At 44.6% G+C, this 125711-nt stretch overlaps 3 protein-coding genes across 4 annotated transcripts; 1 reads left to right on the top strand and 2 right to left on the bottom strand.

Annotated features, from left to right (window-relative positions):
* Positions 1–325: 325 nt before the first annotated feature.
* On the top strand, positions 326–13488 carry COQ2 (coenzyme Q2, polyprenyltransferase). Its single transcript, XM_063458754.1, has 8 exons — positions 326–392; positions 2804–3175; positions 5854–6020; positions 7252–7373; positions 7923–8008; positions 8856–8989; positions 10605–10793; positions 12864–13488. Exons 2-8 carry the CDS (start codon positions 2818–2820, stop codon positions 13005–13007), a joined length of 1200 nt encoding a protein of 399 aa, XP_063314824.1. The 5' UTR covers positions 326–392; positions 2804–2817; the 3' UTR covers positions 13008–13488.
* A 25-nt stretch (positions 13489–13513) lies between these two features.
* Positions 13514–33841, bottom strand: COPS4 (COP9 signalosome subunit 4). Of its 2 annotated transcripts, XM_063458752.1 has the most exons (10): positions 33660–33837; positions 28562–28641; positions 27685–27836; positions 25450–25553; positions 25121–25274; positions 24210–24360; positions 23607–23777; positions 20611–20726; positions 14787–14871; positions 13514–13949 (listed from the first exon to the last, which is right to left on the bottom strand). In XM_063458752.1, exons 1-10 carry the CDS (start codon positions 33731–33733, stop codon positions 13816–13818), a joined length of 1221 nt encoding a protein of 406 aa, XP_063314822.1. In that variant the 5' UTR covers positions 33734–33837; the 3' UTR covers positions 13514–13815. The 2 variants fall into 2 exon arrangements, with proteins under 2 accessions (XP_063314822.1, XP_063314823.1); XM_063458753.1 differs by lacking the exon at positions 14787–14871 and having other exon boundaries at positions 13893–13949; positions 33660–33841.
* A 17460-nt stretch (positions 33842–51301) lies between these two features.
* On the bottom strand, positions 51302–123564 carry LOC134565703 (17-beta-hydroxysteroid dehydrogenase 13-like). The gene is made up of 7 exons (XM_063425342.1): positions 123301–123564; positions 103968–104075; positions 102222–102353; positions 101602–101708; positions 83736–83873; positions 51632–51748; positions 51302–51478 (listed from the first exon to the last, which is right to left on the bottom strand). The coding sequence occupies exons 1-7, from the start codon at positions 123508–123510 to the stop codon at positions 51388–51390; spliced, it is 903 nt and encodes a 300-aa protein (XP_063281412.1). The 5' UTR covers positions 123511–123564; the 3' UTR covers positions 51302–51387.
* Between the last annotated feature and the right edge of the window lie 2147 nt (positions 123565–125711).

The following is a 125711-nucleotide window of genomic DNA, read 5'->3' as shown; positions in this document are numbered from 1 at the left end:
CTCAGGGATGGGCCCTGTGGGCAGAGTTGTGGGATCTGTGTAACCCCCTGTGACCTGTGTAAGACCCCCCCAAAAGTCCTGATGGCAGCCCTGCAGACTGTGATTGTGGTTGAGCAGTTACATTTTTCAGAACCTGCACTTTTTTGCCTTATTCTCCCCCCCCCCCTTTAATTCTGTGTTTAGTAAATAAGCCGCATTAGCTCTTTCATCCAGAAGATATTTTTCTGCATAATGTTCCTACTTCCTGGCTGATTGATATTATACGGAACTGTTTCTTACGGTACTAGTGACACAGGGAGTCATTTTGCAGTTGCACAACAGAGAGGCTGTGGGAGGAGCCGTCTGTGTTCTAGAATCTGGGCTATCCATGCTGAAGGGATCTGCATGCAGCTGTATGTGAATGTTTGTTTCATTCCCCGTTTTACTTCCTTTTGTCCTACTCATTCATTGTTACTCAGTGCCTGCTAACCCCTCTTTTTCCTGATTGCAAGTGATCTCTCCTTACTTTAGTAAAACGAAAAACAAGGTGACCTTTTCTCTTGCTACAAACTGCTAGAGATCTACGCTCTAGTGTGAATGCCTTCACATGGATAATTTGCTGCTTCGGGTTTTCCAACTTTTTAAATAATAAAAAAAGTCCCTTCCACCTGTGATTAACATTGATCGTTTATTATATAGTAAAGTTCCATCAGATTGTCATAATACATTGCAATGCTGCGGACTATAACTAATGCTTGGAGTAGGAAGGGCAGTAAGTACAGCAATTTCTCATGATTAGTTTTTATGGACATATTTAAACAGGTAAAAAGCAAGCAGCATCATGTATGTTGTATGCATGGCCTAACTTAACACGAGAAATAAAGTAGGAGACTGTACAAGTCCATTCTGCTGCTGGTAGAGAATATGCAATCCTCTAAAATTGATAGTGAATACTTCCTGAAAGATTTGGGAATCATTTGGGAATGCAATTATTTGTAGGTTGCTACTGATAAACACCAACTATGAGTTGAAATATATGTTGATACTTTAAGATTTTACACATTGAATAAAAAAACAAAAACTAGGCTCTTAAACTTCCTGGGGGTTAATTCATTAAACTGTGAAATGTGTAGAAGTGATTAGGGAACTGCACCTTTAAGTCACAATAGCAAAAATGAGTACATTCTTCACAATTCGAAGTGTTCGAAGAACATACCACTGCTGTCTTCAGAGTAGATGTTGCATATGTAATTATATAGAAGCCCTATCATAGATAAACAGTCGGTTTATATAGTTGGTATGTACATTATTAATAAAGGGACACTATAGTCACCAGAACCACTACAGCTTTTTGTATTTGTTCTGATGGGTAGAATTATTCCCTTCAGGCTTTTGCAGTAAACACTGTCTTTTCAGAGAAAATGCAGTGTTTACATTACAGCCTAGGGATAACTTAGCTGTCCAGTCCTCAGATGGCTGCTATAGGTGCTTCCTGGGGCAGTGCTGCATACTGTGCAGTACTACCATTTAGTGTCTCCACCCTCTAAATGGAGACACTGAACTTTCCTCCTAGAGATGCATTGATTCAATGTACCTCTATGAGGAGATGCTGATTGGCCTGTGCTGTGTTTTGATTGTGCTGGCTCTGCCTCTGATCTGCCCCCTTCATAGTCTCAGCCAATCCTATGGGAAAACATTGTGATTGACTGGCTCACAGAATCACAGCGGGGCTAGATGGTGGTTTTAACACTATAGGGTCAGGAATGTGTTCCTTTACCATATCTTTTAAAAGGGCTAGCCTAAGCACTATAAGCACTTTGCATTATTGCAAAGTGCATGATACTTAGAACATCCTGAACACACTCTCATTTCTGAGAATGCCGTACCACAGTATTCAGCAATGCTTCGTAAAACTTACTGCCCCTATAAGATAAAATACCAGGCCTGTCAATCAGGCAACCGGAACCCTTACAGGGTTATTAATTTGATAAAATCCGAATTAATGTAAATTAAAATGGTGTGGACAAATAGAAGTAAATATAAAGAAGATGTGACTAGGGTTAAGTTGGAAAATGTTAACACATCTGCTATTTTTGTCGTGATTTTTCCATTCAGATTTAATTTTCCAAACTTTGTATTTTAGTGAATAAACTTTTAAGGTCTCAGGTATCATATCAATGTTGGCTATATTGTGCTCATGTATAATAGGAAAGTCTCTCTCTCTCTCCTCCCTGGAGAGAGCCAAGCCATGGACCATGCATGTGTGGACTTCTGGTCACGCCATAGCAAAACTTCAGCATAATAATGAACGCCCTGACATCACTTTGATGTAATAATAAACACTTTACTATAACTTTAAAGAGGCGATCCAGGCACACACACACATTTGTTGTTTAGATTATAGTTAGGAATGCTGGGTGGGTGTCTTTTATTAGTCTTTTTTTTAATAAGGCTCTAATTCTTGCTACCTACAGTGTTTGGATATGTAATCCAAAAATACAGCTGCACGTGCTTTCATGATATTCATTGGTTAGATTTCCATATTAAATAGATGACAATTGAACTTCCGTAAACACTTGCTGTGCTCACTAAGCACTGATTACTGGGATAAACTAAAAATGCTATAGAATGTTAAAGGAACACATTGTTTTTACTCTCCGAATACAGAGTAGTTACATGGAGTGAGCCAGAACTGGACCACTGCTCTGAAATGTATATGGAAATTCCATGTTAATACTGTTTTAACATTATTATTGTTCACTGCATTGACACTGTATTTTAGAGAATTGCCAGCCATATATTAAGTTTTTATCTTTATTTGTAGAAACGATCTCCAAGATGAACCTGACCTCCTCTAGGATCCTGTCACTGTGCAGATCCATACCAAGAGCATCCCATCGGTATTTCAGATATGACACCTGCGGCCAGTGGCAAGGCACGTCTAGTACATATCCGCACAGTCAGATGACATCACTGTATGGACTTAAGAACCAGGTGTTTGCCAGATGTTTGCACAGTCTCAGTGCATTTAGCGGCTGCAAGTGTTGGAAGCCTGCTGTATCCCACCATTCACATCACAAGACTGAGATTCATGGCTCGAAGAGATCACTTAGTTTTTCTGCTGCTGTCGTGGTTGAATCGATGCCAAAAAATGTTCAGCCTTACCTACGACTTATGCGATTGGATAAACCAATTGGTAAGATGATTTGGCAGCAGAATAGCTTCCAAAACCATATTCACATCTAGTAAATTTGAAGCCTTTAACCGCAGGTTAACAAATAGTAATGATTTGTTTTTGATTTGTGGTTGGGTTGTAGTTGTTAGATTTTAAGAATGTAATCTTAATCTGTTATAGGAAATCTTTCAGTCCAATGCCATGGGCCTCCTCATTCTGTTACATTAATACTTCTGCCAAGGTTGATGGGTTAAGTAATTGAAAAAAACCAACTGGATGCCACCATGTAAACCGTGTGGTTTTTTTTGTATGCAAAATGATTCATAAAATGCATTAGGAGCTGATGCATTCTGGGTATGTTGGTCTTATATTCAAGTCAGAGTGCTTCGTAATGTCACTATTTACAAAGGAATGCTGGTATTCCCAAAATTCCCCTCAGAAACTAGGAAACGTCCCTGAGTTTACAACAAACCCAGTGGAGCCTTACAAGATTTTTTTTTTACTATCCTGAGAGGATAGTGTAAGTCATTGCTGTTTTTAACACATCTGAATGTCCCTCGTTTTGAAAAAATATACAGTGATGTCTTCAGATACCACAAAACGCTCAATTCTCCCAGCCAATCTTAGTTGTCTCATTGTTTGCAAGGGTAGGTTTTCTGCATTCTGAGCTATTAAAAGCTAGATTTCTCACAGGAGAAAATGTTTATTTCAGGTTAGAAAAAATAAATAATGGAACTATTCGCACCATATGGCTTCTACTAAACTCACCAGAAAGAAAAAACTGCGCATATTAGAAACATGAAATCTTAATGAAATTCTCATAAATACAGATGTGGAATTTCACTGAAATATCAATGCAGCCAAAAGATATTATTATTATTATTATTATTGATATTTATATAGCGCCAGCTTATTCCGCAGCGCTTTACAATAAGAGGGGAATGTACCAAATGAGACAATAACAAAATGTAACAGGAACTAATCAGTAGTTAAGGACCCTGCTCAAACAAGCTTACTAGAGGAGGTGGGGTATAAGACTTATCTACTAATCACTTAAAAAAAACTTTAAATTCCTTTAAAATTTTTGCGTTTTAAGGGTTTTTTACGTATAGGAGTTGTTATATTTACTTTATTAAGGATTTATCACTATCTTTTGCGCTTTTAAAAAATAGTTATTATTCATCATAACTTTTTAATCATTGGGTATGTCTAGTACAGGAACGGCTGGCTATCTTGCCTACCAAAATTGGACACTTTCAATTTAAGGATGCGAGTGGAGGCAACCTGTAAGTAAATCTGATGCATTTTAGGTCAGGTCTTGACAAATTTGCTTTCAAGCTAGGAGCCAGCTAAAAATGTTAGCAGACAGTTTTTTTCCCCAATGACAAAAATACAATTCTTAAAGTAACACTATAGGCACCAGAACCACTACAGCTTAATGTAATGGCTCTGGTGTATATAGCTTGTCTCTGTAGACTTTTCAATGTAAATCCTGCCTTTTCAGAGATAAGGCAGTTTGTACATTCCTGCCTAGTAACACCTCTAGTGGCTCTTATCTTAGTCCACAATGTGCAGGCACACACACACTCACAGAGACACAGACAGACACACACTCTTGCCAGAGACAGACAGACACACACACTCAGTATGATTTATTATTGATACACCCAAATACATACACACACACACAAACATTCATGCATACACACAGACAAATACACATACATACATAGAGACATACAAATACACATACAGACATACACATATGGCAGATACACAGAAATTAAAAAAGAAAAATACATATTTGTATCCACCCTCCTACCTTTTGGGCTCAGGAGAGTGGCCTCCCTGGGGTTCAGTGGGACTGGGCAGCAGCAGGTGACATCTGGTTAGTGGGGCTGGCTGCGACTAATGGAAGTTGGCAGCCACTGTTCCAGACTCCCTCCTTCTGTCTCTCCAGCTCTCTGTGCGCAGGGAGGAAGTTAAGGGGACTGTAATAACTTCCTCCCGGCGCTGAGGTTACGCAGGATAAAGGGCGGCCGGCTGGCTCTGCGGCATGGGGGCGGGAGGCGGACGGGGAGCAGGGTTGGCTCTGCAGCATGGGGGCGGGAGGCTGGCGAGGAGCATGGTCTGCTCTGCGGCATGGGGGCGGGGAGCAGAGCCATCTTTCCCTGGTATCCTGCCAGGTTAGCTTGACATTCCCCTGCGTGGCCTCTGCACCGGGTGGAAGCAATTACAGTTCTTCACTTCCTCCCGGCCCACAGAGAGCTGCATAGGGATTGAGACAGAAGGGGGAAGGAACGGGCTGACCAATCCCAGGCGCCAGGGCAAAATATTTAGTCGCCATGGCGCCTGGGATTTGTCGGGCCCTATTTTAGGTGACTTACTTCTAACAATATATATAACTAACATGCAATTTATAACAACAACAATGTATTTCTTTTACACAGATTTCTAACATATTTGTTGTAGTTTAAAGACACTATACTGTGAGTATTATTGCAGTGGAACTCTGTTATACACTCAGACACACCAACAATATGGAGCTTCTATAAAAGAGGGACATTTGGGGGATATGGACTATGAATGGATGATCACACACTTGACAGGTTATGTTTATAGATATTTTCTGTATATTGTTGTGGTAGCATATTCCCTGGAGTGGAGCTGGCATACTGACCGTTTTTAATCTACTACAGGAACTTGGTTGTTGTACTTACCCTGCACGTGGAGTATAGCTCTAGCCGCAGAGCCGGGTGGACTCCCAGACATATCCATGCTGGCCCTGTTTGCCACAGGAGCAGTTCTGATGCGTGGTGCTGGCTGTACTATAAATGATATGTGGGACAGAGACTTTGATAAGAAGGTATGTCTATAATTTTCCCGATTCATAAAGTGAATTCATTATTATTATTTGAACACATATTTGTTATGTAGTTGTTTCTCAATGAGTTCCATGGGCCAATAACATAGAATTAAGAAGTAGGGACCTCTTTAGTCGGTCCTCTCACACCTCGCCCCTCTGTCAGTCCTTACATTGGCTTCCTGTATCCTATAGGAGTCAATGCAAAGTGCTAACCCATACCTATAAAGCACTGAACAATTCTAGCCCCTCATATTTCTTCACAGATCCATAGGTATGCCCCTACTCGGTCTCTCCACTCTGCCCCTGACCTTCTCCTGTCCGTTGCTTGCACCCGAGACTCTCCCCTAGTCTTCATTCCTTTAAGTTTTGTGCCTTAAAACCTATCTCTTTAGGAAAGCTTATCGCCTCTCAGAGTAACCTCTACCTCACATACCTGTCTCTTGCTCTCTCCTAAAGGGCAGCACTTTACTTTCTCCTCCAGCTCTGCTTCACTCCCACCTTATTTGATTACTATTATCTGTCCTAATGTGTTTTACACCCCACCTCCTACAGACTGTAAGCTCGTTTGAGCAGGGTCCTCTTCCACCTAGTGTTCCTGTTAGTTTTCTTGTTATTGTCCTGTTTATAGTTACATCCCCCCTCTCATAATATTGTAAAGCGCTACAGAATCTGTTATATATATATGGTTATATGGCGATAATAATAATAATAGAGATGTCGCCTTTCATATGGAGCATGTAAGCTCCTAATCACAAATAAAATCAGTAAGATTATATTTTAGAGTGTGTTGAACTTTTTTTTATTTTATAAATTATAGAATCTAGAAGAATTTATCCTAGTCATACCAAAACCCACCGTCTTCAATGGAGTTAGTAGGAAAGTTCTAGAGAAAACCTATGCCCAAACTGAATTCTTTAGTTATCTTGAACACTGTATTAAAATCACTCTTTTAAGGGTGGAATGGACTAGAGTGCTTAGACAATATATGGGGATAAAAGTACTTAATCTGAATATTTCTGAGTTTTGAAGATGCCCTCCATGAGCTCATGCATTTCTTTTATTATACCATGTCAAATGTGAATTTGTAAAAACGAACTTGAATATTTCTATATTCTATATATTTATTTTATGTAAAATCTATTTTGGAAAACAATGATCTATTTTGAGGGTTGTATTTGCCCTTGCTGCATTTGATTGGTCAGTGGCTACAGTGACCATTTCTTCTGCTCAGGTGGAAAGAACAGCAAGCCGGCCTATTGCATCTGGGGACATATCTCGGTTCCAGGCATTGGTTTTTCTCGGTGGACAGCTCAGTCTGGCACTTGGTGTGCTGTTATGCCTGAATAATTATAGGTGGGGAACCTAATTTAATATTCCTTTTTTAAATGTCATTTTTCAGAAGTACTAATTGTTTGTATACATATACCCATTGCTAAACACCTATTACTTGCTGTTTACATGAGAACTTTGATGCAATATTGTTAAAATGTTAACAACAGGTTACACTGCAGACACAGACTATGTTTACCGTCCGCAGCTCACCATAGACCAGCAAGTTTGTTTCCCAAATTGATCATTCAAAGTGTATTTCACATTTAAGGCCAGAATAGTCTAACTGAAAACATACCCGGCTTATAGAATGTTTCCAGTTCAGCAATTTCTTTTTCATTTGTCACTTTAGTGAGTAACCTCCTAATATTGAATTTTTCAGAGTGCAGAATATGTAAAATTTACCATAGTGAGTAATTTAGAAATGTCTGATTTTAATCAACCTGGTTCAACTAATTAATCTGTTGAACCCTTGAGTATTTTGCAGATTGCTGTAAGGTCAGTCAGATGTGTATTAATATTTTAAGCCCTTTTTATTCTCTTTATGTGCAGTATATATTTTCTATTTTTCAGTATTGCCCTTGGAGCAGCTTCTCTGTCGCTGGTAATAACCTATCCATTAATGAAGAGGATAACGTACTGGCCACAACTTGTGTTAGGTAAATAGCATCTATTATTATTATTTATAGAGCACCAACATATTCTGTAGCGGTTTACAATTAGAGAATGGAATTATCTGACAGTTATTCCATGTGGCTTATGTGAATTCTGTGCATATTGGACATCTGATGTCAGTATGCAGGCAACATGTGTCTGTGCCACCCATGTCTTCCCCTCGGTGAAGGGGAGTGATGCCAGAGGAGGAGAATCAGGCTGCAGGGAGATCTTTATCTTAGTGCTTGAATGGAGGGATGTTTTAGGTTTATTTTATTGTGGGGGAACTAGCATAGACAGGGTTACTCTAACCAAAAACACAGTTTTAACGGGTTACTCCAACGACCATGACCACTTCAGTGATTAGAAGTAGTCATGTTGGTAGGAATCTGTATGCGCAGCATTTCTGCTTGAAACGTTGAACAGAGTAATGAGCACTTTTGTGCCAGGAGTTAGTTACATTCCCGTCGCACGTGACCTTGCTTTGTTTTTTTATATAGGGTAATCCCATCCCCCTCCCGCTCGCCAGCTCAGATTGTGCGCATACTTTCTGACCTGGCGAAACAGTGCAGTCTCAGGCTTTGCTATGAGAAGCAGGTGACTGGACCACACAAGGCACTTTGATGTTAGATGGGCATGGTAGGCAGCACTAGATTTCAGGTAAGTAAAAAATGTTTTTGTAGGTTTTACTGCACAGTGTGTGTGTGGGGGAGGGGAAGGATGGTGGTAAGTAATAGTGCCCAATTGGGCATTTTGTATAGAAAACTGTGTTCCCTTCCAAAGGGTTGGAACAACCTTCTAATTATAAATATTGAAAGTAGATTGACAGTGTTTTTTCTTTCCTTCATATAGGTTTGACATTCAACTGGGGAGCCTTGCTTGGATGGTCTGCTGTGAAAGGGTTGTGTGATTGGTCAGTGTGTCTCCCTTTATATGTGTCTGGAGTAATGTGGACCCTGATATATGACACAATTTATGCGCACCAAGTAAGAAATCGTTCACACTACACATTGCAAACATACTAATGCTTAGAAACCAAGGGTGGACTAAAATTATTCATTAGGTTGGCTTGCAATTCTAGTTGTAAGAGTAGGTTATTATCTGGTCAGCAGATTAGCGGAAATTGATCAATTTTGCTACTGCATTCGAGCTGCTTTGGCAATACCGCGCTCACTTTTGCAGATATCTCTGATAACAAATTAAAACCCATAAACATATATCCAATGGCCTGGACCTCTTTAATAGTGTATATTCAGAGCTACTATTGTAGGCATTGTAAACCGCAAACACCCTAAATTGATGGATGCTTCTTTAGTAGAATAGTAAATTAACAAACTCCTCTGGTACTGAATGATGTTTTCATATAAATTCCAATGTTTAGCAAATGAATCCATTCAGAATATAAAGGCTAGGTTCTGTGATATTAATCCCTTTACTACGGGAGTCATGTACAGTGGGAAGAAAAAGTATGTGATCCCTTTAGACATTGCTGCATTTACATATAAATGTGCCTTAGTATCGTTTTTGATGTTCATCTAAGTTCCAAGAATAAACATGACCAATTAATACTGAAACCCTAACTAATTCCAAAGGATTTACATACTTTTTCATTGCCACTGTATATATAAAATGTCTAGATTATGTTCCCATACCCTGGAATGCTGTATTCACAATTTGTTTTTTATTTCAGAAATGTAAACATTTTACATAGTTACATAGGCTTCCTTCCTCACATTTTTTTTTTTTTTTTGCTGTAGTCTTGGTCTTTTTGGCTATCACTTCATTTTCTAGTTTAGCCCATCTAATTGCCCTCTTTACAGGAATGATTGGCTTCCTTATATTGATATAGGGTGCCTCTGATTTAAATGCCCTTTTCTTATTTTTAATTTTTTATCCTACCTTCCTACTAATTAATATTTATTTCAGTTTGTATATTTGATATTTATCACCTAATAGTATATAATAGAAGTGTACAGTTCTATATTTGTCTGAAGATATTCCCTTTACCCTCTTTTTTTTATTTTATTTATTTAAATAAATAAATAAAAAAGAAAGTGAGTAAAGTCTCAGTTATCCTATTGAAACTGGCCTTTTTAAAAATGTTTTGGAATACCCCATGTCCATTGGCTTTAGTTTTTTCAAAAGACACTTTGGGACCGATATTTTACATGTGATTTCTTATTTGAATGTTTGACAAAAGATCAACATTGTATGTAACCAGATCCATATAAACATCCTTTCTAGTTGGTGCTTCTACCAACCTTGACTTGAAGGTGTCATTTAACAAGAGCTTGACTCACCTAGCTGAACTACTGGGCCCTCCCAATTTATGTCCAGGTAATATAATCAACGCTCCTTAACCCCTTAAGGACCAAACTTCTGGAATAAAAGGGAATCATGACATGTCACGTGTCCTTAAGGGGTTAAAAGTGTTAGCCCAATGTTTTCTTCTTTACCAATATCAGTATTAAGTGGGTTATATAGGTATACAACCATATTGGTTTAAAAAAAAAAATTAACTTTTTCAAGATATTGTGCCAAAATTCACTTTAGGTAAACTAAACAAAATACAGATTCTGACTATCTCTCATTTTGTTGTAGGACAAAAAGGATGATGTACTTGTTGGGGTGAAATCAACTGCTTTGAGGTTCAATGACCAGACAAAGCAGTGGCTAAGTGGTTTCAGTGTGGCACTGCTATCAGGATTAACATTAACCGGCCTCAGCTGCGAACAAACATTACCCTATTACACTGCTGTTACACTTATTGGTGCCCACCTTGCTCATCAGGTAAAATTTTTATTTTTTTTCCCTTCATATAGGCTATAATCCTCTCACCTACATATTGTCCAGTATGTGCCTGTATATTGCCACATTACCCATAATATAGCACTAAGGCTATTACATGATGCCTCAATATCGAGACATCGTGTAATACCCCTCCACACTGCCGGGCACCAGAGTGATCGCTCCCTCCGGAGCAATCACTTCCGGGTTGCTGCACGTGGCGCCTGGCAGTGTAGAGCAGAGCATCGGAAGCCTTCAGGCAGGCTTCCGATGTTCTGCCTGTACTGAGTGCCTCAAGGGATCGAGGCCCTCAATAATATTAAAACAAAAAAAAAATTAACCCTCTACGCTCCCTCTCCCTTCCCATGTACATACCGGTCAACTTCTGAGCCCAAACAACCCCCTTCTCCCTCTGCACTGTGACCGCTCTAAATATATAATGAATTGCAAACAAAATGTTTTTACAAAAAAAAAAAAAAACGAATAAAAATGCAAACTTTGGCCAGCGTTTGTGGCTACTAAAAAAGACTGGACATACCCCATTTTGAATACCCTGGGTTGTCTACTTTTACAAATGGAATGCAATGATGGGGTTCATTTTCATTCCCTGACTGCTATATGGTCTCAAAGGCCCTGCAAACCAACCTGGCAAATTTAAATGTGCAAACATGGTAAAAGCCCTACATTTGACCCCTGTAAGTTTGCAAAAACCCATAAAACCTGTACGTTGGGGGCACTGTTGTACTCTGGAGATGTTGCTGAACACATATCGGGGTGTTCTTTGTCAGTAACACATAACAGGAACTGTGAATTCATGCCTAAAGTACAATGTGAGAGAAAAATAAAACAAAAAAATGACTACCCAAAAGTTTGACAAAGACTGGTGGTAGAATTAGGGCATGGAAAGTGTTAAAATACCACCATTTGAAATACCTTAGGGCAGTGATGGCGAACCTTTTTGAGCCTGAGTGCCCAAACCGCAATACATGCCAACTTTTTTTTTCCTTAAAGTGCCAACACGGCAATTAAACATTGGGGGTGGGGGAGTAAATTACATTGGCTGGCTTCAAAAATATCCTAAAAAGGACATGGAATTTTCACAGCTGGTCTTTTAGTGCTGAACACATATAGGGGTGCTCTTTGGCAGTAGCCCTTAAAGTTCTCCATACATGTATTCTTAAATTGCGATTTGTGTAAAAAATAAAGAAATCACCAATTATTATTATTATTTTGTGCTTTTTTTTTTTTTAAGTTGGCATAGATTGGTGGTAAAATAGTTGCATGAAAAGACTCAAAATACCATAAGTTTAATACCTTAGGTTGTCTTTTTAAAAATATATACACGTGAAGGGTTATTCAGGGATTCCTGACAATTAGTGTTACAATGTAATTTTGAAAAAAAAAAAAAAGGTTTGCAAAGTGCTACTTGTACTTATTGCCCTATAACTTTCCAAAAAAAGCTAAGAACATGTTAACATTGGGTATTTCTAAACTCAGGACAAAATTTAGAAACGATTTAGCACGAGTTTTTTGGCGGTTGTAGATGCATAACAGATTTGGGGGGGTCAAAGTTCAAAAAGGTGTGGTTTTTAAAAAAAAAATATATATTTTATATTTTTTTACAGTAAGTTATTTGATAAGAATAATGGTATCTTTGAAAAGACCATTTAATAGCGAGAAAAATTGTATATAATATGTGTGGGTACAGTAAATGAGTAAGAGGAAAATTACAGCTAAACAAACACCGCAGAAATGTAGAAGCAGCCCTGGTCCCAAACGGTAAGAAAAGAGAGAAGTGGTCTGGTCACTAAGAGGTTACATATCCATCTTTCTGAAGACTAACACATTGTAATGAACTAGCTTTATATAGCAATTAAGATTTTTACTCCTAACATTTACCAGCATAAGCTTGCCTCTACTTTACTAAACAGTGAGTTTGGGTATTCGGTATTTCTAAAGTGTTATGTAGTAAGTACGTCACTTTATGGCATTTAACAAGTCCTAAATATTTTTTTTAGTAACCTTTTACGTACGCAATTTAACTGTAAATCTTGCTGGTTTTTATGTCATTAGATCTACACATTAGACATAAACAATGCTGAAGATTGTTGGAAAAAGTTCAGCGCAAATCGTACAGTGGGATTATTGCTCTTCCTCGGCATTGTGCTTGGAAACTTGTGGAAGGGACATAATGCCGATAACATCAGAGAAAGGTGAAACGCAAGCACTCAGCAATAAATGGACTGGCCTGGTTGATAGGACTGAAGTAGAATGTATCTGAAAGTTACCTGGAATCATTTCACACACTTGAAAAATCAATGTGTAAGTAACAACACTTCAAGGAGAAGTTTTCAAAACATGATATAGTTCAGTGATGCCACATTGCACAACAACTCTCTAAAAAATTGCAACTGAAAAGGCACTGAGGAATCACCCAATTTCTGGATAAACAATATACTGTAAATAATGGACAAAAAAAGTTGGTGTAGACAGTTAAATTTAAGATGAAAATACGCATTACATTTTGTGGGGAAAATAAAATTGTATTCTTGCCTTTTTGGTATAGAGCAGTGGTGTGCCACATGGAAATGACCAGGCATGAGCACAGTTCGAAAGTCACGTGGGCTTCACTGCTCTAATGTTTTCTATTCACTGACTGTAGTAATATATTTTATTTGAAAAAACAATTCATCATCATCATCATCATGATAAAACAACCCAAATTTGAAAACATCATAAGTGCATACGTTTTATTTCTGTCTCCTCATCCAACCCCAACTTTCATATTCAGTGCCATGACCTAAAAAAGTCACAACACATTAAATATTTACTGAAATGTCTGTTTTGAGGGGAAAAAAACAAACAAAGAAAACACAAAATTGTTAAGCAGGAGAATGGTTAGACAGGGCCACTGGAAACATCTTCTTTAGCCTGTGGCAAATGCATGGTTAGGTATATTCTGCAAAACCGCTTCTGACCATACTGTGAAATTGAAGTCAATCTTTCAGTAGAGTGTACTCAATGCTCACTGTGCCATCTGTGCTTCCATTGCTTGAGCCGTCCACTCAGGCGCAGTCTGGCTAATCTTTTCTAACAGATTATTCACTTGGAAACATAAAGATTGAATCTGCTTATCCCATGTTGGCAAAGCTTCACGTGCTAAGAAAAAACAAAAATGATAATACTTTAATGACTTACGAAACATAATTAGCTTCTAAACTTAACCTAGAGCAGCAATGACTAATTTTGGCAGTCAATTTGTGAACTGCATTTCACACGATGCTTAGGTGGACAAATATCATGGTAGATGCAGTTCCCAAATAACAGTTATCTTTTTTTAATGAACAACCAGATTCATTAGCATTTCTGCTTATTAAGCTAAAGGTAAACAACAGGTCGAAAAATTATCCCTAGTTAATGAAAGGGAAAAAATTATCTTTCTTGATACATCCTAAAGCTGCACAGTGAGAAAGGCTACGTGCATATTTAGGAAGAGGCTACACCAATCTGGAGCTTCTCAATATGTGATGAGTAGTCTGTTCCCCATCAGCTATTCCACTCATTACAGAGGATGAGAAATGCTTTATAAACGGATGACCGCTATAGCATGGGTACGTTTAGTATATTCACAAGCATCATAATTTTGTGAACCATGCTGTGCTGTAATCTGCCAAGTGATGGGTGCAGATAAAGCAAGCACAAAATTGACAAAGCAAAGGAGGAAGTGAAAACTATTTTGCTGTGTTACATCTTATAGCTTCAGTGATTTTATAAGGTACAATCTTCACAATTAATTTTACAATAAGACAACGTTACAATGGTGCTTACACTGAACCTTTATAATTATGGATCAGTGTTGGCAAACTGCAGATGTTCATAAACCTATTCTATGACTCCCAGCCAGCTCCATATACATTTTCAAAGGCAGTCGCCACTGCTATTTATATTTGATCATACTATGTCTTACATTAAAAGAGTTATTGAGGAAACACTTACTTTCAAAATGTACAATACCATCAATCTGGTCAATGAAACCATTCATCCGACCCTCTGTAATCATCTGAGATGCAATTTTTTCTGCCTAGGAAAAAGAAAATCGCAAAAAAAAAATAAAGAAATTAACTGGTAGTAAAAATAAGTACAAAAGCATGCTTTCCTGAAAAATAAGTTTAAAAATCCACCCCTTTTTAGTTCTAAAGGAAGTATGTAGAACGGAGGGGAACAAGTTTGCAAACTTTAGGCATTTACACATTATAAACTAATGACACTATTTACCATGCAATCTGCACAATCATGTGCATATTTAAAGGGACCGAAGTAACTGTAAATGATCCTTTTTAGATTGTGTTAACATTTTTATTGGGTACAGTATTTGAGCTTGCCAAAGACAAAAATGTTGTCAATCTTTCTTTTATTGAGGCAATTGAATTGGGATACAGAAAAAGAAGAGGGAAATGTGCAATTTTAGATACATGTTAGGGAATTCACAGCTGTAAATAGTACATGTTAAATATACAATTACATGTTGTGCTATGCTGAGGCTAAAGATTAAGTGGCTTGAAGGCAAAGAAAATAAAACAAAGGGAGCATGCAGGCAGTATATACTGTTTACGATTTGCTGGGTACATGCTTAGATGTGAGATAGACAACATCACCCCTTAGATCCTTATAGCTACACATAAATGACATTAGTAGGGCTCAGGGCCAGATTAAGAGCACACTGGGCCTGGTGCTGACAATTATGATGGGCCTAATTACGGGATCTTATTGACCAAAAACACTAAAACAGTCATGCCATGTCTGTCTAAAGAATTTGAAGGACAGCCTGGCATGAATGCATGTCAGGCTGCCAGCCAATCCTGCAGGCTGTCCAACTAAGGGCATACTTTGCAGGCAGCACCCTGAGCTTGACATAAATGCATCCTAAAATGCGCTCACTCCATGCTTTCTAAGGACGGTCCCCTAGCACTCACATGTCCACTTGTCTCCTTACCTTCTTACTAGCAGGCAGAAGTTCCTGGTATATAGTCTGAGACAGAGAAAAGGTGTATGTAGTGAGTGTAGAAGAAAAGGGACATGCCACAGTGTTAGAGAGACCAGCGTCTGCATTAACCAAACTAATTTTATTGTCAGCCAGTCCACACAAGTTTTGTTCCCATACATCCCTCTTAAGCTTCCAAACTTAAAGGGACACTATAGTCACCATAACAACTACAGCTTATTGTATTTGGTCTGGTAAGTAGAATCATTCCATCCAGGCCTTTTGCAGTAAACACTGTCTTTTCAGAGAAAATAACTCCACTGGGCACTCCTTAGATGGCTTCTAGAGGTGCTTCCTGGGGCAGTACTGCCTAGTGTGCAGCACTGCCATTCAGTGTCTCCACCCTCGGCATGCAGACACTGAACTTTCCTCATACAGATGCATTGATTCAATTTATCTTTATGAGGAGATGCTGATTGGCCAGGGCTATGTTGGACTTGTGCTGGCTCTGCCCCTGATCTGCATAGTTGACAGTCTCAGCCAATCTTATGGGGAAGTATTGTAATTTGCTCAGACCACCACTTCTGATGATGTCAGCAGACAGTCAGTTCAGAGGCAGAGCAAGCAGCTGCAGACTTGAATACAAGTTATATTTTAATATACTTAGGGAGGCAAGAAGGTGCCAGGGTGGTGTTTTTTTACATAATAGGGTCAGACATACATGATTGTGTTCCTTACCATATAGTGCTCCTTTAAACAAGAGTATGTGAAGAGTAGTTAGGGTTGCCACCTTTCTTGGAAAAAAAATACCAGCCTTAATCATTTGTATAATCACAAGGAGTGACATCAGAGAAAATTCTGTAAAATCACCAACAGACTACTCACAGTTTGATTCTGCTGTATAGATGGATTGCTCCCAGTGTCTCAGTCTCGCAAGTCACCCAGTGTCTCAGTGTCCCTATGTATCACAGTGTCAGTGTCCCCATGTCGCCCAGTCCCCTAGTCTCTCAGTGTCTCAGTGTCCCCATGTCGCCCAGTCCCCTAGTCTCTCAGTGTCTCAGTGTCCCCATTTCTCCCAGTGTCCCCATTTCTCCCAGTGTCCCCATTTCTCCCAGTGTCCCCATTTCTCCCAGTGTCCCCATTTCTCCCAGTGTCCCAATGTCTCAGTGTGTCCCCATGTCACTAGGATACTGGGGACACAGAGAGACCCGGGGACACAGAGAGACCCGGGGACACAGAGAGACCCGGGGACACAGAGAGACCCGGGGACACAGAGAGACCCGGGGACACAGAGAGACCCGGGGACACAGAGAGACCCGGGGACACAGAGAGACCCGGGGACACAGACATTTAGGGAGACATGGGGACATTAAGACACTAGGGACACAGAGACATGGGAACACAGACACTGAGAGACTAGGGGAAACTGGGGACACTTGCTGGGAGACAGACACTTGGAGACACTAGGAGACATGGGGACAGTTGTGGACATAAACATGGGGACACTGGGACATATAGGGACACTGGGAGACATGGGGACACTGAAACATTTGGGGACACTAAGACACTAGGGACACAGACATGGGGACACTGGGAGACTATCGGACACTGGCTGGGAGACAGACACATGGGAACACTGGGACATATAGGGACACTAGGCACACTGAGAGACTTGGGGACACTGAGACACTAGCGACACTGGATGGGGACATGGGGACACTGGGAGAAATGGGGACATAGTGTCTCTGTGTCCCAATTTCTCAGTGTCTCCCAATGTCCCTATGTTTCACAGCATCCCCATGTGTCTCAGCATCCCCATGTGTCCCAGTGTTTCCAGGTCTCCCAGTGTCTGTGTCCTAGTGTCTCTATCCACATTTGTCCCCTAGTGTCTGTTTCCCCTAGTGTCTCAATGTCCCCATATGTCCCCTAGTGCCTCAGTGTCCCCTAGTGTCTCAGTGTCCCCATGTGTCCCTGCTGCCTTTCCCCCCATCCCTCTCTTACCTGAGCTGTAGAGCCGCTGTCTGGACTGTGCTATATTGCTGCTCCCATACGGATCAGTAAGTAGTAGAGAGAGGCAGGGATATGCTGTAACTTCCTATCCCTGCCTCTCTCCAAACACAGTGACCCCTACTGGCTGGTGCTGGTATTGCAGAGTAATCTCCATTTATTCTGAGAAAAATACCTGCATTTGTATTGCCGGTATTACTGCAATACTGGCACGGGCAGGCAGCCTCAAATACCAGTCAGGTGGCAAACCAGTAAAATACCAGTCAGATGGCAAGTCTAAGAGTAGTGTGTAAAAAATTGTTTTTTTTTTTAAATGGGCCTATTCCATGGGCCTGGGCCTGGAGCTGCAGCTCCATCAGCCCCTATGTTAATCCGGCCCTGGTAGGGCTGGAGCATTAAGACAGGAACATTGTAAATTGTACAGGCTTAACATTGTTGAATCTTGCCTATCACAAAGAGTTATGAAAGGGCCAACAAAATTAACACAATTAAGGTTTCGCCGTTTAGTATGGGCTAAAGAATATTCATGTATGACTGGTCACATTTAGAAGACTGATGACGAAATCACAGTATACATGGTAAATGCTTAGATTTATTATATCCCGCTTGGTGCTGCATGCTGCCCAGTATCGTATGCCCGTTACGCCCCGATGGGTACAGGCCCTACCCGCTGAGCCCCGAAGTGTGTGCGGTTAGTTGACCAGGCAGATCAAAGCAGCTTACAAATATGTTCCGACTGGCTGTTTCAAGGGTTTTGGCCCAAGTCCAGGATAAGCATTTGTAAGTCCGCGTGGTAGTGGCTAGTGTGTCAGTTTGTCTCCCCCTGCTCGTCCTCATACTCCACCGGGTATGCTGTTGCGCCTCGAGGTGAATATTGCTCGTTTTTAAGTTTCCCCGGTGTTGTGGCGGTACTGCGTCCGTGGGCCACCAGCCTTCTGCCTGAGGCTTTCGTAGGCGCTCGTGCCCTTATGCCATTGATCCCATCAGCAGGATCGTGGGCCCTGGGTTCCGATCCCGTTCTTCTCCCAGGGTGTATGGCAGGCTGCAGAGGGGTTCCTCTTGGTGAGCGCCCAACCCAGAAGAAGGGCGAGCGGTCTCATGGGCAGGCCCGTCCACGTGAGTAGTGCATCGTGCAGGGTCTTTAGTGCTTTGCGTCCGATGTGTCTCTGGACTTGGGTACCGCTTTACGGTGTGGGACATCATATGTTTGCAGCCTTGTGCTCCATGCCAGGTTGTATCTGCTATCTGTCTTAGGCTCTGCAGTTCAGTCCCCGCACACGTGGCCTCCGCCATCTTGGCCCTGGGCCTGCATGGTGGTCTAGTAGTGCCTCCGAGCGTAGTTTTGGGGCATGGACCGGGATCACGCCCCCCCCGGTCCGGAGGGGGGGGGGGGGATCAGGACCGGAACCGCCGTTGTGCCGTGTGCATGACGGGCTCCGTTGGGCAGGATAGCGGAGCGGCGGCCGTCCACTCCACTCACCGCCAGGCTGGATGCTGCAGGGAACCCTCCTCCGGGGGACTAGAACTCCGGGAGCAAGCCTCTCCCCGGCTCCGGTAGCTCGTATGCGTCGCAGTTGTTGGTCGCCGGTTCTGTGTAAGTCACGATTTATAGCGTGGATGGGGCCTATTATGCAGGAGCTGCTCTTCCCTGCGACCGCTCGGCGGCCCGGCCCTGCCCCCCAAAGACAAAAATTTTAGCATGCAGACTTTTTGGGGTTAATTTAATCCTCTTATTTCATGTTTTTTGCTCTGTTTAAAATGAAAATATGTAAATACACAAACTGTTTTGTCTGTCATTGTTATACAGTATCTCACTGGACATTTTCACTTAGGGGTGTAATCCCTTTTGTTGCCAACAGTTTAGACAATAATGGCTGTGTGTAGAGTTATTTTGAGGGTACAGCAAATTTAAACTGTTATACGGGCTGTATACTTACTACTTTACATTGTAGCAGAGTGTAATATATATATATATATATATATAGATATATATATATATAGTTAGAGTGTGCCATTATGATCTACATTAGAAAGTAGATGAGAAAGGGATTTATGCCAGGATTTAAACATAGAACCCGGTCTTCCATACTCTGTAGTAGAAATTTCTCCCCTGGTTTGCATGCCAGAGACTTAAATAACCTTGAGGAGGCTGGAGTACAGAGGTACAAACATTTCTGGACATGTGACCCACCTCTTGATTTTAATGAACTTTGTTGATTTGTGCTCTTCTCCTCTCGGGATTATTTTTGTTTTCTTCAAATTAGAGACTTTCCTTTCAAAGGCAATAATAAATCTATAGCAAATAAGGAGCTCACACTGGTTGAGGATTTATGTGACAAAGGCTCCAACCAAAATGGATTACTCTCGACCATTTATACTTTCATGTGTTCTCACTCATGCATTTGAGAAGATTTGACATATATCAAACACTGGGAGGCTGATTTGAATGAGGTTCAGGAAGGTTGTACCTGGGGAAATATTTGCAAGGCTTTGGCTGGAGTCTCTCTCCATTTAGAATCAGTTACCCTGTTGTAAAAGTTTCTCAGATTCCCTTTGATTTAGATCGCTAGTCCTTCCGGTTATCCCAGCCAAAAGAAGCTATCAATTGCTATTCCTAAAAACAGTATGATAAAATTATACTTGTAAGCATATTGGTTTTAGCAAGAGATTCCCTTCTTATGTAATGATCATGGCCAAACTCTTTCACAATTAGTTTTTGAACCAACTTACCGCTTTGGTCAGAGAAACATTGCCCACATACTATATAACTGTCAATGTGGGATAAGTTTGCTAACTAAAGAATTTAACACATACACACACATACAAGCCTACCTTGGCAGCTGGTATCTCCAACAAGGCTCCAAGCTCCTCAAAGGTAATGTTGTTGTAGAGTTTGCTTGCTGATAACAAGTTATGTTCTATGACGGCTCTGTCCAAAATACTTGATCCTTTGGATATCGAGTAGAGAAAGAATCAAAAGGGTATATGTAGTGGTATATCTGTAACCTAATGTACACTGAATTCATTTACTCACTGATTTATTCACTAATCCTAAATCTATGTATGTCACTCTTAAACAGACACCAAGTACCAAAACAGTAACATCATACTCTAGATTGTACGCTAGTTTCTTCCTGCAGTGTGAAAAATGTAAACATGGTAGTTTCTTAGAAATAGCAATTTTTACATTTGTTGAGAAACCGCAACTCTAGTGGTGGTCACAGAGACTATTGTATATTCTATCCACACATTCCCATTAGATATGGGTGTTTGGAATGAGCATAAATAACAGATGCTTTCAATAAGTCACGTTGCTTTTTTGTCTGAGAATTCTGAAATGTGTGTGTATACCAAGAACAAAATGAGATTATGTTATATGGCTAGAGTTTTAGCTAAAAGTGCTGACATCATTATAGTTATAAACTATATAGACTAGTGGACAAAGTTAATCAAGGGCTCTTGTCCGTCTCGTCTCACAAATTGAATATCTTTACTTTGAGGATCACACAATATGATGAAGCAGAATGCCAATAATTCTTCTGTGAGAAGCATTGGATTGGGCCAGGGATCATCAGAATAATTATTCTACAGCAGTGGCTGCTTTAATGAGAATGGGTGTGCGACTAGATAAAAGGTGACTGGGGAATTAAAAACACTCAAAAACTTACAAATTAATATATTTTTATTTAACATTATAGTGTTTCTTGGACTTGAAAAATGCCATATGAGAATCAGGTCAGGTATTCATTAAAGGACCACTATAGGCACCCAGACCACTTCAGCTCAATGAAGTGGTCTGGGTGCCAGGTCCATCTAGTTTTAACCCTACAGCTGTAAATATAGTTTCAGAGAAACTACTATGTTTCACTGAGGGTTTATCCAGCCTCTAGTGGCTCTCTCATTGACAGCCGCTAAAGGCGCTTCTCACTGTGAAAATCACAGTGAGAAGACGCTGACGTCCATAGAAAAGCATTGAGAAATGCTTTCCTATGGACTGATTGAATGCGCGCATGGCTCTTGCCGCGCATGCGGTGGATGACATCGGAAGAGGGAGGAGAGTCCCCAGCGCCGAGGGAGCCCGGCGCTAGAGAAAGGTAAGCGTTTAACCCCTTTCTCCCCCTTCAGCCCGGTGGGAGTGGCACCCCGAGGGTGGGGGGGACGTAAAGACCCTATAGAGCCAATAAAACAAGTTTGTTTTCCTGGCACTATAGTGGTCCTTTAAATTGTACTCGCCAGCTTTTGAGATTTACGTAGATGTCACTGCTACACAATCCTTCTTGGTTTACCTATATATCACAGTCAGTCTTCCAGAAGCCTAACAAATAAGGGATTTCCAAATTTCCATGTCTACAGTGCAACCCAAACAAATCTGACAAGAAACACCAGACATAAAGGATTGAGCTTTTGGGAACCCACTCAAAGAAGATCTTTTCCATGTCTTAGCACAAACTCAAGAAATAAAACTTTTTGGGTTGACATGTTGCCTGGACCATAGCTAAGGAGTCCCATGTTTTTTTTTTTTTGGCTTAGAGTAAAACTGCCTCTGATAACCTCACAACGTACATAGTTTTGCAAATGTTTTTATTTTAAGAGGGATACAATAGGCATTAACACAACTTTAACAAAACTAAAACTTGTTGTTTAGGTTATATACCCCACCTCCCAAACAACTAAGTGTGAGTGCAGCGCTAACAAAATTGTATAAATGACTTACTCCTCAAGATTTCAGGGTTTGTTTCGTATACATAAAATAGAAACAAAATCATGCAAAATAGTATAATATTGTTATAATATCCACGGAGTGTTATACAGCTGCTACAAACATATCTATTTGTCTAGCGCCCTTTTTCCACACACTAAGTTTATACCTGTTTGTATCAACCCAACTTTACAGAGGCTGCTCGGTTTAGAGCCTATATCAACAAAAGACTAACAAATGAGCGTTGGATGCACATCTACCTTCCACTGTACATGGAACTTTTAATTGTAGAAATATTATACTATTTTGCATGATTTTGTTTCTATTTTATGTATACGAAACAAACCCTGAAATCTTGAGGGGTAAGTCATTTAAACAATTTTGTTAGCGCTGCACTCACACTTAGTTGTTTGGGAGGTGGGGTATATCACCTAAACAACAAGTTTTAGTTTTGTTTTTGTTTCTCTGATTTTGTGGATTTTTGAGATATCAACGAAGTGTTATACAGCCGCTACAAACATATCTTATCTATATTTTCTATCTATTAAGCACCCTTTTTCCACACACAAGTTTATACCTGTTTGTATCAACACAACTTTAGCTTAATAAAGCAGTTTGGGTGTATAGATCATGAATGACCTTGCAGTTTCACTGCTTAATTCACAACCATGTAGGAGTTAAATCAGGTTGGTTTCTGTCCATGCAGCCATAGCCACACCTCCCATGGCTGTGACTCACATAGCCAACATGAAAAACATTTTTTTAAATTTTCAGTCTGATGCTACATTTCTTTATAAGTTTTTATCTCCTGCAACTTTAATAACACCCCCGATGCTCTTGCAGGATCTAGAAGGCTATAATCAGAGAATCTGCAATGTTTGCATTGCAGGGTTAAGACAACCTCTAAACAGCCAACATATGGCTTTTCATGGAGTTTAACTCAATGAAAAGAAGCTGGACGTCTTTAAGCTTTAGATGAGTACTTCCAGCATCTACAAAATCACCATAGGAAAGCATTGTTTCAATGCTTTCGTGTGGGGAAGCCCTAATGCGCTCTATGGATCAAGCAAAGATAATGTGATGTGGCAACTATCTAACTAGTTTAGCACTAGAGTTTTGAGATTCATACCATCTCCAGTGGTGGCTTTCTGATGAGGCATAAGCATGGCTGCAAACTCTTGGAGCTGGTTTCCCCTGATGATCCGGTCCAGATACATCTTTTCTAGAATTCCATAGGCTGCAAGCTGCTGGCATCGTTCATCCTTGAACAAGGTTGCCAGCATTCTGGAACGCTGCTGTCCTACAAGACATGAAACCATTTCTGTAAATACATATTGCTTTGTGGATGGGGTCTTTGTCCTGGAACAGAAAGGAGTGTTTACACAAAAATATTTATTTTGCATTAACTCATTTCTAGTAAAGTAAAATCCTACTTCTAAATCCTCTAGAACTATGTTCAATTAGTTTGTTTCAAAACTGTGGCAGTTTGTACAGAATAAACATTTTCAGTTGTAGTATACATGTATTCTAATAGTCTAATTAAACAAAAACAGATATATAAAAATTCTACAAATTCAGACAAAACTTGCATTCATACAAGACTACACAAACAACAACACAGAAATATGCGAACACACAAATATCAGGGCCCTAGCTTATATCAATGATGGATGGGCATTCAGGAATATAAATGAGGGTGAGTGAACAATATATCATACTAAGTGTGCATTACCTGCAGAAGCCAGTATAGTGCAATGCAATGCATGCTTTAATGCTTCCATCCTTTCACTTTCATGAACTATGGTTTTGTAGGACAACTCATTATACCTTTGTGCAGCTTCAATAAATTTTCTTCTGTAATCAAGAACACGGGCATAGCAAACCTAGAAAGGGGACATACAAATGTCACAAAATCTGTTAAGGTTTTTTTTTTTTTTTTTTAATAATGAAAATGATGAATTTAAAGGAACACTATGGGTACCATAACCACTTAATTCCAATGAAGTTGTTATGGTTCCCCAAGTCCCCGGTGCCATTTTATCTTCCAGTGTTATGCTGTTTTTGAATAGTTTAACACGGAAGTGTTGTCTGAAGGCATCCATCATGCGGCCTTCTTTTCTGACACTCAGCTATCTCATTGAGCAGGGCCCTCAACCCCTCTGTTCCTGTGCGTCCATTTCTCTGGTTACAATTACGTGTCTGTTAGTACACCCATTGTACAGCGCTACGGAATTAGCTGGCGCTATATAAATAATAAAATAATAATAAGGAAGCATTAATTTGTGCAGCAATAAGCAGCCATTGATGGGGAGAGAGCATCATTCTTTCTTTAGGATGCATGAGCTACCTTTCTTCAGCCTCCATTCTTTCTAGGTATTTCATGTGATACACTAAATGGTAAGCTCACCACCAGGTGAAATGAAATTTGATGTGATTTTGTCAATTGACCCATATTTAAATTGTACAGCACAAAGAGATATATTGGTTCGTGGTAAATCAAGGAGAAAAACAATAACAAATAGTTGTGATTGACTACTTCCGTGTTGGTTGTTTTTACAATATTTGCAACTACTAATTAACACAAGATATATTTTTGCGATAATCATACGTATGCCATTGGTGACACTATAATCACAAACATACCTTGTAATGGATCTGCAGCTGCTCATTGGTAGACTCATTCTGCAGCAAAGAAGCCCTATTTATGTAAGCTTCAGCCTGCACAGGATCATCATCTTCCAGATACAATCGAGCAATTTTAAGGTAGGTCTCTAGTTTATAGTCTACATTGTACTGCCTGTTCGAAAACAAAAATTGAACATTCAAGAAACATGCACACAATTTTATATCTCTCTGAGTGTTGGGCTTGAAGAGAGTATATCTAGCTCAGAATGAAGAAAATAAAAAGTTAAAATACAAGAGTTGATATTAGCAAGCCAATCTACAAAAAACATAGAGAGAGATGATCTTACTTCTGTCCGGTTTCCAGAGGTATCCCAACGAGTACCTGGGCTGCATTTCTCCAGTCTTCTTCCTTCTCATAAATGGATGCCAAGTGCTGTCTAATTGATGCAACCTGTGAAATGCCATTTAATTAGCAACAGCTCTCTAACATGCTACATTCTAGTTACTCACAAGCTTTTATGAGTTTAGGCTATTTACATAATAGTGTAAACTAGTGCTTTACAAAACATAGCAGCCAGGTCACTGTGTGTGGTGACTTTATACATGCATTTTAAAAGAACACTCCAATGGAATTTAGTTTTGTACAATATAGCAGATATACCCCCAATGAAAACATGCATGCAATTATTTATGCATTTTTAGTCATTGCGGTGTATATATAGCTGCATATCTCTTGTCTGCAGATTTGGCAAGTCCTCCCTGTAGCGGACCCCGGGTTACACGACCGGTTACCTCCGCTAATACCTTCCTTCAGCCACTCAGGAACCCTTATAACAAGCAGGCATCCATTTCTCACTTGTATCTGGACGAGACAGCTCTGGGAGTACAACACAACTAACGCTTTCTTGCAAAAGCCCCATGCAAGGGGTTTCCAACACAACATTACAGGATCATCCCTCCCATGATCCTCTGTGCCGGAGAGAGAATTCTCCTGTGACTGCATTCTGTTGCTGGGGCGTGGGTATCCCCACCGTGCCCTCTCGCTTGCCAGTTTTGCCATGCGCTGCAGGTACTCGGCCACTATTTTCCTTGTGTGCTGTACGTATTTCTCAGCGGGGTTGGGCCCATAGTAAGCCAGCAGTCTCTTTAGCATCCTGTCAAACTCTTCCTCAGTGTAGCTAGGTGCCATGCTTGTTTGATTAACCAATGCTGGTTCCATTCGGCTGGGAAGTACAATCCCACCGGTGCCAACCAATTGTAGTAGACCCTGGGTAACCCAACCGGTTACCTCTGCTAATACCTTCCTTCAGCCAGTCGGAACCCTTACAACAAGCAGGCATCCATTTCCCCCCAGTAACTGGACGAGACACAGCTCTGGGAGTACAACACAACTAACTCTTTAATCAGGGCCACACACAGCTTCCAACCCAACACCCCAGGCAATCCTTCCCATGATCCTGATGGGAGATGGAGGAGGGACAAAGCAACACAACATTACAGGGTCATCCCTCCCATGATCCTCTGTGCCTGAGAGAGTTCAGTTCCCTCTCAGGTAGAGAGAAATCCACCTTTGCAAAAGCCTTCCAACCCAACACCCATGGGCAATCATTCCCATGATCCTGATGGGAGCTGGAGGAGGGACAAAGCTGCTAGTTTAAACTGGGCTGGCAGTGTCCCAGGGACAACGCCCTACTAGGACAGAAAAAGGATGGTGGAGGGGAAGAGGCACAGACAAGCAATACATTCAGAAATGGGAGGGGAGGGGGAGAGGCACAGACAAGCAATACATTGTTATAGCCCTGACCTGAAAACAATAAGCAGGCAAGCATGTGGGAATCGGTGGGTATAGTACTCAGTTACGGCGTTCCGTCACACTCGCCTTCTAACCCAGCCCAAATTTGTTTTGTGGCTATCCAATCACAGACTTCCCAATGCAGCTCAATTAGAATTCTTTGCAAGGCAGATGCTCTGGGCAATTGCCTGTTTCTTGAGCTTAGCTCTACTGAGCAAAACAACCAGAAAGAGAACAGGTCGTGTGATTAACAGCAGAGGAGGTGTAAGGTTGATTTAAAAAGGTGCTAATTTGTACTGAAACCTGCCCTTTTTGCAAAATGAAAAAACAAAAAGACATATTCTACAAAGCACTTCCGCAGGCTGAAAGTGCTTTAGGTGCATGGAATGTCCATTGAATATGTCGCTGTGTATTAATAATTGACTTTTCCTCCCACAATTTATTGAGCATAATTTCAGACTTACAACGATTATTATATACTGGGCCAATGTTCTGATGGTTTCATATTGATATTCAGCTATAGAAAACACCGGTCTTTCCATAGCTGAACAGAGAAAACAATTCCACTGTGTCCTGAATTCTACCTGGCAACAATTTTTAAGAAGTGCCAAACTATGATGTAAGTGTACCTGTGCTTTGTGATCATTTTTTTTTTTTTTTAGATAGCACCACTAAATACATTTGTATCTGCTTTAGACTGCCTTCACATACACATGACAGCATTCTGAGCAGCAGTGTGGGTGAGAAGAAGATTGCATGCTTGCAGCTTCATAAAGATTTAATCTCTCACCTGCTCTTCAAAAGAAATGACTCTGGGCTGGATCTTTTCCAGGGTGAAATGATATATTTCCTTTGCTATATTATCAGGCAGATTGGGTAGGTGAGTGCAGAAGTCAGTGAGCAGCTGACGCGAGATCACCAAGCTGACATTTTCATTTACCACTGAAAATAAAATAATCCTTCATTACTCGTTTATTTGTAGACAAGGGAAGTGAGGGAAGAATAGTTTAATTTTTAAGACAAGACAATAGTGGCAAATGTGTATAACAAAGAATATGATAAATTACTTACCTGTCATAAATCCCTTACGAATATAACAAGGAATATGATTAATTACTTATCTGTCATGCATCAGCTGTATGAAAAGTCATTTTAGGCCGGGTATAAAGGTGATGAATACATTGTGCAGGAATGATCAGGAGAGACCAAAACTCTGCTCTGTACGGCAATATAAAGATATAAAAATATAAAGATACCTGAAGAATGCTTAGACCTCCAGCTAAGCAGTGGCCACAAATACACAGGACTGCTTAGTTTACACCTGCCCTGCATACCACAATTCATGGTGAGCAACGCATACATGAAAATATGGGATGCAGCTGCATCAATTTGGGCAAGCTCTTACAGACTTTACATTAATTAAGTCTCCATAGAATTAAAAGGGATACTCAAGGGAAGCATGATCACGTCAACTTATCGAAGTGGTTATGATGCCTGGAGTCCCTAGGCTCTATGGCTCTGTAACCCGTTTTTGAATAGTTTAACACTGAGTGACAGTCTCATTTGGAATTTCCCCGCTAGAGGTATGGCATGCTAAGTAGTGTACAAATTCCCCTGGATCATGCTGTTTTTGTTGTTTAAGTCCTTTTTATTTTTTTTAAACTTACTTGCTTCAACAAATGCTTTTAGAGCTTCAAGTTGTTCTTGTCCAGGAAGCTGAAGAGCCTTTTCTAGTATTTGACGATACCTATAATATAAAAAAAATAAAAAATAAGGAAATCAAATAATAAAAAAATAAAAAATTACACACACACACACACACACAAAATATGGCCATTATACAACCGCTATATGATGGATTTTGCCAAGGCATTTGATACAGTTCCACACAGGAGATTAGTGTTCAAACTCAAGGAAATCGGTCTAGATGAAAATGCTTGTTCTTGGGTAGAACATTGGCTTAAAAACAGAGTACAACGAGTTGTCGTTAATGGTAAATTTTCAAGCTGGACAGAGGTGGCAAGTGGTGTCCCTCAGGGATCTGTTCTGGGACCCCTTCTATTTAACATGTATATAAATGATCTTGAAGACAGCATTGAAAGTCATGTTTCAGTGTTTGCAGATGACACAAAACTTTGTAAAATAATACAATGTGAGCAAGATATTACTTTGCTGCAGAGGGATTTAGATAGACTGGAGGACTGGGCACTCAAATGGCAGATGAAATTTAATGTTGAAAAATGCAAAGTTATGCACTTCGGCGTAAAGAATACACAAGCAACGTATACCCTTAATGGAAGCGAATTAGGGATAACAACACACGAAAAGGACTTGGGAATTGTTATAGAGAACAAACTATGCAACAATGTGCAATGTCAATCAGCAGTGGCCAAGGCCAGTAAGGTATTGTCATGCATGAAAAAGGGCATTCATTCTCGGGACGAGAATATCATTTTGCCTCTTTATAAATCACTGGTAAGACCACACATTGAATATGCTGTGCAATTTTGGGCAACTGTTCTAAAGAAGGATATTATGGCACTAGAAAAAGTGCAGAGGCGGGCTACAAAATTAATAAAAGGAATGGAACATATCAGCTATGAAGAAAGGTTAACAAACTTAAACCTATTTAGTTTAGAAAAACGTCGCCTGAGAGGGGATATGATAACATTATACAAATATATTCGGGGCCAATACAAACCATTGTGTGGATATCTATTCACAAACCGGACTTTACATAGGACACGAGGCCATGCGTTTAGACTGGAAGAAAGAAGATTTCGTCTAAGGCAAAGGAAAGGTTTTTTTACTGTAAGAACAATCAGGATGTGGAATTCTCTGCCTGAAGAAGTGGTTTTATCAGAGTCCATACAGATGTTCAAACAGCTACTAGATGCATACTTGCAAAAACAGAATATTCAAGGATATAATCTTTCAATGTAGGGTAATAACTGCTTGATCCAAAGATAAATCTGACTGCCATTCTGGGGTCAAGAAGGAATTTTTTTTCCTAGCTTGTTGCAAAATTGTGCTTCAAACTGGGTTTTTTTTTTGCCTTCTTTTCTGTTTATGCAGCCTTTTCTGTTTATGCAGCCTTAACCACACCTCCCTTGGCTATGATTGACAGAGCCTGCATGAAAGAAAAACTGGTTTCACTTTCAAACAGATGTAATTTACCGTAAATAATTGTATCTCAATCTCTAAATTGAACTTTAATCACATACAGGAGGCTCTTGCAGGGTCTAGCAAGCTATTAACATAGCAGGGGATAAGAAAATCTTAATTAAACAGAACTTGCAATAAAGAAAGCCTAAATAGGGCTCTCTTTACAGGAAGTGTTTATGGAAGGCTGTGCAAGTCACATGCAGGGAGGTGTGACTAGGGTTCATAAACAAAGGGATTTAACGCCTAAATAGCAGAGGATTGAGCAGTGAGGCTGCAGGGGCATGTTCTATACACCAAAACTGCTTCATTAAGCTAAAGTTGTTCAGGTGACTATAGTGTCCCTTTAAGGAATATGTAGTTCAACACTAGAATCTGTTTCAATAAACTGCTGTCCAAGCTCACATGAACTGAAGTAGAAACCTAACATTTAGCCATGATATGAGGCCGCTTCCGCGATTTACACAGAGTAAATCGCACTTATTTGACACTGGACGTCCTTACGGATCCCAGTGTCAAAAAAGATCCCCATAGGAAAGCATTGAGTAATGCTTTCCTATGGGCAGTTTTGAATGCCTGCGCCTTTGGTCGCGCATGCGGCTCTACCCAAAAGCTGACGGCGATGGAGGAGGAGAGGTCACCAGTGCCGAGGGAGCCCGGCGCTGGATTAAGGAAGCAAATTAATGGTTAATTAACCATTTATTCACCGCGGAGCGGGGCCCTAGGCACCTAAACTGTGACTAGGGCTCTGTAGCATTAGGAATACATATTTGTATTCCTAACGCTATAGTGTTACTTTAAAGAACATAGAATTATATCTATATATTGTGCTAGCAAGTGCATAGATAGAAAATAGAAAATTCAAATACGTTTCTCCCACCTGTCAATTTATCAGCATAGACTCAACACCAAATAATTTCTCTCTGCTGCCTTTAACACCGTTGATCTTCAAACTCTTCAATAACTCTGTCTCTGTGACTTTGTCCTCTTGTGGTTTTCCTCTTATCTCTCTTAACGCTCATTCAGTGACTCCTTTTCTAATGATACCTCATTCCTTCGTCCTGTCTCGGTTGGAGTCCCCCAAGGGTCCGTCCTTGGTCCCCTTATATTTTCTCTTTATACTGCCTCTCTTGGCAAACTTATTGCCTCATTTGGATTCCACTACCACCTGTACGCTGATGACACCCAGTTATATCTCCCCTCCCCGGACCTCTCTCCTGCCGTCCTGCAATGTCTCACTGCTTGCCTTTCCTCCATCTCTGACTGGATGTCCTCTCGCTTTCTAAAACTAAATCTCTCTAAAACTGAACTCCTTGTCTTTCCTCCTCCTAATACTGATCCTCCTCTTTCTTCTCTCCCTTGAAGTCAGTGGTATCTACATCAGTCCATCCTTGCAAGCGCGCTTGTCTTGGTGTCATATTTCACTCTGGCCTTACCTTTGAGAGTCACATCCAGCATGTTACCAAATCCTGTAGATTTCATCTTAAAAAACATAGCCCGCATCCGCCCCTTTCTTGCACAAGAGTCTTCCCAAAAACTGTATTGCCCCGCTACAGTCTGTAATGAATGCTGCCGCCAGACTGATTTTCCTCTCACACCTCACCCCTCGGTCAGTCCTTACATTGGCTTCCTGTATTCTATAGGAGTCAATTCAAAGTGCTAACCCATACCTACAAAGCATTGACCAATTCTAGCCCCTCATATCGCTTCACAAATTCATAGGTATGCCCCTTCTCGGTCTCTCCGCTCTGCCAGTGATCTTCTCCTGTCGGCTGCTCGCACCTGTACGGCCAACTCGCGCTTGCAGGACTTCTCGTGGGCGGCTCTCTTCCTATGGAATAGCCTACCTACTGCCATCAGACTCTCCCCTAGTCTTCAATCATTTAAGAAGAGCCTTAAAACCCATCTCTTTAGGAAAGCTTATGGCCTCCCAGAGTAACCTCTACCTCACGTACCTGTCTCTTGCTCTCTCCTAAAGGGCAGCACTTTACTCTCTCCTCCAGCTCTGCTTCACTCCCACCTTATTTGACTGCTATTACCTGTCCTAATGTGTTTTACACCCCACCCCTATAGACTGTAAGCTTGTTTGAGCAGAGTCCTCTTCAACCTATCATTCCTGTAAGTTTTCTTGTAATTGTCCAATTTATAGCTAAATCCCCCCTCATATAATATTGTAACGTGCTATGAAATCTGTTGGGGCTATATAAATGGCGATAATAATAATAATAATAGACAAGGAGAGCAGACGAGACCTCCCACAGATGGTTTTCCTGCTGTCCAAGCATAGCAAGCACAGCAAATCTGCTGTAGGGACTATGTTAACTCTCTAACTGATGCGGTTACTGCTGGGTTGGAAGTATAAGAACATTCAGACGCTGGCAATGAAGCCAACTTGTCACTGTCAGAGGGGAGGTTTGCCCAGCATGGTGAAATGTCCCCAAACAGGACAAATCAAATAAAGTAGTCAGAGCACTGAAAGACATCTGGTGGCATCATGACAGACATGAGAGGTTCGCTTAAATGCAAAAGCAACTTATGTTTTCATGAGAAGAATGGACTGACAGCAAGTGTGGCGAAAATCAGCAATGTTTTACATTGTCAGACAATGTAGTGAATTTGGTACATAGGGTGTCCCTTTCATCATGTGCCCTGGAAATCTATTGTGATTAGCAGGTAGCTCTCCGGTACGGCAAAGGGGCTTGTGGCACTTCGTAATTACCCTAAAATTAAACAGGTGTTCGTTTTGCTGATCTGGTAACAGCGAATATATTTTTTTTCCCCTTTTCTCTATGTATCCAAACTTGAAGTCCTAGCACACATCCATTACTCTAATGACCGTTCTTGCTTTACTAGAAAAATAATTAACCAGCACTTTTTTAAATGCATCTATTCAATGCTACCCCATATGCTTGTACTGTGTACAGATAGCTTCTCCAACACTGAAAAGCAGGGTTTGCATTGTTGGATCCTGCATATTGAAGATACAGGAATCTCACTGGATTTTAGGTATTTCAGTTTATATTTAAAATACTAGGTCAAATTATATACATATAAACTACCGATAACACAATTAAATGCCCTTTTCCTCACAATTCTGCAATTTGAGAATTGCTATTCTGTATGTTATATGAATTATGTTTGCTATGAATATATATATATATATATATACATACACACACACAGTTACACTATACAATACACACTTACACTATACAATACACAATACACACACACTTACACTATACAATACACAATACACACACTCACACTATACACACACACTCACACTATACACACACTTACACTATACAATACACACTTACACTATACAATACACACTTACACTATACAATACAATACAATACAATACACACACACACACAATTACACTATACAATACACACACAATTACACTATATAATGACTGACAGACACACACAATACAATGACACACACACACACAGACATATTCCAATGGTTATTGATGTTGTTATACCACATTTCAGCCATATATGCACATTTTTTTTTTTTTTTTTTTTAAACAGATATATTTCCCCCCTCCTGCCCCCCAGCCTCTATAAACACTGCTTTCATGTCACTCACTTCCCAGCTAGATCCTTGTGGGATCCGCTCGAATTCATAAGTTGGGTTAGATCCTGTCTCACACACGCCGCCATCTTGCTGCAGTTTCCCTGGCGCTAGGACACGCCCCTTCCGTCCGCTGTCATCATTGGTGTTCACGGAGCGGCTTCCTCCCCTATACAAAGCCTTCGGAAACACTGAGCAGGAAATATGCAGGCGTTGGGCCTTGCGTTCCACCAGAAAGCTGTTTGCGTTCCACGTGCCTGTCAGCCCATGGGGCTGTGAGCTTGGCAGAAACATGAATCCCTTCATGTGCCCAGGACTAGGCTATACTTTATTTTCAACACCACATTTTTTAAAAAGTATTTTGTGCACCTGTTATTAAATTCCGTTTTTAACTCTTTATGGCAAGTGCTGTTTTGTAACTTGAAAATTTTTACTTTTTTTAAAAAAATGTTTGTGTATTAGAAATATTTAATTGCAGCTCAAGTTTGTATATTAGTATCGATGTATTTGTAGGGTACACTATAGACCACAGCAATTTATTGAGTGACATTTAGTAATTGGTGACATATAGAAATAAAAGATTTAAAATATTTTACTTATTAATGCCATCATAAGATTTAACCTAGAAGAATATATGAGCTTGTGCCAATTCAGCAGAGTAGAAAGCGTTGCCGACCCAATCCTGTTTATTTATACATTTTTGGGTTTTATTTTGCATGTCTCCCAATAGTCGTGGGTTAGGCAGGATAGTCCTGTTTTCTTGTCTCTGTCCCGCACACATTTTTAAATATGTCCCCAGAAAGAGCTGCACAAACGCATAATTAGATGTGCTAGCACTATGCAACGTGCTGTCAATACTTTGAGAAGCACTTAAAAAGAACTGTGCACAGTATAATTAACGCTCCCGATTGCGGGTATATTATAATTGTTGCTTCACATGCTTTGCGTCCTAAGGAGGCCTGAAGGTGACAAGTTAATTTTTTTTTGTTGTGTACCCACTGTACTCTGTTGTGTGCACAATTTAGTAGATTGTGCCCACAAGATAGTTAACACACATTCTTTAACTAATTTATGTGTTATATAATCAACTCACAGGCATGATACACTAAATTGTGTGCAAAGATAATGTCCTGGACAACATAGCCTGTGCTTCCTATTAGCGTCTACCTCTCTTCTGCCTCGGCTGACTCTGGTGACGTGTCTCCCCTGCAATCGTCAGTCTTTGCAACCCCTACTCTACTGTTATTTGCATGGGCGTAGGAACCCCAAAAAATCTGGGGGGATAGCATTTTTACTCGCCGGGTATATTCTTATTACGTAAACTAGGAGTTGTTTATCCCATTGTACAGCGCTACGGAATTTGCAGTCGCTATATAAATGATTAAATAATAACATTAAAGGGTCACTACAAGGAAGGGGTTTTACTTACCCAGATATAGCGCCGGGATCCTCCTGATTAGAACCACCCCTACCCATCCCATAAATATTAGAACCACACCTACCCCTTCCATGCACAAAAGAACCCCACCTACCCCTTCCACGCATATTAACCCCCTACCCCATGCATATTAGTACCCCCCTAACCACTTCCATGCATATTAGTACCCCCTAACCCCTTCCATGCATATTAGAACCCACCCTACCTCTTCCTTTCATATTAGTACTCCCCTAACCCCTTCCAATAATTTTTCTACCTCCCCCCTCCTCCCATCCATATTAGTAGCCCCCCTAAACCCTTCCAATTATTTTTCTACCTACCCCTCTCCCCCTATCCTTATTAGTAGCCCCCCTAACCCTTTCCAATTATTTTTCTGCCATGTTAACTAACGCCAGTGCTGGAGTGCCGCCGTGTTTACATTAAAAGGCCTCTAGGGACAGGCTAAAGACACCAGAACCACTACATTAAGCTGCAGTGCTTCTGGGGACTATAGTGTTTCTTTAATGTGAGGTAAATTAGAGATTAGTGCCACGAATAATATGCTAGATTGCCTACTTACAACCAGATGAGGATGATGATGGGCTCTAGCTGCAGTCTGGCTCCACTGGTCTGGTGTAGAACAGGCTCTCTGGAGGCTGTTTGTAACTGGTCCCAAAAATCAATGTTCTGTGAGAACGGGAAGCAGCTCCATTTTTGGGGGGCCCTTTACACAGCTCAAGGTCTGGGTCCCAGGGTCCACCTTCACGTTCCACCAATGAGTTTGTTCACAGGGGGTGGAGTGTGTAGGGGATGTCCTGATATGTGTGTAAGGAATGCATTGTGTGAATCTGTGTTTGTATGTGTAAGGGCTGCAAGGTGTGATTCTGTGTATGTACGGGATGCAGTGTGTGCGTCTGTAAGGGGTGCATTGAGTGTGTGTACGGGGTGCATTGAGTGTGTGTAAGGAATGCATTGTGTGTTTCTGTGTGTGTAAGGATTGCATGATTGTGTGATTGTGTGTGTGTGTGTGCACGGGGTGCATTGAGTGTGTGTAAGGATGAATTGTGTGTTTCTGTGTGTGTAAGGGTGTCAATCTCTCTCCCTCGTCACTCTCTTTCTCCCCCTCCCTCCCTCCCTCCCTCCCTTGTCACTCTCTCTCCCCCTCCCTTGTCACTCTTTCTCCCCCTCTCTCCCCCCCTCCCTGTTTCTTTCCCCCCCTCCCTGTTTCTTCCCCCCTCCCTGTTTCTTTCCCCACCCCCTCCCTGTTTCTTCCCCCCCTCCCTCCCTGTTTCTTTATCCCCCCTCCCTCCCTGTTTCTTTATCCCCCCCCTCCCTGTTTCTTTCTTCCCCCCTCCCCTACCTGTGTTGTAGCGTGGCCGAGCTCTGTACTGTCCGCGGGTACAGGGAGCTTTTCTTTCCTGTATCCGGCGGACTAACAGGAAGTGCACACTCAGTGTTCACTTCCTTTTAGTCCGGCCGGGTACAGGAGACAGATGCTCCCTGTGCCGGCGGACTATACCGCGCTTGGCCACGCTACATTGAGGGAGTGACAGGAGGGAGCGCTGAGCGCTTCCCTCCTGTCAGCCCCTCTCCTCTGGCTGCGCCCGGGCGGTGCGCCCTCATGGACGCACCAGCCCGGGCAGAGCTGCAGCCGCCTGAGGCTCTCTACAGAGCGCTCGGGCGGCTGCAGCAAAAGGGGGGCCGGCGGAGCTGGGGGGGATTTCCCCATTACCTGTCCCCCCCGCATGATTTGCTGGGGGGGATGCGTCCCCCCCATCCCCCCCGGTTCCTACGCCCATGGTTATTTGCCAGCGCTTGCTCCTCTTTGTTCATGACTTCCTTGTTATAATTCTGCGGGTTAAAATCTGTGAGCATGCGTTACAGGGACACCCCAGGCACCAAAACAACTCTAACTTCAAGGAGTTAAACTCAAGATTAAAATTCTAGGACAGTGGGACCGAGATCAGCACGCAGGTGATAGCGGAATCCAAACATAGAATGTGACGGCAGATAAGAACCATTTAGCCCATCTACCCTACCCAATTTTCTAAATACTTTCATTAGTCCCTGGCCTTATCATATAGCTAGGATAGCCTTATGCCTACCCCACACATGCTAAAATCTCCTTTAATGTATTTACCTCTACCACTTCAGCTGGAAGGCTATTCCATGTGTCCACTACCCTCTCAGTAAAGTAATACTTCCTGATATTATTTGTAAACCTTTGCCCCTCTAATTTAAGACTATGTCCTCTTGTTGTGGTAGTTTTTCTTCTTTTAAATATAGTCTCCTCCTTTAAGGTGTTAATTCCCTTTATGTATTTAAATGTTTCTATCATATCCCCCCACCTTGTCTTTCCTCCAAGCTATACATTATTATTATTACTGCAATTTATATAGCGCCAACAGATTCCGTAGCGCTTTACAATATTAAGAAGGGGATTTAACTATAAATAGGACAATTACAAATAAACTTACAGGAACAATAGGTTGAAGAGGACCCTGCTCGATCGAGCTTACATTCTATAGGAGGTGGGGTGTAAAACACATTAGGACAGGAATTTGCAATCAAATAAGGTGGACTGCCCTTTAGGAGAGGGCAAGAGACAGGTATGTGAGGTATTGGTAAGTCTTGGAGGCCATAAGCTTTCCTAAAGAGATGGGTTTTAAGGCACTTCTTAAAAGATGCAAGACTAGGGGAGAGTCTGATGGCGGTAGGCAGGCTATTCCATAGGAAGGGAGCCGCCCGTGAGAAGTCCTGCAAGCGCGAGTTGGCCGTACGAGTGCGGACAACGTACAGGAGGTGGTCACGGGCAGAGCGGAGAGACCGAGAAGGGACATACCTATGGATCTGTGAGGAGATATAAGAGGGGCTAGAGTTGTTCAGTGCTTTATAGGTGTGAGTTAGTACCTTGAATTGACTCCTATAGCATACAGGAAGCCAATGTAAGGACTGGCAGAGGGGTGAGGTGTGAGAGAAACGACTAGAGAGGAAAATCAGTCTAGCAGCAGCGTTCATTACGGACTGTAGGGGTGCAGTACGGCTTTTGGGAAGACCAATCAGGAGAGGGTTACAGTAATCCATGCGGGAAATTACTAGAGCATGGACAAGCTCCTTGGTAGTATCTGGTGCAAGAAAGGGGCGGATGCGGGCTATGTTTTTAAGATGAAATCTACAGGATTTGGCAACATGCTGGATGTGAGGCTCAAAGGTGAGACCAGAGTCAAGTATGACGCCAAGACAGCGCGCTTGCAAGGATGGACTGATGTTGGTACCACAAACTTGAAGGGAGAGCGAAAGAGGAGGATCAGTATTAGGAGGAGGAAAGACAAGGAGCTCAGTTTTTGAGAGATTGAGTTTCAGAAAGCGGGAGGACATCCAGTCAGAGATGGAAGAAAGGCAAGCAGTGACACGTTGCAGGACGGCAGGGGAGAGGTCCGGGGAGGAGAGATATAGCTGGGTGTCATCAGCGTACAGGTGGTAGTGGAATCCAAAAGAGGTGATAAGTTTGCCAAGAGAGGCAGTATAAAGAGAAAATAGAAGGGGACCAAGGACGGAGCCTTGGGGGACACCAACCGAGACAGGGCGAGGGGAGGAGGTATCATTATTGAAGGAGACACTGAATGAGCGTTGGGAGAGATAAGAGGAAAACCACGAGAGGACAGAGTCACAGAGACCAAGCGATTGAAGAGTTTGAAGAAGGAGAGCATGATCAACGGTGTCAAAGGCCACTGAGAGGTCAAGAAGAATTAGTATGGAGTAGTGGCCTTTGGATTTAGCTGTGATTAGGTCGTTAGTGACTTTGATAAGGGCAGTCTCTGTAGAGTGGAGAGGGCGGAAGCCAGATTGAAGGGGGTCAAGGAGAGAGTTGGAATTGAGGAAATGAGACACACGGGTAAAGACAAGTCTTTCCAGAAGCTTTGAGGAAAAAGGGAGCAGGGATATGGGACGGTAGTTAGAGAGGGTGGATGGGTCGAGGGATGTTTTTTTTAGTATAGGCACTACAGTGGCATGTTTAAGGTCAGCAGGGACGATGCCAGAAGAGAGCGAGCAGTTGAAGATGTGTGTTAGAGAAGGCACGAGACAAGTGGAGAGAGATCTGATAAGGTGAGATGGGACAGGATCGAGTGGGCAAGTGGTGGGGCGAGAGGAGCAGAGAAGAGCAGCCACCTCTTGGTCAGTATCTGGGGAGAATGTCTGAAGGGTAGGAAAGGCATGATCTATGTGTGATTGAGAAACAGAAAGGCAAGGAGGGGAGAATTCTTTCCTTAGCTGTTCAATCTTGTCAGTGAAGTAACATGCAAAGTTATCAGAAGTAAGGTTAGTTTTGGGGGTGGCCACAGCAGGGCGAAGAAGAGAATTAAAGGTGTCAAAGAGACGCCTGGGGTTGCGGGAACATGAACTAATGAGAGAGGAAAAATAGGACTGTTTGGCAAGGGCAAGGGCTGCACTGTATGAACACAATATGAATCTATAATGGAGAAAGTCTGATTGGGTACGAGACTTCCTCCAGGAGCGTTCAGCACAACGGGAGCATCTTTGCAGGTAGCGCGTTAATTTAGTATGCCATGGTTGGGGGCGGGTCCTCCTCGAGGTGCTTGTTTGTAGTGGCGCTGCAGTGTTCAAGGCAGATGTAAGAGTAGAGTTATATATGGAGATGGCCAGTGAAGGACAGGAGAGGGAAGGGATGGACAGCAGTTGTGAATCAATGTCAGCTGACAACTGTTGGAGATCAAGAGAATTAAGGTCCCTCCTGAGTTGAGGGGGGTTAGGCTGAGGTTGTTGGGTGAGGGGGTACGCAAGAGCAAATGATAAGAGGTGGTGATCAGAGAGTGGATATGGAGTGTTGCAGATTTTAGTTACTGTACATGCATAAGTGAAGATTAGGTCAAGGGTATTGCCAGCTACATGGGTGGGAGAATTTGCCCACTGCGATAGCCCGAGGGAGGAAGTAATTGAAAGTAGTTTAGTGGCTGCAGAGGTGATACCTCTGCTCAGAAGATTCTGCAGGACTTGGTTGCTTGGGAGTGCTGGGTGTTAATGCTGTTTTAAGGGGCCCAGTCTGAAATATACATGTTAAGTTCCTTTAACCCTTCCTTGTAAGTTTTATCCTGCAATCCATGAACCAGTTTAGTAGCCCTTCTTTGAACTCTCTCTTAAGTATCAATATCCTTCTGGAGATACGGTCTCCAATACTGCGTAAAATACTCTGAGAGGTCTCACCACTGTTCTGTACAATGGCGTGATCACTTCCCTCTTTCTACTGCTAATACCTCTCCCTATACAACCAAGCATTCTAGTAGCATTTCCTGCTGCTCTGTTACATTGTCTGCCTACCTTTACGTCATCTGAAATAATTACCCCTAAATCCCTTTCCTCAGATGTTGAGGTTAGGGCTCTATCAAATATTCTGTACTCTGCCATTGGATGCATTATCTTTTACTTATCCACATTAAATGTCAGTTGCCACAACTCTGACCATTTTTCTAGTTCCTCCTGGAACATCAACCCTGTTGCATATCTTAGTATCATCAGCAAAAAGACATACCTAACCATCTAGACCTGCAATATCACTAATAAAAATATTAAAGAGAATGGGTCCAAGTACAGATCCCTGAGGTACCCCACTGGTGACAAGACCATGCTTCGAATATACTCCATTGACTACAACCCTCTGTTGCCTGTCACTGAGCCACTGCCTTACCCATTCTACAATATTGAAATCCAAACTTAAAGGTTGCAGTTTATTGATAAGCCTTCTATGTGCAACAGTGTCGAAAGCCTTACTGAAATCTAGATAAGCAATGTCTACTGCACCACCCTGATCTATTATTTTAGTTACCCAATCAAAAAAATCAATAAGACTAGTTTGGCATGATCTCCCTGAAGTAAACCCATGTTGTCTCTGATCTTGAAATCCATGTGATTTTAGATGTTCAACAATCCTATCCTTTAACATGGTTTCCATTACTTTCTGAAGTAAGGCTTACTGGCCTATAGTTGCCCAACTCCTCCCTACTACCTTTCTTGTGAATGGGCACAATATTCGCTAACTTCCAATCTTCTGGGACTACTCCTGTTAATCTTGATTGTTTAAATAAATCTGTTAATGATCTTGCTAGTACACCACTGTATTTTTTTTTTTTTAATAACTTTGGGGGTATTCCATCAGGTCCCATTGACTTATTTGTCTTTACTTTTGACAGTTGAAATAGAACCTTTTCCTCCGTAAACGCAAATGTAACAAATGACTCATTTGTCTATTTTCCTAACAGTGGCCTCCTTCATTTTCATCTGTAAATACTGAACAAAAATATTAATTGAGGCAGTCAGCTATACATTTATCCTCTTCTACATACCTTCCTTTTTTTGTTTTTGATCTAACTAATCCTTGTTTTCCTTTTCTCATTTATGTATCTAAAAATGTTTTGTCCCCTTTTTTACTGACTGTGCTATTTTATCTTCTGTGTGATTTGGAAGCTCTTATAACTTGCTTAGCCTCTTTCTGCCTAATCTTATAGATCTGTCCAAAGGAATTAATACGTTTGCCAAGAGTGGCCTTATAACGAGAAAACAAAAGGGACCAAGTCTTGGCGGCTCCAACCTAGAGAGGATGAGGGGAGGAGGTGTTTTAGAAAAGGAGATACAGAATGAATGTTGGCATACATAGGAGGAGAACCACGAGAGGACAGTGTTTTTGTTGATATTTAGTAGAAACTGTTCTTCCCTCTATATTTTGATATTCCCTGTGCCACTGGTAGCAACAAAATTCTCAAGCTTAATAGATCAACCCTTTGCACAGTCAGCAGCTGTACTTTTTTAAATCAAATGCTTATCTTTTTTTCTTTAAACATACATATGGCGATTGTAACAAAATGTATGTTTATTTTACTTCATCAGTCCACATCGCTTGGTTCCATAATGCCTCTGGCCTATCCATGGTTTGTGTGGAATCTTTCAGACATGCCATTTTGTGATGAGATCACAATTAAGGTTTCTTCTGTTGACCTTTCCATGCAAACCATTTATGTATATTTTCAAAGTTCACTATTGGATCTTCCTGCAAGTTCTTTGCAGTGTTATGGGCTTTTGTTTTACTTTCCTGACCAGTTAACAAGCAGTTTTATTGGAGAGTTTCATTCTATTCTGGATTGTGCCTCAACATAAACTGTTCCTGTTAACATTCAGTTCTTAATGAAATTCCATTCGGTCTCATGGTCTTGTTCTTTTTTTAATTTAGAACAAATATATAGCTTGAGGTTGCGCAATAGGGAAGATAAAAAATTCCCTATTCCGCAACCTTGAGGTATATGTTTTTTCTAATTCTCAGCAGTTGATTTAAGGTTAACCTACTGAGGACTGCTGTCTTTTAAGATTTTTGTTTTTAATTTTTATCCTTTTTTTCCCTTCTCCCCTCTCCCTTTCCTAAATCAGGCCCTGGGGAGATAGCGCAGCTAAGCGGACAAGGGCACATGTAGGAGTGTGGGGATAGATGCATGGGATTGGTTGGGAAGAATCTGTGGGTGTGATTATGTTCTGTGTAAGACAGTGTGGGGGAGGTCTTACCTCAGTGCCACTTGGGATTCGGGCCAGCAAACAGCTTCCTGTCCTCCTGCTCCTGTTTGCCTGGGCCTGCAGATTTACACAGCTTGATGGTTGAGGCTTTCTGGCTTCCCTCAGGGCTGCTGCAGCGTGGATGGTGGCCGGCTCCTGTGGAAACAATTGGCAAGCATTACTGAAGGTATGGCTACCGGTGTGGGCCCCCCCCGCGGCCTACCTTCCCCTGGAGCACCCCCTGCGGTCTCCCCTGCTGCCTCCTCCTGGAGCACCCCCTGTGGTCTCCCCTGCGGTCTCCCATGCGGTCCCTGCCCCTGGGGGCCGCAACAACACTGGCAGGCGTTCCCACCAGCCTGCCAGGCTCTCCCCTGATCCCGCTCCTCGGGCCCGGTTGATGAGGTGGAGCCCGGGCCCGAGGCATCAACTGGACCGCGTGTCTGGGGCTCCAGACACGCGGCCTACCTCTAGTGGCTGTGATTTGCGGCATTCTGCGGCCGCGCGCGTGGCACGGCCTTTTGCCACGAGGCCTGCCACTGCCGCGCGGCCAGCCGCCTCCATTGCCGCACAGCCTGGTACTCCCAGGCCGGGGATGCGGCCAGTACCGCCGCACGGCCTGCTGTTTCCACAGCCGCGCAGCCTATTGCGGTCCGGGGGCGGTGGGCGGCGGTTACAGACATCCGGGCGGCAGGCGGCCGCCCGGCAACGGTCCGGGTCCCCCCGCGGCCCGCGGGGGGGTGTGGTGGTGAGTAGGCCCTCGCGGGCCGCGCAGGGTACCTTGATACCGCTGTTGGGAGTCCAGGGGGGGGTCCCCTTGCCCGTCGGGAGCCTCCTCTGCCAGTGAGGAAGGCTCCCAGGGCTGTCTCACCTGCCCCCCCCCCCCCCTCTTTCCCCTGTTGGTGCTGTCCGTTCCGCTGGGGGGCCCAGCTTACCCTTGGCTGGTCCCCCCCCCTCCTCTTGCCTCGTTTCCTCTCCCCCCCCTCCCCCTCTCTGGTCCCCCCCCCCCCATCTGCTCTAATTTTCCTCCCTCTCCCCTCCTGTTTCCCCCTTTTTCTGCTATAATCCCCCCCCCTCTCTGTCCCTCCCTGTCTTCCTCCCCTCTGTTCTCCCCAACCCCTATTCCTAGCCTGGCTCCCCTCCCCCCCCTCCCCCTCCCCCTGTAGGTCACTTACCTCGGCCATCTCCTCTGGGGCGTGGGCTCTCATCTTCTCTGCTGCTTCTTCTCAGGACACTGCTGCAGTTATAGGACCGTCCAGCAGGTGGCGCCTGGAACCCAGCTGATGTCTTCTGTGGATGCTGGGACTGCTGTTTCTTCGCCTTCGCCTTCTGTGAGCGCAGTGCCGGGCTTGGATCGCCAGGCTGCGACCGGTGAGTTCACTTCCCCCCTCCTTTCCGCGCTTTGCGTGCATACGTTGTTCCTTCCTTTATTCAAAAATACACTGTATATTGCAAAATGGCATAATTACAAAAAAAAAATAATAATAATAAAGAAAAGTGCATACTATGACATATACAAGAAGATTAAACGTTAACATTTAAAAAAAAAATAAATAAATAAAAAACAACTATAAAAAAAAAAAAAAAAAAAGATAAAGGAAATGCAAAACGACAAAAAACAAAACAAAAAAAAGAACAAAAACGGAAGAAAACAACTGACATAGAATAAAAGTACTTGGGTGCATGGACGCCGCTTCCCCTTTAATTTTCAGTATGCATCATATGTTTAAGTGCGCTTTCCTGCAGCGTCCCGGGTTCGCGTGAATCTGGGTGTTGCTGAGCTTATATGGCCCGCTTGGCTTGCGCAATGCTAGGGAGCAGATGGGGGGGAGGGGCTTTTATTGCAGGGATGTTCCCTCCTGCCACGGGGGGTCCCTTGACTAAGAGGGACATTAGGGGCTCCGGGAGGGTCGTGGGGAGCATACTGTGGTCGGTTACGCCCCCTGGCACATATTCGAATGTACCCTGTGTTCTGGATAGCATGGTCGGGGAGGCGGCTCCCCGGGGATGCGCTGCGTGGTTCTGCGGTCAGGACGCCTTCGGGACGCGTATCGTCCCTGGGAGGAGCTGGGTTGGTGGAGGTACGTTTTGCACTTTAGTTGGCGGTGCAACCCTTCTTGGCCTGGGGCCGGATGGGCTTCGGCCTCTGGTTTTACTTAGGACTCGCCTGGTGCCTCTGAACGGTGCATTTTTTCGTCCTCTCTGCGATCTGTCGGGTTGGGGACGTGGGTGCTCTCGGTGCTGGACCCTCAGTCCATGTGAGAGCTCCTTCGGGTGGTGTGGGTCCAGTTTCCCAAGACCGCTCGATTAGCTTACTTCCCAATCGTTATAGGTGCCTGTTTCCTTCCGGGGGCTGGGTTTGAGTTGGTGGCTCGGCGCAGCGGTATGCGTGGGTGGGGCTGCGGGGCCTGGGGCGGTGGAATTGGTCTTCCGGCTGCTGCCGGTACGCCCGTCGAGTTGTTGTTTCTGGGCTGTGTTCTGATAGTCAGAATTGGGTGGCTAGGTGCCTCCACGTAAGTTGCTCCCGATGTCGCTTATGTGGGGCCGTCAGTGTCGCATGTACGCACTCTGCTGTTGCAGTGGTTTTCTTGGGATAGTGTTTTGGAGTTTCTGAGTTCCGTGGCCAAGGCCTTATTCGTGGGTCGGGATGTGTGCTCTTGTCTCCTGGATAGTGGGATCAATTCCTGTGAGGGAAACGCCGGTGCCCCTGGCTGCGGTTTGGGGCATCAGGCAGGAGGCGTCGGGGGCTTGGAGGGGCGTTGTGGGTTTCGGCTGCGCTACCCGTGGGCTCTCCGGGGTACGCTGGGCTTTGCCTGTTGGGGTTGCCCTTGGGACTGTATGGGGTTCCTGCTGGGCCTCCTCTAATGCTGGCTTGTGCAATCTGGCCCCCTGTGTCCTTTTCTGCTGGCTTCCAACTGTTTCGCTGCCGCAGCAGGTTTTGGGCCATTTGGGCTCTCGGGGGTGTGCTGCCTCTTGCCAATACGCTGGCTCTGGCGGACGCTGGTGTTCTTGGAGGTCCCCCTTTCTGGTGGCATGGTAGGCATGTGGTACCCAGCTCACGAACAAGGGGGTGGGTTTTCCTTGGGGACCATCGTGGGGTGATGCTGGCTGTCTTTCACATGTTACAGTACCCTATACCCCGGAGGTACTCTGGTACTCTGGCTCGGTGCTGTTTGAGTCTAGGGGTGGCTGGTCAGGGTTTGTCCGGTGGTTACCGATATGATGGCCGCTGCTCTGTCTTGTTCATTATAGAGCGTACTCGGGTGGAGGTGTCACGGGGTCGATTTGTATGGCAGTGGAGGGGTGGTCACTTGGTCCAGCGGTCTGCTGAAGCTGGTCTGTAGGCAATCTCTGGGGCGGCGTGGGGCCCGCTCCAGTAAGGTTGGAGGGTTCGGGACGGATGGGTACGTTTCTTTTTGGGTTCCGGGATTTGACTGCTCATATACATGTTTGGTTCCGTTGAGTAAGCGTTGGAATGGACTTCCTTCAGGTTTCGCAGCTCGATGGCTGTTGTCATTGGGAAGGGTAAGTTGGTTGAGGTTGGCTGTTTCATCGATAGAATCTGTGCAATTCTTGGATGTTGCAGGGTTGACTTTCTGCATCCTCCTGGGGTAGGTGGGATGCACGGGGTTATGGTTGGGCTCCTACCAAGCTGTGGAAGTCTCTACCTACCTCTATTGAAGTCTCATTCCTTTTTTGGTCTGCTTGGAGTTCCAGTGGAGAGTGGAGACGTCCAGCCGCCCAAGCTTATCCGGGCAGGCACTTGTTCTGGTGATTTATTCACTTTGATCTTGTGAGTGCAATCTTGTATCAGCGCATTATCTTTTCTTTTGCGGTATTACACTATGTAATTTTTTTTTTCTGTTCCTGTTTTAGATTATGTACAGCCGTATCTCATTCCCCTCTGTGTCTATGTATATGTTGTAAAAGGTCAGGAACTGGGCCACGACCTTGAGAGGCTGTTGTAACTACACCAGATAAGTGTGGGTATATCTAGATGCCATTGTCACTAATTTGGAGGTATCATATGTAGATATACTGTTTGTATTTTGTCCTAGCAAGCTGTAATGGGTTTCCAGGATGGTCTGTAATATACCGTTCCGATCGGGGGCGGTGCAGGGTTCCGTCATTTGCCTGTTTTCGTTGGGAGTACTGTTCCGTCCCTGGGATTGTTCGGCCTCCTCCCCGGTTTGTTTCTCGGAGATGGGTTTTTCACCCCCGAGTCCATCTAGTTGGGGTGTTCCTCTTGGGGGCTCGACTTCCTGGATAAGGATGGTGGGGAATTCAAAGGGCATTTATTTTGGTTGGGGGCGGCTACAGACACCGCCAGGCTCGGCGTGCCTGCGCCGATGGTTAAGAGGGCTCGAATGGCGGAGGTTCGGTGGTCTGGCTCCGGCTACGCGAAGGGGGTGTGGCTCCTCCTCATACGGGGTCAGCTGCCCCGCCTCATGGGGTACCAGGGGTTTTGTCATCCCTGGGTGGAATGACGTGGGTCGGTGGTGGTTTAGGACTTGGGTGCTCTTCGATCGGGACATGTTACGCATTCTGTTTCTTCCCTGGGGTTCCCAGGGGCTAGGCTGCGCCTATCGCCCTTTCCTGTTGGCAGTGCACTCCGCAATGTGAGTGCCCTGGTGCGCTGCCGTCGGTCATCAGAATAGACGGGTTTCTAGGTTTTTCATGGCCATAACAAAAATGACTAAACGTATGACGGACAAAATGAATAACTAAAACATGAACACTTCCAGTTCGCCTTTTGGGTTTGGCCAATGGTGGCCTGGGTATCTCGAAGGGAGGGGTGCGCTTGCTGGAGGTCGGACTTGACCTCTGTTACTCTAGCGCTGCGTGAAGTGGTGGAACAGGCCATGGCTGGTTGTGGTGGGGTCCCCCGCTGATTTAGGCGTAAAACAGCGGGGTTGTGGCGGGGGTATGTCCTTGCCAATTGAGTTTGAGGTTACGTTTAAGTAGATGGAATGAGATGAACAAGTTTTTTAAGGTCTCAAACCTCCCCTGCTCTAAAGGTTTAACTTTAGGTTGCCTGAGGTCTCGTGCCCATCGAGTGTGGATAAGGTCGGCTGATGGCAGGCATTGGAAGGATTTTTATGACGAGGGGGGAGGTGAGAGGGAGTGGTGATTAGGAACCACTCCATGTTTTTATTGGCAAGGACGGTTGGGTCACTGTATAACACTATGGGTGGAGTTATATATGTATATATGTTAATTTATGCTTATTTATGTCTAATGTTTTGGTTACAGAAAAGAAGAGATTTAATAAATAAAGTTATGGATGTGTTATGCAGTAATTTAGTTGTGATAATAAATGCTGTGGCCTGTTTCATCCATACTAAGTGGTCTGTCGTTATTGGGGGGTTTAATGGGGTTAGATTTTGTTCTAGGCTGCATCGCGATTCCCCACTACGTACATACAAGGCCCTGGGGAGATAGCGCAGCTAAGCGGACAAGGGCACATGTAGGAGTGTGGGGATAGATGCATGGGATTGGTTGGGAAGAATCTGTGGGTGTGATTATGTTCTGTGTAAGACAGTGTGGGGGAGGTCTTACCTCAGTGCCACTTGGGATTCGGGCCAGCAAACAGCTTCCCTCCCGCCCACCCTATACTATATTTTGTCGCAGCTAGCCGGGGGTATGTCCTTGCCAATTGAGTTTGAGGTTACGTTTAAGTAGATGGAATGAGATGAACAAGTTTTTTAAGGTCTCAAACCTCCCCTGCTCTAAAGGTTTAACTTTAGGTTGCCTGAGGTCTCGTGCCCATCGAGCGTGGATAAGGTCGGCTGATGGCAGGCATTGGAAGGATTTTTATGACGAGGGGGGAGGTGAGAGGGAGTGGTGATTAGGAACCACTCCATGTTTTTATTGGCAAGGACGGTTGGGTCACTGTATAACACTATGGGTGGAGTTATATATGTATATATGTTAATTTATGCTTATTTATGTCTAATGTTTTGGTTACAGAAAAGAAGAGATTTAATAAATAAAGTTATGGATGTGTTATGCAGTAATTTAGTTGTGATAATAAATGCTGTGGCCTGTTTCATCCATACTAAGTGGTCTGTCGTTATTGGGGGGTTTAATGGGGTTAGATTTTGTTCTAGGCTGCATCGCGATTCCCCACTACGTACATACATGCGCTCACACCCAATTTAATTTATATTATCCTTTTTTATTTTATATTCTGTATTTTATGCACAAAAAAAAGAGCTCCTGTCAATTACACTCCTTCCTTTGAAGTGGTAAGTGCCCACCCCCAGACTCCCCTTTTATCTGTACCCATTCTTGCAACATTGTTTCCCTCTTTGATCGCAACCCCTTCCTTGGGCAGCAGTCATGCTTCCCTCCCTTGGCAATCCAGGAAATCGCTTTCAGTGTCTCCACCCTCTATGAGGAGATGCTGATTGGCCAGGTCTGTGTTTGACTTGTGCTGGCTCTTCCCTCGATCTACCTCCTTGACATTCTCACACAAGGGGTGGCATGGGGGGCAGGATGGTTTTTAAAACTATAGGGTCAGGAATACAGGTTAGTGTTCCTGACCCTATAGTATTCTTTTGATATCAAATAATTGTGAACGTATAACAAAATAGGTAATGAAAGAAGACAAAATAGAACATAATAAAATTGACTAAATGTGGCTTGCAGACAATACCCTGGAGTATTATCAAGAAAATTGCATTGCAAATAAATACATATATTTATAACAATGGAGTGTTCTATAGTTGATTTAGATTTCTGCCCCATTACCTTTTATCCACAGCCTCACCACAACTTGTCCCTCCCAGCTGTCTGATATAAAGTAAATATTGTAGGTGCCTCACTGATTAACCACTTGGCTTTCTGGAGACACTTGTTGAGTATTCTTGTACTTTGATATTCTCTGCAGCTCAGCAATGGTATTTTTTTTTACCATTTTAGCTTGTATCTAAACTATTTGTGTTATGTTTCCCTCCCATTACATATTTAGGGATTGCACATTAGTTAATACTGCTATGGTCTGAAAAGGAAAATATAAAACTGTTCCACACTTATTGTAATTTTGTTTCCCTGATTAGATAATAACCATGGAAGCATTAGAACGTAAGACACGTGAGAATGTCACCCTTCTAAAGGGATTGCAAAGCTAATTACACTATCTACACCAGGGGTAGTCAACCTGGTCCCTACCTCCCACTAGTGGGCGGTTTGGGATTTCAGGTGGATGGTGGTGGGCTCTGCAGAAAATGCCCAGTGGGCCTCGATTGCCATGGACTACAACCAGCAGGGGAAATCCTTTCATCTCCCCTGCCGGCCCATGCCGAGCCAGCCTTGCTGTAAGCCCTCTCGGGCTGGTGAGGAGATCAAAAATCTCCCTCACCAGCTCGCTGGCACTTAGTTCCAGCAGAAAGAGTGAAGGGCCTAGGAGACTCTTTGTTCCTCCCTCGAGCAAGTTGGTCGGAGCGTTGCCGCCCGTTACCATGGCAACGCTCTGATACAGTGCAGTGCTCGCAGGAGGACAGCAGAGTCAGCCTGCAGCTGCAGGAGCTGGTAAAAGGTAAGAAGAAGGGAGGGGGAGACATTAAGATTGATTTTTCACATCTCACCCACCTACACACATCATAGACCCTATACACACCCTATACCCTTCACACCCTATACCCTTCACACACACTACACCCCTCACACACACACACTGCCCTCTCTCACACACTGTCCCCCTCACAAACACACACACAGTGCAACCCTCACACACACTGTCCCCTCACACAAGCAATGACACACTCTAACACACATTGCACCTCAGAAACACACACAGTGCCCCCCACACACTACACCCCTTACACACACAGCGACTCACACACAGCACCCTTCACACATACACAGCACCTCTCACACACACACAGTTCACTCATTACAGACACTGCCCCCTCACACACACTGCCTCCCTCACACACTGCCCCTCTCACACATACTGTCCCCTCACACATTCTGCCCCCTCACCCACTGTCATCCTTACAGACACACAGCACCCCTCACACACACAGCACCCTTCACACACACACAAACCTCACCCCTCACACACACACTGCATCCTTTACACACACACATTGTATCCTTCACACACACACACACACTGCACCCTTCACACACACACTGCACCTCTCACACACAAACACACACACTGCACCCTTTACAAACACACACACTACACCCTTTATACCCTTCACACACACACAGCAAAAAAATAGGTAGAATAGAAAATAGAAAAAAGGAAAACGATAATTAAATTTAAGTACATATTAAGTACATTTAAAAAAACAAACCCTCCTTTGTAAAAAAATAAATTAAAAAAGTGCACATGCGCTATTAAATTAGTTATTGCGGCACTGGTGGGCGGTAAGAAAATTTTACCATCAACAAAGATACGAACGTGGGCGGTAGGTATTAAAAGGTCTACCCCTGATCTACACTCATTTTCACACATTACATTTTCTTGTAATTACCCCTGAGAGAGGAGGAGCCACACATTAGTTAATGCCACAACAGTATCAAATGAGGAAAAGAAAATTGTTGAGTATGGATTAATTTACGTTTTTTCGAGTCGCATGTTCTTTTTTTTTATTTATAATTTTCTTAACAATTCAACTTTTGTAAATACAATCTTGACTTACCATGCATGAAAATAACACACATACACATAATGTATTAGATAATTATCTTTAATCTTTGCAGTAACCAAAATTATTATTACATTGTTAGACAACACAGTAGGATTCCAACGAAAAGGACCTATTTATCTTTGTCAATGCACTGAACTTTGGCATCAAACTTCACATCGTGGAATTTGTTCAAAGCTTTCAAGGCACGTTCTGGAAGAAAGCTGTAAAATAAAATAAATGCATAGCTAGTTAGTTCTACATAAGAATTTCAACAGTAACTTTGATTTGTTATTGGTTAAATCAAAGCAACACAACTTTTATCTCAATTGGTAACCCTGTACCAATTAAATATTTCTTAAAATGTTTGCACTTACAACTCCATAACTGCTGTTGCAGATATAAAAGGTGGAATAAATATAATCTTCTTGTTAGTCAAAATACCATCCACCAGATTCTTTGCAACATCTTCCGGCTCCAATACTGGAGAGAATCTAAAATGAAAGTAAAATAAGGATAATAAAAAACAGTGTCTAAATTGGAAAAGGTGATTTGAATAGAAGCTGCTTTCAGTATTCCATTACTCTAACTCAGCATTTCCCATTTAGTGTTCCACGGAACCCTATTGTTCAGTGAGAACCAATTTGGTGTTCCGTGGCGATTTGCAGGTTGGGTGGGCCTAAGCATTTAGGGCCACCAGATGGGTATCGCTAAACAGTGGTCCGGTCAAGCGCTGCGGCCGTCTAAGACCGCGACCCAACCCCTCTTGTATGGGATGTTGAGAGGAAGTAACAGCACTTACTCCTAGACAGAGTGTGCCTGCTGGATGGAGAGAGGGAGCAGCGGGGACTGAGCAGCACACCAGGCTCAGCCAGCAGCACTGAAGACCCTCCTGCAGAAAAAGGGAAGTGAACAGCAAATTTGCACATATGTATCTGTGTATGTGTCAGGTATTAGATACCTGTGTACCTGTGTCAGTATGTGTATCTGCCAATGTGTGTGTATCTGTGTGTCAAGTAGTGATGTCGCGAACATAACATTTTCGGTGCGCAAACGGCGAACGCAAACTTCCTCAAACGTTCACGAACCGGGCGAACCGCCATTGACTTCAATGGGCAGGCGAATTTTAAAACCCACAGGGACTCTTTCTGGCCACAATAGCAGGGCCGGACTGGCCCACCGGGATACCGGGAAATTTCCCGGTCGGCCGCGGCACCTGGGGGGCTGGAGATAGAAAGGGAGCCCTGCTGCACAAGAATATCGCGGCCGCCGGCCGCATGTCGGTGCCGCCGGGTGGCCGGTCCGGCGGCACACTATGAGGTGATTACTCACCTTGCGGCTGGCGGCCCCCATCTCCTGTGCTGACAGCTATGCTGCTGTCAGTATCAGTGAGTGTGCCGGGCGGCCGCCTTACCGGTCCGGCGGCACACTCACTGATACTGACAGCAGCATAGCTGTCAGCACAGGAGGACTGAGGGAGGGGGCGGAGCTAACTACCAAGCTCCCTCGCGGTTCCCATAATTCCCAGCATCTACACATCATAGAGTAGTGATTACTCTATGATGTGTAGATGCTGGGAATTATGGGAACCGCGAGGGAGCTTGGTAGTTAGCTCCACCCCCTCCCTCAGTCCTCCTGTAAAAAGGTCAGAAGGGGAAGGGGGGGACAAATAGAGAGGAGGGGGGGACAAATAGAGAGGAGGGGGGGCAAATAGAGGGGAATGGGGGGGGACAAAGAGGGGAAAGGGGGAGGCAAATAGAGGGGAAGGGGGGGAAATAGAGGGGAGGGGGCAAATAGAGGGGGGGAGACAAATAGAGGGGAAGGGGGAGAGACAAATAGAGGGGAAAGGGGGCAAATAGAGGGGAAGGGGGGGCAAATAGAGGGGAGGGGGGGAGACAAATAGAGGGGAAGGGGGAGAGACAAATAGAGGGGAAGGGGGGCAAATAGAGGGCAAGGGGGGGCAAGTAGAGGGGAAGGGGGGACAAATAGAAGGGAAGGGGGGGCAAATAGAGGGGAAGGGGGGAGGCAAATAGAGGGGAAGGGGGGAGACAAATAGAGGGGAAGGGGGGAGACAAATAGAGGGGAAGGGGGAGAGACAAATAGAGGGGAAAGGGGGCAAATAGAGGGGAAGGGGGGGCAAATAGAGGGGAGGGGGGAGACAAATAGAGGGGAAGGGGGAGAGACAAATAGAGGGGAAGGGGGCAAATAGAGGGGAAGGGGGGCAAATAGAGGGAAAGGGGGGGAAATAGAGGGGAAGGGGGGAGGCAAATAGAGGGGAAGGGGGGAGACAAATAGAGGGGAAGGGGGGAGACAAATAGAGGGGAAGGGGGAGAGACAAATAGAGGGGAAGGGGGAGAGACAAATAGAGGGGAAGGGGGAGAGACAAATAGAGGGGAAAGGGGGCAAATAGAGGGGAAGGGGGGGCAAATAGAGGGGAGGGGGGAGACAAATAGAGGGGAAGGGGGAGAGACAAATAGAGGGGAAGGGGGCAAATAGAGGGGAAGGGGGGGCAAATAGAGGGGAAGGGGGGGACAAATAGAAGGGGGGGCAATTAGAGGGGAAGGGGGGAGGCAAATAGAGGGGAAGGGGGGAGACAAATGGGGGGGAGACAAATAGAGGGGAAGGGGGAGAGACAAATAGAGGGGAAAGGGGGCAAATAGAGGGGAAGGGGGGCAAATAGAGGGGAAGGGGGGAGGCAAATAGAGGGGAAAGGGGGAGGCAAATAGAGGGGAAGGGGGGAGACAAATAGAGGGGAAGGGGGAGCAAATAAAGGGGAATGGGGGAGGCAAATAGAGGGGAAGGGGGAGAGACAAATAGAGGGGAAGGGGGAGAGACAAATAGAGGGGAAAGGGGGCAAATAGAGGGGAAGGGGGGGGGGCAAATAGAGGGGAGGGGGGAGACAAATAGAGGGGAAGGGGGCAAATAGAGGGGAAGGGGGGCAAATAGAGGGAAAGGGGGCAAATAGAGGGGAAGGGGGGGCAAATAGAGGGGAGGGGGGAGACAAATAGAGGGGAAGGGGGAGAGACAAATAGAGGGGAAGGGGGCAAATAGAGGGGAAGGGGGGGCAAATAGAGGGGAAGGGGGGACAAATAGAAGGGGGGGCAAATAGAGGGAAAGGGGGAGGCAAATAGAGGGGAAGGGGGGAGACAAATGGGGGGGAGACAAATAGAGGGGAAAGGGGGCAAATAGAGGGGAAGGGGGGCAAATAGAGGGGAAGGGGGGGCAAATAGAGGGGAAGGGGGGAGGCAAATAGAGGGGAAAGGGGGAGGCAAATAGAGGGGAAGGGGGGAGACAAATAGAGGGGATGGGGGAGACAAATAGAGGGGAAGGGGGAGCAAATAAAGGGGAATGGGGGAGGCAAATAGAGGGGAAGGGGGGGCACAAATAGAGGGGATGGGGGAGACAAATAGAGGGGAAGGGGGGGCAAATAAAGAGGAAGGGGGGGCAAAAAATAGAGGGGAAGGATGGGGACAAATAGAGGGGAAGGAGGGGGACAAATAGAGGGGAAGGGGGGAGAGAAATAGAGGGGAAGAGGGGGCAAATAGAGGGGAAGGGCGGGAGACAAATAGAGGGGTAATAGAAACACAGGGGAAGGGGGGACACAGAGACTGAGGGGTAATAGAAAGACACCAGGTTGGGGGAGGACGACAAAGAGACAGAGGGGTAATAGAGAGACAGGGGATGGGGGGGACAAAGAGGGGTAATAGAGACAGAGGGGTAATAGAGAGACATAGGGGTTGGGGGGACAAAGAGAGGGGTATTAGAGAGACACAGGAGAAGGGGGGACACAGAGACAGATGGGGTAATAGAGAGACACAGGGGATGGGGGTACAAAGAGACAGATGGGTAAGAGAGAGACACATGGAGGAGATGGGAAAGAGAGACACAGGGAGGAGATGGGGAAGAGAGACACAGTGAAGGTTTGTTGGGGGGGACAAAGAGACATACAGTAGGGAAGGGGAACAGAGGCTGGAGAAGGGTAAAAATAAACACACAGGGACTGGGATGAAGTAAAAGATGCACAAGGGTTGCTGTAAGAGGAAAAAAAGGAGGCAATTGGAGACAAGATACACTAAACAAGGTAAAGGTAATAGACGTAAATTGATGTGATCCTGACAGTAATACACACATATATATATATGTGTGTATTACTGTCAGGATCACATATGCATGTATATTGATGTGTGTATTAGTAACATATAATTAAGCTTATAATATTTACACATATAGTAATATACATTTATATATGCATAATACACACATAAATGTCATATATGTGTGTATGTGTGTATGTGTGTAATGAGCACGTATTCGCCCTGTCTTGTTGCTAGTTGCATACTCATGCACAATAACATATTCAAAGTGAAGAGCACACCTATAGAACTTCAAAATTAACCAGATCACTTCATTTTTTTTAGTTGTGCAACTGCAGACATTCAGCATTTCAGTACCATTACTAAAATGTCCTTAATAGGCCAAAGTCGTTGTACTGAAACATTGATTACATGCAAATGTACGTCTACTTAAAATAAAGGCGCTCTTTTGTTTATTTTGAAGCCCTATATGCGTTGCTTCGTTGGAGTAAGAGCTTTCCATTTCAAGTTATTTTTTCACCCTCTATATCAGCACACTATGCTGGCGCGACGCATTATTGGGCTGGCATAGAATTTTTTTCCAGGGCTGATTTTAGTTCCCAGTCCGGCCCTGCACAATAGTGATGGAAAAGTTGTTTCAAGGGGACTAACACCTGGACTGTGGCATGCCGGAGGGGGATCCATGGCAAAACTCCCATGTAAAATTACACAGTTGATGCAGAGTCTGGTTTTAATCCATAAAGGGCATAAATCACCTAACATTCCTAAATCACAATGGATATGTATTGACACCTGACATATGACATATTGACACCTTGACATATGGATTGACACCTGTCCTCAGAGACCCTGATACACACTGACACAGAGCAGAATAGGGACTGTTCCTCCTACATAGGGTCACTTGGCAGATATGGATTGACACCTGTCCTCAGGGACCCTGATACACACTGACACAGAGAAGAATAGGGACTGTTCCCCCTACATAGGGTCTGTCATGCCTCAACTACCGGTAATTCCTTGTCTCTTCCGGGTTGACGGAGTTTAGCCACACCCCTTCTCTGAAGCGGTGTCCCCACGCTACATAATGCGACCGCGCCAGATACAAGACGCTGGATTATTGAACAGCGTTACCGCGATATCAACCCGGCTAAAAGTTTTTCTGCGACCTCTCCTTGTGTACCGAACCGGACTGGAATTCTACTTACCCTCCTTCTCCTCTCCTCGACCACGGCTAGTATCTGGACTTTCTCAGAAACACCCTCCCCGGAGGAGAACTCCGGGAACCTGATTTTTCAACCTTTGGAATCTAAGTCAATTGTTATATCTGTGATAAGAGCTTACCTTCTCTCAAGCCCGCTGAGCATTCCTGCCATAGTCTGCTCTCAAGGTTGCCAAGCATTTCTGCTACAGCCTGCTCTCAAGTCCGTTAAGCATTCAGGCTACAGCTGCTCCCAGGCTTGCTATCTCTAACTCCAAAAACAATCACTCCTGTTACAACTTCAATTCTAACTTCCTCCATTTCCTTAAACTTGCAAACACCAATGTGCTAGATTACATGTATATCGGAAGTTGCTCACTCCAACGAAACCAACAGCGAAGTAATTAAAGATACAGTACCTGTATTTCAAAATATTGAATACTCAGTTCCTATTCTATTCTCTAAGTATCCTAATCAACAATCTAAGTCCTAAGAAATCAGCAGTTGCGCTCCATATCAACCTATGTAAACGTGACAGACTCAATTCTCCTCTATTTCTCTCATATTACAGTGGGACAAAGAAAGAATTACGACTGAAGCCATCATTGATTCTGGTGCAAACGGGGTGTTCATCGATTCATCCTTTGTAACCAAAAATAACATTCCTTGTGTTCGCAAAAGCACTTCTGTTTCTGTCAGAGTGATTGACGGCTCCCTCATATCCTCGGGCCCTATACTAAATGAAACTATTCCTGTAAGAATAACCACCAATCATACTCATACTGAATATCTTATATTCGATATTATCTCATCACCTCTTTATCCGGTCATACTAGGAATCAACTGGTTAAGGAACCACAACCCACAAATTACTTGGTCTCCCTTCTCTCTCACCTTTAACTCTGCTTATTGTAAAGAAACATGCTTACAACATATTCCAATTTTTCAGACTATTGAAGAACCAACTATACCTTCCTGTTATTCTGAGTTCTCAGACGTATTCAGTAAAAAGGAAGCTGAAACACTTCCTCCTCATCGTCCCTACGACTGTCCCATAGACCTCATACCTGGTGCCCCCATACCTTTTGGGCACATCTATCCTCTCTCTGAATCTGAATAAAAAATCCTTAAGGAATACTTGGATGAAAACCTCCGTAAAGGGTTCATTAGACCTTCCAGCTCACCTGCTGCCTCCACTATGTTTTTTGTGAGAAATAAAGACCAGACTATACGTCCCATCATAGATTACAGAGCTTTAAACAAAATAACAGTTAAAAACCCAGGTGCACGATAGATTCTCTAGCACAGCGCATAGACGCAGCCTTCGAGCGCTTCTGGGCCAAATTGGAGGCTCACACCGCGGCGGAACCGGCCCGGGACTGGAGAGGTGAGCTGAGCGGAGAGAGGCAGGAAAAGAGCGGGCCCCCTCTGGGCACAACTATCAAGCTTCCAAGAGTACCTGCATTCAAAGGCCCACCTGGGCAGAGAGCACATAGGGAGGCAATCTCCCGGCATCATCCACAGCAGCTGAAGCCCCAACGCCGCAGGCGGCGTAGAAACACCTGGAGCTCAAGCTATCCCCAACATGGGAAGGATCCAGACTCCAACGTGAGCAACCGACTCCGTGGCAATGAGATGCAAGCTCTCCTCAGAACCTGGGGCTGGAGGGAGGCCAATGTCTGCACCTGTCTCACGACGCCACATGCCTGCCTCAGCGGGCTCCCACGCAATGGCGTCGGCTGAAACTGAAACTGGACTTAAGCTACAGGTCTGGTCCCCATTCCTTTTTGGGCCTAGCTGGACTGCACAGACACCCTACGCTAATGTGCTATTTATATCCTAGCACAGCACTAACCTGGACTTGAGCTCTTATCTTTCATTACTATATATGTTATAAATCTAAACGCTGAAGGGCTTACCCTGAACTGCAACTCCAGTAGTGATTGGGTTAATAGGGACACAATGGTTTATATAGCTAGTATGTTTTGTTTTTGATTCTTGATGTATTCATTACTGTAGAGCAGGATCTAGTACAGACCCTAGCTTACCTAGTCCTATGCATATATACCTTAATATTAAAGCCTAACTGCAGCACTAATACAGAGTTGAATTGTATGCCAGTGATGGTTGGGGTAGGCTTGCTTTGCATCTTCTAGCGGGTTATGCCAGTATAGCCGACTACCATTATGCTACTATGCACTTGGAAGAGGTTCCTAGCATGCTCAGTCCAGCCTGTTATGACCATACACAGAAATGTCGATGTTATCATATATTGCACAATCTCCAAAAGTACATCCTACTGGGCACCATTTGATATCACTCCTGTAGAAGGTTTGCTGCATGCCTATATGCTACTTAAAACGCGACTACTCTCGCATAGGCTAATCTTACCTGTCACTAAGCTAACAAGCATACCACTAAGCTATCAGTAAGTTAAAATATATAAGCCTGTTCGTCTCTCAACCAGTCGCTTACTCTGAATAATACTAAACATGTGCACTGATTTTCTACGACTGTTAAAATTTGTCAGTGTGTCTGCCTGCTCCAGCGGCGGTGGCGATGCCAGCTTGTTCGTTCTATTGTTGGGTCCTTGGGCCCAGTGGTCTAAATATTCTGCAGTTTATCTATAGTTCTAAACCTAAAACATGTTTTGGTTTTTTATTTGTTTTTTGTTTTCTGATCTATGACCCCGAAACATTTCTACTTAATTATACAAACGTGCAGCAACTCGGATAAATGCTTAACTACTCACTACCTGATACCTGACTAATCCTTCTCAAGTATCCACTAGTTACACGAAAATCTATATTGTTTTTGTTGCTCTATTTTGTTGTTATGCAGTCACGTGTCAGCCATTGATCCTTCTACTTAATATATAAAAAAGAGGCAGACGATTATCTGAGGTGATATATACTGAACTGTTATGACCCCTTCATGCATGTACTGTATCATCTCCCTCTCTTCATTCTGTATCCCTGCAATTTTATGCCTCAATAAAAGAAAGATTGACAAAAAAAAAAAAACTGCTACTGTCTACACCAAGCTTGACCTCCGTGGGGCATATAACCTCATTAGAATCAAGGCTAACAATGAATGGAAAACTGCTTTCCGAACAAGATATGGACTCTACGAGTATCTTGTGATGCCTTTCGGCCTCTGCCATGCCCCAGCAACCTTTCAACATTTTATAAATGACATCTTCAGGGATCTTCTAGATGTCTGTGTTATCATTTATTTGGATGACATTCTCATATATTCTAACACTCCTGAGGAACACAAAAAACACGTGAGATGGGTGTTATCCAGACATAGAACTCATAAATTATACGCTAAACCAGAAAAATGTATTTTTAACGTCAATGAAATAACCTTTTTAGGTTACATTATTACCCCTCATTCGATAAGCATGGATAGTTCTAAAATCAATTGTATCATCAACTGGCCCATTCCTTCTAATGTAAAAGAATTACAACGTTTTCTGGGGTTTGCCAACTTCTACAGAAAATGTATTAAAAATTACTCCGATGTAGCTCATTCACTTAATCTACTTAACAGCAAAAAACATCCTTTCAATTGGAATGAAAAGGCTCAAAATGCCTTCGATGAATTAAAAAGAAGATTTACAACTGCTCCTATTCTTCAACTTCCAAACCCCACATGTCTCTATGTCCTTGAAACAGATGCTTCAGAAAAAGCCATCGGAGCTGTCCTCTCTCAACATAAAACTCCTCAAGATCCTCTTCATCCAGTTGCCTTTTTTTCACGTTCAATGTCTCCTGCCGAAAAAAATTGCCATATAGGAGAAAAAGAATTATTGAGTATAAAAGCAGCCTTAGAAACCTGGCGACATCTTGAAGGAACACAAACTCCTATAATGGTTTATACTGACCATAAAAACCTTGAATATCTTCACTCCAACAAGACTCTCTCTGCTAGGCAAGTAAGATGGAATCTCTTCTTCTCCCGGTTCAATTTTCAAATAGTTTTTAGACCCGGATCTAGGAACAAAAAAGCGGATGCCCTTTCCCGAATTCACCAAGACCTTGAATTGGAACCTCCTCCGCATACAGTCATCGGAATCTTAACGTCCCTTATAGATGACATAAAAGGCCTAAGTAAAGATGCTCTTGAACTTCCTAAATCAATTACGTTATGAAAGAAAGATGGTCTCTATTATTTCAATGACAGGATTTACATTCCTCCCGCATTCAGAAATAAAGTACTCAAATTTATTCATGATTCTCCTCTGGTTGGTCATCCTGGTATAAAAAAGACCCTAGAATTATCCAAAATATATTATTGGTGGCCTCGCCAGGACCCCACCATCGAATCCTATGTCAAAACTTGTTCAACCTGCCAAAGATCCAAATCTGAACATCATCACCCATTTGGTCAATTGTTGAATCTACCGATTCCGGAGAGGCCTTGGCAATCCATTTCTATGGACTTCTTGGTGGAACTTCCCCCTTCTCAACATCATACCACCATTTTAGTAGTAGTGGACCGCTTCACAAAAATGTCCCATTTTATCCCCTTGAAGAAATTACCCTCATCATCTGAACTCTCAAAAGTATTCCTCGATAATATAGTGAAACTTCATGGACTTCCAGACGAAATCATATCAGACCGAGGAACCCAGTTTACCTCCAAATTCTGGAACGCATTGTGTGCTTCTCTTCGTATTCAACGTAAACTATCTTCCGCTTATCACCCCCAAACCAATGGGCAAACTGAAAGAGTTAACCAATGCTTAGAGCAATATTTACGATGTTATTGTTCCCACTTACAAGATGATTGGGTGACATGGTTGCCCATGGCCGAATTTGCATACAACAACTCAGTTCATACCAGTAGCAAAATGACTCCCTTCTTCTCCAATTATGGGTTTCATCCCTCTTCGTTTCCTGCTCATACAATTCCTTCATCTAACCCCACCGTTTCAAATCAAATCTCTCACATGTCTTCCCTATTTAGAAAATTACATGGAAATCTTGAATTCGCATCCTCCAATCAAAAGAAGTTTTTTGATACTAAAAGACGACCTCCGGGGGGGCGTGGTTTGCAGCCGAGCGAGCTGGACGTGTCCGGGTAGAGCTCCGCTGCGACCGCGGTGCCAACAGCATACGAAGGCGGAGATAAACTTTCAAACAGACCGAACTGGTCGGGGGAGCCGTGATGGACCGGAGAGCCACGAAAAGTAAGGTGAAAAAGGCGGTGGAAACGGGTGTTATAGTGCCGGATATGTTTGCGGCCTCTCGCGCCGTGCGACTAAGCACACAAGATGGCGGACGAGAAGGCCAGACTACACCCCGTTCTCCTGCGAGCCCAGCAAGCGGTGTGGCATCGGATACCGACACCAGCCAAATCCTGGCGAAACTGTCGGAGGTTCGTAGCTACCTTGCCTCTGAGATGGTTCGTACTACCTCAGAGGTGAAAGCTGAAATACAGGCTTTGGGGGTGCGGACGGCGATATTCGAGCAGCGGGTTGAATCCACGGTTGTGGCCCATAACGCTGCAGCCGCACAAATTAACCACCTCACCTCCCAACTACTCACTGCAGAAGCAGCTATAGACGACCTGGGGAATAGAACATGGCGCAATAATATACGCCTTCGGGGATTACCCGAACAGGAAGGGGAAGGGTCCCTGACGGAGGTCATTCTGGAGATTTTCAGGCCGCTACTCCCCGACATCCCAGAGCACTTGTGGCACATTGAACGGGCGCATAGGGCCCTCAGGGCTAGGAGAGCGGAAGACCGGCGCCCAAGGGACGTGATAATAAAATTTTTGTTGTTTCAAACGAAAGAGGCCTTGATGAGGTATGGCAGAGATCGACAGATCCTCTATAACGGGGCCAACCTCACTCTCTACCAAGACCTTACCCCGCTGACCTTGCAGAGGCGCAGGGACTGGCGCCCGATCACTGAACTCCTGCAGCGCCACGCCATCAAGTACGCTTGGGGTCATCCCTTCCGGCTAATGGCTTTCAAGGATGGCCGCACGAAGCTTCTATTCCCAGATGGTGACCCGAGGAAGTTCCTGACCGAGCTGGGGATCCAAACCCCTGATGACTTCCCTGTATCGAAGGGGACGGCGGAGGCTCTTGCCGCTCTCCCCCGAGAATGGTACACGTCTGATGAATGAGGAGGGGGGCTACTTTGTTGCCGTGACCGAGCGGCGGGCTGCTTTTCTAGATGGTAAGACCTCGCAGGTGGGATCAGGTTGTTTGGGCGGGTGACTCCTAGGCCCCGCTTGACTCCTTAACCCGCGGGTGGGTTTGCTCGTTATGGGGAGGGTTAGGGCTTATTTTTGTCCCCGGGCCTCGCCCTGGTTCCCATGTTCCTGACTCATTGCAGCCCCTTTCCCGGGGGACCTTTTTTCAGGACGGCCCACTGTTTTTCTCCTCACGATTTTGCGGTGCAGAGGGCTATGTTTGTTTAGACACTGTTTTTCCTGGGGACTGGGATCAGGATGGGGCGGCGGGCGGCGGGTAATGTTTTCTCACTATGTATGTGTTGTGTATTAATTGCCCCCCCCCTTCCCCGAGGGACCCTTTGCAAGATGGCTTACCGTTTTTTGTGGTACGATTTTTTGGATCTTAAATTTATTCACTGTTTTTCTGGGGAGCGGGATCGGAGTGGGGCGGCGGGTAGCGGTTCTCGGTCTATTTCTGCTTTATTACTGTTTGCTGCCCCTCCCCCAAAGGATTAAGTCCAGGGGGGTCCACTGTTTTTCAAGGCGGGTTTCCTGGGCTTCGAACCTGGTCCCACTGGGTCGGAGGTATTGAATACGTAACCTCTGTTTTTCTGGGGTGCGGTTTCGGAGTGGGCGGTGGGCGGCGGGTTGCGGTTTTCCTGGTGTTCATGTTATTTTTGTCGCCTATCCTTATGCATCAGGTTATGACATTGCATAATATTTATCCCCCCCCGCCATATTTTGGCTTCATGGCTGACCCTTTCGGGCAGGGGGCAATGTATATCTATGCTTCTGATTTTTCAAGACAGGGGGGGGGGGGGTTCGGGATGGGGCAGTGGGTCTTGGTTCACGCTATGTCCACAATTGTTTTTATTCTTATTTTTATGCTAGGTTCACTCTTAAGCCGGGTTATATAGGTGTCCGGTTCTGGCACCTGTGGGATTTTTGGAGTTTTGTTTGTGCTTCTTCTTTTTTGGGTCTGGATGTCACTTGGGGACGGCAAAATGGTCTCCCCCTTCATCTCGGTTCTTTTATGTTTTTATTTAAATTTTTTGTCTCCAATTGGGGATAGTCTGGCACCCTGGGGGTGCTATTCGTGGTTGGTCTATGTTGGGGCGGTTCTGGGGCCGTATTGGTTCTCTGGAAACGCCTAGACATATTTCCCATTTGGTCCTGGCAATAGGTAAGTCCAGGCTACTGTTTTTTATGTTTTTTCCTTTCTCTTTTTCTTCTTTCCTTCACTGTTCTACCACCCCTTGTTACCCCCTTTACCTTTCCCTACCCCTATTCCCTGCTCGGACCCCGGTGGGGGGAGGTGTCATGATATCCGCTCCGCATTATCGAGATGGATCCGTAGAGGATCCAACTTGTGTGACAAGCCGATTCCCTCCTTCATTGCAATGCCGTTAAAATTGTTATCCCTGAATGTTAAAGGCCTTAATGCCCCGAGTAAAAGGCGCCTTATGTTTAGGGAACTTAAACGCCTGAACCCTGATATTGCCTTTCTGCAAGAAACGCATATACCTAAGCCAGCAAAATTTATGTTGAGGGACCACACGTTCCGCATTGTACATGAGGCGAGAGCTCTAAATAAGAGGAACGGCGTAGCTATTCTAATTCATCACAGGTGCCCCTTTCGGATAGGGAATGTGATAGCTGATCCGGAGAGACGCTATTTGTTGCTTTCTGGGAGTTTACACTCCCACACGATCCACTTCCTCAATATATATGCCCCTAATGTCCCATCGGCCGAATTCTGGGACGCTATGGCTCAAATGGTCAACAGCCTACCGCACGGCATGATAATTGTGGGCGGAGACCTTAACGCCACCCCGTGCCCGGCTGTTGACCGGAGCCGTTGCAGCGGGCTACCAAGATCTCACGGTAGAGGGAGTCAGGACAAGATACTCCGCACATTTATCCAGCGTACCGGCCTCCTAGACATATGGAGAGCTCATCATCCAGATGAACGTGATTTTACGTTCTATTCCGCACCCCATGACTCTTATTCTAGGATAGACCTATTTCTAGTTAATTCGCATGCGGCGTCCAAGGCTTCTGTTTCCACGATCGGTTCTATATCCTGGTCGGACCACGCAGAAATTTCGTTAACAATGGATAAATTATGTGTTGCGTCTCCGTGGTCCTGGAAGCTGAATACTTCGCTACTATAGGACCCGGTCGTGGTGGAAATGGTCCGTCAGGAATTATCAGATTATTTTCTTCGGAACGCGACCCCAGACCTCCACCCGGCAACGGTCTGGGCCGCCCACAAAGCGGTTATCCGGGGAATTTTTATCAGAGAAGCGACGGTAAAAAAAGAAGCGTAAATTGCAACTATTGTCCTCCCTTCTGGAGGCCCTGGGACGTGCGGAAGAGAAACATAAGACAGCCCCGTCGGCTATCACGTTGGCGGACGTACAGAAAGTGCGTATGTCAGTGCGAGAGTTACTCTTGGACGATACAGCTAGGGCAGTGGTATGGTCTAAGAGGACATTCTACGAAAAGTCTAATAAAATGGACACATTGTTAGCTAGGTCCCTCCGCCCGAAACAGGGTCACTTTCATATCACGAGCATCAAGGACGCTGCAGGTAAGCATTGTACGGATCCCACTGATATCGCGTCGGTATTCACAGCATATTACTCCAACTTATATAACCATTCTGGAGTAGTAGACGGGGAACGTCAACAGCGTGAGATCGGGGAAGCAAGGGCTTTCCTCGATCGACTAGCCCTACCAAAACTGGAGGGTGGCGATGTTGCCGCCTTGGGAGCTCAAATCACAGCCGACGAAATAGACGCGGCAATTTCGTCCTTGAAGGGCAATAGGGCCCCAGGCCCGGATGGATTTGAGGGCGGTTATTATAAGTTGTTTCGGGAGGAACTGGTACCGCATCTTGAGACGTTGTTTAACGACTTAATGAAGGGGGGTATTCCGGACAGGGACATGTCGCTGGCCGACGTAATCCTGTTACCAAAGCTGGGCAGAGACGACTCGCTCCCTGAGAATTATAGACCGATCTCATTGATAAACCATGACTCTAAAATTCTAGCTAAGATCTTAGCAACCCGCCTGAACCCCTTTTTAACTCGGCTGATCCATCCGGACCAGGTGGGTTTTATCCCTGGTAGACAGTTATACGAAAACACTCGACGTAACATCGACCTTCTCTGGCGGCAAGCAAATAGGAAAATCCCAACATTGGTCCTGTCACTTGACGCAGAGAAGGCTTTCGATAGGGTTAAGTGGCCATACCTATTCGAGGTCCTGCAACACTTTGGCCTCCCGAACACGTTTATTACTGCAATTCGGGCTTTATATACGAATGTCCGGGCTCGGGTCCGTATAGCGGGCTCCAAGGCTATACCGTTTGCCTTGGGCAATGGGACTAGACAGGGCTGCCCTTTGTCGCCCTTGCTCTTTGCTTTGTCACTGGAACCCCTATTACAACAAGTGAGATGTACTGATGAAATTCATGGAATTTCGATCGGGGACCGGAGATATGTTGTATCTGCGTTCGCCGACGATGTTCTGCTGACTCTGACGGAACCGACGGAGTCAATGGACGCGCTGGCAGCAGTCCTACAGATGTACGGTGAAATGGCTGGTTACAAGGTGAATCTGCCCAAGTCGTGCGCCCTACCTATAAGTATGAGTGATCCTGATATCGCTCGTATAGGAAATAATCACAATATTCGTATTGATAGGCATCACATCAAATACCTGGGGATACATTTGACGGCGGATCCCGCCCAGCTATTTCAGCAGAATTACACTCCCATGATTCGCGCCCTTATCTCGGATATGGAAAGATGGCAGGATAAACCAATCTCTTGGATTGGCAGAATCCAGTCGGTAAAAATGAATATCCTCCCCAGAATTTTATTCCTGTTCCAATCTTTCCCAGTTCGACTCACCAAATCTGACTTGGGTCCGCTTCAACAAGCCACAGGGAAATTCATCTGGCAAAACAGGAAGCATAGAGTTTCCCGTAATATCCTCTTTAGAACAAAATCTAGGGGGGGCCTGGGATTGCCAAATTTTTATTTTTACTACTTGGCGGCCCAACTCACGCAGATAGCGTATTGGCACACCCCTCCAGATGAACGGAGGTGGGTTGACCTTGAGTCATCCCTCATGGGACCTGATAAGCCACAATTCCTTATGTGGGTTCCTCGTGAACATAGACCGACAACACGAGTTGAATGCCCGGCCATAGCGAATTCGATGAAGATATGGGACATTGCGTCGGTCAAATATGGGTTGTCCTCCCGGACATCCCCATTGACCCCTTACCTCAGAAACAAAGCTTTCCCCCCTTGACTATACGCTAGGGATTTCATAGGAATAGAGGGAACGGGTGTCCAGCGCCTTTGCCAACTCTATGAAGGTGGGTCACTACTTCAGTTTGAGGATTTAAAGGCCAGGGCAGATCTACGCCCTTCTGACTTCTTTCGCTTTGTACAACTCAGAAACTTTGCACAGACCCCGATCAATAGATCTAGTGCGTTGCAACCGCTTACCTTTTTCGAAGCTATGTGCCTTAGGGAACAGTTCCCGAGGAGCCTTATAACAGCTTTATATGCACAATTAAGCACCTCCACGTCAGAATGGGGGGACCTTACGTACACAGCCCAGTGGGAGGCGGATATTGGTGAAGAGTTGGAGGGGGTGGATTGGCAGGAGATTTGGGAAGCTGCCGCAGCTTCGTCTATTTGTGTTTCAATGCAGGAGCAAGCATATAAGACCATGTTTAGGTGGTATACCACCCCGGTGAAGTTATGCAGGATGAACAGAATACCCACTGATATATGCTGGAGAGGCTGCGGTCATAAGGGGAATTACTTACACATGTGGTGGGAATGCCCTAGGATCACACCGTTCTGGAAGGAAGTGGCGAACTTACTGAAGGATATCTTCGGTAGGGAGATAGACCTGAACCCATGGGTCTTCCTTCTGGCCAGACCTCTTGAGGGATGGACCAGAACGGAACTGAAATTGCTGAATAATGTAAACCTGGCGGCAAGGCGGGCATTGGCCCAGGTATGGCTTCAACCTTCCCCCCCCCTTTTCTTAGGGTAATACAAAAGATTAAGGATACGTTACTTATGGATAAACTCACAGCGAAGGTCAGAGGCACAATGGCAAAATTTGATAGAGTTTGGGCACCGTGGGTAGACAGTGGCGCGGGTGAATAGGTAACAAGGGAGGGGGATCCGGGCCACCGTTCTCCTTTCTTCCATCACCTTTTGGGGAACTGGATGCTTACATACCAGGTTCCCTTTACTAAGAATGCTATGGGATCCCCTTCAAGAGCCTCTAGAATACCGCGGATCTTTAGGGATAGGAGGGGCGGTATACAGGAAAATGAGTGATGTGGCTATGATTGAGGGCATGACCTCATAGACTGGTGCTGAGGTCGGGTGACTGCTCCTACCTTGCTTGACTACCTCTCCCCCCCACTTTCCCCCCCCCGTCCTTCCCCCCCCACCCTCCCCTTTGACTTTCTTTCCATACTTCTCTTCACCCCCGTTTTTCCTGTCTGTATTGTCCTTTGTCCTTTCATTTATCTACTTTTTTCTTATTTGAATGGCTTTAACTTCTCATTCTATCTCTACCATGGCCGGATCTTGGTCCTACTTGATAGGGATCGGGATCACTCAGTACTATTCTTAGACATGTGCAAATATATTACTTAGTATCCCTTCAGGCAGGGTTGTATAAAGGCCCTGTGTAATGTGCATCTGACAGAGATGGGATCTTATATGCATGCGTACCAACGAGATATATCATGTACCGCAGCCATTCTTGTTCTTTTTGAATTTTATGTTAATGGAAAATTGGAGAGACACCGCGCACATATACGGACACTTCAAGACCAGTGTGCCTAATATATCGACAATACCAAGAATAACACACAATCTATTTTGAATAATTGGCTCAAGGCTCACGCTGGATCTTGCTAAAGACTCTACAAATGTGATGTTTTTCACTGTATATTGTGATGTTGGTGTTTCACCTTGTTATAAATAAAGAATTAAAAAAAAAAAAGACGACCTCCTCCCGCTTATAAAATTGGTGATCTTGTCTGGCTCTCCTCAAAAAACATATCCACCAACCGTCCTTCAAAGAAGCTAAGTTCCCTTTTTCTTGGTCCTTTTCAAATATTGTCAATTATCAACCGTAACGTTGTGAAATTGAAGCTTCCACCTACTTTAAAACTTCATCCTGTCTTCCATGTTTCCTTGCTCAAACCCCATCTTCCTGACCCTTTCCATAGAGATGTAATTACTACTCCTGATCCTGTTTTGGTCCAAGGTGAAGAAGAATAGGAGATCCAAAAAATTCTGGATTCACGGATCCATCGTGGCTCTCTACAGTACCTCATTAGATGGAAGGGTTACGGAATTGATGAAGATACATGGGAAAACTCCTCTGTGATCCATGCAAACAGGTTAATTGCCGCATTCCACAAACGCTATCCTTCTAAACCATGTTGATAGCACCCTGTGGGTGCTCCTTACAGGGAGGGTACTGTCATGCCTCAACTACCGGTAATTCCTTGTCTCTTCCGGGTTGACGGAGTTTAGCCACACCCCTTCTCTGACGCGGTCTCCCCACGCTACATAATGCGACCGCGCCAGATACAAGACGCTGGATTATTGAACAGCATTACCGCGATATCAACCCGGCTAAAAGTTTCTCTGCGACCTCTCCTTGTGTACCGAACCGGACTGGAATTCTACTTACCCTCCTTCTCCTCTCCTCGACCACGGCTAGTATCTGGACTTTCTTCATCCTTTCTCAGAAACACCCTCCCCGGAGGAGAACTCCGGGAACCTGATTTTTCACCCTTTGGAAGCTAAGTCAATTGTTATATCTGTGATAAGAGCTTACCTTCTCTCAAGCCCGCTGAGCATTCCTGCCATAGTCTGCTCTCAAGGTTGCCAAGCATTTCTGCTACAGCCTGCTCTCAAGTCCGTTAAGCATTCAGGCTACAGCTGCTCCCAGGCTTGCTATCTCTAACTCCAAAAACAATCACTCCTGTTACAACTTCAATTCTAACTTCCTCCATTTCCTTAAACTTGCAAACACCAATGTGCTAGATTACATGTATATCGGAAGCTGCTCACTCCAACTAAACCAACAGCGAAGTATTAAAGATACAGTACCTGTATTTCCCAAATTTGAATACACAGTTCCTATTCTATTCTCTAAGTATCCTAATCAACAATCTAAGTCCTAAGAAATCTGCAGATGCGCTCCATATCAACCTATGTAAACGTGACAGGGTCACTTGGCAGATATGGATTGATACCTGTCCTCAGGGACCCTGATACACACTGACACAGAGCAGAATAGGGACTGTTCCCCCTACATAGGGTCACTTGGCAGATATGGATTGACACCTGTCCTCAGGTACCCTGATACACACAGACACAGAGCAGAATAGGGACTGTTCCTCCTACATAGGGTAACCATTTTTAGCCCAAGGCAGCTCATCTCATCAGACATTTTTTAGTCGAATGTATCGCCCACTGTCAGTCCCTTCGGGATCAATCCCTCATTCATCTTAATAAAGGTGAGGTAATCTAGACTTTTTTGACCTAGGCGACTTCTCTTCTCAGTGACAATACCTCCTGCTGTCCTTTCTGACAGGACACTTGAAGTGGGGCAGGCCAGAAGTTCTATCGCAAATTGGGGTAGCTCAGGCCACAGGTCAAGCCTGCACACCCAGTAGTCAAGGGGTTCATCGCTCCTCAGAGTGTCGATATCTGCAGTTAAGGCAAGGTATTCTGCTACCTGTCGGTCGAGTCGTTCTCTGAGGGTGGATCCCGAAGGCCTGTGGCGATGCGTAGGACTTAAAAAGCTCCGCATGTCCTCCATCAACAAAACGTCTTTAAAGCATCCTGTCCTTGCCGGCGTGGTCGTGGGAGGAGGAGGATTACTTTCACCTCTTCCACTGTTAGATTCCCGTTGTGCTGTGACATCACCCTTATACGCTGTGTAAAGCATACTTTTTAATTTATTTTGCAAATGCTGCATCCTTTCCTACTTGTTGTAATTTGGTAACATTTTAGCCACTTTCTGCTTATACCGGGGGTCTAGTAGCGTGGACACCCAGTACAGATCATTCTCCTTCAGCCTTTTTATACGAGGGTCCCTCAACAGGCACGACAGCATGAAAGACCCCATTTGCACAAGGTTGGATGCCGAGCTACTCCTCCTCAGTGATCTCAATGAAGGTATGTTCTTCCCCCCAGCCACATACAACACCACGGGTACCAGATAGGTGACAATGAGCACCCTGGGATGCCTGTTGTGGTTGGTCTTCCTCCTCCTCCTCAAAGCCACATTCCTCCTCTGACTCCTCTTCCTCACAATCCTCTTCCAGCGTTGCCGCAGGTCCAGCAAGCGATGCTGATAAGACTGTTTCTGGTGGTGATGGTGACCACAACTCTTCCTCTTCACGCTCATCTACGGCCTGATCTAGCACTCTTCGCAGGGCACGCTTCAGGAAGAAAACAAATGGTATGATGTAGCTGATGGTGCCTTCGGTGCGATGGACTAGGTTTGTCACCTCCTCAAAAGGACGCATGAGCCTAGAGGCATTGCGCATGAGCGTCCAGTAACGTGGCAAAAAAATTCCCAGCTCCCCAGAGGCTGTCCTAGCACCCCGGTCATACAAATATTCATTAACGGCTTTTTCTTGTTGGAGCAGGCGGTCGAACATTAGGAGTGCTGAATTCCAACGTGTCGGGCTGTCGCAAATCAAGCGCCTCACTGGCATGTTGTTTCGCCGCTGGATATCTGCAAAGTGCGCCATGGCCGTGTAGGAACACCTGAAATGGCCACACACCTTCCTGGCCTGCTTCAGGACGTCCTGTAAGCCTGTGTACTTATGCACAAAGCGTTGTACGATCAGATTACACACATGTGCCATGCACGGCACATGTGTCAACTTGCCCAACTTCAATGCCGCCAACAAATTTGTTCCGTTGTCACAAACCACTTTGCCGATATCCAGTTGCTGCGGAGTCAGCCACTTTTCCACCTGGGCGGACAGGAGTGCTTGTCCGGTGTGACTCTCTGCTTTCAAGCAAGTCAAACCCAAGACGGCGTAACACTGCCGTATCCGGGATGTGGTAAAGTACCTGGGGAGCTGGGGGGGTGCCGTTGATGTGGAGCAAGACGCAGCAGCAGAAGAGGACTCAGCCGAGGAGCTTATGGAAGAGGATGGAGTAGGAGGAGTAGAGGAGGTGGCAGCAGGCCTGCCTGCAAGTCGTGGCGGTGTCATCAACTCCTCTGCAGAGCCACGCATTCCATGCTTGGCAGCTGTCAGCAGGTTTACCCAATGCGCAGTGTAGGTGATATACCTGCCCTGACCATGCTTTGCAGACCAGGTATCAGTGGTCAGATGGACCCTTGCCCCAACACTGTGTGCCAGACATGCCATTACTTCCTTTTGCACAATCAAGTACAGGTTGGGGATTGCCTTTTGTGCAAAGAAATTTCGTCCGGGTACCTTCCACTGCGGTATCCCAATAGCCACACATTTTTTGAATGCCTCAGACTCCACCAGCTTGTATGGTAAAAGCTGGCGGGCTAATAGTTCAGACAAGCCAGCTGTCAGACGCTGGGCAAGGGGGTGACTTTCTGACATTGGCTTCTTACGCTCAAACATGTCCTTGACAGACACCTGACTGTGGGCAGATGAGCGGGAACTGCTCAAGGCGAGAGACGGAGTGGCGGATGGTTGAGAGGGGGCAAGGAGGACAGCAGTGGTTGACGTGGCTGAAGATGCTGGACCAGGAGGAGGATGGCGGCTTTGAGTTTGTGTGCTGCTTGTACTCATGTGTTGATTCCATAGGCGTTTGTGATGTGCTATCATGTGCCTACGCAAAGCAGTTGTACCTAGGTGGGTGTTGGACTTCCCACGACTCAGTTTCATTATGCACAGGTTGCAAATGGCATCGCTGTTGTCAGAGGCAGACACACAAAAAATGCCACACTGCTGAGCTCTGCAATGACGGCATTCTGGTGGTGGACACAGCATGCGTTGATTGGCGTGCTGTCTGGCTGACCCCGGGTGCCGATGAATGCTGTCTGACTGTGCCACTAGCTCCTTGCGACGACCTCCCCCTGCTTCCAACTCGTTTCCTCCTCCTCCTCTCTGTCTCCCCATCTGAACTTTCGCCCTGCTCTTCTTCTTGCCGAGCGGGCACCCACGTGACATCCATGGACGCATCGTCATCATCAACCACTTCACTTGTATCTGACAACTCAGCAAAGGAAGCAGCAGCGGGTACAACATCATCATCATCACACCGTACGTCCATGTGTGTAATGCTGCCTGCCTGAGACATATCCCTGTTATCTACATCCTCTGGCAATAATGGTTGCGCATCACTCATTTCTTCAAACGGATGTGTAAACAACTCCTCTGACATACCAAGTGAAGCGGCTGTGGTGCTAGTGTTGGTGGTGGCGGCAGGCGGGTGAGTGGTATCTTGAGAGGTGCCCGAAGCTAAGCTGGAGGAGGATGGTGCGTCAAGGTTCCGAGCGGAAGCTGTAGAAGATTGGGTGTCCTGTGTTAGCCAGTCAACTATGTCCTCAGAACTTTTCAAGTTCAGGGTACGTGGCCTCTGAAAACTGGGCATTATTCTAGGGCAAAGGGGAATCACAGCAACACGACCACGATGGCCCCAACGGGGTGGCCTGCCTCTGCCTGTCATTTTCTTTTTGGATTAGTGGTACTATGCGTGCAAGCTACTGTGCGACCAGATATGAGTGGCACTGTGCAGTGGCAGAGGTTGGCAGAGTACACGCTGTAGGCCTAACATACCCGCTTGAAGACAAGTAACTGCTATTCAATCTATAACAGTGAAAAAAGTTTTTTGTTTTTAAATGCACGCTATTGTGACACCAGATATGAGTGGCAATGTGCACTGGCAGAGGTTGGCAGAGTACACGCTGTTGGCCTGACACACAGACGCTTGCAGACAACTAACTGCTATTCAATCTAGAACAGTGAAAACTTTTTTGTTTTTAAATGCACGCTATTGTGACACCAGATATGAGTGGCAATGTGCACTGGCAGAGGTTGGCAGAGTACACGCTGTTGGCCTGACACACAGACGCTTGCAGAAAACTAACTGCTATTCAATCTATACAGTGAAAAAATAGTTTGTGGGTTTTTAAATGCATGCTATTGTGCCACCAGATATGAGTGGCACTGTGCACACTGGCAGAGTATACGCTGTTGGCCTGACACACAGACGCTTGCAGACAACTAACTGCTAATTAATCTATTACAGTGAAAAAAAGTTTTTGTTTTTAAATGCAAGCTATTGTGACACCAGATATGAGTGGTGGCACTAGGCAAGTGGGCACAGTATCCACTGTGAGCATGACACACAGACGCTTGCAGACAACTAACTGCTATTCAATCTATTACAGTGAAAAAAAAGTTTGTGAATTTTTAAATGCACGCTATTGTGCCACCAGATATGAGTGGCACTGTGCACACTGGCAGAGTACACCCTGTTGGCCTGACACACAGACGCTTGCAGACAACTAACTGCTAATTAATCTATTACAGTGAAAACATTTTTTTTGTTTTTAAATGCAAGCTATTGTGACACCAGATATGAGTGGTAGCACTGGGCAAGTGGGCACAGTATCCACTGTGAGCCTGACACAGAAGCTGGCAGGCAACTGCAATTAGATTACACAAAAAAAAAAAAAGCAGACTGATGTTCTAGCCCTAAAAAGGGCTTTTTGGGGTGCTGTCCTTATAGCAGAGACAGATGAGTCCTTATGGACTGTAGTGGACACTGAATACACTAGCCTAGCTATACATTTCCCTATCAAATGAGCAGCAGCTACACTTTCCCGCCTCTATCTAAGAATGCAGCTTCAGAATGAATCTAAAATGGATGCTGTACAGGAGGTGGGAGGGTCTAGAAGGGAGGGTCTGCTGCTGATTGGCTGGAATGTGTCTGCTGACTGTGAGGCACAGGGTCAAAGTTTAGTCAATGATGACGAATAGGGGGCGGATCGAACCGCGCATGTGTTCGCCCACCGTGGCGAATGCGAACACGCTATGTTCGCCGGGAACTATTAGTCAGCGAACAGTTCGGTGCATCACTAGTGTCAAGGTGTGTGTATATGTGTGTGTCAGTGTGTGTATCTGTATTTACAAAAACAGAAAAAAACTAGAAAAAAAAACAACCACACTCCAAACACGTGAAGATCCGGGGGCTGAACTGGAACAAGGGCCAGCACCAGCCCCAGGGAGTAGATATCAGCGGTAAAAAGAGGCTCCAGGCACTCCAAGTATCTTCGATTTTATTTATTTGGATAAGTGAGACACAGAACCTTTCGATCCCTGAAAGGGTTTTTGTCAAGCTTTATCAAGTGTGTATCTGTGTCTGTGTGTGTATGTGCTAGTGTGTATCTGTGTGTCAGTGTAGCTGTCAGTGTGTATGTATGTGTCAGTGTATCTGTCAGTGTGTGTGTGTGCATGTGCCAATGTGTGTATCATTGTGCCAGTGTGTGTGTGTGTATGTATGTGTATCTGTTTGTTAGTGTTTTTGTCAGTGTGTGTATTTGTGTGTTACTATGTGCCGGTGTGTATCGGTGTTTGTATGTGCCGGTGTGTGTATCTGTGTGTCAGTGTGTATGTATCACACTGACATAGTGTCAGATGCACACACTGGTACATAGTGGCACTCAGATACATACACTGACAACAAAAACTAACACACAGATACATACACACACCTTGGCACACAGATACACACACACACCAGCACAAAGAAACACAGATACACAATGTCACATACACACAGATATACACTACTTGACACACAGATACACACACACAGTGGTAGATACACATACACACACAGATACACACACCTTGCCACACAGATACATACACACATACACACTGTGTGTCAAGGTTTGTGTATCTTTGTACCAGTGTGTGTATCTGTGTGCCTGTGTGTGTATGTGTCAGTGTGTATCTGTCAGTGTGTGTATCTGCGTGCTAGTGTGTATCTGTGTGTCAAGTTGTGTATGTCTGTATGTATGTGCCAGTGTGTCTTTCTTTGTATGTTCCAGTTTGTGTCTCTGTGTCAAGGTGTGTGTATCTGTGTGTGTATCTGTGTCAAGGTGTGTGTATGTGCTAGTGTGTGTGTATCTGTATTTCAAGGTGTGTGTATCTGTGTCTGTGTTTGTGTGTATATGACTGCGTCTCCATGTGTTTCTGTTTGGTAATGTATAAGTATGTATGTGGAAATACATGTACAGACATCCCAGCAATCAAAGACCAACACAACTCCTGCAATCAAAGACACTCCTGCAAACACAAACATGACATAAAAAGACACCCTTGAACTCTAACTCCAAAATTATATACAAACACTCAAACACCAATACTACACACAAATTTAAATCCGCATTTAAAATTCAACACTACATCCAAATACACCTCTGCACGCAAATGCTAACATTCCATACAAAATTACATACAAACACCAACTCTACACACAAAAACACACCTGATCCAGGGGCGGAACCGCTTACCCTAACATGTACTCTGAGCTGTCGGACGACCTGTCCCCTCGAGGAGGAGATGGAGGAAATACCCACCACATGTCCCTACTGACTCCAGACACATCTCCGGTGACCATTGCAGTTTTGAAGGAACTACTGGCAGACTTCCAGAGAAATATGCTCACTGACATTAGAGATACCCTACCTTCTGCAGCTATTAATGCTGGCTCTTCTTCACTCGAAGTAGGCAAAAGCAGTGAGCCTGGATGGTCATTTCCCAGTACCAAAATCACCAAGAGCTCCTGCTCAGGTACCACGAGACCTAGTGGTTCAATTTCAACAAATCAGAGACAAGGCTGCGTTGATGGCTGCAGTGAAGGGAAGTACGCCCTACAACTTTGAGACAATGTCTCTGACTTTCTACACTGATATCACATGCAGCACGTTGGCATGGAGGCGCACCATTCAACCATTTACCTCCCTGCTCCAGAAAAATTTCATCAGGTAACGCTGGAACATATTCCGCATCAGGTACTCCGAGAGGGAGACAAGCACATAGTCGCAGATCTGCGAGAGGCAACAGTACTTTTACCAGTTTTGGGACTTTCTCAGGAGTTTATGCCACAACCCGGGCCACTTGTCCCAGTGAAAGCACAGCAGAGATGGAACCCGGACACAGCGACAGAGTTTGTCCTGCGACAACCCTCTAAGGCCGCATATGCTGCGATCACAACCTGAATAGCCATGTGGATAATGTTTAGTTAAAAAAAGTTTATGTTTTACAGTTTTTATGTTTGACTCACGCAATGTTTAGTACTTATTACACCTCGGACGGCCTAACGGCCAACTAAACCCCTCCCCCTGCCTACTAGACATCCCTAGCCGATACTCCTTAAGGCTACAGTTCACTAGGCGTAAATTTCCTCACCACTTGTCACAGGATGGTGTAGGTGAAGGTGCACTGGGCAAGCCCAGTGCAAACTCCCTATGACTGGCAGCTACTGACGACCCGGACAAGCCAAAGTCAGAAGACAGCAAGAGAAACTTCTCGATACCTACGACATTTCTCATACACAATTTTCCCTTAAGGGGGGCGCCACTCCACTTTTGGTAACATTCTTACTTCTGGCGCAGCCTTACCCCCACTGAGCACACAGCATCTTATACTCTTAATGGCCTTAACCCGCACTGGCTCTCTACACTATTCCTTGGAACCAAACCTTGACCAACATACTGAGATAATCGAGCTGCATATAAGGCCAGACACATGACTGATTACGTAGTTCATTTTTTCAGGTTAATTTTTCAGGACACTGCACTTAGATGTCTATGATTTTGTCGAAATATTGATACCTGACATGTGTTCTTTGTACTTGCTTTATCGCACATGAGTTGCGCAAAAATAAGGAATTAGAAAAAAAAGTACTGCAATCTGTTTACTATCTGTAGAAATTAGCGTGTGTATGTATAGTAAAAAAACAACATATTTGCCAAAAAATAGTTCTCTGCTAATTTAAAGGTTTACGCAACGGTGCAAAATCTCTTTTTGTTTTTTTTGGGGGGGGAGGTGGGTCTATTATGTTGATACACTATGTCAAAGGGTTCCATGGGAAAAATTTATTGGGAACCCCTATGTTACGGTTACCTCCAGGCTAGCTGGAAGCTCGACCTCTTGGATATCCTGGTTCCCGAATGTGGAGAGAGAGAAGAGCCGCTCTTGTCAGCATACCACGATAATCCTGCAAATGTGAAACAATCCCACGAGCTATGGTACAGCTAGGATACACTCTTCCCTACAAAACGAGTCGAGGCTGCGATTTGAGGGTCAAAACAAACTGGCTTTAATGACACCCAGGCATGGCAATTTATGCAAGTCCATAGGTCCAGGGACAACCCCCTCTGGACCTGATGGGATACAGGACAATACAATATTTTAACCAATAGCATTACACTGTATCTTTTAAAAAAGGTACCCGCCCAACTTGGAGATAATGGGTTCCAACGGTTATACTAACCCAATTATCTCCAATGGCATAGAAACGCCACGTTTTATACCCACATGAAAAAAAGCATAAAAATACATAACTTTAACGTCTTAATATTAACATGGCCCATTCTACCTGTCTTCAGATAGCTCGGATCTGAGCGCACAAGATATGCGAATTGCGCTCAGATCTCACGAACGGTGTATGATAATTCTAAATTACAAAGTCTGTTTGTCGGCTTTTCCACGAATGGAGAAGACAACCAGCATCCGAGCGGTATTCGTGCAAACCCTTGGCCGATTCTAGTTCCATAGTTTTTAGGCTTGGGTTCTGCTGGGTATTTATGAATATCAATCAAAGAATACCTCCTTTTACAGAGGAATGTGTGCAACAGAATATCCTTAAAACAAATGCAGTGGTTTGTAAGCGGCTCAATACACTTATGTGGAAATATCCTCTATTCCACGAAACAAAATTGGTAGTTATGGTGCGGTGTAAGTGACAAAAAACTTATACCAGCAAGTGGAGCGCTTTAACATAGATAGCTTACCAAATGGTCTCTCATTCAGTCACAAAGCGTACGGTACATGTTAAGAAATATAGAAAATACAATATAGTGCAGACGGTTTGGAATGGTAGTGCAATTGTAATAGAAATTATGGTGGTGATGTCTAGATGAATGCAACACTCACATTTGGAGGAGCCTGTATGTAAGAACACTGGCTCCGTATTTCAGCCTATGTGCTTGTTTAGGGGTAGCACCGCCCGTCTCCTTCGAAATAGGGTGTTTCTCAAAGACAAAAAGTGGAGAAAGCGGACCAATGTGTAGAAGGTGTTTAAAACCATAAATATTTGAGAATAAATGGTGTGCTCACCTGGGTATTTAACAACCTCAAAACATGGCCGCCGCCTCGTGTTCGGTATACGAACGGGGCCCACTGTGAAAGAGGTACTGAATCTGCGGTTAACCGCAAGAACCACATGTTAATTGAGGCCACACGCCAGTATGCAGGTAGCCGTTGTTCGGTAGTCTTTTGTCGGTTTAACACGTACTCCATTCGGTTAATTGTATACGAACGGGGCCACCCTGGAGGCAGTCAATTAGGCTGCGGTTAACCGCAAACCATAGCTTCCCGGAGGTTAATTATGGGCACACTCCGCTCGTAGGGAGGTCGACCGTTTGTCAAGTCTTTCGGTTGTTCCAAGTTTGACTGGGGTTAAGTGACGGCACATGCCTAGGGCTGGGTGGTCGGTTGTTCGTATGTACGAATGAGTAACCATGCTCATTCGTTTAACGGGGTTAAAAACATCCAGACGGAAATAACAAAGAAACAGTATCCATTGCGGTGAACTAAAGTGATAGTCTTTTAGCAGTCAGAGAGGCTTTCGTAACACCCTACCCTAACTAAAGCTATAAATTAGTAACAATGTTATTTTTTAAAGAGGGAGTAAACATTTACAGTTACATTTTTTTTATTGAATGCAAAGAGAAAATAAGACATCTAGGATGACTAGAAAGCATACCTTAACCCCTTAAATAGATACTATAGTGCCAGGAATACAAAGCTGTATTCCTGGCATTATAACTCCCTCTGCCTCCCTTCTCCCTCCCTTCTCCCTTGAGCCCCATCCCTGACATGGTGAATAAAAACCCATTTATTTACTTACCTGACCCCAACGTCGTTGTCCCTCGGCGCTAGGTTGTAGATGAACGGGTACTAATGCGCATGCAAGGGAAGTGCTGCACACGCATTAGGCCTCCCCCATAGGAAAGCATTAAATCAATGCTTTCCTATGGGGAAATAGCTCATTATAGATGTCCTCGTGCAGAGCTTGAGGACGTACAGCATCAGTTAATGGACCAAAATTTTGTTAACATCAAGGAAGCGCCTCTAGTGGCTGTCTAATAGACAGCCACTGGATTCAGACTAAGTGCTGCAATGTAAACATTGCAGTTTCTCTGGAACTGCAATGTTTTACATTGCAGCATTAAGTGCAATAGGGGCACTGAACCCAGACCACTTCAATGAGATAAAGTGGTCTGGGTGCCTATAGTGTCCCTTTAAGGACAGCAGCAATTGTCCAAGTTCTAACCAAAAGAAAAATTAGAATTAGCGCTGTGTCTACTGGCTGTTTCCAACAGAACAAGGAGATTCCCCTGTAACAGTGAAATTCCAGCATATTTTCCCAGCCGATTTCACTGATTAGTGTTGGGCCGTTGGCAAAACCCAGCACCGATCACCGTCAGTATGGAGGCATGCAGCGTTACCCCATCAGGGTCGGTTCAGACACTGGGAGTCTCCCTTGAGCACCTACCAGCTGAGAATTACTGCGGCTGAGTGCAAACTGCTCAGCCATGGTGTTCTCGATGGAGTTGCATAAAGCTCAGTCAGTCAGTCTGAGGCCAATAAATGTGGCCCCCCTTTGACAGATTAATCAATAGATACTTGGGTGTCCCTGGAACATTTAAATGCTGATTTAAAAGGCTGTATAATCTGGTTACTTTTAGCACTGCATACAGCTCATTGGTCAGTCTAGGAGATGGAAGCCCCGGGTGCCAATTGATCCCTGAGTCTCCCTGGTTTGAGCAGGGATTTAGCCCCATTCACACCATGTTGCAGTTACAGGCAGTGCTACATGTGCTGCTCCATTTCCCACATTACCCTCAGTTACTTTTTTAGTCACTAATAATCCCTGTCACTACTAACTGACATGGAAGTCCTTCAGCATGTGAACTTTGAAGATCTAATAAATACCTCTTATCTGGATGGTTTAGCAAACACCCACTAGTGATCCTATCTCCTTGCTGCTCACAAAGCCATACTTACACAGTTGCACCCCAAACTTCATTTCCAAGATGAGTTCAACTTAGCAAACAGAGCCACCTACAGGAACATTGAGTATAAGCTGCAGAGCTCACATGGTGCTTCCACCTCTCTCAATCATGTACTACTCTTTTGCTCTCTGCACTTATGGAAACGAATAGGATATAAGCATGCCCTGACCACATCTTATATAAGAATGCAACATGTTTTCTAAAATCCTTCCTTCCCAAATTCCCTTAACCCCTTCGTATATTACTGTTTGGACAACTAGAGGAATCTGCAGAATAACGATACACATCAGTCTTGTCAACAGTTAAGATGATCTTATTACCGAAGTTCCACTATCTAATTAGGACACTGCAAATCCACCTACCGAAAGCATATCTAGACAAACTGCAGAAGCTCTTTACTGGCTTTATATGGGCCCATCATAAAGTCAGAGTGGTGACCAGGGTTCTATGCAAACATCCGGCGAAGGAGGGCTTGGGTTTGCCCGATGTCCGACTATACGATAGGGCAGCCATCCTTGTCACTGTGGTTCAGACACATGTAATGACCGCCACACCACAATGGGTATGGAATCCTCTTGGATATGTCCTAGAGGCCTAAATACCCACACAAAGACCAGGAAATCCAGATATGCCACAAACCACAGCATTGCTTCTTAAAACATGAGACACGGCTAGAACAATTATGGGATACACACAAAACTGTGCACGAGCCACCCCTCTGTACAGTATACACATGCCAACCTTACCTTTGACTACCACCCCTGGATAAAACAAGGATGCACCCATGTGGGCCACATATATGAGCAGGACAAGTTGCTAGAATTCCCAGTATTACAAACTAGGTATAGCCTGCCAACTAGCACACTATTCCAATACCTCCAATTGAAATCTCTGTTGTTTGACTCCAAAGACCAGGCAACGACACCTACTATTAAGACCATGGAACAAGCGTGCACTTCGGCACAACAGCCGAAAAATCTACTTTCACTTATATATAATATGCTGAACAACTCCACTAGGTACACTCCAGAACACTTCATGTTGGCATGGCAGGAAGATATAGGCAAACAGTTCATGGAAACACAAGGAGAAAAGGCCTTTTTGGCACACAAGAACAGAACGCATTGCAGATGGTGCATGGTGCCTGACAGGCTGGCGAGCATATATCCCAACACTTCCAATAAGTGCTGGATGTGTCTATCAGTGAAGGGCACGATGTACCACATTTGGTGGACGTGTTCAAAAATAATACCATACTGGAGGGAGGTGGAGGAGGAGGCATACAAAGCCATAGGTAGGGAAATAACACTCAGACCGGAATGTGGCCTCCTCTTCATGACGCTCAAAGAATATAATAGAACTGATTCCAGACAGTTGTACCATATACTGGTTGCAGCCAATACACTTATATCAAGGTCATGCAAACAGACTGGCCCACCTGGCAGGGTAGCCCCAATATGACAAATATCTCTGAATTTAGAGTACGAAACAAAGGTTACAAACAACTCTCCACAAATAAATTCGCCATTGAAGCCCAAATTCAGTGGGAGTCTAGCCACAAAGGGGATAGGTAAACGGGGAGGGGAAGAAGGGAAGGGAAAAAAAATAACAATCTAGGACCAAAGAAGGCTCTTGGAGAGATTCACTACACACTGGCCATACTGGCTTTGGCAACTGACAGGGATAGCATGAAACTCTCACACATACCCACATGTATATAATTTTATTGTTAACTGTTAACGTTTGACCATTCTCGAGATCACCACAATGTTAACGCAGCCTTAACTCCCCCAATAGACATCTCATGACCCGTGCTCATTCGCTTACCAAGAACCCAGGAGACACAGGCCACACCAACTGGTAAAAGTCTACCATAGGCCAGAATGCCAGAAGCAGCAAGAGAGATAAGATTTAGACAGAGACAGGACATAGGCCACATAAACAAACAACAGACAAGTGGGGATTTCTGCACATATGTAGAAACCCGGTGCTCTGCCACCAGACCGGGAACAAGAAAGGAGGCATGGGAGGTAGACTGCACTTGGGTCAAAGACACTCTCAGCCAATGAGCTAGTTTTGCACTGTAACTGCACAGATCAAAGCTTTCTATTAGCTTACAGGAGCTAAGCGCTATAGTAAAGTTCTAACTTATTTCCTGAGAGCATCAGCTGATTGAGCCAATGAGCAAAACCCTGCACTGCTAGGCTTAGCTCAGTGACGAGAGCTTACGGCTCTAATTGAGCAGTAATAGAGGCAGTGGTAAGAAGTCAAAAAGTCTAAAATGATACCACTATGGTGCGATAATCCATACAGCGCGATGTAGTGGTTGTGGTCCTTGGAGTGGTCCTTTAAGATCACCACTACGTTAAAGTATTCCAGTATTGGCGTTTCTAACATAATTACGTGGGCGATAAATATGCCACTAACTAAATTACCTACATTCATTATTGTTTTTTGTTTCAGTTTTGCAGGTGAGCAATGCAGCCTAATGCAGACCTGTGGCAATACATGCATGGATCCATCTTTTTTTTAATGTCCATATATAACATACACGAGAAGTAAAATTTGTGCTTTATTTAAGTACATTAATTATCCAATAGTTACCTTGTGCTTGGATTTTTTACAAAGCCAGTGTTGACAAATACAGGACAGAGACATGTAGTCTTTATTCCAGGTTTCTTTATTGCAGAGAGTTCTGCGGTAAGTGACTTGTGATACCCAACTGCTGCGAATTTAGTGGCACTAAAAGTGAGAATAAAAATGTTTGTTTTTTTAAATGGGAGAACATTTTTACGGTTTACTTTAACTATCACATTTTTAGCAGGCATGGTTTTTTGTCTTAAACTTTTATTCCAAAGTTCAACCCTGTTTATACATTCCGTTAATAATTAATTAAACGTGCATTTACTGAAAATGAAATAAGCATTATACTTGTGACTGAATGTCTTGTTTTAATGTTTTCCTAGGCATTTCATTAATCTTTTAATAATTCCACTTGAGACAATAAGTGGTTTAAATATTTTATTTGCTTTAATATTTCAGTCAAAACATATTTTCTCATAGAAGTCAATACAACAGAACATTTAATGGTGACCTTATTACCATACTCTATGGCAACTCTGTGGATAAAAAATAATGGTTAACCTGTAGTAGCCATGACCGAGGAAAGTAGGAGAACTCTGTATCTATTGAGTGCATTGCAGAACTGCAGCATGCAATGTCCCATAAAGTCAAGATGCAGATGGAAAAGTACCTAATGTAAATGGGCATTAAGCCACCAAATGAATAATAGTATTATGTTCAGATGGCATTTTTGGGAACCTACATATTCTTACCTCTCAACATTAGAAGGTAGGTACTTGACAAAGGGGAGAAGGTCTAAGTGGGTGAGCAGAGTGTGAAAAGGGGAAGGTCTGGTCAGAAATGGGTCTAACTGCAGCTCTCACTAGTCATGCTGACAGGCATGTATGGCGAGTCCTAGTCCGTACTGTCCATGCTCAGAGCACTTCTGAAGAATTGTGTCCATAGGCTCTTATAATGCTACTCATATTGTTTATTGAGGCCAAATTTAATCTGGGGACACTAGGGAACAAAAGCAGGATGGTGTAACAGCACCCAAAACCAGGAATAGGACGGATCTATGGGGCATGTCAGTGACACCACTTGTGTCAATGCTGATGTCCAATGGGCTGTCTCACCTGGAAAAGGGCCATACTAACAAGGGGCACCTCAGCCTGGAGTGACTTACAGCCTACCACGTGGGCCCCATTGAGGGCAGACTGTGCACAGAGCATCACTGAAGGGCTCTCTGTATGGTCCTGTTGTCCTGATACAATTCAGCACAGCACAAAAGTGTAATGAAGCACTCACGTTGCACTTGCTGGGGATAGATTCCTTGTTTCGGGAATCTATTAAGGCGGGACAGGATACCACATATGAGATAAAGAAAGGCAGCAGCTCCTAAAGGGATATAAAGTACAAAGGGAGGGAACAATTATACACTGTCTGGTGAAAAAAAAAGTTGACACCAAAAAAAAAGGACACACTCTAAAATTTTGTTGGACCGCCTTTAGCTTTGATTACGGCATGCATTCGCTGTGGCATTGTTTCGAAGCTTGTGCAATGTCACTAGATTTATTTCTGTCCAGTGTTGCATTAATTTTTCACCAAGATCTTGTATTGATGATGGGAGAGTCGGACCACTGTGCAAAGTCTTCTCTAGCACATTCCAAAGATTCTCAATGGGGTTAAGGTCTGGACTCTGTGGTGGCCAATCCATGTAAGAAAATGATGTCTCATGCTCCTTGAACCACTCTCTCACAATTTGAGCCCGATGAATCCTGGCACTGTTATCTTGGAATATGCCCATACCATCAGGGAAGAAAAAAATCCATTGATGGAATAACCTGGTCATTCAGTATATTCAGGTAATCAGCTGACCTCATTCTTTGGGCACATAATGTTGCTGAACCTAGACCTGACCAGCTGCAGCAACTTGTCATAGCACTGCCCCCACAGGCTTGTACAGTATGCACTAGGCATGATGGATGCATCACGATGGTTCCCCACTATCCTTCCAGTTTTTTTTGTTTTTTGTTTTATTCACGGTTTTTATTGATGTCATTCATTAGTCACAGGTAGATCTTAGCATTTACATAACAGAATACAGTGCTGGGCAGGTAGGCAAAGTATGCAGTTCAAACTTCAGTTTGTGAGTGTACAGTATATGCATTTCAGACCATATAACCAACATTATCAGCTATGCAGTACATTCCCTTTTTTGAATTACATGTGAGGTTACACTGAATGGTAGGGATTAGCTGTAGTTAGCCGTATCAGTGAAGTGTATAGTTCTGGAGAGGTATTGAACTGAGGTATGGAACTTGGAACATGAAACTTAATATTCTAAGGTGAGGGGGGGGGGACTCGTGGGCAGCAGGGAGACGCAAGCCGGGGGCCCACCGCCGCCGGACCTGTTCGGTGCTTGGTGGGTAGGGTAGGGGAGTCAATGGTTAGTGGGTGGTTCGCAGTATGACGTGGAGGTCTATCATTGGGTTGCTGTCGTATGTGTGTGGATGCCGTGTAGGTCTTGTCAGTCATGCCGTCCCTCCCCTGGTATCTGTGGGGCCCTATCGTGTGGTCGCTGCAAGCAGGTTAGCTTGTCCATTGGGGTGGTACTATTGTGCCTTGTTTTGTCTCTGTTTGTATTGTTGTTCAGAGCTGAATGCCAGAGGAATCGCTTTCGGGTGGAGAGCGCCCCGGGTCGGGGGAGAGCATGTGGGGTGGGAGGTCGTTAAAGCGACCGAAAACTTTGGAGTGTCTACTGGAGTGGCAGTGTGATGGGACCGGTGAGGCCAAGTTGGGTTCAAGATATACATCCCAAGCGGGTCTCGGGGGGGAGGGCGGGGTTGGTTACCGGTTCTGGCAGGTCTGGTTTCTTGTGTTGTAGTGTGGTTGGGTCTGTGCGTCAGGCTCCATGGTGTTCCGAGAAGGGCGGTTTGTATTGTGTTCATTGTTCATGGGTAAGTGTGGGGTCACGTATGAGTTTTGTGTTGTGTGGTTGTCCTCCCTGGGTGGGGGGGTTGCGTGAGTAGGTTGTTTTACGTGGCATCATGTACCAGTGCTGTTGTGTCAGTAGTTGGTTATGTGTAGTTTGAATTGCTGGGGGGGAGAGTGGGGGTGGGAGAAGGCGTGTGGGGGGTTAGTGAGGAACGAGAGTGTGAAAGGTGGAGGAGGGGGGTTTGCTCAGGGTCAAGTGGGGAGAGGTGTGGAGGGTTAGGGGTAGATCAGGGGGTTTGTTCCCAGGACCCCTTTCTAGCTCCCCTCACCCCCAGGCCGGGGCTGATGGTTCTCTGCGTCCTTTGGGGTCGTGTCCTTTCCCTCAGGGTTATGCCGTGGTGTGATGTCCGCGGGGTCTTCTTGGATCGCCTGGTCTGGTGTCCCGTTCAACGTGGTCTCGTTGTCGGGTTCTGTTGGGGCCAATAGCCCTCTTCTTCCGGGGGTTGTATGTCTCCCATAGTTGCAGGGGTGGAGGCGAGCCAGTGGTACCATGTGTCATGATAGCATGGTATGCGCCCTGCCGCGGAGTGGATTAGCTCCTCAATGCGTCTGATGTCTTCCACTCTGGTCATCCATTCTCGTAGTGTCGGGCCGTAGGTCGTTTCCAGTGTCCCGGGATAAGGCTACGGGTCGCGTTCAGTAGGTGCGGAATTACTGATTTTTTAAATCTGTTTTGGGGAATTGTGGTCAGTTGGAGCAGATATGTTTCAGGCGTGAGTTGTAGGTTCACATACGTTATGGTCGCTAGGACTGCGTGAATCGCTGCCCAAAAGGGTTTGAGAGTGTGTGTCCTAGATCCTTTTCCCAGTATCTAGTGAAGTAAGGGAGAGGTGCGTCAGTGTGAGGGGTGATTTGCATGCGGTAGAGGATCGAGATTGCATGCGGTGGGGGAAGGGGGGTCGTGCAGGTGGCCTTGAAAGTAGAGAGTGCTCTTGATGCTGAGTCTAGGCCGGGTATGCTCTTCAGGAATCTCGTCAATTGATGGTATCTGAAGCGGAGTAGCCAGTTGTGTGGGATGTTTGGGACTAGTTCTCCCAGAGGCATGATTGTGCCCTGTTTGTACATATCCTTCAGTCTGCAGGGGGATAGCAGTCCAAGGGGCGTAATATAGCTGGGGTCCGTCGCTGGGGTGAATCGTGGGTTGTCCGATATGGGGCATAGTGGTGATAGCTCCGGGGCCATGTTATCATGCAATGCCCTTCTCCTCCAGACAGTCATCGTGGCATTCAGGATTGGGTGTTTGTTCGGTAGCTCACCGGTCATAGTTTTCGGTAGCCATGGAAGGAGGGGTAGGGGTGTCTGTGAAAAGCTTGTCTTTATTGAGATCCAAAGTTTATCTTTTAGGTTGTGTGTCTATTCGATCACGCTCTGGAGGTGGACAGCCCGCCAATATTTTGCCAGATCTGGTAGTCCCAGTCCCCCATGTTGCTTAGGTTTGGTGAAGGTGGCGAAGTTCAGTCTCGCCTTCTTGCGGTGCCAGACATAGTCTGTCAGCATTTTACGGGTTTGCGATAGGAAGGTTTTGGGAATGTGGATTGGTAGGGTTTGCAGAAGATATAAGATTCGTGGGAGTATGTTCATTTTAAGTACGCTGATCCTCCCCAGCCACTTAATATATAGAAGTTGCCATGAGTCTAGGTCCTTTTGTATCCGGTCGAGGAGGGGTGGGAAATTGATGCGGTAGATGTCTGTTAGATCTGCCGATAACCAGATCCCCAGGTATTTGTTTGCCTCCTTACACCAGTGGAAGGGAAGCTCATTTTGCAGCGTGGCTACCAGTGCCTGGGGGCATCCCACGTTGAGGATTTCAGATTTTGTGTGGTGTTAGCTTGGATGTCATGTTCTGTGCGATATACGCTTTTTGGCGTGTCGGGAAGGTCCCCTCCCCTTCGCTTGCATGTGAGGTATTTGGGGGTAAGCAGTACAGTGAGGAGTAATATTGTCGGAAGCCATCTGCTATGGCCTTAAGGGAGATCTTTTGGCTTTTCTGCCTTTGCGCTCTCAGCGCCCTAGCAAGCAGTTTGCCGCATTTGTTTCCGAATCCGTAAATACAAATTTTGTGAGTTGGAACTGGAATTGAATTTTTGACGTCAGGCAAGAGTTGAGTCTCTCTCTTGTCTCCAGAAGTAGTTTGTGCGTGTCGTCGCGGAGGGTGTGCTTGTGTTGCGTTTCTAGTTGAGCCAGCTGGGCGGTGAGGTGCGCGATTTCTTGTGCGCGCAGTTTTTTCAGACGGGTACCGTGTTTGATAAGTATCCCTCTAATTACACATTTGTGTGCTTCCCAGATGGTCTGTGGGCTTGTTGGTAAGGAAGAAGTGCTCTAAGGCGGCACGGATTTTCGTTTGTATCAGTGGGTCTTCTAGGAGGGATTTGTTTAGTTTCCACATCCATTGCGATCGGCAGGGCCTAGGGTTTTCGATCATAAGCATCACTGGCGCGTGGTCTGACGTGGTCATTTGTGCTATATGGGCAGAGACCAGCGCGTCCAGGTCTCTGTGTTGGGTGAAGAAGTAATCTATCCTCGAGTAGTTTCTTTGCGGCGACGAGTAATAGGTGTAGCCTTTGTCTGCGTGGTGGAGGATGCACCAGCAGTCTGCGAGCTGGTGGGTGGAGTGAAGGGTCCTCATGCCACTGAGGGTTTGTGGTCCCCATTGATATACTTGCACATTAGGTCACTCTCCATTATAGCATTCCTCTGGAGAGCGTCCAGTGTGACGCCGTGGTGTCAGTCCATGGCGGCTTGCTGGTGAAAGACTTCATTGTGAGGTTGAGGCGTACTCAGTGGGAGTCAACGCCCCGACCTGTAAGGGGGGGGCGAGTTCAATGCCTGCCAGACCGTAGGTGCAGTGGTGAGTCGTGTGGGGGTACTTGCGTAGGCTTACTGGTGGCCTCAGTGGCAGCGTTTATATAGCAAGCTGGATGGTCATTGAGACTGTCCCGGACCAGTGGAAGGGCAGGATGACGTCAGGCAATGTGGGGTTGTGAGGTGCTGTTGCATCCCGTTCCGGAATAGATGAGCGAGAGCCAAAAAACAAAAGAGGAAAAATAAAGAAGGGGGGGGGTGTTGGTAGTTCTGTTGTGCTCCTGTGAGATGAGGTGGTAGTGTTGTTTCAAGGTATTATTGTTTTTCCCATGGTTGTCAAGTTTGTACTCCCTGGATGTGGTATCTCCCCAGTCTTGTTTAAGGCACCAGTGGAGCCCACCACTTCTCAGGCCGGCGGTGTATGCTGGATGACTTGGGGGGGGAGAGTGGATAGTAGCTTCTCTATTCCTCGGGTTCCGCTTGCCGGAGAGTGGTGTAGAGAGTGTCCGTTTCCAGACCCTGTTGAATGATGCGGCGGGTTGGTCTCCCTATGGAGCGTTCGTTTGCTGGGCAATTCGTCCAGTCCGGGGTGGGGATGTGTGGGAGGTCGAGGGCTTCTTGGAAGGCCTGGACATCCTGTGGTGTCCGAATTGTGGCTTCGGTATTACCTCGTCGGGCTGAGAGGGGGCAAAGGGGAATTGCCACCGATAGCGTATTTGGGAGTCTTGCATGGCGGCGGCTAGGGGGCATTCTTCCGACAGCGTGGAGCTCGGCGAGGAGGGCGCCATGTTGGAGGTCTCATCCTGCTAGAGAAAGAATCCTGGAGTATGCAGGTAACTGCGTATCGAGGGGTGCGGGTTGTTCCCTTGTGTTCTTGGTGTGGATTGGGTCATTTGGGCTCGTATGGTGCGTCCCATGGGTGCCAGATTGCGCTGTTTAGTTCTGCTTTCGTGCAGTCAGGAGCGGAGCTGGAGGATTAGGCGGCCATTCTCGTCTGGAGCGAAGCCACGCCCCCATCCTTCCAGTTTTTAATAATGCGTTGGACAGTTCCTAACCCAATTTTAGTCGTTTCTGCAATCTCCTTAGATGTTTTCTCTGATTGATGCATGCCAATGATTTGACCCTTCTCAAACAGACTAACATCTGTTCCTCGACCACGGGATGTGTCTTTCGACATAGTTGTTTAAGAAATGTGAAGCTACTCATTGCATCAGTTGGGGTTAAATAACTTGTTGCCAGCTGAAAGAGAATCGCCCATGCAGTAACTATCCAATTGAAGGCTCTTACCTATTTGCTTAGTTAAATCCAGGTGGCGACTTTTTTTTTGGCCAGGCACTGTATTTGTTTATTAAAATATCAAAAAAATTGTTTATTTACTGTGTTGATTTCCCCTCCACAGACAGGGACTTTAAAATATAAAAGATGCAAAGACATTTATGTATGTTAGCTGTATATGATTAGTTATATAAGTGTCAAAATCCATTCATGTTTCAGTGTTTTAAGCAGGTTTCCATTATGAAATGTGTCATTAAAATGGAACTATCTACAAAACAATAATTAAATAATTATCATGTCATTATCATCGGTGTAGCAAGCTGTATGCCTAATTATATAGGTGTATATATTAATTGTATGATACAAGCCAGGGGGTTATCATTGCAGCTTGTAATTCTTTTGAAGTTCTACACTCAGCTTAATGGCAGAGAGTTAAGTAGCAAGCTGGCTCTCTGTAAGAAAACATGTTGCATCTTGTTCTAGTTTGAGGGTGTAGCTTGAGGGTGTAGATTGTGGGTGTAGAGAATATACTCCCAACACAAAAAGATGCTGAATAAGACAAAGCCATTAGCGCAGAAAAGACAAAAAAATATTCTGATAAATGCATGTGAGCGTTTAACTAGATAGAATGGATAACATAGCAAATCCCAAAATACTATTACAGTCAACACACCTACAGGATTTAGAGCGGGGGTTCCCAACCCAGTCCTCAAGTACCCCCTACCAGTCCAGGATTTAGGGATTACCCTGTTGTGTCTAAAGTGTTTTTTTTTCTACAAACACAATTACCAACTTGGTAATCCCTAAATCCTACACTGTTAGGGGGTACTTGAGAACTGGGTTGGGAACCACTGATCTAGAGAATAAAATGTGTGCAATACATTAATACCATTGTTTTTTCAAATATATGTTTCCTGAAAACAGTATGGCAAAATTATATCAAATGAAAAACATAATACAAAGTTTAATTAAATCAAAAGTATCAATTACAATATTATAATTGTATAAATCTGTTTTTCTAGGCCCTGTTTTCCTTTTAGATTTTTTATTTTTTTTTGCAAATATACATTTTGTTAATTTGGGTTAATCAAATAACCATATAAATAATGGTATCCATGAAATCATAAATAATATCCTAAATATAATAGAACAAAAATATTTGGAAAGAAATTGGACAGTTGTCGTTCGAAATAAAAAACAAGTTTCATAGTTTAAACAGAGACGGTGAGATGAACTCTGAACTCTGTGATTAAAATAAATTTGACATGTTCATGAAGAAAAGACAGTGTGCGTGCATGTCCCTAGGAGAAAATGTCACACTGTAGTGCCAATTTAATATTTTTAGATAACCTCTTTAAATTATTTAATATTTATAAGAAATATTTTAATAATTAGATTTTCGAAAATACATTTGTATGTATATTTTAATATTTTGTTTTAAATCGGTTTTATTGTCATCACATTCTGTTTGTGGAATTCAAACGCAGTATTGTAAAAGCATACGGTCGCCTACGCAGAGGCGGTAACTTTGAAACAAGAATATTGAACATGCGTATTTAGTTTAATTAAGTAGGTGCGCACTTCAAGATACATTAACTAGGTGGGTATAGCCCAAAGTAATATTTGTCTGTGTGGTTGTCCTGTTTTAATTGGTTTGCGTAGTTGTTTTGTGTTAGTTGGTTTGCGCAGTTGTCTTGTGTTAACTGGTTTGTGTATATCGTTTTTTTTTTTTTTTTTTGTCCTCTGGTTTGGATAGTCGCCTCATGTTAGCTGGTTTGGGTGGGTGCCTTGTGGTAGCTAGCTAGCGGAGCGGCTTAGTGCTAGACGATACTTGTAGTAATCTTGGGTTGGTTAGTTTGTTGTGATTATGTGTGCTTGTCCCCTACGTGGTCCCGGCCTATATGTCGCCTTCAGTGGTTTGGCGCCTGCCAGAGGTATCGCACGTTGTGTATCTGGTTTGAAATTGTACCCGGCTAGTCAGCAGGTGCGGCCAGTATGTTAGTATATCGTTTCTTGTGTCTAGACGGTCTATGCTGACTGTTGTTCCGGTGTTAGCGGTTTCAACCGTTCTATATAGCTTGGGATAGTGGGGGCGTGTTTGTGGCTCAGTCCGTAGCGTCTGTTCTGAGTCTTGGTATGCTCGTAGGCAGTGCATGGGGTTGTGCTTTGGTTTGTAGGTTATGTTGTTAGTTGGGATCTGGTTTATGTTTGTATGTCTGTGTGCCTCCCTCTAGGGGTTGTGGTCGTGTTTGGTGTGAGTCCGGTATGTGTGTGGGGAGGACGGGAGGGTGGGGAAGAGGACGAGGGGAAGAGGAGGAGAGAGGAAGAAGAAGAAGAAGAGAAAAAAAAAAAAAAAGGGGGGGGGGAGGGGCGGCTTGGCGGCAAGCGGGTATCTTAGTCAGCCGGTCTCTGTGTGTCTCCCATCTCTGTTCTGGGCATCTCCACTCCGCCGGTGCCCCAGATGGCCACCCCCCACCTGTTGCCCATGTGTTCCTCTCAGTGTTCAGATGTATTCAAGAGCTTCACAAAGTCATCCGAGGCGATGTGTCTTAGCCAGTAGAACCATCTTGTACGGTATTTTTCTTTGGCATTTGTAGTTGTTGCCTTTAGGTCCTCGAATCTCCGGGTGTCTTCCACCTCCTCCACCCAGCGCTTGAGTGAGGGGGTGCATGGTTGTCTCCAGAAGATTGGGACTGTTGCTTTCGCTGCATTGAGGAGCCTTGGTATCACTGATCGTTTGTATGCCGGTGTGGGTGTTGTGGTATGGTGTAGTAGAAATGGTGCCGGTGCCACTGGGATGTTTTCGTCTGTGGTTTCGTGAAGTACTCGGCCCACCGCTTCCCAGAACGGACGGATGAGGGAGCAGTCCCACCATAGGTGGAGGAACGATCCCGGCTCCTTTCCGCATCGCCAGCATGTGTTTGGTTTCGTGCTGTCTCTAGCATGTAGATTCGTTGGGGTGATGTACCATCTCGTGAAGACTTTATACGAATTTTCTTGGAGCCTCGCTGACCCTGGGGTCTTCTGGGTGAGTGTTATGATCTTATCCCAGTCTGCGTCCGTGAGCGTTACGTCTAGGTCTTCTTCCCAACGCCTAATGCACGGTGGCGCCAGTAGGTATCGTCCAGTCGTCAGTGTGGTGTAGATCTGGGAGATCGCTCTCAGGGGGGGTGCCTCCAACAGGCACATGGACTCAAACTCTGTACAATCCCGCGTGAGGCTCGGTCGTTGGGGGATCGAGCGTGCATATCTCTGCAGTTGTTCCCTTGCTATAGTGTGGAGGAAGGTATGCCTTTGGTCCGGGAACAGGTCCGCAAGTGGTTTTATAGAGCAAGGGGGCGTGAGTACGTCCATCATTCGGGGTATTGTGGTGTCGGTCCGCGGTCTCAGGGTGGGCCCCATGTCTCCCGCCGGGAACTCTGGGTTTCTCCTGAGTGGGAGTAGAGGGCTCGGGTGTGTTGTGAGGTAGTATTTGGGGCCGTTTTGGTGCCAAATGCGGAGGGTGGCTTTCACAAATGGGTTCGCGTGCGTGGTGCGTCGGCTCGCTTCTGGGGTGATCCACGGTAGGGCTCGGAGGTCGCAGTCGGAGCTATCTGCTTCAAGTCGAACCCATAGCTTATCTCTTGGTGCTGTCGACCAGCCGATGATTCGGGTGAGGTGGGTCGCAGTGTAATACTTCCTGAAGTCGGGAAGAGCCAGTCCCCCTTTGATTTTAGGGAGTGTTAACTGGGAGTGGGCTATTCGGGAGGCCCTGCCCTTCCAGATGAAGTGACGGACTGCCGCTTGGATGGATGTGAAAAAGCTCTTCGGCGCTGCGATTGGTATCGTCTGGAAGATGAAGAGGAATTTAGGGAGTAGGGTCATCTTCACCGCGTTGATGCGGCCTAGCCACGACATGTAGTAGGTATTCCAGGCCTGAAGTTCGGCCTGCGCGGTTTTGAGAAGTGGTAGGTAATTGTGTTGGTAGAGATCCGCTGGGTCTGGTGTGAGCCAGACCCCTAGGTATCTCATCTTGGTGGTGCACCAGCGGAAGGGAAAGCGGTGTCTGAGCGTCTGCGTTTGGGTGTGTCTAACATTAATGTTTAAGATTTCTGATTTGCTGTAGTTGATGCGTAAGTTGGAGACCTTGCCGTATTTTTCGAATTCATTTATGATCGTGTGGATTATCGTGGCCGGTTGTTGTACAATGAAGAGCAGGTCATCCGCGTATGCCAGGACTTTGTGGTGTGATCGGCCTATACGGAGTCCATGGATCGCCTCGTTGCCTCTAATGTTGTTAAGGAATGGCTCCAGGGTTAGTGCAAAGAGCAGGGGGGATAAGGGGCACCCTTGGCGTGTTCCGTTGCGGATGTAGAACGGGTCTGTGAGGGCCCCGTTGATGCGGAGTCTAGCTGTCGGTGAACTGTAGAGCGCCTCTACCCATTGTATGTATTTGGGGCCGATGCCCAGGCTCCGGAGGGTTTCGAAGAGGAATTCCCAGTCCACCCTATCAAAAGCCTTTTCGGCATCCGTGGAGAGGATCAGGGTCTGTTGGTCAGATTGCGCTGCTACGGAGATCAGGTTCAGTGCCCGTATGGTGTTGTCTCGGACCTCTCTTCCGGGGATGAACCCAGTCTGGTCTGGGTGGACCAGGTCCGGGAGTAGTGGTGCCAATCGGTTGGCCAGCACGCTCGCCAAGAGTTTGACATCCACATCCAGGACCGATATCGGGCGGTAGCTTGCGCAGGATGTCAGGTCTTTACCCTCTTTCGGGAGGAGGGTGATGTTTGCTGCCGTGAATGGGGCTGAGGGGGTAGCGCCGTCTAGAATTGAGTTCAGAGCTGAATGTAGTTTCGGCAGGAGGTCTGGTAGGAAGGTTTTATAGTATTGTAGCGGCAGTCCGTCTGGCCCTGGTGCTTTCCCTGTCTTTGCTTTTTTGATCGCGTACGCCAGTTCTTCTACTGTTATAGGGGCCTCCAAGTCATCCCGGTTTGGGGTAGATAACTGTTTCAGTCCGGCTGCTTCAAGATATGCATGAATGGCCTCTGTCTTGCGGGGTTCCCTGTTAGCCTGTGCGACACCTTGTAGATTGTAGAGGTCTTCGTAGTATTGGGTGAACGCCGCTGCGATCTGGTCCGGGAGATGGCACATTTGTTGGTCAGTGTTTTTAATCTTGGGGATATATAGGTGATTTCTGCGCTGTTTCAGCAGGTTTGCTAGGAGTCTGCTGCATTTGTTTCCGTGTTCATATACCAGATGTTGGAATTGTTGGAAGGAGCGTTGAATTGCTCGGTTCAGGTGTTCGGTGAGCTGGGTTCGCTTGAGAATCAGATCGCGGTATGTGGACGGGTCCATTGTCCGTTTGTGGTGGTATTCCAGGTCCGCTATGTCCTTGTTGAGGTCTTGTATTTGTTTGTTGTGTGCCTTTTTCCGTGTCGAGCAGTGAGCAATAAAATGTCCACGGAGTACTGCTTTGTGTGCCTCCCAGCACATCAGGGGCGTCGTGTCTTCGGTTTCGTTGTTGCGAAAGTAGTCTTGGATAGTTTGTTTTGTCGTTGTGACCAGGATTGGGTCTGCAAGGATCGATTCATTGAGGCGCCAAGAGACCTGGCGAGGTCGAAACAGGGGTGACTTGAGTCCTATCCGAATGGGGTTGTGGTCTGACCATGTCATGGGCAGAATTTCTGCTTCTACGAGGAGGGGTAGATGGTGGTATGGCAGGAGGAAGTAGTCCAGCCTGGTGTAGGTGGCGTGAGTCGTGGAATAAAATGTGTAGTCCCTTGCAGTGGGGTTCAGTGCTCTCCAGCAATCCGTGAGTTGGTGGTGGTGTAGGAGCTGTATCGTTCGCGCGTGCCTGTTGGGTGCCTGTTGAGCGGAGTTTGCCGAAGTGTCTTGGTGATGGAGCGGTAGGTTGAAATCTCCGCCTATAATCATTGTGCCCTCCGTGAATCCCATCAGGGTGGTCAGCGTCGTTCGGAGAAATCTGTATTGGTTAGCATTTGGCGCATAAATATTCGCAAAGGTGTATGTCTGGCCGTGTATGGTCCCCTTCGCAAAGATGTATCTGCCATGAGGGCAGCGAAGTGTGTCTGATTCAACGAATGGGGTCCCCCTGGAGAACAGGATACCGACGCCCAGTGTGCGGCGCAGTGGGTTGTTGCTGAAGAGTCCTTGTGGGTAGTTGCGGTCTCTTAGGGATGGTGTACGGTTCTCCTGGAAGTGCGTCTCTTGGATGAACGCTACGGATGTGTGGTATCGTTTCAGATCTCGTAAGAGTCGGGAGCGTTTTTCCCGTATGTTGAGGCCTCGGACGTTGTACGAAATGACGTTCAGATTTTCCTTGATGTAGCGGGCAGTCCCCGGGGCTTGCGTCCCTTGGGCGGCCATCTGTGACACCCACAGCGGTGGGTGGGGAGGGATCGGGGCGTGAGGGGGTAGGCAAGGGGGGGAGGAAGTGAAAGAAGAGGGTGAGGGAGAAGAAGAAATAAAAGGGGTGTGTAGGTGTGTGTGCACTGTGGCGTGTCGGTGTTGGTCCTAATGTGACCTAGTATTAGATCTGGTAAGTGGACTAATGTCCTGGTAGTGAGGACCAAAGGCTCAGTGGAGCTGAGGCCCGGGCCCACTCCTGGACAGTGGGCACTCTGCCTAAGTGGGAGTGCTTCTAGTCCTTACCCTGTGGGGGGTTCGGGTATCCCGTACCGGTTTCTGGTCGACGGGGGGGATGGTCTCCGTCGGCCTTGAATAGCGTCGGGTATAGGGTACAACCGTCTGTCTAGCCGTCCGAGGCAATGACCAGTGTTTGACTGATAGTGTGGTGGTGTGGCTCGTGTAGGCCCTTTTATCTGTCTGGGTAAGCTACCCCTATGTGTGTGGGTCGTGGGGCATGTTATGCGCCATGTCATCTGTGTCCAGCCTGTTTTGTGTGTTCCATGTCTCCGATCTTCCCTTGGTCGTATTCCATTGTGTGGGTTGCGGGGTGTGGGTGTGAGTGCGAGTATTCCGTGGGTCGCTGCGGGATTGGGTTCATGTCTCCGTGGGGGGGGGCCTGTGGGCGTGGGTCTGGTGGTCCTATAGGTGGAGCGGTGCGTGTGTCGCGTTGGTGAGCTTCACCGTGCAGTGCTGTTAGTTACATTCGGGTCATACGCCTGTGCATTAAACCCTAAGGGTGGAGGTGTCTGCGCCTGTTCCAGTCATGTGTTTTCCACCTCACGTCTGCTCCGGGGTGCCTGGTCGCGTTGTGGTGTCTGTGGTTGTGTATTCCCTTTGATCCTATCCCCTGTCTTCATATTCGTCCTATTTTTCCCCCGCCCGATGTGTCAGAGCTGTCTATACGTTCCCACCCTCTCGCCTTAGCGACCTGTGCGTCCCTCCCCCCTCCCCTCCCTTTACCTTCCCCCCTTTCGTGCGTGGGGAACGCCTTATGTGTTCTCCTTCCCTCTCTCCCTTGTCCCCTTCCCCACCCTTTTTTTCCCCCATTTCTCTCTTTTTTCCCCATGTTGTCCTGTTTTCTCCCCCCCCCTTTTTTTTTTTTTTTGTTTTTTTATTTATTGTTTTTTTGTTTTCTTTTTCTCCTTTATTATTATTTCCCCCCCCTTTTTTTTTTTACCCCTCTTTCTCCTCCCCCCTCTTCCCCCCTTTACGTGTCGTTATCTTTATTGTCGTATCATTTTGCCCCTCTTTTTTTTTTTTCCCTTCCCCCCCCCCATTTTTTTTTTCCCCCTTGTTTTTTCCCCCCTCCCCCCCCCCCGTCCCTCCCTTAGGGTCGTATGTCTGTTGGGGTCGCGTGTCTGTGCAGTGAATAACATCCCCTTCACCCCCCTCTTCCCGCCAAATTATAGCAGTTATGTCTCATATTTGTGAAGCGTCCTGGATGGCCCTTGGTGCCTTTGAGGTCAGTTTTTCTAGGCCTCTTGCAATGTTCACTGTTTCTGAAGGCCTGAAGTCTTTTTTCCGCCCGTAGTGGCGTTTGTGTCCCTGTGTAGGTTTAGCTTCCATGTGTGACTGTGTCCCGGTCCCCCACGTGCCCCCCTCCCAAGGTGCATGCCATTTCCCCCCCTGTGGTGTAGCGTGTGTCTGGACAATGTCCCCAGTCAATGGAAAGTACTCACAAGTTCATGGAGTGATGGATGGTCGCGTTGGTGCTTCGTCACCTCTTGTCGTGATAGGGCTGCTGCGGTGTTTATTCCTCGGGCCCTGTTGGGTCCGGGTGCCATGGGCGGTCACGTTGGGGCCTGTTCCTGCCTTGATCTCTGCTCGGTGGTGGTGGTGGAGGGCCTGTAGCTTGGCGTATGAATTGGTGGGTCAGCCAGTTCGGAACCTGCACCTGCGGGAGCCCAAGGGAGCGCTGGAATCCCGGGACATCTGTCGGGGACCTTATGACGTGGAGGTCTGATCCTCTGCGTGCGGATAGCGAGAAGGGGTATCCCCATCTGTAGGGAACACCTGCTGCTTGAAGCGCCATGGTGATTGGTCTGAGAGCCTTTCTTGCCTGCAGGGTGTAGCGGGAGAGATCCTGGTATATGGATATATGCTGGTTATCTATGCGGATTGTGTTCATGCGGCGTGCGCCGCGCAGTATATCTTCCTTCATGGCAAAGTTGTCAAGGCAGCAGACAATGTCCCGTGGCTGTTCACCGGGCGCAGGAGGTGCGCGCAGAGCGCGGTGGGCTCTGACCAGGCCCAGTCTGTGAATTTGTTGTCCCCCCAGGGCATGGCTAAACACTGTGCGTAGGAGCTCTGGCAGGTTCTCTGTCGGGCCCCCCTCCTTCACCCCCCGCACTCTTAGATTGAGTCTGCGGCCCCTATTGTCCAGATCATCTACCCAGGTGGTCAGGTGGGCCAAGCTGGATTCACAGTTGGTAATGGAGGTGCGGGCGAGGTCTGCATCAGACCGGAGGGTGCCAGTTTCAGTCTCTGTGACAGTAAGGCGTGTGTCTAGTGAGGCTACATCTGCCCTTACCTGGGCCAGTTCCTCCCTTATGACTCTGCTGAGGCGGTCGGAGAGGGCGTCCAGGTCTGCCTTGGTTAGTAAATTGGGCAGGAGGGCGCGCAGGTCCCCGTCTAGCGTGCCCTGTGTCTCTGGGGAGGCTGATGAAGCCGGGGAAAATCCGGCGGGAGTCGCGGTCTCAGTTGCGGCCTCCATTTCCGGCTGGGACGCAAAGTCTCGTGGAGTGACGAGGAAGGAGCGGATAGAGGGCTCTGCCCCGGATCCCGTTGGTCTCGGGGTACCCTGGGGCTCTGACTGCCTTTTAGTGCGCCCCATGTTGAGGTGAGTGCGTGTGGGGTGCGCTTAGTTGAAGCGGTATATGCTGGGGCCACGAGGAGCAGCTCGTTCACACAGCCATCTTCGTCGGCCGTCGGACACGCCCCCCCTATTTTAATATTTTGTACAAATCAGTTTAAATGTGTATCCAAAAATATTAAATAATTGGAAAAGTTTAGAATAAAAAAAATCACCAAGGAATTGTAGACAAATGGTTGGTAGGTTTCACTTTTCCAACACATACTAGAATTTTAGATTGGCACCATCCTAGCGTTGTACATTGTCCAACATTATGGCACATGCGTGAAATCAGCTTGTTGGACACAACAAGGTTAAGCTAAAATTAACGCTGAAAAACAGAAATACATGTGGGTTTCATACAATTCTGTGTAGGTTTCCTGCAGTGCTGTAAAATGTTTTGCTGATTTCAGCAGTGTAACCCAGCCTCCTTAGCCACCACCTCTCAAATTTTAACATGTTCCTGATTCCCAGTCTCTGAAAGAAACGTACCTTTTACAGCCAATGAAAATAGAGGCATGTCTTCTGTAGTGTAAGGAATGCTCACAGTACAGACTGCACAGTAGAGACAAGGCAAGAGCCCATATGTGTTCCTCTCCCTCCCTCCCTGTAATGCGAGTAATAAATTATCCTGCAGCTCCTGTCAGCCAACACCCCTACCCACTGTAAACACCTTTCCTGCCAGTCCCTGTCAGCCAACCTCCCTACCCACTGATAACACTTTCCCTGCCAGCCCCTGTCAGCCAACCTCACTGCTTACTGTTTGTCTGCCAACCTGCCTACCCACTGTTAACCCCTTTTTTGCCAGTCCCTGTCAGCCAACCGCACTACCCACTGTTAACTCTTTCCTCTCCTGCCCCTGTTAATCAACTGCCCTAGATAGCTAGATTGAGATAGATAGATAGATAGATAACACAAAACATTATAGGTATTTATGAGTTTGCCTGTCTCTTTATATTTATTTATAATAAAGATATAACACGATATGATACCTAATGTGGTGAGGAACCGTTTGTGTGTGTGTGATGTGGTATGTAAGTTTTAATGTCTGAATGCAGTATTTGTAGTGTATCTTAGGCTGAGTACTTCTTGGGCAGGCATTGTGGGCATATGTTGAGTGATGCAAATTGCATCATGAAGCTCAAGCATGCCTACTAAGGTGTGTCATTACTGATTCTCATAGAGAATCACTGGAGCATGGCCATTGGTGGACAGTCCAGCTGAAATACAGGAAGAATGGAAAAAGTAAAGGGGGAAATGACATGAAATCAGAGGAGAAACAGACAATCTGATCAAAGTAAAGATTATACAATGTAATTCTGCAGCTCATTATTACACTATTTAGGGAGAAAGCATTTAGTGACAGTTTGTTTACTGTTGGGGGGAAACAAGGATATACATTTTTTTTGTACCTATACAGTTCTTTTAATATCCACTTGTGTTATGATTTTTTTTTTTTTTTTTTATTAAATGGTATAATTTACAGAAAAGTGACTGTTCATAAATAGGTTAACTGATGATCATGTACCAGAAATTAATTTACAGATTTTAAGTACTATGAAATAATATACCCACCAATAGTCCACCAAGAATGGAACTCCAATAACACCTGCTGATGAAGCTACTGTAACAATATGTCCATGGTTGTTGGTTATCATGGATGGAAGAAAAGCTCTTGTGGTCTTTGGTAGAGAAAAAGATAATATTTCCAGTTTAGCACAGAGCACTGGGTAATACAAAACACATCTTATATTAGCACAAAGTAAGAAGTAAACGCAGACTGCAATATATATGGAGTATTTCACATAGCTATGTCAAGCAAAGCTACCTAAATCTTTCCAAGATGTGGGACTAACAGTAGAAAATAAAAGATGCATGGAAGGTTATGGGAAAATTGGTGGGTTATATTTGAAGGGAATTTTTCTAATGAATTATGTAAGGATATGTACTTTTCTAATGCAGAATCCAGCATAACTTCCTAACATTCTGGATTCAGTGGGACTATCAAAGTTCTCTCGGTGTCATGGGTTGCACAACCAGCACTTGCTTCTCTGGGACACAGAAGAAAATTGCACACACTCCGTTACCAATCCCATACATGCAAAGTGACACAACTCAAGGACATTACTCAGTAAACCTTTCTTGCTGCTTAAATACACCACAGCAGTTTTGCAAAGAAAAAAAGAAACACTCACCCAAAAATGAGCAAGAATATTCACTTCAAATATTTTTTGGATCTGGCTATCTTGCAGCGTCAGCAGATCAGCACAGAAAACAATACCAGCATTATTAATCAGAATATTAACATCTCCAACTTCTTCTTTGACCTGGGAAATACATTTTACTTAAATTGATGTGTGTACCAGAGTACAGAGAGTTGTCATTAATGTTAAATTTTAAAGCTGGATAAAGTGGTACGAGGACTGTTCTGGGACCACTTCTATTCAACCTATTTCTAAATGATCAAAATACATAAAAAGTGATATTAAGTCTCAGAATGAAAAATATAATTTTGCCTCTTTGTAAATCAATGATTAGACCATATCTTGAATATGCCATGCAATCAGAGGCGTAACTATAAAGCAACGGGCTGCGGTGCAAAAATTGCCCTGGGCCAACACCCATGTGTCTCATCCCCCACAGCTTCTCCATATGTCTCATCCCCCCAGCCCGTTCATGTGTCTCATTCTTCCCCCCAGCAAATCTATTTGTCTCATTTCACCCCCCCAGATCTTCCATGTGTCTTATTCTCCCACAGCCCCTCTATGTGTCTCATCCCGACCAATTTCTCCATGTGTCTCATCCCCCCAGCCCCTCCATGTGTCTCATCACCCCAGCCCCTCCATGTGTCTAATTCTCCCTCCAACTCTCTGTCTGTCTCATTACCACCCCAGCCCTTACATGTGCCACATTCTCCCCCAGCTTCTCTATGTGTCTCATCCACCCTCCAGCCCCTCCATGTGTCTCATCACTCCCCAGCTCCTCCATGTGTCTCATCACTCCCCAGCTCCTCCATGTGTCTCATCACTCCCCAGCTCCTCCATGTGTCTCATCACTCCCCAGCTCCTCCATGTGTCTCTTCCCCAAAACCACTCCATGTGCGTCAATCTCCCCCAGCCCCTCCATGTGTCTCATCCCACCCAGCCCCTCCATGTGTCTCATCCCACCCAGCCCCTCCATGTGTCTCATCACACCCAGCCCCTCCATGTGTCTCATCCCACCCAGCCCCTCCATGTGTCTCAATTTCCCCACAGTACCTCATGTGTCTCATCCCCCCTGCTCCTGCATGTGTCTCATCTCCCCAGTTGTCTCAATTCCCCCCTCAACCCTTCCATGTGTTTAAACTCTTATCCCAGCCCCTCCATGTCTCTTATTGTCCCCTTCCTTGTTTTTCATTCTACACCTCCAGCTACCCCATGTATCTTAATCATCCCCATCACCACATCTCCTCCTGTACCTGCTCTCTCTGTGTAGCTTGGCCCAGCGGACCATGGTACCAATCTGACAGGAAGTGCTCTCAGTCAGAATTTCCTGTCAGACCAAGTAAAGGAAAACAGAGGCCTCTCTACCGCAGTCTGCTTGGCCATGCTACATACAATGACTGGCAGGAAGGGAGCACTGTGCCGTGCGCTCCCCTCCTGCCTGTCACAGGGTTATTGAGCGCCCCCTGGTCTGGTGCGGCCATACACCTACCCTGAAGTAATGGCAGCCCATGGTGGCTGAAGTCGCAGCTGCATCCAGGCCCCCTAGAGTGACAGCCTGGTTGCAGCTGCAACCCCTGTGACCACTTTGTGACCAGTTCATGTAATTGTGGGCATTTGTTCCAAAGAATGTTATTATGACACTATAAGGCAGGCTACACAATTAATAAGGGGAATAGAAGATGTTAGTTCTAAAGAAAGGCTAACATTCAAATCTGTTTAGTAGAATTGCATTTTCACCTTGCCAGCAGTTGCATAGATTTCTTCCCGTTTGCTGCAGTCCACCACATATGTGTACACTTTTGCACCAAGCTTCCTGCACTCTCTTGCAGTTTCATCTACACCATTCTGAGAAAACATTTAAAATTAGAAAGTTATTCAACGTTGATCTGATAATTCTATTTACATTTAAAATAATGGAGAATAGATTTTAAAAAATCCAAAAGATAAAAGATAGAATTAGTAGTAGTTTTTACTTGAAAAGTTTATAACTGCAGCAATTTGCAAACATACATGGGAATTAGAGTTCCCAGAGATACGTAAGCAGCAGGGGAAGGATGTTTCAAGAGATAATTCAGTTATAAAGGATGGATGTGTACATTTGTGTGTAGGTATGTGTCTTTGTATGAGTACAGTTGTTTTGTTTTTGTATGTATACTAGTATGTGTATGTATACAAGTGTATCTATACTATATTGTGTCTATGGATGTATGTGAATGTGTGTACTGCGTGTCTGTTAGTGTAACATCATAAAAACATAATAACGGGAAGTGGCCTTACCATTATGGTCGCCAGACATGTTAGATGAGAGCTCCTCACACAATTCCTATAAAATATAGGATTACGACAAAGTGGCAATCCCTGTAAAAACACCAGCGACTACTTACTGACTACAGGGATGCATGTTGGAGCAGTCTTTGAGTGGCGCTGTCTATCTGACGGCTACTGGGCCTACTCACCTGGAGGGACCCACGGAGGCGAGAAACGACAGCTCTCCCAGCCTGGGACTATGGGTGTCACAGCTTCCCCATCTCCCCCCCCCCCGGATCGGTGGGGGATATCCAACTAACAGCACTACAGTGAAAATCTGCCTAGCCGCAGCAAGCCCTCGTGGCATGGTCAAAATGGCTGACACACAGACTGAATCATCTGTGAGCAATTGGGAGACCACATTCCTTGCAACATTTGATGCAATCTGCGCAGCATTTTGGAACCGGATAGAATCCCGCACGGCACCAGCGGAACTGCCTTCATCTCCTGCCATGCAGGTTCCTGCTGAGACCATTCTTGCCTCCAGGTCGGAGAACAGTATGGCCCAAAGCCCTAACCCACCAGCACTTCATGACAAGCGTGTAGCTGAAGCCCAGACTGCTCGCATTTCTTCTGAGCTAGCTAGGTGCCCAACTGGAGGTATTCCTCCTTAGCCATCCATACACCCAGGGGTACAACTGGTTCCTGGAGATCTCGTGGGTCCACGATCCTGATGAGGGGATCAATGGACACAAGGTACGGGTGCCCATTAAGGCCTCGGACCAAAGACGTGTGGTAATGGGGTGAAAAGTAACTACACGCAGCCGACTACAAGTCGTACAACACAATCTACAACGCTATGAAGGACAGAGGGGTCGACGTAGATCTGGAGAGATACAGAGTTTGATGATTCAACCTGGCATTGGGACTGACTATAGAAGCTTGCCAGCGTGGGGTGTCGGATGATCTTTTTTTGTTGCTCATTTCTATGCTTGTGTCATGTTTGTCACGATTCGGGAACCTAACACGCTAACAGGTCACAGATAGTAAAGGGTGCAATACCGGTCCTTAGAATGGCCGGGTTAAGCACACTAAGAATAGTCAGGAGACAAGCCAAGTAAAGGGAGCCAGAAAACAGGAGAACGCGAAACAAGCTGATGTCAAAGGAATGGAGAAAACAGGAGAATCGGAATGACAAGCCTAATATTCAGTAACCAGAGAGAAACACGAGCAAATTGCAATACAGACAGGAAAGGTAAGTATTTAAATCCTGTGCTTAATTCTGATTGGATAACTTCCAATCAGAATTAACAATCACACATGGGGGATATCTATAACTCCCACTGTGATTATTGCGCTGTTGCTTTAACGCCGACCCCGGCATTCGGATAAATGTGCCGGCTCCCAGCGTGCAGCGTTATACATGCTGCCGCTGGGAGGAGAGGAGGAGGACGTAAGCGGCGCGTCAGAGAGGACGCCGCTCGCCGACAGGTAGGGGAAGAGGGGACCGCGATGGACCGAGGGTGAGTGCTGCGAGAGGATTGCAGCTTCCCCTCACAGCCGCCCGCGGAGCCCTGACAATGTTCCACTTCTGTCCCGTAGCCCCACAATGGCATATACTATTATTTACACAAAAAGCAAGTAAAAAGTAGGCGCTCGTAATAAAATAGTCTAGAATATAACTAACCAACAAATATTATATATTATGAAGCTGCACCAAATACAAGTGTAAAACTCCTCCAAACACTCTTGTGAATATACTAAAATAATAAGGTGCGCGATCTCGATGAAGCCGTGAACACGGCGAAACGCGTCATCACGCACGTTACGAAAGTTACGCACCTTACGTCACGCATTTGAGGAAGTCCCTCCCCCTGGAAGTTTTTTGGATACAGACGGTAATAACGGCGGCGAACAAACAGAGGGAACAGTCAACACCCTTATGCTGCATATAACCGAACACTCTGATACCTAATGCTGAATGTGGAGGAAGGTGACATATCTGTGCTGTGCTGGGCAATAAATATTTTGGATTATCTTCGTCTGTGCAGTCCTATATTTGAAGAAGCTGTTTAAGCTAGAGCAGGCTCATTCTGCTCTACTTTTGTGAGTGCAATATTTGGCATTTATAATTTACATTTTTAATACGGTTTTACACTATTTTTTTTTCTGTCTCTCTTTTCTTCTATGTATATTTCCATTTGAGAGGACATATGTATGTATAATATTTTATATTAATATTACACATTTTAAGTGCACTTTATATCACTCTGCACTTTATTATATAGTTTGCACTTGTTGCACTTTGTAATATTGGGTCTTAAAGACACAGCGCACCTTATTATTTTAGTATATACTATTATTTACTACATATCATTTCATTATTAGTCTGATTAGTGTTATACCGGACGGCAGGTTAATATAGCATGTATCCGCCCTACCAATAAACTCTATGTCCACTAGCTTACTCATAATGTTACGCTGCTTATTCTCACAACTCGCCCATTCCTGAGTGTGGAGTGCCATGCCAGTCTGCTGTCTGGACACAATAAGTCCCTCTCTCTTTAAAAAACAAACAAACAGACGGCTTGGAGGAGTGGGACTCCCGAACCTACAACTATACCACAAAGCTGCGATGCTTTCTGCGGGCGTGCTCTTACATGCGCACCCAGGCACGCTACAGATGCATCTCTAACAGACCACCTATGGACACCGAGGAAATTTAGGGCCAAACGTACAGACCTGGTCCCAACCACGCAACTTACAATAACCACATGGGACACATTTATGGACCAGGTGGGCCACAGAGATACATTGCATCCCAAATCTCCACTCTCAATCTTACGAACTATAGTGCCCAACATCCCCCTAAAGGTATGGAACACAGCAGGAATCACAAAACTATCACAGCTTTTGGACACCAAGGGTACCATACCATTCCCAACCCTCCAAACACAATGGCAACTCCCGAATAGAGCAATTTTCTCCTATTCACAAATTAAAAGTGCACTACAAGCGCACGCACTCCCACTACATACACCACCAGGCACGACCAAGATAACCTCTTCCATACTTCTGAGCAGGTGCTGGACGGCTCCCACGAAACCCAAAACACTCACACTGTGTTACAAAGCATGGCAAGAACTCTACACTACCACATCACACCCCTGCAAACCCCATTGGGAGACGGACTGTGAGACAGCACTGACAGACCACAACTGGCTTCGTGCCCTCAATGGCCTCTCCAAATGGACAAAGTGCTATACACACATTGAAGCCCACAGAAAACTCCTATACCGCTGGTACATGACCCCACAGAGGCTTCACCGCATATACCCCAACACATCACACACTTGCTGGAGGTGCAATGAGACTATGGGTACTCTGGAGCACCTATGGTGGTCCTGTAGCACTATCCAGCCCCTTTGGACCGCTGTATCAACTACACTGGACCAACTGCAGATCCCCAAATTTCACCTGACAAAAATCTCCTGTCTCCTACTAATACTCCCTGACAACCTCTCCCTCTCACAAAAACAAATCACAGCCCTCACTATATTAGCAGCAAGAAATCTGCTAGCACAACACTGGAAGTCACAGGCCTGCCCCTCTTTAGCCCAACTCCAGACTAGACTCTCTCAATACAAAACATACGAGAGAATGGCAATCATGTCTCCGCAAAAGAAACTAGCATTTGACACGGGATGGGGTCAATGGGAAGGGGAGTCAAACAACACAGGTGGGATATCTAGACCCGATACCCATGATGACACTAACACAAGTGACACAATCAACCGCCTCCCCAGGTCCGCTCCAGTACGCCCCGAATGCATTGAAAACCATGCTCTTAGGGAAGACTGGACACACAGTGCATAAAAAACTAGTTGCAAAGCAATCTCAAGGGACTCTCAGGCCCTTCCCCCCCCACTAATACACTGTCTCCCATCTGAACTCCCCCATCCTCCCCATTCCCCCTACCCCCCCACCCTGATTCACACATCAGCACAAACTCGCTCAATCAACAAGGCGACAACACGCACATGCAGAACCGTGACCTAGTCACTCGAACAATTGATCCGCTCTATCACAATGTATCAATGTTGTAACTGCCTCTAAGTGCTATCCCTTGTTCCAACAACAAATGCTGATATGTTCATCGAGAAAATGTAAAACTATGTAACCCCCCCACCTAACCTCCCTCCTCTTTATTCTGTATCCCTTATTACGTTTGCTGAAAATAATAAAATATAAATCTGAAAAAACAAACAAACAAACAAACAGACTTAGACCAGCTGGTTTATTGTTGGACAGGCCACAGACCAAACAACCACATAGCCTTATCTATCTCTTGTTATATGCTGACACTTGATTAAGATGGTTATGTATGTATTATCGCTTCCAATGTATCGCTACTGATTGTTTTATAGTGGTGCTGTTGTCACAATATTTTTTTTATCTTCATGACTCAAGCCTCAATAAAACAGAGATTGACAAAAAATCTTTGTTCCTCGACTTATTGGCTCTTGCTTTGGACCGGTGGGGATTATCTTGGTCGACAAAGATAAGACTGTCTTTCCATATTAGTGGAGAAGCGCACAATGAGCCAGTGGGCTGCCTGGGCTTTCTTTATTCCCAAGATGGCTGAGAAGCCAAATGTCTCACAGTATAGCCCTCAACATGCAGAGGTTTTGGCAAACTTCAATAGAATATGTGAGAAGTATGAGGCATGATTAAACCAATGCTCAAACCAGATAAAGCATACTACCTATACTATATGGCGATAATGAAGCATCGATTGCTGGGGGGACTTAATTTAGAGCAGGGAGGGTGAGAAGGGACATACATGCTGAGAGTTCTGGGCTGCCTTAGTTATGTGTGCTGGTTTGGAACTAGTCTCACAGCAGAAAATTGAAAATATCTCAGAATGTGCAACATTTTAGTCAGACTCCTACTTCCGTAACCACTTCTGAAAGCAGGAGTGGTATGATGGTTGGAGTAACACTTTAGGGATCAAATCAATGTCTTACATGTATACCCTACTGATTCCATATTTTCAAGTTAACCCCATATGCTAGTTCTTCAGGACCACCTCCATCTCGTGGTTTGAATGCTTTCTGGGGTTTCTGGAATGTTAAAGCCATAATCACAGGAGGTTAAAGACCTCCTTTGGGATTCATGGGCACAAGGCAAAAGGAAATGCTACCTCTCAGCCTTGAACTTATGGTGTCAGTATATCGAAAGGGGCCTTGATCCTTTCACTGCATCTGTTCTAGCTATTCTACAATTTCCCCACCGTCTTTTTTTATCTTTTCGTCTTATTTTTTCTATCAATCCATTAATGTCATGCGTTCTGCCATTTCTGTGGCCCATGTTCTGGTTCAAGGTATTTCAACTGTGTCATCTCATGCAAGGTACTGGTATGTCTTGTACCACAGTCCCCAAATATTCATATCTTCAAGATGTTGAAGTTCTGCGTTTTTTACACAATTGGCAACAAGAATTTATCACTTTGTCAACTTTCTGGGTAGTTCACGTTATTATTGTGTCTAGTTTCGTAGGGTTTCAGATGTCCGCACCTGATGTTAATACTTTCTACATTCCCTGGCTTAGGAGGTAACTTTTCTTATTGTGCATCCTACAAAATGAGATTCTTCTATCATTTTTTTTACCAGTTTGTACTGGGATAATCCAAACTATGTATGCTTCCTACTCTCCTGTGATATATTTCAGTTATGGTGCCTCATCGATCCGCTTTATTGTGTTAACAACTAATATGTTATGTCCGTCTTCATAAACAACCGGTTTCAGTTAAAACTTGGCTGGCTGTTATCTTTAGAAAGTTCTGTTGCTACTTTTGGTGCACATTCAGTATGGGGCACTGTGTATAAATAATCTTGGCAGAAGGCAAATATTTTCCCTCCCTTTCCTTTCTGGATTACTTTTTGATACAACTTGTTTTGATTGTTAAATTTTTTTAGATATGTAATTGCAGATTGGTCTTATATAAATTTTCTATTGCATATTTATGCACATTTAAGAATCATGTGTTTCCTTATAACAAATATATATTATTACAATACGTGTTTGCAAGTTTATGTGTTTCCTATTCAAGTGCTTTTCACCCATTTCTTTTCTTTCAGTGTGACCTTTTTGTACAACTTACAGTTCAAGGATTTTCATTGTGGTTGGTGTCCTAAATGAGTTTAAATCTTCATTAGTGGTTATTCCTTCAGTTTCCTTTTGGCGCTGTTCGTTTTTTTGAGTCCCTTGTTTTTACAGACTTTAAGTTTTTAGTCTTTATATCTTATTTTTTTTAGTCTTCATATCTTATTTTTTTTTTTTTTGAGCTTTACTGAAGTATTTTTTTTTTTTAAATTCTTTATTTTTGTTGTGCATGAGGGAACATAACATCCTGCATCGTCACAATAACGAGTGCAGGGACATGCAAAATTCACAACGAAACAGATTACATCAGAAATTACATCCGAAAAGTGCATACTTTGCTTCATTTGGCTGTGTCTGCACAATTTTTTAATATTAGAGTACATAAGGTAACTGCACACATTCGTGAAATAGCCAGGGCACAGGTGATATATGCAAGATCTATGAGTATAGGCGTATGTTTGAAGCGGTACGTGTGGAGCGCTCAGATGTGTGCTGTTATGGTATAATGAACTTAAACGTCTGACATGTCTATAAAACATCTCTTGTGTAAGAAAGCTGGTTCACTTTTACTACTGTAGTTGAGGTGTCTTGAAAGCGTGTGTGGGTTGCGCTACTTTTATAAATGCTGAACTGTAGGAAATAAACATTGTTTAAAAAGAAGAACACGGGGCTAGTAACTATGTTAGGGCTGTCCCATACCCTGAGGCGGCGTCGCTACAGAGTCCACCGGTTAATGCAGACAGTGGTTTGGGTAAATCTGCCTCGGCAGAAGTTAATGGTCGCTATTCAGATAGGCTGTACCCCGTTGGTGCTGTGAGTAACCTAGTGCAACTGAGCCTTATAGTCAGCTTAGGGTAGCAATCAAGCTGGGGCCAGTCGATCGCTTTCAGAACCTAGTGGCTGATGTGCATACCTACGTGTTGCCTAACATCAGGCACTTACTAGTAAGTCCTGGCACAGCGTTTAGGTGGATAATGCCACTGGAGGCTACTTGTAATTAGCCCTGTGTTGCTACGAGTAGCCCTAAGGTTCGGGAGGCCGGGTTGAAGTCACGGTCCAATGAGGGTATGAGCCGGCTCATACAAGTTTAACAGGGTTGTTAGTGGGTGTGTGGTGTCGGGCCAGGCGAGATGCTGCACGGGGGTGCTCATGTGTGTGCCTGTGTACCCGGTGATGAGAGGGGGGGGGGGGGGTAATGGACAGTCATGTATGCCAGATCTAATTAGGTAGGACGTCTGAGGAATGGAAAAATGGGGTGATGTATCAGCAGGTGTAATATAGACTACAGGAAAAGAGAGAGAACAGAGGTTAAGGAAACCATTAGTGCTAGTAATAAAAATAAAACCGTGAAGTTATTAAATTGTCCTGTGGGTCACTTGAGTCTCTGTTCAAGTAGTGACCGCTGCGTAGGGGTCAGGTGTTCGTCCCTGCAGGATAAAGGTGGCGGTTGCGAGATTGGTGCCAGCGGTAGCGAGTCCCATGTTGCTGGGTAAGGAGGTGAGTGGTCGTAGCGTTCGCCTCCAGGCTAGCGTGCCGCTTGACAAGTCGGCATAGAATAAAATCGCCATATTTTCAATATGAAGGGGTGATTTGTTTTGTAACGCCGTGAGGACTGTTGCTTTGTCTTTGCAGTTTTGAAAGGTAATGATCAAGTCCCTGGGGGCTGTGGTGGGGGCTGTGTTGGGTTTAGGGATTCGAAAGAATCTTTCCAGAGTAATGGCTGTTCCCTGCCTTTGTGGTAGAATAGCCGTCAGCATGCGTTGCAGAAAATGTGGTAGTTCTATGTCGGGGATGCTTTCTGAGACCCCTCTGAGTTTAAGATTGTTTCTTCGCCGTGAGTCCTCTAGGGCCGCATAACGGCGTTCATGCAGCAGATTCTGTTGCTGCAGAGTTTGTACGGCTTGTTGAAGCTGGGTGATGTGTTGGGTATTCGTTTGTGCTGCTCCCTCTAGGGCCCCAATGCGGCCTGTCAGTCCCTGCAGATCACTGCGTACTGCTGTGATGTCTGCCGAGAGATTCCTTTGCAGGTCTGCCAGTAGATCTTTTAGGACCGATATGGTCACCGGGATGTATCCGACCCCGATTTGGTGCACCTCTGCTTTTGTGAGGGAGCTTGTGCTGGGATGAGTGGGTAGTCCTCTTCAGCGTCGCCGGACAACTCGTCCGAGAAGTCCGAGCAACCGCCGGACAGCGCGGCCATTTTGGGTCAGTTGGCGCCCTGCGCCCTTCTCCATATGTCCCCAATGGTAAGTCCCGGTGCGGGTTTGTCCGCTGGAAGTCATTTAATCTTTCGCCCCACGGTGTTCAGGCTGACCTGGTGGGTATTTGTGGGTGATTTTCTGTCAAATTCGCGCCGGGTTTCAGTCGTTTTTTCTATTGTGAGCACGGAGCTCCAGGCATGTGCGTCCGTTCACCTCCGAGGTCAGGCTCCGCCCCCTTCATATCTTATTTTTGATGTGTTACTGACTAAATTTTTGCTACCGTGAGAGTTTAGTAAAGAAAGTGTTAAAGGGTCACTATAGGGTCAGGAACAAAAACATGTATTCCTGACCCTATAGTGTTAAATCCACCATATAGATGGCTTTCCCCCCCCTTAGCCCCCCTAGAAAAGTTTAAAACACACCTTATTGGCTAAAATCAGCATGGGGTCAGGGCAAAATGTTTTGGCCAATCAGCACCTCCTCATAGAGATGCATTGAATCAATGCATCTCTATGAGGAAAATTCTGCGTCTCCATGCAGAGCGGCAGGGCTGCCTACTGTGCAGCCCTAAGCCAGGAAGCCCCTCCAGTGGCCATCTATGTAAACACTGCCTTTTCTCTGTAGTTGTTCTGGTGACTATAGGGTCACTTTAAGCAAAATATTAATTTCTTAATTAGGATCATTTTTACACTAAAGATAGAATAAAATTTCACTAGTAAGGGCATATAATTCAAGAAATCCAAGATAAATGACAACACTTGTATATATGGTGTGTATACCTTTAAATCTGCTAGAGACAGAATACATTTTTTATACACGCCAAATACTATACTTTATAAGGGAAAGATTTGAACCACTTTGCGTGTAGGAGAACAGTATGAGGAACTGCTTCCGATATTTTAATAAAATTGGTGTAAGAATTAGTGTGTGATGACACAACAATATATGGTGCATACGTCTTTAAATCTGTAGAGACAGAATAAGTGAAGTATATAATATATAGTATAGTATAGTATAGTATAGTATAGTATAATATACTTTATGATATAAAGATATAAACCTTATAGGGTAGAGATACAGTATAAATGACTGTATTCCATAATGCAATAAAATCAGTAAAATCCAATAAAATCCAATAAATTAAAAATGATGGATGAAAATTAGAAATAGTACAACGTTTATTAGGCAAAAGTGACTGTGCCAAAGCATTCAAAATACTACAATATATAAAGAATAAAAATATATACAAATATATAAAAATATTAGTCAGGGATGGTTTGCAAGATTGTTACCAGCACATCTGTATTTGTTATTCCGATTTTGCCACAGGGACCGGTTAGGATGGATATGGATAGTTTGTTGTATAGAGTAAATCACTATCTGCCGGCTGTTCGTGAGGTTGGCGTGCGTCCCAGACCTCACTCTGGGTGATGCACGCTACTGGCCGGTCGGTCCCCAGGTCTCGGAATGCTCTTGTGCTCGGTGGAAGAAAACACCTTTGCTGGCTCTGCAATCTGTGTCCGTACCCCGTTTGGTCTGTTGTGGTCTAACGCGTTTTGTGGGTGTCAGCCCCACTTCATCAGAGACAGGATGAGGATTCTTCAATACAACATGGTTTAAATACAATTCTAGCTAATTAAAACCAATTAAAAGCAATTTATAATACTTTGGTGTAATGGTCATTTTGGGCAATGGTATACTAAACTGTTAATTGTGATATACAAACATACAAATAGAAATAGAAGTTTGAACATATTATTTCAGTGTACAAAATCCATCATTGAAGTTTATAGGTATAAATCCTGGAAACATTGGAAATATTGGAAGCATAAATTATTTTTACAATTTGCAACTCACCTGCAACTCATGTTAGCTCCAACTCTCAAATCCTCCTATGACATCCAGGACAGACCAAAAACCAGAGGCTTCAGAAGATGCACCAAATGCATAGCATGTAAGAACAACCCCTCCTTGGAATTGGAAATTACCAAATTCCAATCCACAAACAACATGGAAGAATATAACCTACAAACCGATATGAGTTGTGATACAGTAGGAGTAATTTATCTCATCACATGCCCTTGCTCAAAACAGTACGTGGGAAGAACAAAGAGATCTCTGAAAACCAAAATAGCAGAACATATACGTAACATCAAGAAGGGACTGCAGACACACAATCTTTCCAAACACTTTCAAGAATTCCATGGAGGAGACCCCACAAGACTTAAGTTCTTACCCATCGAAAAAGTGAACGTACATTGGAGAGGTGGGGACATGGAAAGAAACCTAGACCAAATTGAAGCAAGGTGGATTTTTAACCTAGAGACCTTTTGTTTTTCTTGTTTTTTCTTGTTTTTCTTGTTGTTTTTTTCTTTCTGGATTTATACACCATACGCTCTATCTTTCAATATTGTATCCAATTAATCTATTTATTTAATTTATTTTATTTTATTTTATTTTTATTTTATCTATTTTACTGCAATGTTGTATTGTGTCTATTTAAATATTATATTACGCATAATTCGCCATGTATGTATGTATCCACTCCTTTTTAATACACATATGCATCCATATGCACTTACATTCATCCATCTAGGGTACACAGATGGAACCTAACACTAGTCTACTTACATATACATATGTCTGTCCAACTACACTTTAGCTATCTATTTTCCATGGTTTATAACATATCTTGAATGAATCCACTAGGTGTACACTCATCTCAATCTATATACACTTACACTCACCCATTTAAGGTACACAGATGGAACCTAATATTAGTGCATTTGTACATATGTGCATATGCACATACATATGTATACATATATTTCTTCCACTACACAACAGCCACTTATTTCCAATGATTGAATCCCACATATATTCTCTTAATTCATTATTATTTTCCCTTAATTCATTTTCTTTGACCCATATACTATACATATTCCACTATATATTATACAGATTTCCTCCTCCGCAACTCACACCGCAGGAAACACTCTTGACCTCATCTTCACCAATCTCTGTACCACCTCTGATCTCTCCACTGATCCATTTCCTTTGTCTGACCACCATCTGCTAACATTTAACATCTGCATACCTCATACCAAAATTTCAACACCATCAACTCTCCAACCTCGCAGAAACCTCAACTCCCTCGATCTCCAGCACTTCTCCACCACACTCCAAACACTCCTTTTACCCATCTCAAATCTCAACTGCCCTAACTCTGCAACCTCACTCTACAACTCCACTCTCTCCTCTCAACTTGACATCATGGCACCTCCTACAGTTAAACGCAGCAAGCGCCCCCAACTACAACCCTGGCACACTAAGCTGACCCGTTACCTCCAAAAATGTTCCAGAACTGCTGAACGCTGGTGGAGAAAGTCTCACTCTGCATCTGACTTTGTCCACTATAAATTTATGCTGCGCTCCTACAGCATGGCTCTTTCCTCTGCAAAAGTAAACTACTTCAAAACCCTCATAAGCACACTGTCCCATCAACCCAAACACCTGTTTCACACTTTTGATGCTCTTCTTCGCCCTGTGACTACCCCTCCTTCCACCACCTTGTCCGCCACAAACTTTGCATCTCATTTCACTGAGAAGATCTCTACAATCAGGAAAGAGATCTCTAATCTCTCTCCTTCCCCTATCATTATATCACCCAACCCCACTCCCCCTGCCATCCTATGCACATTTGCACCTGCTACAGCACAAGAGGTTTCTGCACTGCTCCTGTCCTCCCGCCCCACCACCTGCTCTCTCGATCCTATTCCCTCGCATCTCATCCGCACTTTGTCTCCCTTTCTTGCTCTTCCTCCCGCTAGCATTTTCAATCTCTCCCTTTCCTCTGGCACATTTCCCTCACCCTTCAAACATGCAACCGTAACCCCGATTCTGAAAAAGCCCAACCTTGATCCCAACTCCCCATCCAACTACCGCCCTATCTCGCTACTCCCATTTGCCTCCAAGATCCTCGAGAGAGTTGTGTACGCCAGATTGACAGACTCTCGAATCCAACTCTCTGCTTGACCCCCTTCAGTCTGGATTCCGCGCTGGTCACTCTGTCGAAACTGCTGTGACCAAAGTATCCAACGACTTAATTGCTGCTAAATCTCACGGCCAATACTCTATCCTAATTCTCCTTGATCTTTCTGCCGCATTTGACACTGTTGATCATCAACAGCTTCTTCACATTCTTCGTAACTTTGGTCTACGGGATACTGCTCTCTCCTGGTGCTCCTCCTACCTCTCCCAGCGCTCTTTCAGTGTTTCTTTCTCTGGTTCTGCCTCTTCTCACCAACCCCTCTCTGTCGGCGTCCCCCAAGGATCTGTCCTCGGCCCCCTATTGTTCTCCATCTATACTGCCTCCCTTGGTAAACTCATCAGCTCCTTTGGTTTCCAATATCATTTATATGCAGATGACACGCAAATCTACCTGTCCTCCCCTGATCTCTCTCCGCCCACCTTGACTCGTGTTTCTGACTGCCTCTCTGCTATTTCCAACTGGATGGCTGCTCACTTCCTTAAACTCAACCTGTCCAAAACAGAACTTCTAGTTTTTCCTCCCTCAAGTGCTGCTACTCCTGTTGTCTCCATCCAAGTCAACGGCGCTACTATCACCTCTACCTTGCAGGCTCGCTGCCTAGGGGTTCTTTTCGATTCTGACCTCTCTTTTACTCCCCATGTCCAATCGATAGTCAAATCCTGTCGCTTCCAACTCAAGAACATAGCGCGCATCCGCCCATATCTAACGCCGGACGCGGCTAAGATATTGGTTCATGCTGTTGTTTCTCTCTCGCCTCGACTACTGCAATCCCCTTCTGAGCGGTCTTACATGTTCCCAGCTTGCACCGCTGCAATCTGTAATGAACGCGGCTGCGAGGCTTATTTTCCTGTCCGGTCGCACCTCCCACGCCTCCACGCTCTGTCAGTCCCTGCATTGGCTTCCAGTTAGATATAGGGCCCAATTCAAAATTCTGTCACTTGCTTACAAATCCCTACATAATGCTGCTCCAACATACCTATCCTCCCTCATACACAAGTATATCCCGTCGAGACCCCTGCGCTCATCCCAAGACCTACGCCTATCCTCTGCCCGGATCCCCACCTCTGACGCTCGCCTTCAAGACTTCTCTAGGGCTGCACCTATTCTGTGGAACTCCCTTCCCTCCTCAATCAGACTTTCACCCAGCCTCCACTCCTTCAAAAAATGTTTGAAAACTCACTTATTCGTTAAAGCGTATCAATTAAACTGTCAGCAGGCTTCTCATCCCCCACCCCATGACTCCTTTCCTGCAACTGTCAAAAATGACCTACCAAGCACTCAATAAACCCTTCTCTAACAAACTATTTAATTCCCCTACTTTAACCCGTTTGTGTCACTATACCCCACTCCCTCTAGCATGTAAGCTCATTGAGCAGGGCCCTCAACCCCCTCTGTTCCTGTACGTCCAGTGGTCTAATCTCAATTATGTGTCTGTTAGTCCACCCATTGTACAGCGCTACGGAATTTGTTGGCGCTATATAAATAATAAAATAATAATAATAATAATAATAATAATATATTATATATATTATATTTTATTTTATTTCATTTTATTCTATTGTAGTTCTAGTCTCCAGCATTCTCCTCTCACTTCCAGACTAACTAATTAAACAACATCAGATTAACTTATTCTGTTTCTCTCTCTTCCTCCAGTGTGTTTTCACCAGCAGGTTTTGCCTTTCCTGTTTTCCAACGCAAGGTATCGATCAATATAGAAACTTTATATAACTTTATTTATCTTGATCAATTTACAATATAAATATCAACCGTAACACATATCCCCTTGCAGTTTATTTATTTATCTTTCACCACTTACTCTTCCGATTAAATACCTTTCTATACTGTGAATTTCATTACACAGCGTTCTAGTACAAACATGATTTTGTTATTTATATCACCATCTAAGACTCTTCATAAAATCAGACACTATGTCTCAAGTAATGTACACATCATATCAGGACTATCTAGCACAATCTTAGGTATTCGTAACTGTACCTATTGTACTATTTTTTAAAATGTGCATTTTCTTCTGTTATTTTCACCGGATATTATTATTTTTATTTCCATTATTATAAATTTATGGTTTAATCTTTATATTAATTTTTACAATAATTTTTATAATAATAATAATTTCTACAACCATAATAATATTTTTTTCCAACAGTATCTATAATATGCATAATGTACCGTATATTGACCTTTATACACTTTATATGTATTTTATATATTTTATATATTTTTTAATATTTTATAGATATTTTAAATGTTCTTAATATGCATAGAGCTCAACAGATATACCCTATAGGTATTTTCAATGTTCTTAATGCATTTTATGCTTCCAATATTTCTAATGTTTCCAGGATTTATACCTATAAACTTCAATGATGGATTTTGTACACTGAAATAATATGTTCAAACTTCTATTTCTATTTGTATGTTTGTATATCACAATCAACAGTTTAGTATACCATTGCCCAAAATGATCATTACACCAAAGTATTATAAATTGCTTTTAATTGGTTTTAATTAGCTAGAATTGTATTTAAACCATGTTGTATTGAAGAATCCTCATCCTGTCTCTGATGAAGTGGGGCTGACACTCACGAAACTCGTTAGACCACAACAGACCAAACGGGGTACGGACGCAGATTGCAGAGCCAGCAAAGGTGTTTTCTTCCACCGAGCACAAGAGCATTCCGAGACCTGGGGACCGACCGGCCAGTAGCGTGCATGACCCAGAGTGAGGTCTGGGACGCACGCCAACCTCACGAACAGCCGGCAGATAGTGATTTACTCTATACAACAAACTATCCATATCCATCCTAACCGGTCCCTGTGGCAAAATCGGAATAACAAATACAGATGTGCTGGTAACAATCTTGCAAACCATCCCTGACTGTTATTTTTATATATTTGTATATATTTTTATTCTTTATATATTGTAGTATTTTGAATGCTTTGGCACAGTCACTTTTGCCTAATAAACGTTGTACTATTTCTAATTTTCAACCATCATTTTTAATTTATTTGATTTTATTGGATTTTACTGATTTTATTGCATTATGGAATACAGTCATTTATACTGTATCTCTACCCTATAAGGTTTATATCTTTATATCATAAAGTATATTATCTGGTATATACTTCACTTATTCTGTCTCTACAGATTTAAAGACGTATACACCATATATTGTTGTGTCATCACACACTAATTCTTACACCAATTTTATTAAAATATAGGAAGCAGTTCCTCATACTGTTCTCCTACACACAAAGTGGTTCAAATCTTTCCCTTATAAAGTATAGTATTTGGCGTGTATCAAATTGATTCTGTCTCTAGCAGATTTGAAGGTATACACACCATATATACAAGTGTTGTCATTTATCTTGGATTTCTTGAATTATATGCCCTTACTAGTGAAATTTTAACCTAAGCCTTTTCTAGTGAACCAGCTCCTGGATCCACCACACTGGACTCACGGTGTTAATTCTATTACTTTTTATTATTTTTAGACAGATTTTTGGTGAAATTTCTGCCTATATCCAGTTTTGAGCATTTCATTACAAGTCAGACTCCCTCATCCCTGTGTGTTGCACTAGGCATACCAGACTAACCTAATTTGATCTCATCAAAATTATCTTGCTCATAGCGTTGGGTGTCTCTGAGTGTATATAATAACGCAGAAGAGTTGCATAAACAATGTAAACAATTGTGAGCAGAGTTCACAATTACAAGACATTGTGATTAAACAGGTTCAGTTCCTCTGAACTTAGCATAATAAAGCTAGCACAAAGTTCGATAGTAGATCAGTGAGCCATAGTTCAAAGCTATTCAAGTTATCATACAAACGCATGTCTGATTGATCTGTCTGATAGTATTGTGTGTATGTATTACAGATAAGGGCTTTATATAGGACCTATAGCGATGGGGAGTGATTTGAAACTGGTCAAGTATATGCAGTTTGTTTTCATAAACATTCAATAGTCTAAGGGCTGGAAGAGTAATAGTATATAAAAGGCACGTTTTAATAATTGGCAACAGTGCTTACACAGTGAGACAATCAATACTAGGAATAGCAGGAAGCATAACATGTGTTAAGGTCCTAAAAATAACTGGACATTGTCATGGTTATGGTGCTTGGGATATTTCTTTAAAATGCTTAATCTTTTCAATGGTATTCCAAAAGACACTTCTCACACCTCACTAACACTCCAGGGCTCGGTTTATTTGATATTATGAATGTTCACTGGTGTCCTTATTTGGGTCTAGGTTTGCTCTAAAATATTCTCACTATTCTAGATTTAATAGACTATGCAAACAATGCCCAACAGGCTTTTAGGAACATTTTTTAAATTTTATTTAAATTCCTTATTTTGTCGTGCAATGAGTTAGAGATATGCATTCGGAATACAATAGCGTGACAATTATCTGATTACAGTACATGTAGCATATATAAAGTAACTGAAATCTGCACTTCTATATATATATATATATTTTTAAAGGAAATAAATATAAACAAAAATAATTACCTAGAGGATGTAGGGCTTTTAGAATTTCTTCACATAGGCACAATGATAGCTGCATGGGACACCATCATCAATTATATCTTTAAATACTACCATACACTATAATGTAATCTGTATTCACAGGTAATCTCCACCATTGATCGATCATTCTCTGTTGCTATGAACAGATCATGGAAGTATACAATTCTAAAAATGCCGTCATAAAGTTTTAATAAATTCAGGTAGCATCAATTAATAAAAAAGAAAAAAGAGGAAAGGGTTAACACAAAACACATTATAAGTAAGAGCGCATCAAAAGGTTTTCTTTAACATGTCTTACTAATTCCTGCACTACTAACCACCATAATATCCATAGGCCAGCGAACTGTCACACCTTTCTAATTTAGGGTCCTGTCCTGTCATCCTGTCCACATCTGGGGACACCAGAGAACTGTCCCCACAGAGCACAGCACAAGGGCATAATTGAAGTGAGCATTAGGACCATGCAAAGAGAGTTTCAGCAGCTCTTCAGCAATTCTTTTTTTGTGGTCCTATAGGTTGTGAGCCTGCCAGAAGGATTTCAGTCTAACACATCCCTTCATTGGGATAATCTGTCCTCTTGTCCATCATCATGTTGCCTGTCATTGGAAAAGACCCCTGTAGGTCTGCCCAACCGCCCTGAATCTATACTTTCCATTGTTGGAAGGTAAGTAGCCACAATCTAAACAGCACACCCCTTTTGCCCTTAGTCTACTAAATACCCTAAAAGTCACCTGTCCTTCACCCATCCTTTATCCCTTTAAATTGCTTGCAGAGCTATTTTGTTTTTCCTTTCTCGTGTTGTAGTGAATTGAAATCCATTTGTGAAATTTAGCTTAAAATGTCCACTTGTGACATTAGCCAACTTTGAGAATGTTTCAAAATCATTTGGTTTTGCCACATTTTTCAATTTGGTTTTCAGTTCACTACACCTCATTGTATATGATAGAAACACTTAAATACATAAAGGGAATCAACACAATAAAGGAGGAGACTATATTTAAAAGAAGGAGAACTGCCACAACAAGAGGACATAGTCTTACATTAGAGGGGCAAAGGTTTAAAAATAATATCAGGAAGTATTACTTTACTGAGAGGGTAGTGGATGCATGGAATAGCCTTCCAGCTGAAGTGGTAGAGGTTAACACAGTAAAGGAGTTTAAGCATGCGTGGGATAGGCATAAGGCTATCCTAACTATAAGATAAGGCCAGGGACTAATGAAAGTATTTAGAAAACTGGGCAGACTAGATGGGCCGAATGGTTCTTTTCTGCCGTCACATTCTATGTTTCTATGTTATGTTTCTAGTGATTTATCTGCTATGTTTTATTATGTCCTTTACTCACGGTATCCAACACTGACATTTGTTGGAGCTGTATAAATAAATATTACTATATATTCTAAGTATGTTAATTTTTCTGCATGTTTATTTTCGACATGCTTTTATTTATTTATTGTGGGACTGTTTATCCGATCTTAGCTCCTTACTTGTTGCTGTCCAAAAGCTCGTTTCTTGCTCCTTGTCTTTCGGATCTGTCAAAGCTATTTATACATTATCAGCCAGAATTCTACCTATACAGTTCAAGGATTTGAAAAAAAGATACTTGAAAAGCTCTCGTATCAAGACACTGCAAAGCACAGAATGTACAGAATTATCATGTGTTAACTTATACAACATGCAGCCCTGCAGGGAACATTTTTTTTTTTTTTTTTACAAGCATTTCTATTTAAAATATTGGGTTGTTAAATTAAGGCATGATTCCCATTTAAAGAAATTAAGAATGGTAAACCGGTGGGTTATTCGACTGTTTATTGGACATTATAAGTCATTATTTAAGGTATTGTAAAGCAATTTTTCTCACCTTATTAATATCCCATAAAACCAGAACGCTTTCAAGTTTGGCAAACAAAGTTGCTGTGATCCTTCCTATTCCATGTCCAGCGCCAGTGATTAGGACAATCTCACCACTCACAGATTTTCTTTTCAAGGGTATAAAAAGTTTCACAAAGGCTTCCAAGTACGAGTAGATGAATGTAAGCAGCAGAAGAAGTATTTCCAGGAAGATATTCATTGTTACCTGTATGAAGAGGCGAGCTGTAATGTTCAACTCTTACAGTCCAACGAGCATTACAGTCAAAGAGCATTATTACTTCGTCAGAGTTGAAAGGCTAGTTCTACAAGTTAACTGTGATTGCAAAATTGTTTTTGAAAAATCATGTATATGTTGCCCTTTCTTTCTTTCTTTTTCTTTGTTTTTTTTTTGGGGGGGTCAATCTTTCTTTTATTGAGGCATTTGTGAAATGGGATACAGAATAAAGAAGAGGGGATGTACGTTTTCCATACAGATTGGGGTCTCATAAGACAATGTAGCATCTCATAGGAGAGGCAGCCTCTTTTTTTTTTTTTATTCTTCATTTTATCGTGCTCATACATATAACATGGCGGTAGGCAACGACACAACAGCCAGCGATAAATATAACATTTGAAAAACAGTAATGGGCGTAAAGAAACATTGCACATTTTTGAATAAGGTTGTATTATGATAAACATATTAGGAACTTGTCTGTGTGAGCCTATGTGATTATGCTGTCAGGAGTGAGTGCTATCTTCGTGTCTTTCACATAGGGGATCTACCCCTATTTTTCCGATTTGCGCGTATGCTCATTGAAAGGGCTCGTTTAGGAATCGGCAGGTGGGGTGCGGGAAGAGGATTGGTGTGGTACTCGAGTATGGCTGGGCTTATGGCTCTAAGAGTCCGGCTGCGAACGTTACAGTAAGGGCTACTGCGTGCGGAGGCTCGTCAGCTGTCTAGTTGGTTGTCTGCCTATGTGTCTCGGGTTCAGTTATCTATACTCGGGTGCAGCAGAAAACGAGGCTGAGCCATTTTATGTCAGTGTAGGGGGTTGCTGGGACAATATCAACAACATGAACACTATATGAACACTATCATCAGGTTAGTGTCAGGGGGTGAGCCGCAAAAACATCTTAAAAAACAAAAACACACACAACAGTAGTTTGCAGGTAGCTTGAACTGTGTAAAGCATGGTTAGCGGTGGTGGTGGGTAAGAAGTGTCCCCTTGAGGTATATAGTCCCGAGTGTCTCAAGTCGGTGGGCCGGGCGGTGTCGGTTCCAGAGGTGCTCTCGGGGTGAACTCCCGTACGGTAGCTGGGTTGATCCTGGACAGTCCCGTTCTTTTGGTAAGTGCAGTTTGGAGTATACCCGCAGATGTCAGGAGCGATTCCAATTCTTGGTAGCTCTGTGCTTTATGTGAGATCCCGTTGAAAGAGAACGATACTGCTCGCAGGGTCCCCCAGCGGTAGGGTAGCTCTCTGGTTCGGAGGTGTTGTAACAGCGGTTGTAGTGAGTTCCGCCAGGTAAGCGTGCTTTTGGTGATATCCTGGAAAAATGTTAGTTTGCTGCCCTCAAATAGCAATGTAGTTTTGCCCCTTAGTGTGGTTAGTAGTGGCGCTTTGTCCGATGTGCTCTGGAACCGTAAGATGAGGTCCGCGGATGCGGTCGCTGGAGCCCGGGTCGGCTTCGGTAGTCGGAACATCCCGTCAAGCCTCAGGGACTTCGCCTGTTTTGGCGGGAGTAGGGCACTTAGGAGGCGCCTGATGTAGTGGGGTAGCTCAGTGAGGCTCACCGAGTCAGGTATCCCTCTAATTTTCAGATTGTGGCGCCTCCTTTGGTCCTCCAGTGCGTCCAGGCGGTCTGCCATGGCATGTTGCTGCTTTGCCAGGTCAGCCACTTGTTGCTCTACCACCATTAATCTGGAGTCCTGTGTACAGGCCTCCAGCTGGATGATTTTCGACTGGGCACCTTCTATGGCTGCTTTATAGTAGGCCATGTCTGCTGATAGGTCTTCGCGTAATTCGGACAGCATTTCTTTGAGTTGTCTTGCAGTGACCGGGTCTCCGGGAGTGTTGTTCACCGTGGTGCGTTTTGGTGTCGGCCCGAAGGATGCTCCCTCCATCAGGTCTGTGTCAAAGTCCTCTGAGGAGTATGAGGCAATATCCTCCTCCAGCGCCATCTTTGACCATGCGGCCTGTTGCGTGTTCCGCAGCATTTCGCCGATATCCCGTCTGGGAGGGCTTTTGTCAGCCTTTGTTTTCTTGGTCTTTCTGCCCATGTTATACCCTTCCTCCGTGGTCGGGTTATCAGGTAGGTTCGCGTACAGATTTCGCCACTGAATGGTCTTTTTAGTTGAGTTGGAGTCGGAGCTCGCTGAGATGCGACCGCTCCGTGCGCTGCTGGCTCCGCCCCCACCCTTT

This window comes from Pelobates fuscus, chromosome 6 (assembly GCF_036172605.1).
Source record: "Pelobates fuscus isolate aPelFus1 chromosome 6, aPelFus1.pri, whole genome shotgun sequence".
In the NCBI taxonomy this organism is placed as follows: Eukaryota; Metazoa; Chordata; class Amphibia; order Anura; family Pelobatidae; genus Pelobates; species Pelobates fuscus.
The sequence above is the reverse complement of the archived record's forward strand: the minus strand, read 5'-3'. Positions and strand labels throughout refer to the sequence as shown.

What these genes read in the sequence shown, in the direction of transcription:
- COPS4 (XM_063458752.1), bottom strand. Translation starts at nt 33,733, where the DNA reads ATGGCGGCGTGTGTGAGACAGGATCTAACCCAACTTATGAATTCGAGC. An exon ending in AAAAGCATTTGTTGAAGCAA is followed by an intron (nt 27,837 to 28,561) that starts GTAAGTTTAAAA and finishes TTTTATTTTCAG; the next exon opens with TGGTAAATGAAAATGTCAGC. An exon ending in TGGAGATACCAGCTGCCAAG is followed by an intron (nt 14,872 to 20,610) that starts GTAGGCTTGTAT and finishes TCTTTTTCCTAG; the next exon opens with GCAGAAAAAATTGCATCTCA.
- LOC134565703 (XM_063425342.1), bottom strand. Translation starts at nt 123,510, where the DNA reads ATGAATATCTTCCTGGAAATACTTCTTCTGCTGCTTACATTCATCTAC. An exon ending in CCATTCTTGGTGGACTATTG is followed by an intron (nt 83,874 to 101,601) that starts GTGGGTATATTA and finishes TCTCACTTTTAG; the next exon opens with TGCCACTAAATTCGCAGCAG. An exon ending in GCAACAGCAGTTATGGAGTT is followed by an intron (nt 51,479 to 51,631) that starts GTAAGTGCAAAC and finishes TTTATTTTACAG; the next exon opens with CTTTCTTCCAGAACGTGCCT.
- COQ2 (XM_063458754.1), top strand. Translation starts at nt 2,818, where the DNA reads ATGAACCTGACCTCCTCTAGGATCCTGTCACTGTGCAGATCCATACCA. An exon ending in ACAGAGACTTTGATAAGAAG is followed by an intron (nt 6,021 to 7,251) that starts GTATGTCTATAA and finishes TCTTCTGCTCAG; the next exon opens with GTGGAAAGAACAGCAAGCCG. An exon ending in TTATGCCTGAATAATTATAG is followed by an intron (nt 7,374 to 7,922) that starts GTGGGGAACCTA and finishes TCTATTTTTCAG; the next exon opens with TATTGCCCTTGGAGCAGCTT.